Consider the following 144,179-nt stretch of genomic DNA (forward strand, 5'->3'; position numbering starts at 1 on the left):
TTGAGTGCGCACAACAAATAAGTAGAGAAAAAAAAAAAGTTCCCTTTTGTGGGAACATCGACGCTACGTCCAATGATGCAATGGGAACCTTACGGTAGGGTTAGATACCTTACTCAGGGAACAGGGGTTACACCCGTAACCCGAGATGTTTTTTATTATGATCCACTAACTAAAACACAGGAGATCAACTGGAGAGTAATGTAACGCAGCTACTTAACATAGACAAGACCAGACAAAGGAACACAATAAACTGAGGGTTTAAATACATGGGGGCTGATTGACTAAAACAGAACAGGTGTTGATTAATTAAGAACCACCAAAACACAGAGAAAACGAAACCAAAACAGCTCACAACACGAGACATAGCAATATCTAATAATTGAGAAAATAACCTAACAAATATAATTTGACAATGGTTTTACTTTATTTAAGGAAATGTATTTTCTTCTCCCAGAAGTGGAAGTGGAATTTATATTTGATAAATGTTACAAGCTCTCACTCCCTGACTGAGTTGCAGTGTAAACAAACATGGTTGCACCCACAGCCCATTATAATTTGCCCATTATAATTTACCCATGATATAATATGATACATTAGAAAAGATACCATTATAAAAGTATTAATCAGAGAAAAAAATAAAAATAAATAAATAAATCTGATGCATCAGTGCAGCACCATTGTGACTGTGAAATATCATGTGACAAGCTTGACTGGTCGCCATGAATATAGGAATGTAAAAAAAAAATCACAGAACTCACAGACATCTTGACATGCACACATCAGGGCGCAGAGATAGCATACATGCATTGACAAACCATATTGCAAAGAAATGCAGATGCAATAAAGTTGGCAATAAAAAAAAAGTGTTCTGTGAATGGATTTAAATTGTAAAATCAATCCATGTAACAATAGCAGAAGAATAACTGAAACATAACCGTGATCACTGATCTGCCTTTGACAGAAAAACGCTCTGGGACTCAGATCTAAGCAATCAAAGTATGATGGATATCAAAATAGCTTCTACATTCAGATGATAAAACCACTATAAACTGTTCTTATGATCATTTTAAATGATCAGGTTACTTAAACATTCAGTGTTCCCTCTTGACACTCTGCAATCAGAAGTGATCACCCTATTCCCTTCAAAGTCTTTACCATAAACAATACAAATAAATAAAAACTTAAATAAATCATGAGGTAAAAATAACAAATACATCAAAATTAAAGAGTGTGACATATCAGGAAAATTTCCATATCATTTTAACAATGCACACTGATGATCATCCAGCCGGGGGACAAAAGGTAAAAACAACAGCAGGGTTGGATCTGTCATATCTAGTCACTGTGAACATGAACTAAACTCTTGCGAATGTAGCTTTAGGGTCTCCCTCATAAACATAATACCGCAAACAAACATGTCACCAAATATATATATATATATATATACATATATACATACATATAAAACCCAACCCTAACATTCATTAATAAATGTAATACTGACGAATAAGTAAAGAAACCAAAGATAAACTAACTAGAGTTAAATATATATATATATATATATATATATATATATATATATATATATATATATATATATATATATATATTAGATTTCTTTGTCACTCTCAGAAGTGAACACCTTCATGCATCTTAACCACTGAAATACAGCACATATACCATACAGCTGTGTAATTTACCAAAAGTAACATATTTATAGAGCAAAACATCAACTGGTTGATCATCAACATCATCAAGGCATTAAGACGTGATCTGAAAAGCTGCTCTGGAATGTTGTGCACTGAAAAGCACTATATAAATAAACCTGAGCTTGCCTATTGGTTAGTGTACATAATACACAACCCCAACTGAACTGGAATTCATCTGAAATTCCATCCCAGCCTCTGAACAGCGAGATTATTCTGACACTCCCACCCAAAGGATTCAGGATACATTTCATTATCCTCTGTTTATACAGCCTCTCAAAATACAGGAATGTCAGATCAACTGTCCTTGCATTATGAAGACCAAGAAGAAATACTATTTCAACAGGCCTTACTTTTAGCACTTTTTTTCTGAATGCTTCTACTCAAAGTGCTTTAAAAATAATAAGGAGAATCTCTGAAATGTTCACTGAAAGGTTTTGGGGGGAACCAGATATGATTCTTAAATGGCATTCAATGCAAAGACCCCCTTTTGGAACTTTTATTTTTAAGAGTATAGACTTTTGGTTCCTCAAAGAACCTCAGTGAACAGTCCTTAAAGGGATAGTTCACCCAAAAATGAAAATTCTGTCATCATTTACTCCCACTCAAGTAGTTCCAAACCTTTGATAATTGCTTTGGTTCAGCTGAGTGTCATTTAAGAGTGTCATCTTCCTGCTTGTACTTTTCAAGACTTGCATTGAGTAATCATGCCAGACATCAGATGACTGCGATATCTTGACTATTTGCCTCTGTCAGGGTTCTGTAACTTCGGTCTGGTTTATTCTTGGTATTGTGACAGAGCCCCGACACTCCTGTATTGACTTGTCTTTTTGTTGTGAGTGTATGGCTTCGAGCTCTCTTGTCTTTGTGCCTTGTTTCATGTCCGGAGTGTGGTGTTCGGAAACCGGCACTCATGTCTAGTTTGGTATTAGTTCAGTGTTGGGATTCTGCAATTCATGCTCAGTGTGTTTGTCTTCTGTTGTAAGTGCACAGGATGAGCATTATTGTATGAGCTTGTGGTTCACTCGGGCCATACGCTCTTCTTTCCGGGTTATTGTGTTCTGCGTAGCACATGTTTCTTGTTTGCTTCATCCACGTGCTTTCATGTTATGTTTTGTCTTGTGCTGTGTAGCACACGTCTTGTTTCATTGGCTGTGTGCTTTCATCTTGTCATGTTTTTGTGAACACGTGGCTTATAAGTATTCTTGCATGTCTTGTTTTGTTTGAGCACATGGCTTGTGATTGTGTTCACTGGATATGTGCTCTTGTTTTTGTCATGTTTGGTGTGAACACATGGCTTGTTATGTTTGTTTCTTGTGCCATGTGCTCTCCTGTCTATTGTGTAACCCCACCCATCATGTTACGTGATTATTGGTTCATTTGCCCCACCTGTCTTCCCTCGTTACCTGCCTTGCTTGCTTTCCTATTTATTCTCCTTGTGTTTGCAGTCCTGTGCATGTGTGTTTCAAGTCAAGTCAAGTCAAGCCGGTCCTGTTTTCCCCTTCGGGTAGATTTTTGTGTAATTTGTTTTATTTTTATATTTAAATAATATTTAAAGCTTGAGTCCTTGCCTCATCCCTTACCTCAACCCTGACAGTACGATCTGGCCAATAAAGCACTCAGCAGAGATGGGCATATTTCTCTTCCCATCTCCCAGTTCCAGGGGCTCTGTAAAAGATCAGATGGTCTGGATCATCTAGCATTTATCCTGTGTCAGAGGGGGGCTGACATCAGAGCCTGTGATTTCCTCACTGTGTTGAATGACCTGGACTATGAAGATAATACGATTTTCAACAGCTGCCTCAACGAGCCCCTGAACACCTGGTAAGATGGGGAGGCTTGTGTACCAGATTTACCATCATGGGAGGCCCGATGTTCTGGAGCAAGAAGAGCTCCCTGTGGTACACCACCCCAACCACAACACCAGTCCTCCGATGACCCGTTCTTGGACATGGGGGATGAAGAACAGCCCTGCCTTACTCCTTTCTGCAGCCTTCTCTGAGAGAGTTAAAGATGCTGCAGCTCCCTCAGAGGCAGCTGAAGTTGCAGCAGTTCCTCCAGAGGTGGGTATGAGCACTGCAGCTTCCCCTGAGGTGTTCGTCCCCACATCGCCTTACCCTCGTAAGCGCAGGAGAAGAAGGCTCCTGTCACTTCCCCAATTCCAGTGGTTCTTGAGGACCCATCCCCAGAGCTCCCGAGAGTATTGGTCCCAGAGCTCCCGAGTGCGGTGGTCCCAGAGTTCCCATGTATGGTCCCAGAACTGGCCACTCCCCCTGTCACAGCCAAAAAGGCTTTCCCTGTTAGTCCTGCCATGGCCAAGAGGGCTATCTTTGCCTTCTATGTTCTGGCCATTCTGTGTGCCTGTAATACGCACATGGCTTCTTCTGACTTGAGAACAGTCTTTTACCCAGAGACTGCCGATGACCCGGAGGCCATCCCAGGGCCCACTGCTGGCCCCAAGGCCATTCCAGAGCAGCCCACTCTGCATAATATGGTCACGGAGACCATCACTGAGCAACCTGCTCTCCCTGATATGGCTACGACGGCCATTGAAGCCACTCTCTCCTTCTATGGCTTTGCCATTCTGTGTGTCTGGGCCACACACACATGCCTCCTGGCTTACTCAGCTCTAGCCCTGAAGTTCCCAGAGTCAGCCACAGCCTCAGAGGCCATCGCAGAGTCTGCTCCTGTCCCAGAGAATTGTCTTCCCTGTGTCCCCTACATCGGCCGTGCTTCCCTTGGAGCAGTCATCTTTGTGGGGTTCCCTTTCCTCACCCTGGTCCTTGTCTCACCCTAGTCTGACCAGCCTGCCCCGCTGGCTCTGCCCTTGCTGCCTGCCTTGTTGGCTCTGTCCTTGCTGCCTACCCTGTCGGCTCTGCCCAAGCTCCCTGCATTGACCTGGCCCCCAGCCAGGACTCCTGACATGCCAGAGCCTCTCTGGTCTGTCCCTCCTGCACCACCCTGGCCCTTAGCCAGGACTCCAGACCTGCCTGAGCCTCCCTGGCTCAACCCTCCCGTCCCTCCCTGGTTCTTCTAAAGACTTTCTGGGTTGTTCTGCAGGCACTGGCTTGGATCCCCTCCCTCCCTCTTGGTCACTGTGTTTTGATCTTCCCGTCTTGTGTTGCCTTGTTTCATGTTCTTGTCTTATTTTTGCTTTTACCCTAAGGTTATGGGGACACAAAGATGGCAATCTCCGAAATCCCTGACCTTGTGGGGACATTTTTTGGTCCCCATGAGGAAAACATCTTATAAATCATGCTAAGTGATGTTTTTGTGAAAATGTAAAAATGCCAAATGTTTTATGTGATAGGTAGGTTTAGGGGTATAGGGCTAGTGTAGGGGGATAAAATATAGAGTTTGTACATTATAAAAATCATTATATCTATGGAGAGTCCCCATAAAACATGGAAACCTAGTGTGTGTGTGTGTGTGTGTGTGTGTGTGTGTGTTTGATGTGTCTCAATGCCATGCCAAAAGAGGCCAGTGAAAGGTAACAGAGAATTCACTCTCTTTTTTCTCTCTAACTTGGCCAGGGCCATGTGAAGTTTCCCGGCTACCCATCTGAGGGCTTTTGTCCTTCCCCAAAAAGTGTCAGTGCCCCCTCTTCCTCCCATTGGGTTTAATCTGGCATGGAGAGTGATGCGGGAGGATGCCAGCCCCATTCAGCCCGCTGATGTCATGCATATGCCCACCGTGGGAGAGCAGCGGATGGACTCAGAGGGGGGCAGGACCCATTCTCCTCTCGCTCAATCCGCTCTCTATCGGGATGAATCACTCTTTCAGGAATGGCAGCCCACTGTGAGGCACAATTGATGGCGATTATCCCAATTTTATGCTACTGTCCAGAGTGAAGAGATTCTCTCTCTGACTCTCTTTCTTTCTGTGTCTCTCTCTGACAGCTATTACAACCCTTTGGCCCTTCTTGAATCAAACACTCACACTCACACACAAACACACATGCACACAGCTCTCAACAGCTTGTGACATAATAAATCATTAAAACTGGAGTAAGAGATAGATGAAAAGCACCTAAACACCTGAAATAAAGGCATCACTGCAATCAGTTCAGTAATCGAATGACACGGTTTGTACAATTCGTGAGTTGATTAGACTAGAATCTCCTCAGTCAATGCAGAACCGATCGATAATATTAGTGCTGATATAGTGACATGCTCGGTTTGCTCTCAGTCAAAAGACTCTCGATAGTTCTTGCTGCTCATACTCTTAAAAATAAAGGTTTTTACCCATTAATGTTTTTCAGCATACATGCATGTTTTTTGTTGTTGTTTTTTTTCAAGTGAGACAGAATGACACAAGCTAAATTTAAAGGAACGTTCACACCTGATTTTCCAGCACTGTAGACACTGTTCCAGAATCCATGTGATACTGTGAATTTAGCTGTGAAGGATACTGTAAATCTCTCTTACATATGTTATTTAATGAAGAAAGTTACTGGCACATTCAAGATATTTTGAGAATTGCTTATTCGCAATTAACAAAATGTCTTATAGCTTAAAACTTGAATAAACCGACCTATAACACCTTTTTATTAAATAATTAAGCTGCAAATATTACAAAGACACATTTAAAGGTGCAATATGTAAGAATTTTGCAGTAAAATATCCAAAATCCACTAAGTCAGTTTTATATATTTTGTTCACTTGATTACTTAGAATATCCCAAATATTTCCAACTATTTGTATTTTGTTAATCAAGGCTCCGGGACGTGTGAGGAGTCGCCTGTCAATTGCGTCATACCCGCGTTACCCTTGGTTTCTGGTTTTATTTTGTAGAAACCATGGAAACACCAAAGACCCTTTAATATTTACATTTTAATAGACAAGGGAACAAGTGTTTATAGACAGAAAACTAATTGTTTTATATAGTTCAACACGTTTAGTCTTATTGCTTAAATCTAATTTTCTTGACTTTTTTGCGAGTCTCATGCTTTACCATGCCTCAGAGAAAAACACTATTTTGTCAAGTAGCTAACATAGCATAATCAGATGCAGCTTTATTTTTAGTAACAGTAATACAGAATTTTCTCCATCATACAATATGTTTTAAAATTAATTGCATGCCATTTATCAACACAAGCCATCCAGCATTTAATATGATATTGTAAAATCGATCTATCTTACTGCAGTGTGTAACAGTGTCTCACAGCAGCCGCCGAGCGAACGCACAGAGTAACGTTATAACATCATTTTCAACACTCTCAAATGTATCTAATATGATAAACAGAGCTGCGTTACCTCATACTCATGACCGGAAAAGCGGAAGTGGCACCAGCGACTGTGTCATAATAAAAGTCCCACTGCTCGTGAGGTGTGTGTTGATCAATCGCTCCAGCTCCTCGTTCAGCTCCACAACACTCGCTCCTGCTCTGCTTCATACTACAGTAACGTTAATAATCACATCCATGAAATGATTTCTTCCCGAGTCCTATCCCAATTCTATTCCACCATCCATTGAGGTGAAGGCCACATGTCCCAAAATTCCGTGCTCAAACTTGGTGTCATCAAGCTACGCCTTTGTTTTGAATAGGCCTCTAGCGACCTCTAGTGGACAGAAAATATTACATACTGCACCTTCAACTTCTCATTTTCTTTTAAATAAAAATCTAACATTTAAACGTTTAATTAATTCAAAACATCACAAATGTTGCAACTAAATTCATTAATCAATCACAATTCAGGTTTTCTTTTTATAGTAAACTGTGGTTGAAAGATTTACCACAGAAAATACCACATGCATCATGATCATAGTGTCCTAACTGGGCAGTATGGGTTAAAGTCACGACTGCGGTGACACAAACACACAGTCCGGGGTCAAGACTCGGGGCAACAGTGAGTGTCTAGACAGAGGTCAGATCTGTGCTGGAGGACACACACAAGGACACACACGTGCATCCCATCAGCAAGGACATAAAAAAAGCATTTGAGTTTTAATAACTGAATCACACTAACTTATACAACACAGTTTAATACCAAATTAGCTGAATTCAGTCCAATGTCCTGCAGAGTTCAGCTCCAACCCTGATCAAACTCACCTGCCTGCATTTTTGTAGTAATCCTGAAGACCTTGATCGGCTGCTTCAGGTGTGTTTGATCAGGGTTGGAGCTGAACTCTGCATGACAGTGGATCTCTAGGGTCAGAGTAGAGGGATATTCTTGATTGTTGCCTCACGTGTTGCATGTACTAAATAATTCAGCTGAGCTACAGAAAAAAATGTAATGGAAAAGTTAGTAGCTTTGCTTCTTTTAGTTACTCTCCTTCACTACTATACACAAATAGTAGAATTTGATTATAATATAGAATTTTAAAGCTAAAACAATGACAAAAAACCCTGAAAATACTTCAAAATACACCTATAATTTTAGACTAAATTAATATTTATTGAAATTATTATTATTACTGCATGCATATTAATTGTTAAAAAAAAAAAAAAATAGTCAAATAGCACATATAGTGTCAACTACTGAAAAGTGCTTCACATCAGCTACCAAAGAGAAATAAATAACCATGTTATTGTCTGTTATTCAGCCCAGCAGGTTTGTAGGCGCTGTGAAGTCAAATATAAGCACATGATTGACCCATATGTGCACTCCATCAGTGTGGATGGACGCACTCTCATTGTGCGCGGAAACTCATTCTGGCTGTAATGAGCGAGTGATTAGGGATTCTGGGCTGTGCACAGGTTTCAGATGTGAGCTGTAATGATGTGATCACAGATCATTCTGGTTGAAGGGTTAGCAGGCCTTCATTCATCTATAGTGAGCACACAGAGGGGCCCCTCAGGGGCTGAGGGCCACTACAATCTCTCTCTTTTTCTCTTTCTCACTTATTTTCTTTCATTCTAAGCTTTATTTCATCTTGATTTCTCCTCACGGAACTACTGTGCACTGGTTTGTGTGCCAAGTGTTTTGCCAGATTCCACTGAGCTGTTCCACAGGAATATTTCAGAATATTTTTTTTTAACAAAATGTTTATAGAGATCATTTGTTCCATACTTTGGAGTGCAACTGAAAATTATTCCCTAATTTCTGTGTATTTATAAATGTAAATATTATTTTAAAGAGGACCTATTATGCCTCATTTTACAAGATGTAAAATACATCTCTGTTGTCCCCAGAGTGTGTATGTGAAGTTTTAGATCAAAATACCTCACAGATAGTTTTTTTTTTTTTTTTTTTTTTTTTTTAATTGCATGATATTAAACAGATATAGAACAAGTATAGTTTAGTTAAATTACAGTTATAACTTATATTGTCTTCTTGTTTTTATCCACTATATTACTACAAGCCTGTTGTACCGGACCCCGTTCGACTTTACCAATGAGTTTTATGATGTTTATTGTACTTCACACAAAAGATGAAGCGTCCGTTTTCACTCTAGAAAATCTCTGTAAGAGCTTAATAAAACACTGCAAGTGTGCATTAAAATATTATCCATAAACTCTCTCTCTCTCCCTTGCATTATCATCAACATACACAGCGAATTACACAGAAACACTCGTTACGACTAACAGTGAACAAAAATATAATAATATAATTTTATATAATAATAATATAATATAATAATAATATAATAATAATTTTTGGGTGGTGCTTAATAAACTGATAAACTTTATATCTGTAAATCGACTCCGATGAACTGTAATAAAGTGCTCTCACCTTCATTACTGTCGTATCCAGTATCAATGGCGGACTGTGTAAACTCGCTGTGAACTCACTCAGGGCGGTTCTATGTTCAAGCGGTGTCTGTCATTTGTGGGCGGGGCCTGTGGCTAATGTGACGTCACACTGCCAGGGATCTGGAAACGGCTTGTTCTGAGACACTGCTTATGATTTATGGGGATTAAAAAAAAGGAGTGGTTGGATTTTTATCAAAATTGGTTGTGTACATACACTGCCAACACACATTTATAGCCAAACACCATGCAAAAGTGAATTTTGCATAATAGGTCCCTTTTAATGGAAGTCTAGCATGCTCTATGAATAAATGTTTCAACTACAGTATAACAGTAACACACAGGTTAGCATGAGACTGCTTTGATAGCATTAATTACCCTGTCTGTGTATGATCTCATGTCATAATCGCCTGGTTACTTTTGCTTGGTACAGTATCTGTGTGAAAAAAACAGATGTGATGGCTATCAATGAAGCACTGTTTACATGAAGCAAAATCCACCCACAGGAATTACACCAAACTACAAGTGCACCCCACAAATTCACAGATCAATCAACATTTTTTAACTGAAGAATGCAACTTATTTTAAAGAGGATCTATTCTTTCTTTAGTGTGTAATGTTGCTGTTTGAGGATGAAAAAGCTCTGCAACGTTCCAGTTCTTCTCAGTGTCAGTGTTTCTGAAATCTCTGAAACGCCTCCATTGTAGTCTTGAGTTTTGTTCACAATACTCCTCATTTAAATAATTCATGTGCAGAATAAAGGGGCGGGGCCTGGTTGAGTTAGTAGTGTGTTGAAACTGCCGGTTATAGTAAGGGATGAGACATTTCCCAAATAACCAATCACAACACACTGCTCCTGCTGACCAATCAGAGCACATTGTGCTTTTCATAAGGAGGGGCTTCATAGAGACAGGAACTAAACAGAGTGTTACTGACAGACTGGGAAGAGAGGAGCTGCAACAATGGAGAATATGAGGAAAATAATCAACATGAAAACCTGTTCTAGTAGAGCCCAAAAACAACATCAAGACTTTGTAAAAGAGCATAATAGGTTAATCGAAGTACTAGTTAAAAAAATTGTGTGTAATGAGACTTGATATGGTATAAGTAAGCCGTTGAAATAAGCACAAATCCTGATGCTTAAAACCTCTAGATTTCTGGCCTAGACTCCAGTTGTAAGAATATCCACTGTAAAGATGTTTCCTGTAATCATCCTCTCATCTCATAAAACTGCATAAAGCAATGGTCACATTGACATGTGCCATTATTGTGATTATAATGTAATTAAGGCAATACTGTAGCTCATGTAATCTTTCTGATTATGTTAATGAAATAATGTTCATAATCACAGAAACCATAATCAGGGTATTATATGTGGAGGACTGCAATTGTACTCACATCAAACAGGTACGTGTGAACTTCACATTTCCTCCACTCTGATCAAAGTGTGTGCATACTAGAGCTACACATGGATGATGCTTCATGCTCAGGTTCATAAACATCAGTAAAGATAATGTACAATCAGCCACTCAGTGACGTAAAGACGGGGTAATCAGGTCTTGTATCACCCTGAATGAGTTTATTTTGAGATCATATCTGGCTAACTGCACCTTATACCACTTATAACGCAGCTACTCAAGAAATACATAAATATGTGGCCATGAAATGCTGATTTGAGCTTAAACTCATTTACAATATTAGCTATTTATTAGCTATTGAGGTCATTTTCACAACAATCAACAACTGTTTCACACAAACATAACTGCCACCATCTTGCAATCTCAGTATGGAGTGATATGATAATGATACATATATAGAAATTCAGTCTGGAAAGCTGCTTTGAAACAGTGCTGTGAAAAGAGCAATACAAAGAAAGCTGACTTGACGTGATTTGAGGCACGATTTCAGTGACCTGGATTATCGGTCTGATTTACAGTGTTACCATAGACAATGGTCAATACTGGCAAATATCTAACTGTTGAGTGTCTTGATTGACCAATCAGAATCAGTTATTCCAGAGAGCCATCTATTAATGCGCTATACTGATTGTTGGAAACACTCACAACTAACAATTTTTTAAAATTAAAAAACACAACTCCAGTGGTTTTTATCACTTAACCATATTAAATGAAAACAGCATGTAAACAGAAGTCAAGAAGATTGCTCATGTCATGTAAATATCATAATTCAATTAAACTATGAAATCAAAAAGACAATTCTTGTTTTGTTTTTTATGCACTGATTTATCGGTGTACGTCATTACTGTGTAAAATTCATGTTCCTCGTGATCTTGAATCAGAATAACTTCCCCTCATCTCTTCTCTTCTCTGATGATGAGGGCGGAGCAACCTGTCACTCACATGAGATCCACCAATAGCAAACCACAACCATCCAATCAATTCCCCATGGACAAAATCAAGCCAGTGAGTTAGAGCAGCTCAGCCATCGTTAAACACAGAGCATCTGTTATCTGCCTGTAGTGAAGAACAGCGTTTGATCATCTCAGCCGAACCTCAGAGGAGCTCATTAAATCTCCCGCCCAACCCCCAGCGTCTCACACGCCACACCTCCACACCGACTGAAAGAGAGAGTTCAGAGGTGGACTGGAGACATATCGACGAAGCTTCACTTCTGCTCCCACACACAGCACATCACAACCAGCAGCACGAACAATCAAACGTTTAGCACTGTGAAAGAAACAACAGGACGGGAGAAATAATAGGACAGGAGATAGATGGTCCCAATTTCTCACAGCCCAATTAAGAACACATTCCTTTCAAGGCAATCGGTTCATTTGCACGCCATCTTGGGAACACACTCGGGCAGATGTTTTCAGTACACTTCCTTTCTAACTGAACTGGGGATGCTGAAATCTCAAAAACAATATATTTCAGGTTTGTTCAGTCAATGCACGTGTGCAGTAGAGCGAAGGCTCAGAGCAAGTTTCCAGTGAGACCAGATGGAGGCTTTGGCGATTTGCTATTTTATTTATAATTTATTTGGAATTATTTATCCATTACTTGTGGAAAAGAGGAATTATACATGTAGACCTTTTACATTTGTTTGGGGAAAAAAATCCTATGCTTATTCTGGTTAGTATTTGTGCAGAAAATGTTTAGAAAAAAAAAAAAACTAAAATAAACCTAAAACTCAAACAATCTGTTGCAGGATTCTGATTAAATGGTGTGATTGGCTTTTTTTTTTTTTTTTTTTTTTTTTTTTGGCTGCAGGGATTTCTCAAATTTCTCAGCATTTTTCCCCAAACTCTTCACACACTTTTTTTTTTTTTTCCAACAACAGTTAATCTCTATCAAAATGCATTGAAACCACCAAAACTCTTCATATTATTTCCTTCGATTCAATTCACAATTCACAGTGTTTCAATTCAATTACAAAACACAGCAAATTCACAACAAATCAAGTCAATTCCCTACATAGTTTGATAATAATGACAATAATGATTCGATACTGTCTCAGTTCATGTTTTCATGTCTTTTATTTTGTAATTTGTCATAGCCATGTTTCCTGATTTTGTGCTTTATGTGTCTGGTTCTCATTGGTTTATGGTCTTGTCATGCGGTTTTCAGTTGTGTGTGTTGATTAAGGTGTGTCTTATGTCATTAGTCCTGGTATATTTAACCCTCATGTTTTCATATCATCTTATCTATCTTTGTTAAATGTAACACACTGTTGTTGAGGCTTTATGTTCAAGTTTGGTCAAGTTTATGCCAAGTCACTTGTTCAATTCTATTCACATTTACTTTAATAAACTCCACTTAAAGGGATAGTTCACCCAAAAATGAAAATTTGATGTTTATCTGCTTACCCCCAGGGCATCCAAGATGTGGGTGACTTTGTTTCTTCAGTAGAACACAAATGGTGATTTTAACTCCAACCGTTGCCGTCTGTCAGTCGTATAATGTGTGTCAATGGGAACTCAAAAAAACATGCACAGACAAATCCAAATTAAACCCTGCGGCTCGTGACGACACATTGATGTCATAAGACACGAAACGATCGGTTTGTGTGAGAAACCGAACAGTATTTATGTAATTTTTTACCTCTAAAACACCACAATGTCCAACTGCCCTCCACATCCAGTTAGTGAGGTCTGATCGCGTTCTGACAACAGCAGTGATGTCTGGCACTCATTGAAGCAAAGCGCAAGACATCACTTCCATCACCAGAGCGCGTTTTTTGACCTCACTAACTGGATGCTGAACGCAGTTGGACATTGTGGTGTTTTAGAGGTAAAAAATTACATAAATACTGTTGGGTTTCTCGCACAAACCGATCGTTTCGTGTCTTAGGACATCAATGTGTCTTCACGAGCCGCAGGGTTTAATTTGGATTTGTCTGTGCATGTTTTTTTTACTCTTATTGATTGAGTTCCCATTGATACCCATTACACCACTGACAGACGGTTGGAGTTAAAAATCATCATTCGTGTTCTACTGAAGAAACAAAGTCACCTACATCTTGGATGCGCTGGGGGTAAGCAGATAAACATCAAATTTTCATTTTTGGGTGAACTATCCCTTTAACTGGAAATTAAGCATATGATTCTTTCCTCTAATGTCTCTCAGGCAGAAAAAGACTGTTTACTGCACCAAGAGTAAATCTGTTTCACTATATTATTGTTCCTGAAAACATCATTAATAATTTAATCCAAATTTCACAACATTAAAGTTACTTTTATTTGACCTCAAGAACACATCACCAACAAAATAAATGATACAGGTAAAAATTCTTTTTAATAATAATTTTTGGAGACTTTTTAATTCAGATGTAGTTGATGATTGTGAGAGCGTGCCACTGTACGACAGCGATCCTGATCCTGAGGCTCACAAGCCTCAGCAAGCGATGTGGAAAACACATACAGACGGAGCGACAGCGGACAGCTTTACCACGGGAATGCATGGACATCAGCGTAAACCCCATGCCATTGATTCTCCACCGACCTCCACCTCATTTCATTTTAAGCATTTTAATTCATCAAGGTAATAAAAACAGGAAAAAAGTTACTGAACAAATACCTAAAACATAGACTAACAATAAACAAACACAAAGTGGGCCTCATTCATGAATCTTCCAGTAATTCTAACACAAAACAGACCTTCCCGATTCACAAACAAGCTCATATTTTGTAGTTAATTGTGTGAATGTAAATGAATTCCGATCATATGTGACCGCTCATTCACAGTTAGAAGAATCCCCGTCCATGCATCAAAACAGACTTTGCAACATTTTTTGTGCATCAATTACATTTATTCTGAATACACTGTATTCAGCGCAAACTGGGCTACAATAATATGTGTAATGTGTATATCCTGTTATGTTCAGTTTAGTCTAGTTTGTTTGCTCTTTGTTTCTGTTACCTGCCTGAGTTCTCATTAGTTTCCATGGTTACTCATTGATTAGTCATTCTGTTCACCTGTTTCCAAATTAGTTCCTTTTGTTTGTTCCATGTATTTAAGCCCTGTGTTTCCTAAGCTTAGTAGTCTGGTATTATCATTGTGAAGGTGATTGTTTTTCTTCTGCATTCCTAATTGGTGGATTATAATATATAGACTGTTTTGTTTTCTAATCATTCATCATGTGTTTGGCTTGTAACCGCAGAGTGTGACAGCATGTACATGTTTGAACACACACCCTTAAACCTTTCAACACCAGCAAACCTGTCCTGACCTCACCCGTATCCACCTCAACAGCAGCACAAGTGTTTCACAACACAACATCAACAGAACATTGTTCTTATTTTTTAATGTAAGGACAGTGTGACAGTAAAAGTGTTATCAAAATGCACAACACAAACCAACCAACTACCCACTATCATTTTAAAAATGCAAACACTTTCTGAATAAATTCTGTCAGATTATGTGCAAAATTGTTCACAGACAACTAACAAATGGATGTTACTGAGTTCAAACAGTAAAAATGGTTCTTCTTGTAGAGAATAATGTTGCTACAGCAGTTCAGTGCTCTGAATCAAATGTAATATTTCACTTGCTTATTTGGTGGGTATGAATATTTAACAGACAGATTTGGGCTGTAGCCGCTCACACTAACGTCTGATGCGTTAACTGGACACTCTTTTGTGAAGTCAGAAGTCTCAATCTGATTGGCTGAATTCAGCAGGGAGTCTCTGCCAGGAAACAGAGCTGTGTTCATCAGGACTGTGACAAGCAGCGCTTCACATGAGCGACTCAACGCTGGCTTCACAAACCTTTGACATGCAGAGTTTGGTTGGAGAGTTGGCAAGGCTAAAATACACTTAAAGTCAACATGAAATCAAAACTGACAATTTTATTTTATTTATTTATTTATTTATTTTTTTTACAGAATGCTGCAGTGTTTATAATAAATGATTTATCTGTGCACATATTTTTTAATTAATGTGCACTCGTAATTTTCATCAAAAGCATTAAAACCTCCCCTCCCCCTCCAAACGCCATCTTTTCTCTTCATGATGTACTAAATATCCTCCACAACTGACTGCAAACTGCCATTCAGATCCTCCATTTAGTTATCAACGCCCAACTTCCTACCATCCAATCAATTCCCTTCAGATGAAATCAAGTCCCGCCCTACATTTCTCTCATTCCAGAAGCCGTTTCACTCTTTCACTTATCTAATTTCTCAGATGTTCTTAATGTAGATAGTTGCACTGTTATTGTAGCATCGTTTATCCGCCCCTAAACATGATGTGGAACAAAACCAGCTGTGATTGGTCCCTTTACATGTCAGACGGCTTCTTCCTGAATAAGTGGCCAGTCTTTGTCTGTAGAGCCCAGACCTTTCCTTCATGTGTTCAGCAAATCAAGGCCCTGAAACAGCGAACTAAGGTTTGAAAGCCTCGTTTAGCTGAAACGACATGATTTGTCCAGTTTTACGCACACTCTGAAGCACTGATATGAAGCAAAATATAAATAAGTAGCTGATTATTTATGTTTACTGGTATGATGGTGAAATTTTATCCTAGCTTTTGCTAGTTTGCAAAACACCATGTTTACACTGCAGGCAGTGCGATGGCATTCGTGTCTGTCGGCTTCAGCTGAACGCGCTAATCGACGCCGAGCGCGAGGAAGGCAGGAAGTGAGAAAGAACTTTACAATCTAATTGGATGGTTTGTGCCATTCACTTGAAGTGCAGAGACGGTGTCAGGTCGATGTAGTCCATACGGACTAAAATAATGCCAAGACAGTTTGTTCAGTTTAAATTTAGCCGAATGCTAACTGTATTGTGTATCACATTGAGCTGTTTAGATTCTGCAGGCAACATTTTCTGGGAAAAGTCAATACTGTAGTAGTACAAAGGAAAAGAATATGCACATCTGCATGTATACAGTATATTTTTTGTAGCAAAGTAACATGTAAACAGAAAACATTACAGATATACTGAATGGATCATGTTGTATATGAAGGCTCACTCGATGAAAGATTGTTGAGAGATTGTGAACAAAATATCGAACCATTCAAATGTCAGTGACTGATGGATAGATAGATAGATAGATAGATAGATAGATAGATAGATAGATAGATAGATAGATAGATAGATAGATAGATAGATAGATAGATAGATAGATAGATAGATAGATAGATAGATAGAAAAATCTTAATTAACCAGTGCTTGTGTGCTGGGCCAAGTTTCCTCACAAAAGGCCTCTGTGTGGAGTCGTCCATTCAAACACAAGCAGCTCTCGCATCATGCCAAGTGCTGAGAAATAATGGAGCAGTTTAGAGGCTCTGTCCCTGTTCACAGGCTCCCTGAGCTGGGAAAATGTTAGCGCAGTGTTCAGGAGGGGCTTTTAATTGTTTTCCCATCTCTCTTTTTTTCGCTGGCTTTCAAAAGCCTCAGGGCTGACAAACAGGCAATGAACGGGATTGTTTTGTGTTCCGTTGGCCGCAGCCGGAGGTAAACACAACGCGCCCCTGTGTTCCCCAGCGGCTACGGGAAGGGGCAGAGAAACGGACAGAGACGGAGGCCTCCGGAAGCCGATGGAGATGGGCATAGGGTGCCATTGTGAGAGCTGGCATTGTGTGCGGCGCTGAGATTCTCATGCGTGTCCGTGAAGAGAAGGCGAGGGTGATAAAGCTTTCTCGGATCAAGTGAGTAACGGCTCTGCGCTCCCACACATTTACTTATTTACATACTCAAGAGTGAAATTAATGGCCCGCGATCTCCGACAGTGCACACAAAGATACTCACAAAGCCACCTCAAAGAGGCTTTGGTGGAAGCGGAGGGTTTGAGGAGAGAGGGCTCATGCATCTGGGGCTGGGATGGGGGAAAACGGCACTCCAGAGAGGAAATATGTGTGATATATGGATCCTAATGTTAATTTGCATAATGAACAAACTGCACACACTGATTCACGCTCTTCTGTTCTGTGAGTGTGTGTTGAAGAAGGTGTGGCCGACTTTACACAACACTGAGTTCATTCACAATTCCTCTGAGAGACTGATAAACACACAAGTCATCAATTCCATCAATCACACTGACCTGGAATTCACAATCACAGTTATCAAATGATGCAGGTGTGAGAAAAAAGAGCTGATTAAACGAGCTAAAAATTATTGGGCTATTCTGGGTTATTAGTCCTGGATTGAGCCTTTAGGGTCATTTTTTGGGTTATTTTTGTTTTATCCGGCTCCTGGGTCTGACATAACAACCCAGGGGTTGAGTTATTTATCGCTGGCTTTTTGCCACCTCTTCAGCTCCTCTTTTGCATGTCTTCGGCAAAATGCAGGTTTGTGTACGATTTATTTTATCTAAAAATAATTTTATTTAAAATGTTCTGTATACCCTTTAATTTTATGTAAAGCAACATACGGGGTCACATGCGGGTCACCTAAACGAATGCGAAACGAACGCCTGATGCCTTGCATAAAATTTTATGATGTTTTCAACACAGAATATAAATATATGAATATATAATGAATATATAAATGTCAAGATATGTTCTCAGAAGTGTACACTGATTATTTATGGACAGGTTATGGAGTCAGTCACAGCATTTTTCGGCTACGACTGAAACGCAGGCGGCGGTCTGAAATGATCAGTTCCCCTGCCGAACGTGAGCAATCTCCAGCACGAGATCCACATTACGGTGGAAACAGGACAACACACTCTAAAAACTAGTTCAGGGGACCTTTAGTCATTACTTAAGTATATATTGTTGTGAAATAAAAAATCAAGTTCTGAAATGCTGTTAGACTTTTTACTTGTAATTGTTATTTTATTGAGTTTGGATGACACACAAATTATGCCTATTGATTCCATATACTATCATGACTTGTCATAGTTTAACATTTTCAGTTAATCAAAAATGTATTTAATTTTAAGTTCTGTTAATGTAAAATACAATCTGATGACGTGTAAATGTGTTTCATTGTTTTGAGTTGTATGAACACTTCTTTTAATTTAGATGAACTTAAGTTAAGTGAAACTGGGCTGGGATTTATATTTCCCATCATGCTTTGCCCATGGCACTTGAAAGGGAGAGTAAATGCTAAAATTAAGTGTTATATAATGTTTTTTGCACAAGATTAATGGTAAGGGAGATTTAGCAGTAATTAGTGTTTTGTTATGCTAATTTAGAAGAGTTTCTGTTAATGTGGGTTTTTGGAGATTTACCATCATGGTGACAAGCGGTGCTTGGTAAGTTCATGTTACTTAGAAATGCGTTTTATTGTGTCCAAAAAGCGTCTTCACCTTACTTAAAACATTATGTTGGATCAACTTAAATAGTTGCATTCATGTTGACAATTATTAAGTTCATGTTACTTAGAAATGTGTTTTATTGTGTCCAAAAAGCGTCTTCACCTTACTTAAAACATTATGTTGGATCAACTTAAATAGCTGCATTCATGTTGACAAATTTTAAGTTCATGTTACTTAGAAATGTGTTTTATTGTGTCCAAAAAGCGAATTCACCTTAACTTAAATCATTATGTTGGATCAATCTTAAATAGTTGCATTCATGTTGACAATTTTTAAGTTCATGTTACTTAGAAATGTGTTTTATTGTGTCCAAAAAGCGTCGAATTCACCTTAACTTAAAACATTATGTTGGATCATCTTAAATAGTTGCATTCATGTTGACAATTTTTAAGTTCATGTTACTTAGAAATGTGTTTTATTGTGTCCAAAAAGCGTCTTCACCTTACTTAAAACATTATGTTGGATCAACTTAAATAGTTGCATTCATGTTGACAATTTTTAAGTTCATATTACTTAGAAATGCGTTTTATTGTGGCAAAAAAACGTCTTCACCTTACTTAAAACATTATGTTGGATCAACTCAAAATATTGCTTTGAATTAATGTAATTTTCCCAATTGGCTTAAGTTAAAAATTCTAGTGGAAAACGTTAACATATTTTTTTTTTTGTTGAATGTTTTATTTTTTAGAGTGCAGAGACTGATAGATTACACTTGAATTACTTCCAAATGTTTATTTTTTCTAAAACTTTGTTAAACGAGCTTAAATGTAGGCAATATGTATTAAAAACGATATAAAATATGCTATTCTATAAAAAATGATTGGAAATAAAGGAATATTATCATGCAAACCAGTGGTTGTGTGGAGAATTTTTTTTTTTTTTAAAGTTTACAGGATTTAAGTTTATCCATAAACATTCATTCATGTGTGAAGTAAAAATATGCTAGTATTGTAGTAAAAATGAATCAGCCCATTGCTGGGTTAAATAAACAACCCAATTTACTGGGTATGTTTTCTGTCCTATATTTACCTGAAAACAACCCAAATTGTGTTGTTTTTGACCCAGTGTTTTTTAGAGTGTATCCCACTTAATGAAGGACATTTTAAAATACTGTTTATGCCACATGCAAAGTTAAGCATTTTGCTATTTGCATAATTAGTCCATATTTGATCATCCTGCAACCCTACATGAACAAGCGGTTTGGGCAAAATAAAATAAAAACCACTAAATCACTAAAGAAGACACCTGTATGTTGCACACTCTTAAAAATAAATATAGGCATCAATGGTTCCATGAAGAACCTTCAACATCCATGGAATCTTTTCATTCCACAAAAGCTTCTTTACAGTGGAGAAAGGTTCTTTAGATTATTAAAATGTTCTTCAAACTAACTGATCGCTGAAAGGTTCTTTGGTGAACCAGAATTTGCTGCGAAAACCCCATTTTGGAGCCTTTATTTTTAAGAGTGCACCGAAAATCAAAGAGCTCAGATTTAGGGTAACATTCAGTTCAGAATTATACTAAAAAAGCTCGCATATAAACGAATGAAAGCATGCTGTGATTTAGTCAAAGATCGTGGGCTATCTTTAAGAATCCAGCTCTGAGGCGCTCAGTGTGAGCGATGGGAAATCCGGTGTGGCACATGGGAATGATTTTAGCACTTCAGAGCACGAGAGACCTGACAGCCAAAAGAGCAGGAGCAGCATCTCCACCAGTTCTCATGACCGCAGTTATTTGAAGTCCACACAGGCAGTGGAGAGACCCGAGATGGGGGGAGGAGAGAGGAAAGAAAGAGGTGATGAAGAGCGCCGAGAGAAAGGAGTTGGATGGCACTTTGGCAGCACAGGCTTGTTCCCAGGAGGATTACTCAAGCCTAAAAACACACACATTTATTTGTCGCTCAGCCTTTCTTCGCCTCATCTTTTCACTTCTAACACCCCTTAAGCTGTTTTAAATTTCTCTCTCACACCATTTATCCACTATTTTTCAGCATCCTGCTTTTCACTTTAATTAGTCTCATTTCTCTCTCCTCGGGAGCCCTCTGTGAGCCGACAAACGCTCGGTGACGGAAACGTCTTCAGAATGTGTGTGAGCAGCTTACGATCCAGAAACACAAACCCCAATTACTCAATCTCCACCTCCATTCATTTCTCCGCAATATATGCAATACGATAAACTGCTGGATATGACTCCCACATTCAGAACAGATGCACTTGAACAAATCTTTACAGCTGGAGTTTACGGCACGCTCTATTTCCCTGGGATGTACTTCACATTGATTTTGACTTGACACACCAACCCCCTCTGTTCATTTCAGCCCCATCACACCTGCCTTCAGGCTAACCTTTGACTCCCAGCGCCGATATGACACGAGTGGGGGAGGAAATCACAGAAAGCGCTCCTTCTGACACAGAAGGCTTCATAATCCATCGTGCTGCCAAATCAAAGTACGAAACAACCTCGTTTTGAGCTAAAATAAAGGCGCATTCAAAAATAGTCTGTTTGTGTAGCTGACAGGTTCGAATAAAAATAACATTGATCTCTGAAGGTACATTTGTGCACATTATTCAACTACACACACACACACACAATGAATGGAGGACTTGTACTGAACGTTGTGCCTTTTGAACTCCAACAGAATGAACATAATGGATTATTTGCATGAAGGCTCTCTAATACTTCCCTTAAAATGACACATTAGTCAAGTCGTCCTTGTCAGAAATAAATAAAGCAGGACTGCTCATTTAAAAACCAACCCTGAAGGACCCCAGATCCCAACGGATACACTGAAATTTCGATATTTTCTTCTTCTTAAGTTCATTTTTACAAGTTAGAAGACAGATATCTTGCACATTTGGTAACAGGTGAATGTACGTGAGCAATTAATGATGACTTAAACGCTCCTACAGTTCAATGAAACATTTTCAGTCGTTCTTTATATTAGGTGTCTTTAACTACTATGTGCTTATCTCAACAACAACAACAACAACAAAAAAATTGTGTTGATGTATTGCAAACACTCATGCTGTTGTGAAATGGATAAGAGCATATATGGATGCAGGTTATTTTTAAATACAAGTATACTGTAAAAACATGTATGTACAATAAGCGCAATATAAATGATTAGTTTAAATGTTAGTACATAATAATTAAAGACACTTAATATAAAGTGGGGACCAATTTTTCCTTAACATTCACATTTCAAACATTCATCAGATAGCTCACTTTAGTAAAGCTTCTATGAATGCCATATGGATCCGCTGTTGTGAACACACACACACACACACACACACACTGACACACACACAGCTCTCACCTGTCAACCTGGAAGATTCAGGAACGGGCGAATGTCGGCGTTTTCTTCACTCTTTGCTCTGTTTCTTTCATGCGCTTTGGTGAGGATGTGACGCGTTGGGAGCGCGCAGCGGGAAGGGACGCGCGTTCAGCGTTGTGTTGGGATAATCCGGTGCTCCGAGCACATCTACAGTCACACTGAAGGAAGACTACCTCAGTGAGAGCACAGGCTGTGTTTACACTCCTCCTGCCCCGCCTCGCCTCGCATCAGCCATCCCTCCTTCTTCACACTCTACCTTTGAGATTCACCAATACTCGCATTCATTAAATAAACCGACCGGCACTAATTGTTTTATAATTGACATGTAGCTATAACTGGCTTTTTTAATATATAAAACAGCAAAGAGTGTGCAGTCGAGTCTGAGATGGAAGAATGGAAAGAGAGCAGAAAGGAAAGAGAGGCAAGAAGCGCGGTCTCATTTGTTCGGTTCACAAATTCAACAAATCGGCATTTGTATCAAATTGTACTAATTCAAACGTTAGCGCCATTGGCGATAATTCGTTAGTTAATGAATTCAGTGAGAATTTAGGTTTAAAAAGAACATGACTTTTTATTCATTTATTATTAGTATTATTTAAAAAACAACAACGTAGATGCAGCGACGTAGACTATCAGTGGAGTTTGAAATGAAGATTGCAGCACTGTTACAATTATGCAAATTATGCAAATATAAACATAACAAGCTACTCTTTCTAAAAAAAAAAAAAAAAAAAAAAAAACACATTATACAAACTAAATTTAAATTATTAAACAACAATCAATTAAAACTTTTCAGCTGCACCTTAAAAAAAAACAACAACACGACTGCATGCTTATTCCTGAATATGAAATTAAGACCAGACTTTACAGTTTTCGACACACATTGGTAACTTGAGTTACATGCTTTAAGAGCTTTGGCATCCAACATAAAACTAAATCAACAGCATGATTATGTTTCGATCAATTTTATCTGTATATTGCATTTGTTTTGCATTAAATAATTGTGGTATGTTCATATATGCCACAAACAAAAACATATAAATCATCGATCCTCCGTTGATTTTTGGACAGCACTGATGTTTTGCGTTGTTTGAAGTCCTCTGTATTGCTGCAGGATAAACCTTTAATATAAGAAAAGAGGATAGCGATGAAAACTTTAAGCTCAGAGATTACATTAAGCACTCCCACTTCATAAAGCTCCCATATATGAAAAAAAAAGAAGTTTACATTGTTCTAGATATCATTTAGTATTGTGTGTCTTATTGCTCTTTTGTTGTGGTCTATATGTGTGTGTGTGAGTGAGAGAGAGAGGGGGGTGCAGGGGTCTTTCATAATATATTGCTCATTGACTGCAGTGTATGAGAAGAGGTCATTACTCGAACCTCTGAGTGCCGATGGCGATGTGACGAGTAACTGATGTGTTAAAGATGCAATAAAGCCCAATGAAGCTGGAATGGAGGAAGGGCAGGAACTATCTTTAAAATAAATAATAATATAAAATAAAGATTTCTGTAATTGATTGTCACACCTAATGTTAAAAGTATACAGTATTTGCACATTGAATCTCCAAATAAATGTGGAAACAACATAAAAACCATATTTAAAATATTTGGCGGTGCTTCTGTCAATACTGAAAGCTGAATAAATAATCTTTCCATTGAAGTATGGTTTGTTAGGATAGGACAATATTTGCCTGAGATACGACTATTTGAAAACCTGGAATCTGAAGGTGCAAAAAAATATTGAGAAAATCGCCTTTAAAGTTGTCCAAATGAAGTCCTTAGCAATGTATATCCACTCACAAAAATCATTTTTGAGATATTTATAGTAGGAAATTTACAAAATATCTTCATGGAACATGATCTTTACTTAATATCCTAATGATTTTTGGCATGAAAGAAAAATCTTTAATTTTGACCCATACAATGTATTGTTGGCTATTGCTACACATATACCTGTGTCACTTATGACTGGTTTTGTGCTCCAGGGTCACATATCGTTATTTTTCTAACATATCTTCTGTTTGCCGAGCTGAATCATTAAACACTATTTTGATATCACAAGGGAAAGATGTTACAGAAGAACTGTTTGCCACAACACACTCTAAGTAAAGACGCTTTTGTCTGTTCTGCCATACTGAAGTGGACATTTTGAGTTGCTTTTGTAAAGCTGTAAAGGCTAAGCACTTTAAATCTTATATTGTTGCATATATTAAGCACGCATTGGAGAAACATTGCGACTGGGGGAATACCCATAATCCCTTGCACTTAAATACTTTAAGCCTTCACGTATAGAGGTCACTACAGTGGATAGCTATTCAAAAAGCATTTTCTTGCATATGTATGGGTTTTGACGGCATATTGCACATCAACCACTACAGTGCATCATCCTGTACACTGCCACCAAGTGGCAAGCCTTTGTACATGGATTTTTTTTTCTCCAAACCAAGATGGCTGACAGCCAGTCAGAAATGTCATATCCATCCATTCCTTCTATCCTTTTAACATCAAGTTACATCTGAGGAGTCAAATAAGTAATCAAAAAAAGTAATCTGATTACATTATTCATGTTACTTGTAATGTGTTACCCCAACACTGCTCATTTCAGACGAGATTGACACCTGATCACTAGTTTTCATACAGTCTAAAAACATCAGTAGATCAATGTAGATTTCAGTCTGGGGTTTTCTCAGAGGAAGGATATGGAAGAAATGTGTCAATTTTTTTTTTTTTTTTTTTTTTTTTTCCCCACAGAGTTGTACCTCCACCAGATCTTTGATGGAATCACTTCCTCAAGTTCTTCTCTGTCTGCTGGTCAAACTGGAACAAACTCAATTACTTTTGCAATTAATAAAGCTATATTAAATTGTTGTATATTTTATAGTTTTCACATGATTTTATATAATTTTATTCATTGGTTTGTTAAATACACAGTATTGCTGTGATATTAAAGGGTTAGTTCACCCAAAAATGAAAATAATGTAGTTTATTACTCACCTTCATATTGTTCCACACCCGTAAGACCTTCGTTCATCTTCAGAACACAAATTAAGATATTTTAGTTGAAATCCGATGGCTCAGTGAGACCTGCATAGCCAGCGATGACATTTCCTCTCTCAAGATCCATTAATGTACTAAAAACATATTTAAATCAGTTCATGTGAGTACAGTGGTTCAATATTAATATTATAAAGCCACGAGAATATTATTGGTGCGCCAAAAACAAAACAAAATAACGACTTATTTAGCGTTGGCCGATTTCAAAACACCGAAGCTTCAGAGCACAAATGAATCAGTGCATCGAATCTGCTGTTCGGAGCGCCAAAGTCACGTGATTACAGCCGTTGGCAGTTTGACACGCGATCTGAATCATGATTCGATACACTGATTCATTTGTGCTCCGAAGCTTCCTGAAGCAGTGTTTTGAAATCGGCCATCACTAAATAAGTCGTTATTTTGTTTTTTTGGTGCTCCAAAAATATTCTTGTGGCTTTATAATATTAATATTGAACCACTGTACTCACATCAACTGATTTAAATATGTTTTTAGTACATTAATGGATCTTGAGAGACAAAATGTCATTGCTGGCTATGGAGGCCTCACTGAGCCATCGGATTTCATCAAAAATATCTTAATTTGTGTTCTGAAGATGAACGAAGGTTTTATGGGTGTGGAACGACATGAGGGTGAGTAATAAATGACAGAATTTTCATTTTTGGGTGAACTAACCCTTTAATGTATCATGTTTAATACAGTATCTCAAAAACATATTATCCACTCAAGTGGACATCTGGAGATCTCAAATCTGTTTTTTCATGCCCCAAGAACAAAAACAAAAAACAAACAAACAAACAAACAACAACAACAAAAAAAAAAAAATCCTGTTGTCATAGGTTGTCATAATTCATGCATGAAGGGTTAATTTTGTGTGTTTGGTCAGAATGTTTTTAAAGGGTGATGAGTGATGTTCCAGGTGAGGCAGACTGTGTACTCCTCTCTATCCTGAGCACCTGGTTAGGGTTTCCGCAGTTCTGATGTGTTTGTTCAATGTAACATTGTTGAGTAATGCACAAATTTATACAAATCCATCCATCTGTCTTATCCTCTACAGGGTCATCAGGATGCTGGAGCCTGTCCCAGTGTCTCGGGCCGCAGGTGAGGGACAACCTGGACAGATGGCTAGTACAGGACAAAAACCAATACTGGTTTTTAAAAATGGAAACATGAATATCAGAGAAAATAAAATCAAATTAAAACAAACATACACACACATATATATACATATATAATTTATATAATTTATATATAATTTGATAATTTGTTATCAAATTCATCTCAGTATTCATCTCAGTGCTTCTGCAGTCACCAATTTCAGTGTCTGAAATACTTGTGGTCCACCACAAGATGGCGTTAAGGTGACAAATTGCAATGTATTGAAGCTTTGATTTTTTAGTCTGGCATATCCCGAAATAAAGCCTCAAAGGTTCATATGGCTTCATCTTCACTTCCCTATCTTTAACCATATTCAGTATGTGATGCTGTCATCCATCATCATTTAACTATGCTCTCAAAACACTGCTGTTTCCAATCAGCAGTACAGAGTGCTTTCAAAACCTTTTGAAGCAGTATGGTTCACCTCATTGTTCTGGTATACCCATGAATCAGTGTTTAATATGATTTAACTGGAACACAACAAACACAAATTATTAGTTCATATTTAATCATTTGTAGATTATGTTTAACAGTTTTAACTGATATTCCATATATGAGTGCATCTACTATATGACTCAATTTGCACATTTTCCAAAAAGTGCAACCCATTCCAGGATGTAGCCTTCATCTCTTGCTAAGAGAGATAAGACAGCTGCCTTTAAATCCGAATTCTCGATGTTATTAACCCAGTAACCCAGATCGATGTATTGGAAGTAGGTGGAAGTATTCATCCCCCCGAACTTTTTTCGGGCATTTTATTCTTAACTAAAATGAGGCGATCTAGACATTATGGAGCGCTCACTCTTCGTGTAATGTATGTTTCATTCATACTGGAAGCCGGAGGGCGCTCTCTCGCAGAAAGCCCAGAACGGTTTCGTAGAAGTAATTCAGCTGTAGCAGCAGCTGAGCCGAATAAAATGCAGAAACCTGACTGAAGAAACCTGAAGACAATAAACACGCGAATGCGACGAAAGATATGGATTATTATGTGTGCTTTTCAAGCTATCTCAAGGTATTTAATTAACAATAAAGTATATGAATAATGCAGTGCTAATTGACAACCTTTTTAATGTTTTTGAAAAAAGTCTTATGCTTGACAAGGCTGCATTTATTTAATAAAAAAAAAAATACAGTAGAAACAGTAATATTGCGAAATATTATTACAAATTAAAATAACTGTTTTCTATGTGAATATACTTTAAAATGTAATTTCTATCCTGTGATCAAAGCTGAATTTTCAGCATCATTAATCCAGTCTTCAGTGTCACATGATCCTTCAGAAATCATTCTAATATGATGATTTGATGCTCAAGAAACATTTCTGATTATTATCTGTGTTTAAAACAGTTGCTTAAAATTATTGTGCATACCATCATACATGTATTTTTTCTGGATTCTTTGATAAAAAGTTCAATCAACATCATTTATTTGCATTTATTGTCACTGTCACTTTTGATCAATTGAATGCATCCTTGATTAATAAAAATATTAATTTCTCTCTTTTTAATCTGACCACAAATGTTTGAATTGTGTCATGGTTTCCACAAAAATAAGCAGCACAACTGTGTTCAACATTTATAATAATCAGAAATGTTTCTTGAGCAGCAAATCATTATATTAGAATGATTTCTGAAAGAACCTTGTGACACTGAAGACTGGAGTAATGATGCTGAAAATTCAGATTTGGCCACATATATTGTACATTTTACAATATATTCACATAGTAAACACTATTTTTAAATTGTACAATATTACTGTTTTTACTGCATTTCTTTTTGATTAAATAAATCCAGCCTTGGTGATCAGAAAAGACATATTTCAATTGTACAATTGTAATGTTTCCAAACTTTTGTACTGTATGCCTTGTTCTGTGATCTTTTTTTTTTATTTTTTTTTTTTTTATATTGTATGAAATTCATAAGGACTTAATGCACAAGTGTTTGTAGTACATAAATCAATCATAAAATTGTCTTAAAATATAGAAACAAATATTAGATATTGTTTATTGTTCAGCAGTGTATTTGATTTCTTGTTAAAAGCGAGAGATGAGATTTAAAAGAAAGAAAAAGATAATTTATTCAATGGTCACATAAAAACTGGAATTACACTCAACATTTCTGTCCCCCTCACTTTTGAAATGATGGCTACGCCCCTGGGTCTGTCACTTCCACCTTTCTGTCTTCCTATCAAGAAACTGCTTGGTTTGATGAACCTCATTGAGTCCTCTAAATCTGACTAAAATGTCTGAGCAAAAGCAAACAGGGGCTCCTTGTTCAAGAATGTTATACACTTTGTCTTGAGTATCTGGACCCCTTGCATTATCTCACAATTCTTCTTTGAAAAACGCCTCTGCAGTTCAAATGTGAGGCTGTCAAGCACCTGATAAAAGATTACCATCACTTTAGTGACTATATTTCTGCCCTACAGTGCTCATCATCAATGAGTCATGAAATCTTCAGCTTTTTTCAACTGTCTTTTACATACTATTTGTACACTTGTAATGCATACTGATGAAATATAAATCTGAGAAAGAACGCCTCTTGCCTCTACTGCTCTATCACCACTATTTTCAAGTGCTTCATCCCACAGTGATTTCAGAACTGATAAAAGCATGACCCATGGATTACGGTATGCCATGCTTCTGTATGGCCACCTTACATCCATAAGTCTCTGGAATTCCCTGAGCTGCTGCTGTGGATATAGCTCTTTCTGAACTGCAAGCCACCTGAAATGAGCGTATGAGCCATATACATAGTTATAAAGCTTCAGCAAGAGAGCAAAAAAGTTAACTGCCTCAGACACTGCATTGAGCAAATTCAAACAATATGCATTATTGTGCACATAAAATGCATTTTTAATCCACTCAGACACCAGAATGTTTATGTTTTTTATCAAAAAACTTTGATGCCTGCTGCACCTAGCTTTCAGCTGACTGAAAGTGTAAAACACTTTTGTGGATGGCCCTGTTGTAATAGTACCTCACAACTACAGAATTTAGTTTTTTGTTTTAAATCTTTAGTGTCTTCTACAGTGTAGGCCTATACAAGTTGATCGATGTTTATGAAAACTCATTGCCCTAAAAAAGTTAATTTTGTCTTGTTGAAAAATCAAGATATTTCAAGTTGACTGTACTTAACAACTCAATAACATTGCATTTAAATCGATGAAATTCAATGAACTAACAGTTTTTAATGCAATGCTATTGAACTTTGGCTTTCAACTAATTGCCCAAACTTAACATCACTCTCTGAATGAAAATAAAATTGTTGATAATGCACTTAGTTTACTCCAGATGCAGGGCATAAATCAAACCAAAAACAAGACACGTGGCCAGGGGTATGTTGTCCATTACAACATTTCCCTCCAAGACAATTCACACAGAGGATGGATGGTTGGAGGTGTATCACAACATCTGTTCTTCTTAAGGACAGAGTCATGTCCATCTTTTGATTGATAAAGACTGCATTAGAGTCCCACCAACTGCTGTCTGAATATTCCAAGACTGGAAGCATCCTGCCCATCTGGAAGGTCAGATAGGTAGGTGACCTCCACTTTCCTTGGTTTCTTAATGTTCTTGATAGGTGGATCACTGCTGGTAGAGTATCTTCCTCTTTTCCTAGCATTAGCCATGATGTCTGTGTGCCCAAGGCTCTTCATTTGTATTTCTTTAATTTTGTCTTTCAAACTGTTTGTCCACCCACAGCACCCAGATGGTCATCCTGGTTCTTAAAGACAGGGGTGAGCATCCACCAATGCCTTTGTAACAGCACATAGATCATCAGCAGTTGTGTATGCTTTGAATGAGTATCTCTGCCAGTTTCTGAAAAATGTCATGCTTCAAATTTTTTGTCACTTTTAGGTTCGTTCCATCCTTCAAGTAGATTTAATTTGCTTGACACAGCTTATATTCAACATCGACAGAGACTTTTTAGAACCTAAAAGTTATTAGGCCATGGTATTCTCTTTTCCTGGGGTGATTTGGAGATCTTTGCTGTTGTACTTGGAGTATCACTCAATATTTAACTTGATGTCTGCATTTCACTTGATGACAGTGGCACCAATTCAATCACAGGGATGCTTTTTACAGTTGGTTTCTGAGGGCGGATCCCTCAGAAACTCAGAATCTCAAAACTGTAAAAAGTAAAATTATACTTCAGTCCCAGAGTGTTTTTGTGACAACTAATCAAATCTTCAACTGAGCATGGTTTTAAAGTCTGTGTGATTTTTCTGATATAAGCTTCTGTAAGAATAACTCAAAACCATGGTTTCTTGAGAAGCCATCTGGAGGTAAAATACAAAAGAGAATTAATTTAGCAAAGAATAAAACACTTCAATAGCTATGTTTCCATCCACTTATTTTTATGTGCATTTTGGGATATCGCATAAAAAATGCTGGATGGAAATGCCAAGAGGTGCATAAATCCTAAAAATGCACATAAAGAACTTATGCACTCAAATGAGCAGGAACATTTTTTTAAGCGACACGAAAACATAAACTATGATGGAAACACTTTTACTGAATAAATTCCTTGATGCGCATCAAAAAAAGACATTTGACTTTGCAATGTAATGGCATAACTGGACCAACCAGAGGACCAATCTCATTGCACTTTGACTTTGATATAGTTCACATTGAAAACCACAAAAAGACTTGAGAGCTGCACAAGCCAAATTAGAAGTCTATGATAAAGAGATTGTTAAAGAAACCCTGGGCTCATCTTCAGATTGTGGCAAGATCAAAGAGGAGTACGACACCCCTCAAGTAAATCTTAAAAAAGAAGCAAGGTGTGTCTCAGAACTTGACTCAAGCTGATCTAAACATTATAACTTTCAATCAGTATCAGGAATGCCCATCTCAGCTTCAGTCATTCAAGACAGTCTAGCTATGAGTTGATTGCCAGTGCCTGAACCTTCAGTTTTTACAGGAGATCCTATTCGATTTATTGAGTGGAAATCCTCATTCATTGCACTTATTGAAACAAAATGCATCTCGTCTGCTGAAAAGCTGTTCTATCTGAAGAAGTACGTGAGTGGCCCTATCAGTAAGGCTTTGGAGGGTATCTTCTTTAGAACTGATGATGAAGTTATGGTCAACCATTTGCCATTCAAAAGGCTTTTAGAGAGAAATTGGCTAATTGGCCTAAAATTAATTCAAAGGATGCAACAGGTCTTCGAAGCTTCTCTGACTTCCTCAGTGCATGTGAAAATGCTATGCCTCATGTTAAGGGCCTTCAGATCGTGAATGATTATCAAGAGAATCAAAAACTAGTTCAGAAATTGCCTGACTGGGCAGCCAGTCAATGGAACCGACAAGTTACACAAGCCCTCAGTAAAAATCAAGAGTTTCCAGATGTTAAGGATTTCTGTGCATTTGTGTCAGCAGAGGCAGATATTGGTTGCAATCCAGTAACTTCTTTTCAAGCTCTCCATGCTTTAGGACCTGTCATTGACAAGTTCAATTTGAAAGAAACCAAAAAGAACAAGGTTCAAGTTTTTAACACTCAAACAAAATGTGAAAGCCAGAAATCAGTGAAGCAAGTGATCAGAGCTCCTTGTCTGTTATGTCAACAAAGTAATCATCAGCTCAATAACTGTTTTGAATTCTGTAGTAAACCAAACCGGCTTGATTCAGATCAAATTTCCCCCTAATTTGTCTTGCAAGGCCGAAAATGTAAAAATTGGCCAGGAACAAAACAGTTTCAGCCCGGAGGGACAGAACGGCCAGATTTGCAAAATAATGGCAGTGTTCCTTATAAATGGCCTGCAGCAGTGACCCTGAGTTACCCCTCCTATGAAGCGCTTTAAACAAAATCCCCCGGCTTCCTGAAAGCTGTCCTCCTGTGAGCAAATCCTCCTGAATCTCAATAGTTGTGCCAACACAATCCCTCTAAATGTATGCCGGGGGTGATAACTCTGATAATGCAATAGAACATGGTATCTGTTTCCTCAAGAAAAAAAAAAGAAAAAAAAAGAAAAACATTCATGGCAAGTTTAAATGCCCCATCCAGTGCTTAAACATGGCCTTGGCTGTAGCCGTCCAACTCCAACTCCGTTCTGAAAGATTGCCACTGCAGTAAAGGGATGCCCATCTCCTGGATTATTTCGTTCAGTAGTTTGACATTTTCCACCAGCTGCACTGGCATCCTTTTATCATAGTTAATTAGGGGAATGTGGATCACTGCATTTGGGAAGGTCTGGAAAGTTGCCCCTTGCAGATGCTCTAGGCTCTTACTCAGAATCACAGGGTGGTTCCCTTGCTCCCTGTTATTCAGACCGAACTCGAGAACCACATGTTGGGTCCCAATTACACCAGAGTCTTATGTTTTATTATGTGGTAGGCCGGAGCCAGATTTGCCCCTGGATAGCAAACACCTTCAACTTTGTCATTGTCTATAGGATGCAGACGGCCCAGATTGGAGTGTCCCAGGAACAGAATCGGCCTAACCGATGCCAGATCCCAGTTTTTATACTCGTCTCCATGGTGTTCATGTCTTTTGTGAAGACTTTGAGCTGCCATCTGTGCCTCTTCCTGGAGGCTAGTGATGGGTTCACTTGTTAACTGTGGGATTTTTTTTTTTGCTCAACCACAGACACTTGAGCAAGCCGGGAAGTACTGGGCTTTTAGGTACAGGACTTGAACTAGGAGCAGACTGGTCTCACCAGTCCTTTTAGGATCAACCCGGCTAGCTGTTTCAGGCTCCAAGGTGTTTTGTCTGCTTGGGGTTTTATGACGCACTACAAGAGCTACCGAGGGATCTGTAACAGTCACTGCCCCTCCCTGTGCACCTTCTCCTTACCTAATTTGGACCTTTCCTGCTTTTGCTGAAGATGAAGGTGGTCCAGAACAAAGATGCATTACCCGGGCCTCCAAAGACTGATCAGTCGCCTCTACTGGCAGTGGATTGACTACTCTACTAACTCCTCCTCCCTACTTGGGGGCTCTCCTGTCATCAGCCTTGTGACTGCGGCAGTAGCTAATTTGATGGGCCCATCTAATAGCCACCTGCCATGCCTCTTTCCCAGCGAACTCATGAGGCTTCCAGTAGCTCTGCTCTGGCCTCCTGCAAGGCCTTCCCATAATGATCTTTCAAGATGTCCACCGCCGTATGCAACCAATTTCGAGCGTTCTCATAAATCAACCATTCCGTGTTTAAACTGGGAAGTGCTGGCTGAACTCCTGTCACAATTTGATTGCTAAATGGACCAAGCGGACCGGCTACCGATTTTGATTGGCAGAGGCTTGAAGCGTGGTATGATGAAAGGCTTTCAAGAAGCAATACATGCTCCTCATCAATTTTTGGAAGTCCTGATCTGTAGATATCATGACAATGGAGCATAGGAAGACAATGAGAATCGTTATCAGATAACAGGATATAATAATGATAATAAAAAAAATAATAATGACAACAACAAAAATAATAATTTCTCAGAGATGAACTAGGAGATGCTAGACCTATCTGAGCCACACATCCCCCAAAGAGTCTGTCTGGGCTCGATTCACACTCCCATCCCACCCTGAGGCCGATGCATGTTAGACTATACCATCCTCCTGACAAGGAGATTCTCCAAAATGGGCATTGGGCTTAAAATTAATCCATAGGGTTTAGGAAGAGAATTAGTATAGGATTAGATCAAAGTTGATCTAAAAATCTAGGGTAAAGCACCCAAGGGCTAATAGGACTAGGCCTCCCTTCCACCAGGCTACTATGGGTAGGTTTAAGGTGGGAGTCGGTGTGGGCTTAGATCTCAATTGATCCAATAATGCCAAATTCAAAGGTTAAAGAACTCTAAGTTTCTATTCCATAGTGCTACTATGGGTTAGGTTAGGCATCTAGTTATAACACCTGTGGAGGCATCCAATTAGGATGTAATGCCCTGCAGTGTGGACATCTAATGTGGACATCCAAGCTGAGAACAGGGACATCCGGACGCAATGATAGGATGTTCTTCAACCGACCAATTCTCTGGAACGTCTCAGGGAAAATTCTGAAAATTGGCTCAATTTGAGGTCTAAACGAGACCTTTCGAACAAGACTGGCCCTGAAGTCCACAAAGGATTGCAGGACCAAAACCTAAGTTGAATCATGTGACCAGTGGCGTGGGTTCTCTGGAACTTTGAGTGGGTGTATTTTGAGAACAAAGCAGAGTTGGGGTTATGGGGGTCTCCTAGAGCCCCCTCTGCGCCCAGAGTCTGGAGCTCCAAGTCGGCTTGGTCCCCAAGATAGGGCTTCCTCTGCCCCATGGAATGTTGGAGCCTCTGGCCCGGGCTGTTGGAAGGGCCCCCTGAAGACCTTCATCAGACCTGATTTTTGTGGTTCTAGGCCGCGGTGTCTCGAAGTTATAGCCACTCAAAGTTTGGGGTCTGAAAAATTCTCCAAGTCCCAAAATCCAGGTTTTGGTCAGACTTCCACCCCCTCCGAGGCTCCGGGCCAAGCTGGGGAAGGCTGGCCATCCCCAGCCATGCTCAGATTAGCCTGCGACCCCTGTGGAAGGTCGGTAGCCAAGGTTCGTCCATTGGTGATTTCATTCATTAATTTTGGGCTTCTATCACCAATGCCACGGGGTAAAATTCTGAAAATTGGGTCGATCGAAGGTGTCGGGGGCTCTACGGAACGCAACCGTCTTTGCGGTCTGGGGAGGTCAGGTTCGGGAGTTACATAAAGAAAAATCACGAAGGAGTCAATGATAAAGTGAAAGTTAGGCTTAAAATAGGAGTGGCTATTACCAAAAATGTGGCAAGAAAAAATTTAAACATTAAATATATAAAATATAAATAACTTTTGAAAACATGAAATTCAGTTTGTTGAAAATTTAATTTTAGTATTGTTGTACACACATTACTACAGTAAAACAGACTTAATTGGACCACTTTAAAATGGTTTTGTTCTTTGGTAACTTTATATTTCTTTAAAAGTAATAAGTATAGAAACACAGTAACAATATTTGTGTTTTTCTTTTTCTGTTAACTAAAGATTTAAACAGATGTTCATGAGTAGCATAACATCACATCACAAGGGATATAAACAGCTTCTTACCTCAGCATACCTCCATCACATCAATACTATCTCAGTTTTTATTAACTTCAACTATGCATTACTTTTTTTATGTGCTGAACAGATGGCTGCACCTTCTAAATATTTCTTCCCGCTTTGAAAAGAAAAATAGGCAAAAAAAAGTCCCCATTTGATTATGTAGTCCAGGGGTGTCCAACAATGCTCCTGTAGAGCTACCATCCTGCAGATTTCAGCTCCAACCCCAATCAAATGCACCTGAACCAGCTAATCAAGGTGTTCAGGGCAGAGATTGTATATAATGGGGAGATAAGAGGGTCTGTATCTCTTACCATTGGAAAAAGCCTAACGGCTAACTTAATCACATGCGGCACCTCTCAGCCTATTGTGCCGCATGTGATAGTCTGCCTTCTCTTAAAAAACTACATTTTTATCAAGCTCAAATCTACATATAGTTCCAAACGAAAGTATTGTTTAGTGTAAAACAAGCTGAAGATTAGCAAACAGGCTGTCCATTAATTAAATGAATAGCTACTTCCCCACAAAAGCTGTTTAACTCCCTGAGGTCTGAAAACGCACCGGCGTGTTTTGCAGGTTTTTTTTCACATTGCAGCAAAACAGACTTAAAATACTCTGTCATTTTTTGTCATAGAGACATAAGTAATATATCAATTGAAACTATAGAATATCTTCTTTTATTTGTATACACTCAGAGTAAAAACAAAATGTTGTGCTTTTTGTAAAATAAAGAAAACTAACATGATGCGTGATTTCTCCTCTCCCTCTGAACGAAGTCCAATCTGACAGTTCTCAGAAAATGAACTGTAACTTAGTGAATACTAATCACAGAAAAATTAAACTTATGTCTAAAAAAATGTTAAGATGTCAGGTTTTAAATCATGTAAGTCAAATCGAAAACAAACCTTCTGTGTTTATGTAATCTGTATGAAAAGAGAGCCATGTCAGAAGTCCGTGATTCAGCTCATTATCTGCTAATGCGGCCACGCCCACGGAGCCAGCGCTATTCAGACGCAAATTCAGAGGCAATACATGCATTCATCGTCTCAATCGTGTATTTATTGTCTTGAAAAGTGTTTATCTGGATGTAAAAGTCATGGTTAGCGAGCTCTAGAAGACATGCAGTTAGTTCCTGTTTTCTTTTCTTCTATAGATGAATTTTAGATGAGTTTTTGTTTCTTTAGCGCCCTCCGGCTGCAGTATGAATTGGAAACTCCATTCATGGAATAGCCTCTTCTTCTTTTAGATGAATTTGTGGACTAAAAATGCACAGAGAGCGCCCTCCGACTTCAAGTATGAATTGAAAACACCAGCGCTCATAGTAATGACAATGAATATTAAATAAATATAACTCCTCTGTATAGAAAATTGACATAAGCATATGAGAATCCAATATTTCTCCAAATGTGCATGCTTTTAAACTAAAAGCCTATATTCAGACTCTTTGCATCACAGAAATACATTATATTTTAAAGTATAATATAAAACCATTACTTTATATTGTAATAATATTTTTCTGTATGTTTCATATATCATGATGAGCTTGAGACATCACAGAAGGTTTTTTTCACAGCCTACCTGACTGAAATGCCTCATTAATATGCAAGTCATTTCAGCTCATTACTATGCAATTCTTTTGTCTTCTCAGGTGAGAATGGCCCATTATTCAGTGGTGATTCACGCCTCCACGCATACTGTGTTTCTTGGCAAAAAGTGTCTTACAAAAACTAAATCAATTTGTTTTATATGAAAGAGTAGGCAGCATAATTTTTACATAATTTTGAAGCAAAAACTCTAGTTTACAACCTCCAATACCCAGAAGTCTTGTAAACACAGATTTAATATATATTTTTGGCCTTATTTCAGTGGCTTAATTTTTTTTGTTTTTTCAATAACCACGCATAAATGTTATTCCTTCAAAAATACAAACATGTACATACATGTTCCTCACATATTATGGTAGCCTAGTTTGTGCTGAATACAGTGTAATGACACTTTTGTCATTTATATGTTTATGAACAACTGAAAAAAGCACAAATGTCAGGGCATGTCAAAACTTCTTTAAGCCCCAAATCAGCCTCAGACTCCAGAGGGTTAATCAGCATAGTGAAGCCTCTCATCCATTGACTTCCATTCAAAAAACAGCCTCCGGTCTCCTTCCCTGCGTACCGCCGTGGGCGGGGCGTTAGCTTTAGCTGTTATGCTTTTTTGGCTAAACCTTGCAGGCTTGCCTTCCAGTGGCTTTGTCCAGGGTTGCTTGACAATTACAGACAGGTGTGTTGGAGCAGGGTTGGAACTGATGTCTGCAGGACGGTAGCTCTCCAGGAGCAGGGTTAGACACCCCTGATGTAGTCCATGTTGGAATTTAGAGACTTGAGTCTCATGCTCAAACCCTCAATCATGGACCTCACTAAAGTATTATATGAAAGTCTTGAAGTAATGAAATGTTATTTGGCAATTTTCTTTTTGAACCATTAGACAATAAATCATCTGTAAACATCAGCAGTAATCACAGGTAAGGAGGTACATCAGTTCATTTACCTGAGATGAATGGCTGCTAAAACTTGTTTACACATTTTGAATTTCCAGTTCATTTAGATTTGGACGAGAAGCCAATCATAGCACAATAGAGGCATTGCTTCCTCTCTCAAGTGATTTTTCACTTGTATCTTGCAATTTATCTGTCATATTTAACTCACACTTTAAGCCCAGGTGGAGAAAAAAAAGTAAATTTCTATAATGTACTTAAAGTGCTCTATTTTCGTTCACTAATTTTGTACTTAATATACTAAAAATTCTTATTAAGATCATCTTAAGAACATCTAAGTGTACTCAACTGTGCTATTTTGAGACACCATGAAATATGAACTAAAATGTGCTTTTAATATTCTATCTCTGTATTTAAAAAAATATATTTAGTTACTACAGAGATAGAATATTAAAAGCACATTTTATTTCATATTTCATGGTGTCTCAAAATAGCACAGTTGAGTACACTTAGATGTTCTTAAGATGATCTTTAGAAGCACTAAAAAATAATTTTTAGTATATTAAGTACAAAATTAGTGAACGAAAATAGAGCACTTTAAGTACATTTTAGAAATTTACTTTTTTTCACCTGGGAGGTCTTCTGAGAAGACAATGATCTCTAAAATTATATTCACTGGTGTAGCTGATGGACTGTTATTTTAGAAAAAAAAGTGTTGTACACACTATATGTTGTAATATTTTATTAGTTTTCATTGTGTTCTTTTAATTATTTTCCCTTCAATTTTTCACTCGCCTCTTCAGAGAAAATGTCACTGCAGTCCATATTACTATGAATTATGGTTGTCCCAATGACAATATATGTTAAAATATATATATTATATGTAAATATGTACACCTTTTAATAACGCTTACAATGGTAAATACAAAATTACAATTTATGTACATTTTAAAGATTTATAGGCAACCAACTATAACTAGATGTGACTCATTTTACATCACCTGAGAAACCGAGGGACAGCACACACTGTGTGTGGGAAGTGCTGATAGATGTTCATGTTGTGCTGGACTTAATGTTTAAAGTCCATGTCCTGTACATGTCCTGTGCACTGCATCGTCCAGTGTATACATTACCCCATATTGCAGTATTATAAGGGATAGAAGGGAATGTATGACATAATATAAATGAGACAGAGATAAGATACAATATTACATGTCAGACTATGTCATATTTCCCTCAATAAAGCTGACAAAGTTAGCGACGTGAGTGTACACAGTGTAAAGCTCTGGGTTGCAGTTTGAAGAATCATATCCGAAACTGACCAACCCTAAAAGTTTCCATTCTTGTGAACCCTGTCCATATGGAGGTGTGGAACTGGAGTCTGAGGAGACCGGTGGGAGGATGAGAATTCCTCCAGTGTCGGCAGGGCAAATGTTTGACTGATCAGCGTCTGCACCCTGTCGCCCACACAGCATGTTTTCAGACACACTAATGGGAAGACCATAATTGGCATATTGCTGCTCACAGTGAACAATATCCCCCAGCATCACACGGCCCACGTGTGCTTTCTCAACATTTCCAGTCGTCTGGTCAGGTAAGAGGGACCAGCCTGTCACCATCCCTTGTCTGGAGTCTTCTACTGTATCCTGAGCATTTGGAAGGCAGATCGATTGCACATGTTCTCCAATACGAGCCTTGTCCAAGAGCTTCAGTATGGCCACATCTGAGTCCAGCACCAGGGGATCATAGTTTGGATGGAGAGTGATGGAGGAAACCTGGCCAATTGGAGATAAGACATAGAGTGAATGACTGAATATACAAAAATATTTGACATCTGAAGGCCAGGGTATTTGGATGTTTCATATTCAGTTCAAATTGTGACTATAATTTTACATACTTTATTTTTAGTATAAATGTAGTAATCATGAACAATGAGTAGGTGTGTCCAAACATCTGTCTGTTAGTGTTTGTACAAACTGACCCGTAGTCGCTGCAGTCCTTTGGTCACTCTCAGATCACTGCGATACTGTTTGCCCAGCACTACTCTGATTTTGGCCGTGTCGAGTGGATATAATTTCCCCAGCTCTGTGACACAGTGGGCAGCTACAACTACGCTGCGCTGGTTCACCAGGGCTCCGCTGCAAACAAGCTGCCAACCATCCATGTCGCTCTCTTCTTCCATCACTTCGATGTTTGTTCCCTTTGTCCTCGTCTCACTTAACTTCCCTAGTTTGCTTGCAACAGGCAAACGGTAGATGGCAGCCAGCCAGGGCCAGTTAGTCTCTGCTGGGTTCTGAGGGTCAAAGTTTGTCAGCTTCCCACACACTGGCATAGAGAGAGAGAAGAGAAACTAAGAGAAGAAACAAAAGCAAGGAATCCTTGAAAGATTACAGAATATAACAATAAGAGCACTGTGGATTGTGTGGATAACATGGAGAGTTTAATTTTGTTATGACTTCGCTACTTCATGGATGTTCTTGTGTTGACACTCTGTGTGTGTTTGGCCCAGGTATTCCCTGTGTTGTGAACCAAATGTCCGCACAAGGATAGTAGGATAGATCGATGTTTTGGGGATATAATTCTGGTCCCCATGAGGAAAACAGCTTAAATGTGTGACTTTGTTGGCATTTACAAGAAGACATCTCAATGAAAATGCTTTTTGAACTTACTCAAGTACAAGTTATGTGGACTACCTTTATAGTGCTTTTAAGTTGCTGTAAGTTTTGGAAGGACGTGAGGCTGATTAAATGATGAAAGATTTTTTTTGACCGCTCCACCTCTTGCAGTGCTGTTTGTTTTGGGTCATGTGCGCCCTCACCTGGTGAACAAGAGACATGACGTCCACTCCACTTTCCCATCTTTAGACAGGTTCTGCGTGAACTTCCAGAGTGCTGGTAGTACGGTGACATGCACTCGTACTCGATGTGTGTGTAGAGATGGTAAAAGCCCTGTGGGAGCGGGGGGAGGCTGAAAGGGCTCTGGGTGGGCCGCACTTCCGTTAAGAAATTGGTCGCACCAGAGGAAGAATAAAACTTATGCACAGGTGTTTTCCTGAAAAAAGGGAGAGAACGACACTTAACAAGGGCAAATTCTGTTTACAATTCACAGATTACAAAATCTTTGTTACTTGATAATTCTGCTTTGGAAGGAATGGGAGAATTATATTCACAAACCAGTAGAACTAAACTTGCGTATGTGTTGATGTAACAGACTCTGCCGTCAGGAGTGAAATAGTACCTGGATGGGATGTGGGGAGGAAGAACTCTCTGTTTGACCAGCACAGATACTTTGGGCTCTCGACAGGCTGTAAATAAGAATGCAAACAAAACACAGCTTAGATTTAGTACAGTATAATATTTATGAAAATTTTATGAGTTTCTAATATTCTAAAAAAATAATAGCATAATAGCACAATAATAGTTTCTCAAGCATGTGTGTTGTTAATGCTGTCACATTTGCCAGCAGCTATCACCTTTTCACCTTGTTTCCCATTGAAGCCAAGCATGGTTGAGCCTGCACTATCTGGATTGGAAACTGCCTGAGGAAACTAAAGCCTTGTTTCCACTGAAATTACCTAGGACAAACTGTTCTGGGAACTTTTTTTCCCCCAGACCTGTTGCTGTCTGCATTTCATCTGCATTTCCATCATGGTCTAAAGTACCTTGAAGAAGAGTCTGGTGACATAGGACTGCACGCGACTTTCCAGTTCCCGCTGGATTTCGTCCTCTACTTATAAGGTTAATAAAGCCTGAACCTGTCTGAACATTGGTCGTATTTTAAACTGCATTGTTGATTCAAATAGCAAACAACTCTAACTGCATGCACTGCAACAGACTTTTTAAAATAATTGTTGGAATAAAATGCTATGTGGAGTCTGCGGTCACCCGCGGTCACCCGCGGTTACGAGTCATCCAAAAATATTTTTAATGATATTCGGGTCGCGGTCGGTCGGGTCGTTTGAAATAAAGATGCCAATTAAACCTTTGTAATTTTCAGTTTTACTTACTAAAGGTTTCAGTTTTACTTTCATGGGTATTTGTGAACATTTATTTATGGATATTGTAGCCTCAGTCTTTGGCTTAGCCTACATGTTTTTGTTCGTCTAAAATGCGTTAATAAATACTTTATTAACATATTCTATCCCTGCATTTTGTGCTTGTGAGAGCTTCAATTGGGCATTCACGTGGTGAAATAGCCTAAGCCTACTAATACAAGTGAGAAATCCTTATTTACCTTTTGAATGTTGAGCGTTATTAACTTTTGAATAAATGCTGACGTGGGACAAAATGCCTGATTTCCCAACACGTTGAACTGAGCAATGCCGTTGTACCATTTTAATAGACTACTTTTAAACGCATATAGCTCATTAATGTCAGTTTTATGTATTTTCTGGGAGGGGGCGGGATTTTTGTTGGGAAAGTCGGGGGAGAGACGCACACTTCGATTAGACTGGATAAACACATGCAGCATCTTAATTGTTAAGAAAATGAAACGAAATAAATTAATAAATCAAGCCTTTATTACACAACACTAGGCTATACAACATTCAGAAAAAGAACAGTTTGCGCTCCTAAGGGCTTTCACACTTTTTCAAAAGTGGGCCTTCTCTCAGTTGACCTGCTGATTAATTCTTCAAGCAGGGTTAAAACATAAACATCGCATTCATCAATAATATGCATCTAGACAGCTGAAATGGAAAATGATGGGCCGCCTCAAGAACTGCCTGCTCTCGCCGCTGCACCTCTGAGCGCACCACGTCAGGTCCTGAAACATTTCTCTCCTCCACAGGCTGGATTAATGGATATTATTGGCCAGGGAGGCTGATGGGGGGCGTATGGGAGGGGGGTGGCCCCCGCACCCCTAGTTCTTACGTCTATGGCCCAATGACGCTACAATGAGCATTTACTACTTTTAAAAAGGATGCTGGTCAGGAAGCGGGTCGGGTACAATATTTTCCTTTTTTTTTTGCGGTCCGAGTTGCGGGCGGGTTAGTTGAAAACGTTGGTCGGGTGCGGGTTGTTTATACATTGACCCGCGCATCACTGATGCCAAGGTCATGGGTTCGATCCCAGGGATTGCACATACTCAGACACAAATGTCTATTATAATGCAATGTAAGTCGCTTTGGATAAAAGCGTCTGCCAAATGCATAAATGTAAATGTACTACCTCGTGAACAGGGACTTTATGAGGGGGAAATTTTACCTGGAACTTTACTTAGACCCTAGACCCAAGTACCACCACAAAGTCCCTAGTTCCTGGGGAAAGTTCCTGCGGTGGAAACATGGCTGAAAGGTGCTAGTGAGGCCAACATGAGCTGCTCACCCTGGTGTCCTAATTCCTCAGTATAGTAACACTGTACACTAAAAAGCACCATCATTCAGAGGAGAGTTTTACTGAGGTCCTGACTGGTCTGTGGTCATAGACAATCTCAGGATTTCTTTTGAAAAGTGTAGTAACCTTGGAATCCAGGCCACATTTGCCCACAGGCCTCTGTCTTTCATGATCCCCATTTCTACACCACTTTAGCACAGAGTATTTTAATGTGAAACTCTGTATTTTAGGACGTTATCACACATTGCAAAAAACCCATGTGAAAGTCCAACTTAACCAGACACTAAAGTGATTGGTACAGAGCAGAACCATGTGTGTTTAAATTAGGATGTACCCTCATTTTTATCTTTAAAAGAGAGAAATTCTGAGACTCTGACCTCTAATGCAGACAGGCTGGATGCCAGACCAGGTGCCGTTACTCTGACACGTTCTCCGTGAGCTGCCGCTCAGAGCATACGACTGGTTACAGAAGAACTCCACTGTTTCAGGAATGAGGCCAGGTACAGTCTCATAGTAACCTTGATACAATGGTGTCAGTCGAGGACACTGACTTCCTTCACCCTCTGAGACAGAGAAGAGACATTGTAAGAAACAGTCTAATGAATGTGTATCATTGTGTTCATAGTGTTACAAAGAGCTACTTGTGGATATTCACCTCCGTTCTTTAGGTTTGTTTCTTGTTGCAAATCTTGTTCTGTTGTCTTTTCATTCATTGTATCCACTTTGACCTTTTCTGTAGGTGTAACCCTCGTTGTCACTCTTTCGGTTGTTGTGATCACTGTTGGTATGATTGCTGTGCTGTTTTTGCCAGCAGCTGTTGGGAGCTCTTCAGTTTCTTTTTTGAGGCAGTGTCCCCAAATTGTCTTCTATGTCATTACTATTTAAAAATTCAGTGTTATTCCCTCTGGGTATGATATCTATTTCATAAAGAATGTTTTCTTTCTCATCTTCAGTCAGGTTTAATATGGTGTATTGGGGTCCATGGGTTATTTTTTGTCCTTTGTCCATTTCACCATCTTTGGTTTTGTCCTTTACTGTCTGATTGCTGTCTATCAACACGATATCTAAGAATTCCATGCCCAAATCTTTTGTTGGACTTCCAACTTTTTCTTTAATATCTAGATGTCCATCTTTGTCAAAGAGTTTAAGATCTTTATCCCCTCCATTTTCTTCCTTTTCAATTGTGTTAATGCTGCTATCAGCATCTTTATTTTCAACTTTAGTCTTTTCTTTTACAAAATTGCTCTCAATATCTTTGCCTATGTCTTTTCCCAAATCTAAATCAAGTCCTACATTCTCCTTTCCAGCAGTAGGCTTTTTTGCTCTATCTTTGTCTGGTTTTGACTCATTTTCTTTTTCTTCTGAAGTTTTGTTTTTGGTATGGCCCACTTCGTCTTGTCCAGTAGGTTTGTGTTTCCCTTTGTTTTGTTCATTATCTGCTCCAGAAATTATGTCCAGCTCTGTAAGTACAAGAAATTCAAAGGTTTAATTAAAGCACTGCACTACCAAAAAAGTGCACATGGAAATAAATAATTAAATAAACAACCAGACCAAACATACAGTACATGCCAATGATAAATAGCAATATTGATTTCATGTAAAATACATTAGCTAAGTTTCCATCCAAAGTTGCACATTTAACTTACGTATGCGCAAAATTGAAATATCACATAGAACATTTGTGAATAAAGCACCATTTCTATCTAGCAAGATGAAGAGAACAAAATCATCACTTCCTGATAAACTGGTGACAAATATCACTAAGAAAAATGTAATTTGCAGCAGTAGGAGAAGGCTTTTTCATATATAATAAATGACTTGCATCTCAGAGTGTGGAGACGAAACACAAAAAACACGGTCATATTATCTATCATCCTGTTTGGGAATACAGTCGTGTAAGACATTTCTGAGAGGTAATTATAACGAAACGACAACAGACTTTGTCTAAAGCATTTCAGAATGACCAAAACAGCAATTCAGATGCTCTGCAACGAGATCAGTCCACTGGTTTGTTCAGTTATACTGTCCCATTGCACAGTCACATGAATTTTTTGATGCGCATCAAGGAATTTATACTGTAAATGTGTTTTTAATCACAGTTTATGGGCATGTTTTCTCATTGAGAAAAAAAAAAAAAAAAAAAAAATAATATATATATATATATATATATATATATATATATATATATATATATATATATATATATAGTACAGTCCAAAAGTTTGGAACTACTAAGATTTTTAATGTTTTTAAAAGAAGTTTCGTCTGCTCACCAAGGCTACATTTATTTAATTAAAAATACAGTAAAAAACAGTAATATTGTGAAATATTATTACAATTTAAAATAACTGTGTACTATTTAAATATATTTGACAAAGTAATTTATTCCTGTGATGCAAAGCTGAATTTTCAGCATCATTACTCCAGTCTTCAGTGTCACATGATCCTTCAGAAATCATTCTAATATGCTGATCTGCTGCTCAATAAACATTTATGATTATTTTCAATGTTGAAAACAGTTGTGTACTTTTTTTTTCAGGATTCCTTGATGAATAGAAAGTTCAAAAGAACAGCATTTATCTGAAATACAAAGCTTTTGTAACATTATACACTACCGTTCAAAAGTTTGGGGTCAGTAAGAATTTTTATTTTTATTTTTTTTTTTAAAGAAATTAAAGAAATGAATACTTTTATTCAGCAAAGATGCATTAAATCAATCAAAAGTAGCAGTAAAGACATTTATAATGTTACAAAAGATTAGATTTCAGATAAACACTGTTCTTTTGAACTTTCTATTCATCAAATAATCCTGAAAAAAATATTGTACACAAATATTTTGTACAATTGTACACATTAAATGTTTCTTGAGCAGCAGATCAGCATATTAGAATGATTTCTGAAGGATCATGTGACACTGAAGACTGGAGTAATGATGCTGAAAATTCAGCTTTGCATCACAGGAATAAATTACTTTGTGAAATATATTCAAATAGAAAACAGTTATTTTAAATTGTAATAATATTTCACAATATTACTGTTTTTACTGTATTTTTAATTAAATAAATGTAGCCTTGGTGAGCAGACGAAACTTCTTTTAAAAACATTAAAAATCTTAGTGGTTCCAAACTTTTGGACTGTACTGTGTATATATCCACCTCAGTTGAGAGCATAAGTTTTAGTGTGCATTTTTAGAATTTATGCATTTCCATCTAGTATTTTTTAATCCAATATCCAAAAATGTGCATACAAAAGGTAAATGGAAACATAGCTATTGAAGATCTTGCATGCATGAGAGCATATAGTGGTAATAAGCAGAGACAAATGGCCATCTTGCCCATCCATGGATTTTCCAAAAAATGCCTAAACAAAGTTTTCAGAGCTACTAAAGAAACAACAACATCTTAATTGAAAATATTAATTAACATGCAATAAATATTTTTCTAGCTAAATCATTGCATTTTATGAGTCCAGATACCTTTGACACAGGTTGGTGCCGTCCCACTCCAAGTGTTGTTGCCCAGGCAGGTTCTCTGATGGACTCCATTCAGTTTGTATAGCTTATAGCAAAAATACTGTATAGCAATAAGTACATCATTTGGTCCATAAACAAGGAAGTGATCACCATGATCTGGCTTTGGAGGAATGCCGCAGTCAAGGTCAGGCACTGGTGAAAAGATACAGTCATGCTTCAACTGTTAGCAAATTCATTTTTAACATATAGATTAGAGGCTGCATATGATGACTTTTTAAGAGAAACTTTGATTAAAACATTTTTTAATTGAACTCTCATTGTAAAAATTATTGCCTTGCTGCCAGATCTATACCTTAAAATGAGTTTTCAGTTGCTCACCACACTGTGGAGTTGGTGTACTCCATGACCCATCCAACAGACAGGTGGACATCTGGAAGCCCTTTAATGTGTATCCAGGTTCACACTGGAACAGAGCATGTCCTCCAACCCTTACATCCAGGTGCACTGTAGTCCCGTGGGCTGGAATCAAAGGCCTTCCGCATTCAAGCACTGAGAGATCATGCACATAAAAATCTTACATGTTTTGGTATAAAATGTGCAACCTTATAAAATACATGGCATGGATTTTTCCTGTAAGGATAGAACAAATTAGCATAGAAAGTTAATACATTTAAACAACAACAACAACAACAAATCAGCTGAGATCTGACTCTATACCTAAACCCTGGTACTGTATATGGATAGACATCCTTAAATGTTAAACTTTTTTCCTTGAAAAGACAGTTCTCACCATGTTCACATCTCTTTCCAGTATATCCAGCCAGGCAGGCGCAGTGGAAGGAGTGAGAGGAGTGTAAGATGCAGGTGCCGTCATGCATACATGGAGAGGAAGTGCATTCTACACAAAAAGATACAGTTACATGTCAGTCATTCAGTTCCATCAATAATACATGATGCATTATATAGACACACCTAAACATACACAACTGTGTATAAATAAATTTGTACAAGATAACAAAATAAGTTTTCTTGAGAGGCAACTTTGCCCCCACCCCCCCAATAGTTAATGAGAAACTATTGAGAGAAAAGAGTTTCATAACCTCCAATACATTCATGCAGCTTATCTACAAATGCACACAGAAATCTTGAAATATGCGCAACAGTTCCTCACATTAACACATCAGTCCGCAAATAAAATGCATGCAACAAATCCATACATTTAATGCATAAATACTGTAAATACTCAACCATTTCTAAAAACAGTATACTTACAGCATAGAACCTATTAAACTAGTAGCTTACTGAGAGTATACTTCAAAGTGTACTTTCATACATTAACACTTTCCCCGCTATTGACATGATTTCCCGCCATTTATTTACAACGCTTCCTGCCAAAAAAATGTCAAACCCATGAAGAGGTATAGGACTGTGAATCTGTGAATCACAGTTCCAAAACTTCATCCTCAGCCTTTCCGCTGAGGCCATCACATCACATCACATCACAAGAAAAGAATCTCAAATGCAGTCATATTCTTCCATTTTATTGTCTGTGAAATATTGACTGAAATGTTAATTGTGTGAGGTCAGTGGTAAGGGTGTCCAGCATGAAGTCCACTCCCATTAGGTTTGCGTCCAAAAATTAGGATAGATTTGGAAACTCCTGAATGCATTTATTTTGTCACCATCCTCCAATATTGGGAAATTAGACTCATGAATACAGATTTAGTCCATTGAGAATACTAAAAATGCCTTCAAGTTAGGCTGATTTTTGTCAGTTTCCACTTCTGGTAGGAAAAGAACAGTGCCAGTTCAGGTTTACATGCCTTTAAATACTCAGTTTTAACACTTGCTCCAGAAAATGTTCCTGCATGAGAATGGAAAAGTTGCCGATCATCTGTGCACTGCTTTGCTATGAAACATGAATTCAGTGGTCTTGGCTTAATGAAGTTCACATCTGCTACTACTGCTTCCAACACATCGTGCAGGTCAGTTGCCATTCAAGTGCTTGACAATAAAGCATACAATGAGTGGCTATGGTCTTTGGATTTAAGACTTGTTCGGGTGACAACTCTACTCTTGTGCCCAGTCATCGCTGAAGTACGCTCAACGCAAACAGCCACACAATTTTCCCAGCTCAGATGTTGTTCCACCATGAAAGTGTTCAACATTTAGAACATTTCCTCACCTGTAGCTCTTATTGGTGTGTGGCTAACAATATATAAATGTTTTTGTTTCATGATAATAATAATAATATTTGTCAGCATTTCCATGAGGTCACCACCTTGCTGGATGGATACATGGTCCTCCAGCAGATCTTCCACATGAACCCATGATCTCATAAACCCCTTCCAGTATCGATCTTCTCCATTCTCTTACATATAGATGTTGATCCTGAAGAGATCTCCTCTCCTTTAAGGGGCTGTGAAGAACCTCAAGGGGCTGTGGAATCTGATCACTCCCCTGTTCTTTGAGGGGTAATTCCACACTAGCTCACAGCTCTTTCTTAAGCATTCCTTCTCTCCATATCATCTATGCCTGATATAGCAGCTCCAGACCTTCATAAGTGTAGACGCTGTGGGTATTGAGCTTGATCTTGCTGACTGGGAACCAGGCCCTTGAGGTTCTTCTTTTTGGGTGGAAGCTGGAGCGGCTGGTGACTGCATTTCCCGTTGATGATCTTCCATCTGAATGGGAGTAGGAGAAGGGGGTCTAGTGGCTGGTACTTGCATTTTCCTCAGCTGGTGCAAAGTCTCTCCTCTTTCCTGGGTAAGAGTATCTTGTTTTCCCTTCATCCTAGTCCGCGGTCATAGTGCTGTCAGTGGATCGGGTTGGGAGGACATTGCTGGTGATTTGAAGCCGCTTTTTAGTGGATCGATGGGGAAGATGTATTCTCAGCCTGTCCAAGTGATCTTTCTTTTTCATGCCCTGTTTCTACTCTTTGTCTGCCATGTCATAACACAGTAGATGATCTTCTGCATTCTATGCTTTTCTCTTACTTTTCAGCAACTTAATTCTCTCCTTGTTCAGCTTCAGCGGGTGCCTATGATATCTATGCATCCTTAGGATTCGAATCAAGGGAAAGCGCTTGACACAGTCCTAACAACCCTGTTTAGAAGCGAGCAGGACAGGATTGTGGATGTTAAAGGCATGAATATCATTCCTCACTTGGTCCACTAGCACCTCTAACCACCGTTGAGAAGACAAAAAAAAAACTTATCAGACTTGGACTAAATTAAACTTGGGTCCTTACTGCTTCTACTGTGTCCTGCTTCCTCATACAAATTCTTCTAAATCTCAATATTTGAGCCTTCACTATACCTTTGAACACGTTTATCACGATTGCTTTCCTTGTGTAGAAGCGCATGCATAACTGTGAGTTTGAAGAAAACTTTAACTACCAGTTTCATAGTTTTATATATATTTATATATATATATTCACATAAGCTGGTGTGAATTTTTTTATCCACCTTTAGTTTCTAGGTAGTATCATCCATTGAGCTCATTTTAAGTGAGACTTAGCTCTAATAGTCTCAAAATTGTTCCTATCTTTGTCTGGATACCTTTCAAAACATTACTCCACCGCCACCAAGCCTCTCTCAGTTTCTATATTGGTGTAGAGGCTTTTGATGGCCATTTAAAAAAGTTTTGCCTCTCTCCCTACCTCCATATCCAGGACCTTCTATAAAAAGTGGTACATGTCTTTTAAATAGCTCTTGTGGAAAGTGGGTTCAAATAAAAATCAATCCATTCAGTCATTCCATAGCTCTCACTTCCACAGTCCAAGGCAATGAGGGAACATCTGGAAAAGGCCTTGTCTTTGTGTATTTTTGGTAGTATGTTAACTCTCCTAGCTCTTGGCGTAGTCCACCCTCTCACATACTGTGCTTGCCTCTCAGTTAAAAACCCCTGTTGGAACAATCTATACAATCCTCTCTAATAATTTCAATAGACACTGTCAATATTGGTTTATCCAGCGGTCTTTAAAATTCCTCACCCTATAGCTGTCGATTAGCTTCCCTAATGTATTGCTCCCTATCCATTAGGGTTAGGGTTCTTTCTGTTAATTTATTAACACCTGTGTTATATTTGTTGTCTCTGTGGCATAGTGACAGGTTGGACTGTGACTGAGGTGTTTTAGCCTTCTTGAAATGCATTCAGTGCACAGCTGCAATCACGACTGCACATTGTTAGTTGAAATGCAACTACACATGTTTGTACTGGGAAAAAAAAGAACTATGAGATGACTCCATCCATGCATGTGCATATATATTAGAATGCAGCAGCATGACTGGTTTTCAACAAGCCCAAGAGAGCATGTCACACACTGGCTACCAGTTGTGGCTCACATCAAGTTCATGATATTGGTGCTTGCCTACAGCCATAGGCTCTGCATCCTCCTACCGCCGCTCGCCCTTACGAGTCTACATGCCTTCCAGGAACCTGCGATCGGTACTTGACCAGCATCTCCTGGTACCATCACAGAAAGGTACAAAATTATTTTCACAAATGTTCTCGATCACTGTTGGAATGATCTTCCCAACCTTATCTGAACAGAATCCCTGGCAATATTCAAGCAATAGCTGAAAACTCATCTCTTCCATGAGCAATTAACTGCATCCTGCTGAAAAACTTCTATAAGTCTCGCTATTCCTTGATCACTTCTCGTCTTTGTTGCCTCCTTCAGATGAATCGCTTGTCGTATTCCTCATTTGTAAGTCACTTTTTAATAAAAGCATCTGTTCTTAAAGAGCAAAGGCTACTGATAATATTGTCTTTACTCTGTCTTACCTGAGCTTTCCTGGAAGGTGGCAAAAAACCCATCAAAGTTCTTGTAACCATCTGAAATGAAAAGAATGTGCAGGGAACTGCCAGTGCTTTTGATTGGAGGAGGTCGTTCATTTCCACAATAACGACCAATCACACGTGAGTTCAAGCTGTCTCCATCCCTCACTTCAACATAGTCATACTGACAGCTGTGTTCAAACTCCAAGCTGAGCATCATGAACCTGAGATGCAGAGAATGACAAGTACAGGTCATTAGGATATGATTCAGGTGCCTGGATATGCAGTGATTGTGTGACGATGTACTGGCATAATAAAGTACTGCAGACTGGAGAAGTCTGCTGCATGCTTCACAACCAAGCTCTCAGAATGACCTGCAAGTTCAGTAACAGATTTTGTGGGAAGGTTTGCATTGTTGTCTGTTTTGCAAAAAAGATCATGGATAAAGTTGTACTTAATAAAGTTGTCTTAATTACAATCTTTCTTGTCAGATAATTCTGTCACTGAAGTTTTTCAGTCAGGTTCCATCAGCAGAGGCCAATCAGCTTGTGCCATGCGGTGATGATGTGACTGTTTGCAGACTGCATGTAAAGGACCATCAGCCTGTGCCCTTCATGAATTAACTAGATATTTTTCTTATTTTATTTGTGTTTTTTTAAAACATAAGATCAAAGAAGAAAATTAGAAACCATAGGACAAATACAATAGAACAAAATACAACAGAACAAAGATACAAATTAAATAAACTTAAAAAGTCTTTCAGTAAGAAATACTTCATAAACTGAATAATCAAATGTGAAAATGGTTACACTTTTAGTGTCCTTCATACATATGTTAAGTAAAAGTAAGTTATCCATAATTCGCATGCAAATAACCCTAAACCAAACCCTAGTAACCCTAAATTTATAGTAAGTACATGTAGTTAATTGATATTACTTAATTACACTGTAACAAATGGACACCTTAAAATAAAGTGTAATCATAAAATAAAACACATCATAGTCTTCTTGTATGAATTAAATATAAATTAGATTTTGTAATAAAAAAATGGAAAATAAAGGCAGGATCATGCAGTTCTTTTTAATCAAAATTACACTTCTACAGGTCATCTGTAAACAAAAACACTTTTTAAGATGAGATCTGACAAATAATAACTGAAAATGAGTGCTATAAATACAGAGAGAAACACAAGGTAATTAACAAGACACAGATGAGACACATGAATATAAATCAAAAACCATTGCAACTGAAGAGCATTAACAATGAAAGCACAGGAATGCTTACAGGCTATTTGTTGTTATTCAAGCATTGAGTCCACTTTATTGGATCTGGGAAGCTCTTTAATCGGGTTTGGGTTTTATTGGATCATTATCACTGGTTTTTAATAGGGGAGAAAAAGATTAATTAAATGTGACCCTGGACCACAAAACCAGTCATAGGTCGATGGGTATGTTTGTAGCAATAGCCAACAATACTTTGTATGGGTCAGAATTAACGATTGCAGTAAATATATCAAAAATGTATTTTTGTGAGTGGATATGCATTGCTAAGGACATCATTTGGACTTTAAATGCGATTTTCTCAATATTTTGATTTTTTTTGCACACTCAGATCCTGTCATGATCATTACTAGGAGTGCCCTTGTCTGCCACTAGAGGGCACTCCAACCTGGACTGTGTCTCACCCCACTTGTGAACTTCATTACCCATAACTCACTTCCCGGACTCATTATCTCATGTCATTGCACCCATCTGTTTTGTGTTCCCTCATCAGTGTCTGTCTATTTATACCCTGTTTGATTCTGTTTTAGTCATGGAGTTTTCAGTTCAGGTCAACAGTTTCTTTGTTTGTTTTCTTGTTTCCTGTTTGACTGCTTTGTGGATTTTGACCCCTGCCTGTTTCTGGATTACGACTTTGGATTACCCATTAAAACCTTGCACTTGGATCTTGCCTGTTTGTCCCTGTGATTTACCGTGACAGATCCCAGATTTTCAAATAGTTGTATCGTGGCCAAATATTGCCCTATCCTAATAAACAATACATCAATGGACAGCTTCTTTGGCTTTCAGATGATGTATAAATCTCAATTTCAAAAAATTGACCCATATGGTTTTGTGGTCCAGGGTCACAAATATTTCTTATGGTGTCACTGTTTTTGTTGTAAGTTGTGCATAAGCACAGCGTCAAGTGCCATATTGTATTGCATTTATTTTCTCCCTGATCTTACTTTTTCATCTGTTGAAGCTCAAATACAATCTCAGTACTTTTCATCTCAATTTTATATGTCTTTTAAACTGCTATTTGATGATCTGAATTTGTCGTTTTCCGACCTGGATGTCAACCAACTTATCAAGCTGTTAAATGCGCATGGTTGGACATTTTAATGTGACTGCTCCTTTTAAAGTTTTTAAACCAAAACCCAGAACAGATCTGTGATCTGATACTGATACTTGATAGGCAAAGCATGTAGAAAAGCAGTGCGGAAAATGGAAAAAAAGGACAAACTTCAAACGAGTTGTTGAAGGATTGTGTACCTTCTAACCAGAATGCTACAAAGTCTGCAAAAGCTGTATATTTTTTCTAATTTAATTTTAAACAACTATCATAGACCAAAGGTCTTGTTTTCATTAATAAATGCTGTTTTAAATCCACCTGTAATAATATCCCTAATCCTTTCAATGCACTTTGTGAAATCTTCTTGAGTTTCTTTGTTGATAAAATCGCTAATCTAAGACCCCAGGTGATATCCTCATATAATGATCCTTCTGTTTCTACTCAGCCGCTAAACCTCATGGGAGGTTTATGGTCCCATTTCTCTACAATGCCTTACTGAAATCATTGCAACCTTTAAACCCTCTTTCTGCCCTCATGATGTGGTGCACCCCGATATTTTCAATTGTTAATAGTCTATTGGCCCAGGTCTGTTATCCTTCCTGAACAAAAGTCTGTTCCTACCTGCCTGAAAGTGGCCACTGTTACTCCTTTACTCAAGAAGTCTTCTTTAGACACACCAGTTTTAAATAATTATCAAACCATTTCTGTTGTTCCTTTTATTTCTAAGGTACTGGGAAAAGTTATGCCAACTACAGTCATTTTTAAACGAGAATCAAATCCTTTGAATTGTTTATTTTTTATTTCACTGAATCTGCTCTGCTGAGAGTTCTAAATGATATTTTAGTTTCTACTGATGCTGGTGATTCTGTGATTTTAGTTATTTTAGACTTGACTGCAGCCTTTAAGACCGTTGGTCATACATTGCTCTTATATGAATCCTATGTGGGGGTAAAAGGTTCAGTTCTTATTTGGTTTAAATCTTATTTATCTGACAGATGTTTTCTGTCAGGATTGGCAATTTCACCTCCTCTGCTGCTGCCCTTGAATCTGGACTTCCCCAGGAATCTATTCTGGAACCATCGTTCTTCTCTCTCTACATGCTTCCCTTAAGCTCGAATCTGGGAAGGCATAGTGTATCTTTCCATTTTTGCAGCAGACGATACTCAGATCTATCTGCCGAAAAAAAGAAACAACCCTTCTGCTATACAAACTTTATTAGCATGTCTGGATGTAGTAAATTAAACATTTTTGTTTGAAAAATCTCTTGAGATAGCTATTCACACTTTTATAACCTCTCATTTGGATTATTGCGGTATCTCCAGGTCCCACGTTGTTTGTCTTCAAAACGCTGCAGCCAAATTTCTTAAGAAAGGTTGCATATATGATCATGGTAATTTAAAATATGTGGCGTGGTGCTTCACTTCTTGTCCACTGTGCAACTCACTAAAGCAGGGGTGGGCAAACTTACACCTGGAGGTCCACAGTCCTGCAGAGTTTAGCTCCAACCCTGATAGACTTACCTGTCTGTAGCTTTCTAATAATCCTGAAGACATTGATTAGCTGGTTCAGGTGTGTTTGTTTAGAGTTGGAGTTAAACTCTGCAGGACAGTGGCCCTTACAGGACCAAGTTTTCCAATCCCTGCCCTGTTTTCAGTGTTTTCAATCATGCTCCTGAAGGACCCCAATCACTGAACATTTTATGTGTCTCCCTAATCAAACACACCTGATTCAACTCGCTAGAAGAAACTCCAGGACATGAAATGGGTGTGTCTGACAGAGGAGACTTTCAAAATGAACCAGGGTTGAGAAACACCATTCTATGGCATCATGCTTTTTGTGAATGTGCACAATGCTAAATCTTCACATCTACTGACACAAACCAGTCCCCCAGTTTTACTTGTGACACTGTGTTTTTGCGTCAACATTCTGAAAGCATTCCAAAACTGCTTCTAAGGAATCTGTGACATGGCTCTTTATGGGAGTTGTTTTAGCGCCATAAGCCAATAGACTGGTGTGAATTGATAGGGCCTCAGATCATGTGACTATTGACATGTTCTCCATTGTGTCATTACACAGTGCAGAGTTCCTATGAAAGGGAATAACAGAGAGCACATGCAAATAAACTGTGCTATTAGTGGCTTAATTCATACTAGGTGTATCCCCCCTCAAATAGAATTGTCCCATTAGTTTTCTGACCATTTTATTAACTCCCATAAAAATGTTATTTCCCAAAAATAATAAAAAAGATTTTTAAATGAATGACTTCTTGGTAAAATATATACAGGGAATATATATTAAATAGTTCTTGTTTTTCAATAATCCAAATGCAGGTTTTCGAGACAAATGCTGTCTTGTTGTTTTTTTTTTTTTGTTGTTGTTGTTGTTTTTCTCTCCTTTACTAGAAAGTAGAGGTAATGTTTTCCTGGCTCTCAAACACTGGAACACTGACATGACTTTTTTCCTTGCAGCAGGCGAGTAATTAACTCCTGCCAGGCTTCTTGAATGTGTCTGATTCATCAGATTGTTGCACTCACTACAACTGCATTGCAATTGTATTGGAGATCACCACTAAGGATATCTAGACAACACCAGCCGAGGACTGTTGGGACAATCCAGGCACAGAATGGTTATGTCTGGGGAGGCAGAATTTGTTGCAGCTCCAGAACACATGTGTACCATTTGCTTCACAGGACACATGTGCTTCCTACTATATACTACTTATTGATGTGCGTTCTAACATATACATTTATATAAAACATTAAAACAATAAACTTGTCAAAAAATAAACATCACTTTCAACTTTTTTTCCCCTCAGCAAATTAGCATGTGTAAATATTTGTATGAACATAAAAAGTCATGGAAATGGAATGTTCACCATGGACTGCCATCCCTCAGGCTCTGCCGTGCTCCCTCATCCCTCTGGCTTCACCTTGGTCCATCGTCGCTCTGGCGATTCTGAAGTCCACCTCGGACTTCAGAATCAAACAGCTTTGTTTCGATCCTCCACCCCTCAGGCTCTGTTGGGTTCCTCCTTACATCGAGTTCCAACATGGTCCTCACTCCCACCATCTACTCCATGATCTGCCAAGCCCACGCCTCCACCTCGGCACCAACATGGCCCTCCAGGCTTTTGGCATCACCCTGGATCTTCAGCTGTTCGGCTCTGCCTTGGTGTCCACCTCCACCATGTCCACCTCAATCAGTCATCTCCCTGGTTCAGCCTGGCTTCTCTACCAAGACTAAACCATGCCTCCTCCCTCCATCGGCTCTGGGTCATCCTCCTGCTCTTCCCACTTCTGCTCTGGTCCCTCTTGTCTTCACCCTGACTTCTCCCACCTTCATCTCCTCCCTAAGTGTTGTCTCCTCTGTGTCCTCCTCAGTCTACTCCTCTGGGGGAGTTATGTCACAGTCATCTTCTGTTTAGTTTTCAGTTTTAGTCTTTGTCTGATTTGCCTATGTTCTAGTATGTTCATTAGTTGCCATAGTCCATAATTAGTGTCACAGATTAGTGTTCCTCACCTCGTTAATCACCTAGCCTTGTGTATTTAAACCCTCTGCTCCTTCTGTTCATTGTCTCGTGTTAATGTAAATTTGTGTATTGCCTGTGCCTTCTCTTCATGTGAATTAAAAGTCTATGTTATTCATTCAATCTGTATCACAAATCTTCCATTTAATTCTCTACAAAAGCAACCCGTTACAGCTGTCTCATCTCAATTTTTCTTCAGGAAGACGATTTGCATCTGTTTATTTTCTATTTTCTTATTCTCCAGATTCATCTTATTCAGCGACCCACATTAAATGGATTATTACTCTTCAGGGTGAGTGAAATGCCCTTCTGTAAGTTTGTGTCTCCTTGTCCTCGCTTTATTATGAGTGAAGACGCATGATAATTGTGTTAAGTGCTTGGGTGTTCAACATGCATATGCCACTCATACTAGTGTATAATACTGTCTGCACTAAGAGAATTTCAGGCTGAAAGTACTTTGTTCTTGGCTCACCTTCAGTTCTCCCCGGTCACTCTAACACTGCAGCTGTCGAGGCACCACATGGGTTAGGATTTTGATGATCAATGTTGGAACATGAAGCTATGGTAAGTGAGCTTACCGATTTATCTTGCTCTCTTCCAGTCTTTTCTGGCTGCCTCTGACTTCACCACTGTAACTAATATGGTGAGAGCAGTGGTATGCAGAGATGCTGGTGTTTGAGGACACATTAACAGCTCACCTCTTGGCATCTCCAGCCCCTTCCTGAAAGGCATGGCCTACTCTTCCATCTAAACCTTGTAAGACTATGTCAGCCCTGATCGACAAGTCCTATATGTGACTTGGATGATGACTGATCAACCGTGAAAATATTGCTTTGCTTGTGTTCTGCGTAACTCTGCCTTCAGAGTATGAGAGTCAGGCTACAACTTGGGGGTTTGTGGCACTGTAATTATGACAGGTGGTGTTCCTGTTGCTCACATGGGGCCCCTGTGTTAGACCAGACCATGGGTCGGATATCCCCTGCTGTTGTGTCATTTCAGTACTCCGTTCCAGATGGTCAGCCTCCAGTAGAGCCACAGAAATGAATCTCGAGGGCCAGAGTTGCCTAGCCCGGTTTAGAGAACTGGAGATTTACAGGCTTTTTTCTGAGAGCTTCTCCTGTTTGGATTTTGCTCCCAGTGTAGTCGAGGTTGCTCAAGGTTGTTGTTGAGAAACCGTACTGCAGTTTTTTCTCCTCCAACCTTTGTGTCACAGGAGAGTGAGAGATTTCACAATTGTTGCCAGTTGTTCAGTTGTTCATTGATGTTCATAGCTAAAGTTTTGCCTTTCCAAGCAAATGCTCACTGGCACTCCCACATGGAAAAAACCTATATAAACATATATGTTTCAATATAGGTTTTGATATAGGTTTTACATATATGTGACATATATAAAATTGGCTGTTTTCCTATATTATATGTACATATATGTACACATATATATATATATACACATATATGTACATATATGTACACATAATATAGGAAAACGGCCAATTTTATATATGTCACATATATGTAAAACCTATATCAAAACCTATATTGAAACATATATGTTTATATAGGTTTTTTCCATGTGGGACCAATTTCACGTGTTCGTGTAGCGGTGTGTTTTCTGCGTTGTGTCGTAATCAAAGACAGACTGCGAAAAATCTTGCCATCAGGTCCTCACTTTATTCTGTATAACACAAATGGCAATATATGAGGACTTGTGCAGCATACAAACAGCATGCGGCAGCAACGCACAACGCTGAGAAAGAGAGATATTAAAAGTAACTTAAGTAAAGAAAAATAATCAACGAAACATCTGAATGTACATCACAGAGGGGTTTTGGATTACAATCATACAAATATATCATGTGAATTCAGCTGTTACATGAAACATGGCCTTTTGAATCACCGCAAAAACTTTGTCGACCTACCGCTGTGATGTCTCATGCAGACTGGGAAGCAGCAAAGTGCGTCAACACCCCAAGTCAGCATGGCGGCAGGAAACCCCAAATATGGTCATGGCAAGTGGAATCACAAAATAATTGTCTAAATACATAACTGCTACATTCGCACATACATAAGTTCTTGCATAATTTTTTTCGTTAATTCTTAGTTTTTGCCTTGATAATAGAAAATATGAGCTAGGCATCATGTATGACAGTCAAAAATGAGATATGAGCTACAAAATGACCAGATCCTGCCATTAGCTATATAGAAACATATCTTGTATTTAGGGCATATATATGATATGAAGAAGCAATACAGGAGACCTATATTTCCTGTATAGCACATATATGCACCTCAATTTTGCCTATATGTGGATTTCACAATTGCAGTATATATACACATATTGCAGCATAATTGCATATTCAGTATATTGCGCATATTGCAGCATTGCATATATGCATATATGCAGCATATATATTCATAGCAAAAGTGCATTTGCAGCATATATGTACATTACACTGCAAAGGTTTCAAATGCGCATATATCCACATATAGGTTCTTTCCATGTGGGCTCACACGTCTTTGACATCATATTTCGGGTGATACATGCTTAAAGAGATGTGCAGACCTTCACAGAGTGGATCAGGACAAGACTTTCACATTGAAAAGAAATGGTAGGGTTGGGTTTAGAGATAGGGGTGGGATTAATGGCTCAAAATATCTATAAAAGGGTGTGTTGTGTTTAAAACTATTCTCAGTATTTGTACATTCTTTAGACTTTTGCAGCTGTAAATACATAAAAATATTTGTTTTAGATGCTTTCAGTAGTCCATATTGTACATTTCTGCATCTGTCTAAACTTACAAATATATATGCTTTTGTATTTTCTTTGTTCATTTGCATTCTACACAGATGCTGGTTTGGTTCAGTAAGAGCTACAGGCACCCAGTACAGCCACAATCCAAGATGGGATAATCATTAGGATTGTAAACGGTTATTCACACTGAAAACATAAGGTTTCCTGACAGTGAAGTTTTGTCTGAGCATGTCAGTAGCTGCTGTGGTCTGTCTGTCAAAGGGAATTAATTTATGACATCATGTTTCAAACTTAAGGAAACCTTTTAAGAGAAACATCATAAAAACAGAATTTAGTGCAAAACAAGCTGTTGTTACCATCTATGGTGTGTTTTATAACAAAGCCAGCTCTTGTCACTACTGTGTGTTTATGAGTGTTTCTCTATAATTAACTCTAGAAAGATATGTGACCAAGTAAACAGTTGTCTCATGGTTTTGGTGTGTGTGTGTGTGTGTGTGTGTGTGTGTGTGTGTGTGTGTGTGTGTGTGTGTGTGCGTGTGTGTGTGTGTGTAATATCAGTTCTTACCTTAGATCAATGGTATAAGGCCGGTCCACTTTTAGTGTCCATTCGCAGCGGGCATTGTTTGGGTAACTCTCCAGCACCAGGTGACCCTGCCTCTTATGAATCACCCCTCCACATGCTGAAAAAGTAGATAAAATTGATGTCAGATGTACACATTAAAAATACCAAAATACCAAACTGTATTGTGTAATGTTTTTGTGACTGTCCAGGTACAAAAACATTACACGTTTAAAATAATATCTGAGATTTGTCATTGCAGCATCTGTTTTGAATCTTTGTCTGAATGCTCTGTTTTCGTTTTGATTTCTTTAAAACCTGCCTTCTGAAAAGCCTAGGCTGCTCTGATTGGTAAGCTGGCTGATTATTGATAGAGAAAAACTGCATCATAATACAAACATTTCACAAACAAGCAAGCAAAGACTGAGCATTTTACAGTCATCCCAGGTGAAAAAAGTACACTTCTATAATGTACTTAAAGTGCTCTATTTTCGTGCACTAATTTTGCACTTAATATACTAAAAATTCCTCTTTAGTACTACTTAATATAATCTTAAGAACATCTAAGTGTACTCAACTGTGCTATTTTGAGACACCATGAAATATGAACTAAAATGTGCTTTTAATATACTATCTCTGTACTTAAAAAATTTATTTAGATATCACTTATAGTACATTTGAGCCCATAGTGTACTACAAGTGGTAACTAAATATATTTTTTTAAATAGTTGAGTACACTTAGATGTTCTTAAGATTATATTAAGAGGTACTAAAGATGCATTTTTAGTATATTAAGTGCAAAATTAGAGCACAAAAATAGAGCACTTTTACTTTTTTTTCACCTGGGATGTTATACTACTCTGAATGCATGAACACTGCCGATTGTAAGGAACTTACTTAAACAATCCCCACCGGACCATCCTGGGCGACACTCTGCACAATACTGCCCTTTTACAAAGAAATCGTCCCTTGGGCCCCATGTGCCATTGTTACAGCGCTTGCAGTTCTCAAATATGCTGCAGCCTGAAGTGGAAAAAGCAAAAGCTCTAGAATTAGAAAGAGGCATTGAAGACTCGTCATAATAAATAATGAGATTATTTTGTATGAATGATACATGCACTGCTGCTTCACATTTTGTCCATTTCAGAACAGAGCAAAATCTGACACTTTGAGACACACTTCAGGAGCACCTCTATGATACCTACTGATACAGTCTGGGTACGTTCTTAGACATTTTTGACTGTAATCTTCAGTTCAGGCATTTTTTTTTAATTATAAACATCTGGCTGTTCGCATGTACAGACTGACTTATATACATTTTTTTAAGACCAGACCATTTAATTTTCCTGTTGCTGTAAAACCCTTTATAGACATCACACAGTCAAGAATGTGACAAACAATTGCTCAGGAAAGAGGAAAAAAAAACGAAAAAAAAAAAAAAACGTTAACCATTAAATCCAAATGGAAGGAATACACTGTCTCTTTTCTGTGTTTACAAGGTTTCAGAGGTAAAATGTTAGGTTAGCAAAACCAAACAAATCATAAAACAGGGCAGACTGAAGGACTGTTTGCAATATATATGTGTCCCTGGACCAACACAGGTATATTTGTAGCAATAGCCAACAATACAATGTATGGGTCAAAATTAAAGGTACTTCACCCCTGGAAAGATGAATGTGTATTTAAAATTGGTCATTTATGTAGTAGAAATGTGAAATTATTTTTGAATTTGGAGCTTTCTAGACTGACAAAAGGCAGAAAATGTATTTTTGACTAATGTGGATGAAAGACAACTCCCAGAATGCACTTGTTTTGCTGCCCTCGCGAGGCCACGCCCAAACCACGCCTATCGGTTACAGGCGGCATTACCAGGAAAATTCAAACAACTAGGCTTGCTTTGTTACATATTAATTCTATAAATCGTGAGTTAGTTCATACATTTACAGCGAAATGGTGCTAAATTGCTTTGTACCTGGATAACACAGTAGCCTATATGTAGTGTTGTAGGTAGCAGTAAAACTGCAAACTTAGCAAAGTAACGTTAGATAGACAATTACATATAAGTTGCATATAAGTTGACTGTTATCAAAGTAAAGCCACTGTTCTGTAAAATTGAGTTAGTCTATTTATCCTATTTATGCTAACGTTACCACAAAAGCCTGTTGCATGTATTGAGATGACTGCAGAGACCGATAAATTTGCGAGATGAACCACTGATGTAGTGCAGACTATAACAAAATAATGTTAAATTACTGTAAGCTTAAAAATATAATTGACACCCAATTTTGATAAAATCTTTGATCTATGTCCGTGAGTAACCTCAAACGCGCATATGTATGGGCGTGGTGAAAAAATGCGGAACTACCTGCTATTACTGGCTGTAGTTTTAAGCCTCTGGCCAAAAAAGCCTCCGATGACGCAAAATGATGATTTTTGCGTCATCGGAGGCTTTTTTACAGAATAAAAATGCATAAATCTCTCATCTCGGGCTGATATGAAGGGGGAAAGCACGGTAATTCGAAAATACTAGTGGTATTCTACTAATACAAAGCTTAATGCTAAATCCTGAAGTATCCCTTTAAAGATTTTTCTTTTATGCCAAAAATCATTAGGATAAATAAAGTAAAGATCATGTTCCATGAAGATATTTTGTAAATGTCCTACCATTCATGCATTGCTAAGGACTTCATTTGGGCAACTTTAAAGGCGATTTTCTCAATATTTTGATTTTTTTACGCCCTCAGATTCCAGATTTTCAAATAGTTGTATCTCGACCAAATATTGTCCTATCCTAACAAATCATACTTCAATGGAAAGATAATTTATTCAGCTTTTCGATAATGTATATATCTTATTTAATAATAATAATTTAAAAAAAAAACCTTTATGACTGGTTTTGTGGTCCAGAGTCACATATGACATTTCTGCCAGGTGTTTAATTGCTTTTTTGAGCTGCAGAATTATTAAAAATATAGGATCAACTCAAGCTTCTATGAGTGAAAAACCATGAACAAACCAAGACATGCATCACAAGAAGAGAAAACTGTGAAATATCTGCAAGCGTGTTTGTGTGTTATCTGCTCACCGGGATGTATGATGCAGGGATCGCATTCATTTACAGCATTACGACAGCATGGCACTGCGTAACCTACCGGATACCCCTGAAGAGGACATTTACAGTGGATGACATCATATTCACAGCATCCCCTGCACATCACACTCCACTCGGGCCCTGGGCAGAAGTTGTACAGGAACCTGTAATCTAACAAACAACACACAATATCATAGGCATTTCAAATGACAGCGACACATTATAATCAAAATTTATATACCCTTTGCAATAAATTTGTAAAAGGAACAAGATCAGTAAACAGCATTAGTTAATCTTTGGTAACATTAACTCGCACATTAAATGCACTTTTGGCAGAAGAGTCTATGAGGGAGGGAGGAGCCTGGGTGGAGAAAAAGAGCAGAGACATTAGGACGAAGGCCCATGGCAGAACAGAAGGTAAGAGGAGCCAGGAAGAGCCAGGAAAGGTGGAGACCCAGGAGGAGACAAAGACCCAGGGTGACACAGAGTCTTGGCGCTGGGTGGAACCAATGGCGATGAAGGAGACTTGGGACTGGGCAAAACCAGCAGCAACAAAGGAGTTTGAATGAGACCAACAGAAGAGGTAAGGCTTGGGAACAGGAGGTGTCCAGGAAATCCAACCTCTGAAGGTGGAGGATTGATAGGAAACCTCTCCATGCCATCTGGCTCCACAGAAAGTCCTATAGGGATGGACATGGGTGCCAGCTCTCACACCTGGTCAGACATGGCTCTGGCTCCATGTCTGTCAACGTGTTAAATACTAAACGTTTGTGCAGAAACGAGCAGAGAAACACAAGAATTGTGACGCTCCATTTGTAATCGACTCTATATCCTTTATTTTTCTTTGCAGATTCCCATACAATAATCATTCTTCTATTAAATGTGTTTCACTGGAAAGACTTGTAACAATAACTTGAGTCTTAGGGTGTACTCACACTAGGCGCTCTGAACCATGCCCAAGCACGTTTGACACCCAAAGCTCAATTCGTTTGACTAACATAATTGCTCCAAACCATGCCCGGGCATGGTTCATTTAGCCGACCCTGGCCCGCGTGGAAGAGGTGGGCTAGAGTGTGGTTCGGTTGGGCTTGAGCGTGGTTCACATGCAGTGTGAGCGCAAACTGTGCCAGAGCACGGAACAGCTATACTTTTGTGTGCGCTACTGTCATCATTGCGACGGCAAACATCTTTTTTACTACTCTGATAGTACACTTATCAATTGATGCAATTAATTTGAGTGTATTTGGGTTTATGACGGGTCTGCTTCTCACTTTATTGATGAACAGCAATTGTAGTTTGTGAGTAAAGCTGCAAATTCCTCCATTAACGTCAGCTGCTATAATAATCCTCTGATACATGCAAGAGAAAATCGTTGCATGGCAAAAATGATAATATATATTAGGCCGTATCTTAACGAAAGCGCATTTCTTCCTGTTTTTTTTTTTTTTTCCATTTAAAAAGTTGCATCGTATATGATGTAAGCGCGTTCCGGCTCGGAACTATAAGTGCAGTGTGAGTGCAGGGCAGCGGGGGAGTGGGGAGGGGGGACAGTCGCACTCGGGCTCGGTTCAAGGCAACCGTGCCTAGTGTGAGAACACCCTTATCTGTCAGGCGGTGAGTTATGCACATTCACACTCACACTGGGGAACAGGTGAGATGAGAATCACAGAGGAGATTACCAGAAGAAGGCATGGAGAAAAGGAGATGACTTGGAGTTGATATTGAAGATAAATCATTGGAGAATGTTCTCACAAAGAAAATATTCAGTTAAGTGAGTTCGTGCAGGGTTTTTATAGCGTGGTGATTGCAGTGCTGACGAGGGACATGTGCATGAGATCAGTTGCCAGGGAGGATCATTGGAAATATAGTCTGTGACAGTAATCAGCTGTTGTTGATTTTTTTCATGAATATAAAATCACACTTACTAATGACTTCTACAGACACATGTTATTGTTTAAAAATTTCTTTATCTATGGAGAAAACAAATGGGATTTTTCCTTCCTCGCTGAACTTTTTTTTTAATGTGGAACAAATTAAAGGTGCTCTAAGCGATGTCACGTGTTTTTAGGCCAAAACATTTTTGTCACATACCGCAAACATCTCCTCACTATCCGCTAGCTGCCTGTCCCCTGAACACACTGTAAAAAAACACGGTCTCTGTAGTCGCCACAAGCTCCGAAAATGGCAATAAAAACAAACTGGTGCAGCCTGGACCACGAAACATAATAAACATGCTCCAGCCAATAACCGACAAGAATGATTTTAAATGCGCATTCATGACTGTTTCAGGAAGCACGGAGGGGAGGGGGAGGAGGAGGGAGGGTCTAGCTAGCCTCTGTTTTGTTTGACAACACTTTGAACGTCAACAGGAAGTTACTCCACCCAGGATCGCTTAGAGCACCTTTAAAGGTGCCCTAGAATGAAAAATTGAATTTACCTTGGCATAGTTAAATAACAAGAGTTCAGTACATGGAAAAGACATACATTGAGTTTCAAACTCCATTGCTTCCTCCTTCTTATATAAATCTCATTTGTTTAAAAGACCTCCGAAGAACCTAGGCTGAATCTCAACATAACACCGTCTGTTACGCAATTAATATGTACGCCCCCAATATTTGCATATGCCAGCCTCATGTTAAAGGCATTACACAAGGGCAGCCAGTATTAACGTCTGGATCTGTGCACAGCTGAATCATCAACACTAGGCAAGCAAGCAAGGACAATAGCGAAAAATGGCAGATGGAGCAATAATAACTGACATGATCCATGATAACATGATATTTTTAGTGATATTTGTAAACTGTCTTTCTAAATATTTCGTTAGCATGTTGCTAATGTACGGTTAAATGTGGTTAAAGTTACCATCGTTTCTTACTGTATTCACGGAGACAAGAGCCGTCGCTATTTTCATTTTATAAACACTTGCAGTCTGTATAATTCATAAACACAACTTCATTCTTTCATAAATCTCTCCAACAGTGTGTAATGTTAGCTTTAGCCCACGGAGCACCTATCAAACTCATTCAGTATCAAATGTAAACATCCAAATAAATACTATATACATGATCTGATGTATGCATGTAGTATGCATGACGAACATCTTGTAAAGATCCATTTGAGGGTTATATTAGCTGTGTGAACTTTGTTTATGCACTGTATATAGAGTCGAGAGCTCGGGGGGGAGGGAGCGCGCGATTTAAAGGGGCCGTGCACTAAATCGGTGCATAGTTAATGATGCCCCAAAATAGGCAGTTAAAAAAAATGAATTAAAAAATCTATGGGGTATTTTGAGCTGAAACTTCACAGACACATTCAGGGGACCCTTAGACTTATATTACATCTTGTGAAAGAAAGTTCTAGGGCACCTTTAAGGACTTCATATCTACAATTTTGGCATTAATCTGTGCAAAACTGGTGGCTTGGCAGTTTTCCCATTATGTATTAAAGATTTGGTTCAGAAAATGTTGACATGAGAGTTTCGTATGGTTTCAATTGTTGTTTATTTATAACTGTACTAGTAATACAAATAAATTATTTGCAATTTTACAATAAAGTCCAGCACTTTCCCCTTATTTTTCAGCATTTCTACTCTATTTTAAATAATGTTAGTGAAGAGCCAACAAACATTATTAACACATCAGGTAATGTAGAAATATGTCAAACTTTACAATAAGGTTACAAATGTACATAAAAAGTCATTTTTTAAAAAGATGAATCATGTTAGTAAGAAGCAATACACCAGTCAATGTTCAGATTGTTCCCACTTTACAACAAGGTTCATAAAAATGTATAATAATGCTATATTATTGGTATAAATGTTTAAAGTGCATACAAGCATTTGCACATAAATTAAAGTGTAGTATTTGCAGTTTCCAACTGACATAACCTAAAGGGGAAAACAAATGCCCAGCAGTTTAAGACTGAGGATAAGCCCCTTTTTTTTTGGGCAGGACATCCTATTGACTTCCATTGTTTTTATATCAGGTTAATGATATTTTCTATCACCTAACTTGGTCCATAAACACAACAGAACAACACAACTTGGTCGAGAAGCCTGTGCATAAAGGCCCCGGTATACTTCAAACGACATCGAAGAACTGATGTGACGTCATTTCCAACAAAATTAGGCCAAAACGAAGTTCATATTGTGTTCTTTTTGGAAGTTCGAAATGGCTTGCCAAAGCGAACTTTCAGGAAATGTTTGCTTCAGCTGCAAAACACCGTTGTACTACCATTGGTCAGTGACAATAATGTAACAGGAGGTGTGCGCTGAGGCTTCGCCTTCACTCACGTGGACCGCGTCTTTGACTCATTTTGTGTGTTTGAGTTCGTAAGAGCTCCGCGGGTGAAAACATGAACACACTGGATAGCCGCTTTATAGTACAAAATAAAGTTGTGCTTGTAAAAAAATAAGCCAATAACACTGTTGAAAAAGAACTTTGTTTAAAGGTACCGGGGCCTTAACACTAAATTGTAGGGGTATAATGGTACAGGTATTTGTCCCGAACCGTCATGATACTGAATACAATCAGTCACAGGCCATCCACACTCCAATCCAGAAGTTGGCGAGCGCAGTAATGCAACATTGTTTGCTAACCGACACAACAGGAAAAAGAGCAGAAAAAGAAGAGACAATTTATGCACCAACCCAAAACATGGGGTGCTTCTCAATATTCAAATTGATGCTTCCTTGTTTCTTCGGTCCTCTGTCCTCCAGCCCGTGACCCGGAAACCAATCAAACTCATCCATTTTGAAGAGCATCTCAGTTCTAAAATTGCACTGCAAGGAGGCGAGGAACAGGGAGCGAGGAAGTTTCCTGAGGAGCCATGAGCAAGGATACACAGGTGTATCCCTCATTTGCATCTTAAGGGGGTGGAGCTATGATGAGAGGAAAGAAAGCAAGGAAAGGAAACGAGGATACACATATAAGAAATGAGAAGCACTCATAGGCGTTTCTCAATACCAAGTAAACAAAGTTTGAACTTGTGTCCTTGGTAGTTCGGACTAGCCATGTTCGACTCAGAAGTACAAACTCCAGAGAAAAGTGGCCGTTTGTCTGGTGTGGAAGTGGCAGAGGTTAGTTGTCACAACGAGTGAGAAAGGTTGACATGAAGCAGCTAAATCTCCCTCAGGGGGAATCACATTTAAAACAGGAGATTCTGCTGCCAATAAATAAATAAATAAAAACACGACAGAGCTCGTAATAAAACCAGAATCAACATTGGCTTGGCTTTTTAGTGATGTAGAGAACTGAGGGATTTTAAACGTTGTAAAAGCAACGTGAAGATGGAGGAGCAGACCAGCAGAAATTAAAAATATATAAATGTATAGTTAAATAAATAAATAAATAAATAAATAAATGTAATAGGAAAAGAGTGAAATACATTATTTGAATAAACAAATATAATTCATTTTACAACCCTGGATTGCACTGTTCTTTGTAGAAGCCATTGTTTGGTTTGGAAACGTAATTTCTCCGATGGCATTTGGATTATACACACTGCGGATTTCACTGATCGGATTTTGGTGAATTTTCACAGCTTTTTGGACGTTTTGGGGATATTATTGGACTTTGGATATTGCTGAACTGCGTGTTATTGTTGCTGCGTCATGGACCCGCCATGTTTGCGCCGCCGCACAGCATCGCAAGAGGGCGATCTCATCTGCTTTCGTGATGAACACTGTGCGCGCTTTGAACAAGAACATTGATTGCTATGGAAACAGAGGAATTTACCGAGGCCTCTAAAAGAGTGCCGAAGATGACTGTGAAAGCACAAGAGGAACGGCTTAACCAGTTGATGGGAACTAGAAAAGCCAAGCTGGGACATTTAACAAGGCAAATGAGAGAAATTGAAGCTTTGCTTGAGGACTCTGGTAATGTTGACAGTGTGTATGAATGCATAAATGGTGAGTTTGCACAGTCGTTTCTTGCATTCCAAGACATTAATAATGCAACCAGAGAACTTATGTCAGATGATGAGGCATATTTAGATCAGTTACACTGGTTTGAACCCAAGTCTCAAGCAGTTAAGCACTTTGTAGACAAGGTTAAAGACTGGATTGAAAGAGTAAAACTCCAATCCAAAGAGGCAGAGCAATGTGATGCAGAGGTTGAATGTACTGACAGTGCCTCAATGGTTATTTCTTCTTCACAACTGCCGCTCTGCACGAAAAAATCTGGTAGTCAGGTCTTCTCAGGTGTTTCATCTACAACATCTTCTAGGTTGAGAATTGAAGCTGAAAGGGCAGAGTTGTTAGCAAAAGCTAATACTTTGAAGCAGAAACAACAGCTTGAGAGAGAGGAAGCTGAGCTCAAAGCAAAGAAGGAAAATTTAGAGCTCCAAACTGCTATTGCGGCGGCTGAAGCCAAACTTCAGGTTTTGTCCATGTATGAACCAGCTCGTAGTGTTTCTGATGTATCTGGTAGTGCAGCAAAGGCTGCCACAACTGCAGAAACCCATAAAGCTACATCTGATAAAGTAGTACGGCCAAAAACATTTTTTCGTGAGTCAGCACCTGACGCTGATGCAGTTCCAACAGTCAGTAATGCGCAACAGGGCTTTGCTACATTACAGCCACCAAATACAGGTGTAAGCGTTCCTGCACATGTTGATACAGGAAGTTTGTTCAACATCATGCAGCGTCAAAATGATATTGCTGAGATTTTCATAAAACAGCAGTCTTTATCTACTCTCCCGCCTATGGATATTCCAATCTTTAGTGGCGACCCGCTTGAATTCACATTCTTCATTCGAGCCTTTGAACATGGAGTAGAGAACAAGACGACAAATAACAAAGACAGGTTGTACTTCTTAGAGCAGTTCACCACAGGGCAACCAAAGGTACTGGTACGCAGTTGTCAACACATGCCTTCTGAAAGGGGCTACAAAGAGGCCAAAAGACTACTCTACCAACATTTTGGCAATGAGTACACAATCGCCACCGCCTATACGGAAAAAGCACTGAACTGGCCAGCTTTAAAGCCTGAGGATAACAAAGCATTAACAGAATTTGCTCTCTTTCTTACTGGTTGTCGCAACACAGTTGACAGTGTGGAATATGTTGAAGAGATGGACAGTCCAAGCAACATGCGTGCAATTGTATCAAAGCTTCCTTTCAAACTAAGAGAAAAGTGGAGGGTAGTTGCCTGTGAGCTTCAAGAAAGGACTGGCTTAAGAGCAAGATTCTCTGACTTGGTTAGTTTTGTAGACAAACAGGCAAAGATTGTTTCCCATCCACTGTTTGGTAATATTCAGGATAACAAAATGGCAAAGGACAATCACAAATTCAAAACAAACAAATCAAGTAACTTACAAATGAAAGAAAGGAAAGCAACATTTGCAACAAGTGTGACACCTGTTCTGGAACTCAAAAAACAAAGAATAAAGGAAAAGGATGGAACAAAAGCAAGCCATGCAACCCTCTGCTTATGCTGTAATAAAGACCATGGATTGGATGTTTGCAATGTTCTGAAGCATAAGCCACACAAAGAAAAACTTGACTTTCTGAAATGTAAGGGCTTGTGCTATGGTTGCTTATTACCAGGTCACATGAGTAAAGGTTGTATGCAAAGACTTACCTGTCAGAAATGCTCACTAAAGCATCCAACCATCCTTCATCTCCCAGAAAAGAAGGCAGCACTTTCAGGATCTCAAGATGGAAACAGCTCTGCAACTGTTTCCGAGCCATGTACCTTAACCAGCGAAACTTGTGGCTGTACTGGGGCTGGTCATTTAGTGTGCTCATTGGCCATTGTACCAGTTAGAGTTAAGTCCAAAAAAGGCAATCACGAGGTTACGACCTACGCCTTCTTGGACCCGGGAAGTTCTGCAACATTTTGCACAGAACAGCTAATGAAGGAACTAAGGCTAACTGGTAGGAAAACAAACATCCTGCTGCGTACTATGGGACAGGAAAGGTCTGTTAGTACACATGTTTTCACCGAACTGGAAATAAGCGGACTGAATGAGAACAATTTTGTGGACCTCCCTCAGGTGTTCTCACAAAAGGAGATTCCAGTTAAAAGAGAAAACATTCCACAACAGAAGGATGTTAAGAAATGGAAATACCTTGAAGAGGTGTGTCTTCCTCAGATTGATGCAGGTATTGGCTTACTAATAGGAACAAATGTACCCAAGATTCTTGAGCCATGGAAAGTGATCAACAGCAGAGGAAATGGGCCTTATGCTGTCAAAACCATCCTGGGCTGGATTGTAAATGGACTGTTGGATAGAGAGAACATTCAAACTAACACAGGATGGCCACAGGTGATGGTAAACAGGATTTCAGTGGTAAGCCTGGAAAGCCTAATTCAACAGCAAATGAGTTATGATTTTCCTGAGTGTAAGCAAGCTGAAAAATTGGAAATGTCTATAGAGGATAGGCAGTTTATGGAGTCAGTATCACAGTCCATAGAGCTTGTTGATGGACATTACTACATTGATCTTCCATTGAAGAAAAAGGATGTAGCATTTCCCAACAACTATGCTGTTGCTTCTCTGCGAGCTCAATTTCTGAAAAAGAAATTTAAAAGAAATCCAGCTTTCCACAAGGACTATTGTAGTTTCATGGAGGACATGTTACTCAAAGGTCATGCTGAAAAAATCCCTGCAAGTGAAATTGAAGGAAACCCTGGCAGAATCTGGTACATCCCACACCACGGGGTGTATCACCCACAAAAACACAAACTTCGAGTGGTGTTTGACTGCACAGCTACCTACCAAGGAAAATCGCTCAACTCTCAACTGTTACAAGGACCCAACCTGAATAATTCTCTAATTGGTGTGCTGATGAGATTCAGACATAAGCCAATAGCCCTTGCAGCAGATGTAGAAGGGATGTTTCATCAGGTCAGAGTTCCTGCTAAAGACAAAGACCTGCTGAGATTCCTTTGGTGGTCTAAAGGGGACACTGATCAGGAATTGGAGGAATACAGAATGACTGTTCACTTATTTGGTGCCACATCCTCCCCAAGTTGTGCAATCTATGCTCTGCAAAGCTGTGCAAAAGACAACAGTGCACACCACAGATCAGAAGTAATTCAGACAGTCCTTAGGAATTTCTATGTGGATGACTGTTTGACGTCTGTGGCTACTGAACAGCAGGGTATTGCTCTAATGCATGGATTAAGGGAGGTGTGTGCATCAGGAGGATTTAATTTGACCAAGTGGATGTCCAACAGTCGCACTGTACTTGCATCCATAAGTGAAGAGAGCAAAGCAAAGACAGTGAAGGACTTGGATCTGGAAAAGGACAAGTTACCATTGGAAAGAGCTCTAGGGGTTCAGTGGTGTGTAGAGACGGATACTTTGAAGTTCAAGGTAACCCTACAAGAAAAGCCTCTTACGAGGAGAGGTATCTTGTCCATGGTCAGCTCCATTTATGATCCCCTTGGAATACTTTCTCCAGTTATTCTTCCTGCAAAACAAATACTGCAAGAGCTTTGTAGAACAAAACATGAATGGGATGACAGTATTCCAGAAACTCTCAGACATCAGTGGAACCTGTGGTTGGCTAGTCTTCAGAACCTAAATGACTTTCAGTTTGAGAGATGCATAGAGCCACTTAACTTTGGTGAAGTCACTTCAGCACAGCTGCATCATTTTGCAGATGCCAGTGAGCTGGGTTATGGCACTGTGTCATACCTGCTCATGGAGAATCACAAAGGTAACCAGCATTGTGCCTTTGTTATGGGTAAAGCAAGGGTTGCTCCAGTAAAATCGGTTACTGTGCCACGTCTTGAGCTCACTGCAGCTACAATGGCTGCTAGAATGGATAATATGCTGAAATCTGAATTGGACTTGATTCTTCAGGAGTCTGTGTTTTGGACAGACAGTACTTCAGTCCTGAAGTATCTCAACAATGAAAGCACACGATTCCGTACATTTGTGGCCAACAGGGTAACTGTGATCAGAGAGCTCTCTAAGGTGTCACAGTGGAGGTATGTGAGTTCTTCTTACAACCCAGCCGACATTGCCTCAAGAGGACTTACTGTTGATGCTTTCCTTAAAGCAAATTCATGGCTTACAGGTCCATCCTTTCTGACAAAGCCAGAATCAGAGTGGCCAAAAATGCCAAGTAACACTCTTAAGATATCTGGCAATGATCTGGAAGTTAAGGAAATCTCAGTCAATGCAGTGTGTGCAGATAATTATGACCATACATCTCAGTTCTTTTCACACTACTCAGATTGGTACCGTTTGAGAAGAGCCATTGCATGGTTCCTCAAATTTAAAAGCATTCTGAAGGCACTGACAGAAAAAAGGAAAGAGCTGTGCCACACTCTAAGACACAATGTAACCACAAATTCTGAACTTGAAAAGAAAATGGAAAATTTCAAAGCTTCACTGTCAGGTGTTACATTGACTGTAAGTGACGTTGAAAACGCTGAGAAAGAGATCATTCGCTACAGCCAGACAATCATGTTTCCTGAGGAAATTAAAGCCCTCCAGCAAGGTAAAACTGTGAAACGCAGTAGCACTCTCTACAGGTTGTCACCAGTTTTACAAGACAAAATCCTAAGAGTAGGTGGCAGACTAAGCAGATCAGCTATGCCTGAGGAGTCCAAGCATCCTGCAATTTTAGCAAAGGACTACCATGTTTCACATCTGATCTTAAGATCAATACACGTAGGTGTAGGTCACAGCGGCCGTAATCACATGTTGTCAAAGTTGCGAGAAAAATACTGGATTCCAAAAGCGCAAACTGCCATCAGAAAAATCCTGTCTCAATGCACCGTTTGTAAACGTCAGCGCAGCATTACAGGCAAACAATTTATGGCTGACCTTCCCTGTGATAGAACTTATGCCAGATGAACCCCCATTCACAAATGTAGGCATTGATTATTTTGGCCCATTTGAAATAAAAAGAGGAAGGTCATTGATTAAAAGATATGGGGTAATCTTTACTTGCCTGACGTTAAGAGCTGTTCACATTGAGATTGCTAGCTCTTTGGATACTGACTCGTGCATTCATGCACTGAGGAGATTTATTTCTAGAAGGGGTCAGGTTCAAATAATCAGGTCTGACAATGGAACGAATTTCATTGGGGCAGAAAGGGAGTTGCGAAAGGCTATACAAAGTTTGAATAATGACAAGATTCAAACCACATTGCTTGCAAAAGGTGTACAGTGGATTTTCAACCCCCCTACTGCATCCCACCATGGAGGAGTTTGGGAACGGCAAATACGAACTGTCCGAAAAATTCTCAACTCCATTGTAAAACAGCAGTCTCTTGATGAAGAAAGTCTTCAGACGCTCTTATGTGAGGTGGAGGCAATAATCAATAGTCGCCCCATCACTAAGGTGTCCAATGACCCAAACGACTTGGAGGCCCTCACTCCAAATCATTTGCTGCTACTGAAAGTAAAACCGTCCATGTCCCCTGGGGTTTTTGATAAAGCAGACCTATATTCGAGACGTAGGTGGCGCCAGGTTCAGTATATGGCTGACCTATTTTGGAAGCGCTGGATCAAAGAATACTTGCCAGACTTACAAGAAAGACAAAAGTGGCAAAGCCTAATGAAAAATCTGAAGCCTGGGGACATTGTATTGGTTGCTGATGATTCTGCACCGCGAAACTCTTGGGTAATGGGACGTGTGCTACAAACATTCACAGACAACAAAGGTCTTGTGCGACAAGCCCAAGTAAAAACCAACACAAACACTCTTTTGCGGCCTGTTACTAAACTTTGTTTACTTTTAGAGGCAGACTTATAGGCTAGTCCCTTTCACATAATCCTAACTAAAGGATCTGTAGTTTTTTTTTTTTTTTTTTTTTTTTGCCTAAATTCAGTTCAACATCTTGTTGAAGATTTTTCTGAGGTTTAGTCAAGACTATATGTTACCATTTAAGAAATTTGTTTGGCTCTTTGGTATAAATAGGTTAAGTAATTGTTTTGTTGAACACAAAGACAATTAGGGGCTGGAATGTAAGAGCCAATTTGATATGTCAATAACTTGTATATTTTGTTTGTTTAAAGTGTTGATAAGTAATAACAAATGTAATTGTGATTTTCTTTGAGAGGCAATTCTGATATTTCCTGTATCATTATTATTATTTCTTATGTTTTCTGTATGTATAATTTATGTTCTGTTTCTTTAACTGCCACGCCCACTTGGTGTTACGCGAGACTGAACGGGTTCAGGCAGGAAAGTAAAGGAGAAACAGTTTTCTTACCGTTGCTGTCTTTTATGGATAAAACTTGTGTTTAAACGTTTAAGGAAACACAAGATAAAAGGTTTAACAAGTGTTATATTCTAGGATACAAGAAGAACCAACAAGATTTGTGTATATTTTTGTAATTTTGATTAAACTCGAACTTGTTCACGGACTTTGGACGGACTGTGATGAGTAAGAAAGAACCCATTTTTCCTGCCACTGTGTTCCAAGTTAAGTTAATCTAGGACTTTGCATTTACAATGTCCAATTGGTGCATTAACCTAGAATCTGACGACAGTGTTGATGGCTCCAGGCTTGATGATGATGCTGTGAGGATCATATAAACATCTGGATTCAGCTTCATGATTTTCTTTCTGGAAAAGTGTGGTCACTACAAAATAATTTGACATAATAATGAGAATCAACAAAAATAGATCTCCAGTTGATCTGCCTCATCCCATAGCAAACTCTGATCTCCATCACTCGCTTCTCGCTTCTGATCTCCATCAGATCCGACGCTTCTACACTCTCAACCAGTGATGCACTGGAGCTACGCAAGAACTGCCTCCCTCATTTCCATGTTGTACATGGAAAAGTAAAATTATAAAATAAATAAATAAATAAATAAATCTGGAAATAAATACATGAAGGAATAAATAACAGTTAAAAATAAATGTATATATAAATATAGAAAATAATAAATATAAGGTAATACAAAAATAAATTTAGGGTTCAATTGTATTAAATTTATTTAAATTCTATTACCCAACAGGTGAGTCAGGGATTTTATTGAACAGATAAAATCCTCCACCTTCCCCAGCTCCACCTGCCAAAATCTGCTACTGAATTTACATAATGTATGTTGATTTATGCAGCAGCAGCATATCTTAAATGCTCACAGCAGCATGTCTGTGTATCTGATAGTAGTAGTAACAAGCAGCAGCAGTGTAGCAGATCTAGTTTGCAAAGACCTAATACATTAAAATGACCATATTCATTCAACATGAATATGGTAAATTGATAGTTGTCATGAATGAACTTTTTTTTTTTTTTTGTCCCAGTTGGTACAGAATGTCTGACATACAAAGCTGCCAATTCTGTGTCAGTGAGAAATATAGGTACCAACAATTCAGAAGAACACATGAGTTCATCATCAAAAGGTGTTTGTAAGGTAAATTCAATGGTAATACTTTACATCAGGATTAAATCTCCTTGTTGTTTACCATATTTTAGATAAATTTATAGTCACAGTATTTATTTTATCAGCGATAGTCAACCCTGCCCCTGGAGGCCTGCCATCCTGCAGAGTTCAGCTCCAACCCTAATAAAACAATAACAACCAGGCAATCGAGGCGTTCGGGATTAAGTAATGTTGGAGCAGGGTTGGAGCCAAAGTTTCACAGAAAGGTTTGGACCGGGAGAAACTTCCAGGCTCGCCACTCCTGCTTTATATGATGTCAGATAGTGTGTGCAGTCGTGAGCTTTGTCTGTTGTAGACACTGTGGTATTTTTCCATGGTAACAGCTGTTTGTTGTGTTATGGTCGATTTATTCTTCACTTGAGAACCAGTAAATTAGTGTTGCTTTGAGACAACTTTACCAGATTTGCTTGTGTATTTCCAAAGGGATTTCTTAGGAATTATTTGTAATTCTTTTGGAGATCTGAACATAATGAAATGAACAGTTAATAATTAGTCTTTGGTAGTTTCTTGAGGCAATTTGGTGTTGACAATGCTTCCAATCATTTTTTTTTTACCAAAAAACAAGTTACTGTATGTGTTGCTCCAGCTGGATGAAATCATTGCTCAGCTGACTATAGTCTGTCACAACCCTCAACCCCGCCAAATACTTTTGTGAACAACAACATTTTTGTGGTTTTACATGAAAAACTACAACACACACACACACACACACACACACACACATACTAGAAAAAAAAAAAGAAAAAAAAAAAACTGAGTAAATTCAAAATACACTTTTATACACAGCTGACATGGAAGAGAGAAAATATTCCTGTGCTCTGATCTAATCGGCTGATGACCTCATCTTTGTGTGTGTTTGCTCACTTCAGAAAAACAGTAGTGTGGGAGGCGTCTGTAACTTTCAGTGTGTTAGCAGAACACTCACTGTTTCAGTGCTTAGGATGTTATGTATAAATGTCAAAGCACTGATATACTGAATGATTGTGCCGACAGTCTAGCTTAAGTAGGTTATCAACATTTCAAAATAATAGGTTCAGTCTCCTCGCAGCAAAACCATTTTCTTCATTACTCAATATTTTGTCTCCTTTTTCAAACCCATTTTTAGATCTTTGAGTCTCTACTAATGATCTGATGATCTGAATCAGGTGTGTTTGATTGCATACTAAATATGCAGTGCTGGGGCTCAGGGCTGAGAAACCCTGTCCTAAACAACTATGCCCTGATCTGCAGAATTCAGCAAATTGGAGATAGTGTGTGCAAATAAACTCTGCTTTTAGCAAGCTGAATTAATTCATGGGGAATTCTCCCTGATTGAGTTTAACAGCGTCTTTTGCTTTCAATATATCTCGACGTGTAAGAGTTTACATTTACATGGCAGTTGGATATTCCACAGGCCTGAACGATTTAGCAGCCGTGGAACAAAAAACCCTCCTCTGGGTCCGGCAGTGCTCTCACTCCGAATAACCAGCACCGAGGTCTATATACTTTCACCCACACATAGAGGAAACCACAGTGCAATATGAATGTCTTTGTTGCCTAACTAGCCTCTGCTGGGGAATGTTTTGTGCAAATGTAGCACTCTATAAATTGTCCAATGAGGTTAGGCATAACCTTTAATTGAACTACTTGTTTTCAAATTGTGAGTTAAGGATGTGAATGTGAAGAGTTCCATGGAATTGTTTTTTTTTTTTCTTTTTTTTTCTGGTCTTTGCCAAAGAGTGATGAGCATAGATATACAGTCAATGATCTGTCTCTTTCTCTGAGCCAGAAACAGTGTCTGGGGGGCTGTTAGAATAATGCAGGAAAATCCCTAGAATGGGAATCATGAAGTTCATGGCCTCAGTTCACTCTATTATTTACACAGCGTTTTTTGGATTCCTGCAGCCACATACAGGGCAACACCATTTCACTTCTAAAAAAAAGTTTCATTAATATGAGAAGACAAATCACTTTTAAAACATGTGCCACTCTGACAATGAGTTTTTCACCTTTCACATCCCATGACCTCAGATGGGAGTGTTTTAGAGCATCACAAAAGAGAAGATAATTCATAATGCAAAACAAATAACTGTGATATTTAACAGAATTTTGAATTTTTAGTAATGCTTTTCAGTCACAAAGGCAGACTGGAACAGTTTCTATACCTCAAAACTTTTGTTAAAAAAACAAGAGACAGAGACAAAGACACAAACAGAAAGGAGCCGTTCAGATTGACTCTCAGACAACAAAAGAGTGTGACTCTCTATGACTCTTTAAAAGCAATTCAATCAGACTTACCATATGGCCAGGCCGTCCCCTGGCCCAACAGGAGGAAGATGATGAGTAGGGTGAAGCCGGGCAGAGAGAGGATATTGTGACGGTTCCGCTGGCTGCGGCTCTGCAGCGGTTCAGACAAACACATGCTGCAGGCTGAAGCTCTGTTTACTCTCTGAGCTCAGCTGCTTTGACATCACCTCTCCTCTTTACTGCCCTCCCTCCTGACTCACATTTTCCCCTCTCTCTCTCTCTCTCTCGCCCTGCATACTCCCCTCAGTTTCTCTCTGTCCCAAACCTCTTGCATTCTTCACACTTTCGGCACCTTTTCCCTCTCTCTTTAAATCTGCTACACTCAAAAGTGAAAGTTCCTATCTCTTGTCTCTGTTTTTGTTCTTTTTTTCTTTCTCTTTTTCTCTCCCCTCCCTCGGTTTCAGGTTTCAGAGTCCAGCTTCGCAAGAGTCTCCACTAATCATCAGCTCTTCTGTTAGAACACACTCACTCTTTCAGAATAAAAGTGCGCGTGAGCGCACACACGCACACACGTCACTATTAAGTATGATTTATAAGTTGTTTTCTTCATGGTGACCAAAAAAATTTAGATATTTTAGATATTGCCATCTTTGTGGGGACATTTTGTCTCCATAATGCAGGGTTTACCTGAACCACACACACACACACATTTCTATTGTATTCTATGGTACAAAAAAAAATTTAATTATGAATGTTTAGATGCGTTTAAAAACAGAATACATTTACTTGCTTTGGGAAAATAAACAATTCTTGTTTTAAACATGAATCTAACAAGGTGTAGTGAGTTGTAATTTTGTACAATATTGATTCTTTAGTAAATATATCTTGTTTTTAAGATGTTCAGATATTTTAGCTAAAAAAATAAAATAAAAACAACAGATTATGGAAACATATTTTGCATTCTATTCTATTCTATTCTATTCTATTCTATTCTATTCTATTCTAGACATAAACAGTAACAGACTCACAAAGCCTGATTTTTGACCATAAGCATAAACACTTCAAAATGGTGGTTAATGCACTCTGGACATTATTAATATGTTCCCAAAATCTAACAGCTCTATTTACATCATAGCTGCATTACCAACTCTAGATGTATATTATTTTTTAGTAATTCCACTCTCCTTGTAAATTAGATTAATTTAGTGTGGCCTTCATTGCACTTTCGAATATGAAACAACAAACTAAACTGTTAACGATACTGAATGCAACTTGGAGAATGTGCAAAAATATAATCCAGTGCACTACACAAGATATAGTGCATCTAAATTAAAGAGCTGCTTTGAAGTTTAAGTAAAATCAAAGTAGATTTACAAATCATTTGACTGTTCTCTATACAGAAATATCTGATATGACTGTACCATGTGTCACAAACAATGTGGTAGTGAGCAAACACACGACGCAGGGTTAATCAAAGATACTTTAATAAACAGAGAATAGAATCAGGAATATACATGGAGGATAAATACACTAACCACATTTACCAACAATGAGAACTGGCAAAGGACTAAACAGAACAGGGTGAATGTATACACGAATAAAAGAATGAACCAAACGAGAAACAGATGACTGTAATCAGCAAATAAACTAAGGCACAATGAAGACTAAACATAAAGGATATACATTAAACCAAGACACAATGAAACAAGACAGAACCCTAACAGTACTCCCCCTTCCCACAAGGCATGTCCTTGCACCGAAACAGTATGAGGAAGGGAGGGAGAAGTTTTCAGAGAAGGATGAGGGGCAGGTGTGGGACAGGAAACAGGAGTCAGTCAGTCAGTGGGAAAACCATGGCAGTGCTGATGGAGTCCAAAGCCAAGGCGGAGCCTTGATGGGTCTCTTGACCGGAGCCTGGGGCCGACATACGGAAACTGAGCTAGCAACAGTGGAGATCCCGCAAAGACGTGAAGGCAACAGCATGATGAAGCTGCAGGCCAGAAATCAGAGAGGACAATACCAGGTTGGCTGAGGTGATGATTAGGGCCTGGCAGAGAGGTGAGACCGGATATAAAGGAGGAACCTGGTGGAGCTGAAGGGGTGAAGGGCTGAGGTGCAGCTGAAGGCCCAGATGTCCGCTGCAGAACCAGTGACCAAGGTGGAGCTGGAGGGACGAGGAAGCCTGGTGGAGCCCAAGCGATGTCTATCCATGGTGGAGCTGAAGGAGCACAGAGCGAAGGTCAAGCGGACGAGCTGACAGGCCGAGGTGAAATCAAGGCCTGGAGGTCTGAGATGAAGTCAGGGGATCTGTATTGTAGAGCTTGACTGGTGGAGAGGAGACCCAAGGCATTGCCGGAGAGTTAGTGGGAGACTGTGGCGGGGGCAGAACCGAAGAGCTGTACGACACCAGTGGAGCAGGTGAGCCTGGGAACTGGATGGAACGAGTGGTGATGGTGACAATGAGGTGGGAAAGTGACAGGATGGGAGAGAGGATCATCCAACAGGTCACCAGAAATGCTTTTAGTGGTGGGAGCAAGGTTGGAAGTCGGCTCCATCAAGAAGTTGATGAGCCAGTGCAGCTTGGCTGGTTTTGGAGAGGACTCCAGAATGGACCTGGTGATGGGCTCTGTCCTTAGGACAGAGGTGGCTTCCAACTCTTGCTCCTGGACAAACGCATTGGCAGGTTCAGGCACCATGGAGGGAGGCAGCTCTTGCACATGTTCCATGGCGGAAGTTGACTCTGGCTCAATATCTGTGGTGGGCTCAGGCGTCAAGGTCAGGTCTGTGGCAGAAAATCTCTCATGCTGTTTAGGACACTCCAGGCTGAGACGACGATTCCTGTCTGGAGTCTGCAGAGAGATTACTGTTTTCGAAAGAAACGTGCTGGGGAGTTGCAGATGGTGTTGTTGTCCTCAACAGCTCCCACAGTGAGGGAGGATTGCACAGCCACGAGGTGTAGTCAGTGAACTCTGAGAAAGGACAGCAATTGTCCCCAACAGCAGCATCTTGCCAAGGATGTTCTCCATCCCTCTCCAGAAGAGATGTTTGATGATTGTTTCAGCGTTCCGGCATGCCTAGTTGTAGAGCTCTAGGAAGCCCTCCACATATTCCTACAGTGTCCAGACGTTTTGGAGGAAACAGTTCTGCTACTGTATATTTTGGTTTCGGTCAGTTCTTCTGTCACAAACACTGCGGTAGTGAGCAAACGCATGACGCAGGATAATTCAACAATGATACGAAACAGGTGAACGTAATCAGTAACTAAGGAAACTAACTAGGGCACAATGAAGACTGAAAGGTGAAAGGGTATACATGAAACCAAGACACATGAACAAAAAAACAATGAAACAAGACAGAACCCTTACATACAGTTTGTTGATGACAAACTCATGACAGATTAATTATTAACAGAAATTGATAATTTGTCCTGATAATCAGTTTTAATTAAATTGAAATAAAGTGGTAGCATTACTTTTCTAATTATGATGATGTATTGTTTTTCATTTAATAATAATAATACATTTGAAGGAACATCCTGATTAAAATTATGAGAAAAGACATGAATACAAAAGATGAATACAAGGACGATGAATACAAAAATAAAGGTATTTAATCAAACAAACTCAGATAGTCCACAGGGAACGTAACAGTGTTTGATATACAAACAATAACCGACCGTGAACTGAGGAAACACAGGAACTTGAGTATACAATAACGAACTCAAATACGAACAGCTGTGATGATTAAATGAATATCCATGGCAACAAACAAGTGGCAGGAAACATGAAAAAACAACAGGAAATAAATGACAAGTAAACTAAAAGTCCATGAAAATGAAAACTAAACTAACAGTTTGTGATAATACTTGTATATTTCATGGATCCCAGACATACGCTTCACAGGGCATAATATTCACATTAACTGTTTAGTGGTATGCCTTTTTGGTTACACTTTATTTTAAGGTGTCCTTGTTACTGTGTAATTATATATTTAAGTACTGAGTAATATTAATTAACAGCATGTACTTACTATAGAGTTAGGGATAGAATTAGGGTTTGGTTGTGGGTTAGTAACATGTAATTATGCATAGTTTACTTTTATTACTACAGTAAGTACATGTAACGTCTAACAAAGACACTGTAAAATAAAGTTCCTGCCTTTTCAGTGTACTTATTAAATGTAAAAAAAAAAAAAAAAAATAAAAGGTAAAAGTATGTCATGCCAATTGCAACTGCAGAAATATGAAAAATGAAGGAACTTATAACTTATACTGATAATAAAATGTATAAAATAAAATATGCCATAAATTATAGAAGAGAAACATTTATTTATTTATTTATTTATTTATTTATATATTTGTCCTCAAGTCCTTTGCCTTTAAGAAATGTTGGACTGCTACCCTTCTGAAGTGTTATGGCATGCTGTAAAGGAAAGTGTTTTGGAAATGTCTGTTAGATAATGGAAACCACAGACATGCTACAATGAGGAAAAGCCCAGAGAACAGAGATTTTCTGCCTGCTGTACACAAAATACACACATTCATAACAGACACTCAGACACAGTGCACAGCCAGAGGCAAATGGAATAAACAGATGTTTCACCCACTGAAGTTTGTTTTGTTTCTCCATAGAGACTGAGAGGTCATGCTTGATGTCTATTTTGAATTTCCCTTTTGGTCTGAGAATTGGAAATCCTTACACAAATTATATGCAGGCTGCATGACCTCATCTGTGATGTAGCCAATAAGTCCTATAACGATTTTGGAGGTGTGTGTCTATATATGTGTACAAACTATTAATTTTATGCAAAGCAACATACACTGCACCTAAACGAGTGTCGCATCTGTCTTTTCACATGATGGAAATGCCTGATGCCTTGCATAAAATAAATGATTTTATGTGTAAAGATACTAAATCTAAATACTTTGGATGTTAAATATGTCTCAGAGCTGTTTGTTTATGGGCAGGTTATGCAGAGCGGTGGACTGAAGTTAGCAGATTTTTTTTAATTAAACCTACAAATATTTAAAAGTATTTAATGCGCACAAATAATTTGTTATTATAGCTATATTATAATAAATCCAAAAGCAAAACGTGAAAGAACTAATAATCTATTGATTGCTCCTCTGCTGCCGCCTTCTGGTTATTGTGTTAATTTCATTGTGTCATTTTCAAGTCTTCCACCAGGGGACAGAAATCGTCCACTAAGCTAAAGCATGGCATATTTTCCATATCTCCATGAATGAAAATGGGAAATGTATATCTTCTTTAAAGTGAATTTAACTCTGCAACTATAAAGGTAAAACGTATAAAGTGTTTAAAATATGTGTTTAAAAATAATCATAAACAATGATTTTATTGTCTGTGGTCCAAACATCCCAAGTGTGCACCATAGATGAACAGCCCATATTGCGCAGTCCTTCGTGATGGAAGATAAAACACTTAAGCATTTTAGCATGAAAAGGCATCTTAATTCACTAGCATTTTTCAGATATCTGAAAAGAAGTTGGCATAGTGATGATGTGAGTAATAACAAATCTCTGATCTGTTTTATTCATTTGAAATACAGTGAGCCAATTAATTTGTTTACCTTAAAAGTTTAGTTCACCCAAAAATGAAAATTCTGTCATTATTTACTCTCCCTCATGTCGTTCCACACCCGTAAGACCTTTGTTCATCTTCAGAACACAAATTAAGATATTTTTGATGAAATCCTATGGCTCAGTGAGGCCTCTATTGCCAGCAATGACACTGAACCTCTCAAGATCCAGAAAGCTACTAAAGACAAGTATATGTTTTTCTCACTCAAATATGCAAATTAAATGAATTATTTAGGCAACATAATTACCTGATTTTTTTTTCTTTTTCAGTTGTTTAATTTTGATAATTTTGATGTTAATTTTTGATAACTGAAATGAAAATTTTGTTCCCCGCACCCACCTTTCAGTCCAGAGTTGCACCCCTGCTATCACTATTGCTCCACTAATTGTGCGTTTGTGCTCCAGACAGAACTGCTCTCTTATTTACATTTTTAAATCACATTTCCTGCTTACAGTGTGTGTTCAGTTTCAATATTTCCGGAGTATCTCATGAGAGTGATGATTTGCGCCACTAGAGGGCGCGTGATTGTTGTTCATATGCGTGCGTGGGGTTAAAAAAGTAAAAGTGGAGGAAAGAGACGCCTATATGGAAGTTTGCTGAATGTTTATTCTGAGTAGGCTCAATCTCAGAGTATAATCAGAATATAATGTAACAACAAATATCCATTTATGTCTACTATAAATATAAATTTGATAGAAATAATGATAATAATAAAGAAGCAAATCTATGTCAAGAGAATGTAATTTGTTTTCCCTGCTTTTTTGTCCATTGGAAATCAGTACGATCACTCTCTTGTCATTATTCTCTTTATAACCTCCCACTTCTGGTTGTAAACGAAAGCCGACAGCCGGTGTTGTGGGATATTCAGTTTTAGTGGCAGGTAACAACCTGTTGGTTATCTGTAGCAGTTAACTTCCTGTTGCCAGCTGGCGATTTTTCTCTGAACCCGTCTCTATTTCGAGGTTTAAAAGTCTTTACACTGAAGATTTAAACAGCTGCATATTGTGGTAAGTTCAGAAGTTATTCTTCATGTAACCATGCAGTCATATAAAATGAATTCATGTTTTTGTTTCTCTTTAAATGGCATAGATCTTTTTATTTCAAAATGGCAGAAACGCTGATTATAAAGTCAAAGTAAATCTCTTAATATTTTCATTTTTTTCTTTAAATATTCTAATATTTGTTACAATTATTTAGTTTTTATATATAATTAAATATTATAGACTGACAGTCATGCATACATTTGATCCTGTATGCTTTTTTTTTTTTTTTTTTTTTTAACACAAGCTATTGTCTTCCACCTGCAGTTAAAATCCAAAAGAAAAAAAAAAAAAGGAAATAATGACAGAGGAATTATCACAAGTTACAAATAGCCACGCCCGATCATATATTAAAATAAGGCAGATTATGATGTTTCTAGATGTGCTAGAATTATTTTACATTTTTTCTTCTTCTTAAATCTAACTACTATTTGGTCAAACATCTTAAGACAATACTGTGGTTAAGTTTATGTAACTGGGCCCAGATCAACTCAAGAAGTTTGAAATGAACACTTAACTGATAAGTATTAGAGAGGTCATAGATAAGGAATAGATGTTTGTGAGGACATCAGAGGATTACTGTGGGAGGACGGGTGTTGTTGTGTTACTGAAAAATCCAAGTTAAACCTGTTAAAAAAAAAAAAAAAAAAAAAACTGGTTTAACCCTCTGGAGTCTGAGGCTGATTTGGGGCCTGGAGAAGTTTTGACATGCCCTGACATTTGTGCTTTTTTCAGTTGTTCATAAACATATAAATGACAAAAGTGTCATTACACTGTATTCAGCACAAACTAGGCTACAATAATATGTGAGGAACATGTATGTACATGTTTGTGTTTTTGAAGGAATAATGTTTATGCGTGGTTACTGAAAAAACAAAAAACTTAAGTCACTGAAATAAGGCCAAAAAAAGTATAGTAAATCTGTGTTCACAAGACTTCTGGGTATTGGATGTTGTAAACTAGAGTTTTTGCTTCAAAATTATGTAAAAAGTATGCTGCCTACTCCTTCATATAAAACAATATATTGATTTAGTTTTTGTAAGACACTTTTTGCCAAGAAACACAGTATGCATGGAGGCGTGAATCACCACTGAATAATGGGCCATTCTCACCTGAGAAGACAAAAGAATTGGATAGTAATGAGCTGAAATGACTTGCATATTAATGAGGCATTTCAGTCAGGTAGGCTGTGAAAAAACCTTCTGTGATGTCTCAAGCTCATCATGCTATATGAAACATACAGAAAAATATTATTACAATATAAAGTAATGGTTTTATATTATACTTTAAAATATAATGTATTTCTGTGATGCAAAGAGTCTGAATATAGGCTTTTAGTTTAAAAGCATGCACATTTGGAGAAATATTGGATTCTCATATGCGTATGTCAATTTTCTATACAGAGTAGTTATATTTATTTAATATTCATTGTCATTACTATGAGCGCTGGTGTTTTCAATTCATCCTTGAAGTCGGAGGGCGCTGTCTGTGCATTTTTAGTCCACAAATTCATCTAAAAGAAGAGGCTATTCCATGAATGGAGTTTCCAATTCATACTGCAGCCGGAGGGCGCTAAAGAAACAAAAACTCATCTAAAATTCATCTATAGAAGAAAAGAAAACAGGAACTAACTGCATGTCTTCTAGAGCTCCATAACCATGACTTTTACATCCAGATAAACACTTTTCAAGACAATAAATACACGACTGAGACGATGAATGCATGTATTGCCTCTGAATTTGCGTCTGAATAGCGCTGGCTCTGTGGGCGTGGCCACATTAGCAGATAATGAGCTGAATCACGGACTTCTGACATGGCTCTCTTTTCATACAGATTACATAAATACAGAAGGTTTGTTTTCGATTTGACTTGCATGATTTAAAACCTGACATCTTAACGTTTTTTTAGACATAAGTTTAATTTTTCTGTGATTAGTATTCACTAAGTTACAGTTCATTTTCTGAGAACTATCAGATTGGACTTCGTTCAGAGGGAGAGGAGAAATCACGCATCATGTTAGTTTTCTTTATTTTACAAAAAGCACAACATTGTGTTTTTACTCTGAGTGTATACAAATAAAAGAAGATATTCTATAGTTTCAATTGATATATTACTTATGTCTCTATGACAAAAAATGACGGAGTATTTTAAGTCTGTTTTGCTGCAATGTGAAAAAAAACTGCAAAACGCGCCGGCGCGTTTTCAGACCTCAGAGTGTTAACCTGTCAGCGATCACTGGGCCGCTCTCCATTACTCCTGCTGGTTGTTTGAGGCCAGTAATCTCCCTCATGCCTCTCCAGACTTCCTTCACTTTGTTTCTCTGCAGCTTATCCTCCAGTTTTTGCCTACAGGAGTCTTTGCCCTCCTTCAGCTTCTGTTTGAGTTCTTTTTGTATGCGCTTCACCTCCTCTTTATCCCCTCTTCTGAAGACTATCTTCTTTTCACTCGTGATCCAAGGTTAATTATTAGGGAAGCAACGTTCCTCGGTGGTGGGGATGGTTTTGTCAACACAGAAATTGATATAACCAGTTACACAGTAAACGAGAACTACCCTAAAACATTTACACTGATCAGGCATAACATCATGACCACCTTATTGTATTGGTCCCCTTTTGCTGCCAAAACAGCCCAGACCCATCGAGGCATACACTCCTCGGATGAAAAACTCCTCTAGACCCCTGAAGGTGTGCTGTGGTATCTGCATCAAGATGTTAGCTGCAGATCCTTCAAGTCCTGTAAGTTGTGAGGTGGAGCCTCCATGGATCGGACTTGTTTGTTCAGCACATCCCACAGATGCTTGATTGGATTGAGATCTGGGGAATTTGGAGGCCAAGTTAACACCTCAGGCTCGTTGTTGTGCTCCTCAAACCATTCCTGAACCATTTTTGCTATGTGGCAGGAGCATTATCCTACTGAAAGAGGCCACAGCCACCAGGGAATACCATTTCCATGAAAGGGTGTACATGGTCTACAACAATGCTTAGGTAGGTGGTACATGTCACACTGCCTCCGCCGGCTTGCCTTCTTCCCATAGTGCATCCAGGTGCCATGTGTTCCCCAGGTAAGAGATGCACACGCACCCGGCCATCCACGTGATGTAAAAGAAAACATGATTCATCAGACCAGGCCACCTTCTTCCATTGCTCCGTGGTCCAGTTCTGATGCTCATGTGTCCACTGTTGGCTCTTTCGGCAGTGGACACCCTGACTGGTCTGCAGCAATAAACTGTGATGCACTGTGTATTCTGACACATTTCTATCAGAACCAGTATTAACTTCTTAAGCAATTTGAGCTACAGTAGCTCGTCTGTTGGATCGGACCACACGGGCCAGCCTTCGCTCCCCACATGCATCAATGAGCCTCGGCCGCACATGACCCTGTCGCCGGTTCACCACTGTTCCTTCCTTTGAGCACTTTTGATAGATACTGACCACCGCAGACCGGGAACACCCCACAAGAGCTGCAGTTTTGGAGATGCTCTGACCCAGTCGTCTAGCATCACAATTTGGCCCTTGTCAAACTCACTCAAATCCTTACGCTTGCCCATTTTTCCTGCTTCTAACACATCAACTTTGAGGACAAAATGTTCACTTGCTGCCTAAAATATCCCACCCATATATAGTATAGGACTGGCTGAGATTGATTCTCATTTCAGAGAGGTAATAGCGAGCATACCCAGGGCAGGTGAAAGCTAGCCTACACAAAATGTGAGGCTAATGAAAAAATGAATACACAACATGCTTATCTTATTCAAAGTATAAGGGTAATGTTAAAGGTGCCCTCGAATGAAAAATTGAATTTATCTTGGCATAGTCAAATAAAAAGAGTTCAGTACATGGAAATGACATACAGTGAGTCTCAAACTCCATTGTTTCCTCCTTCTTATATAAATCTCATTTGTTTAAAAGACCTCCGAAGAACAGGCGAATCTCAACATAACACCGACTGTTACGTAACAGTCGGGGTGTACGCCCCCAATATTTGCATATGCCAGCCCATGTTCCCAACATTATGAAAGGCATTAGACAAGGGCAGCCAGTAACGTCTGGATGTGCACAGGTGAATCAACAGACTAGGTAAGCAAGCAAGAACAATAGCGAAAAATGGCAGATGGAGCAATAATAACTGACATGATCCATGATATCATGATATTTTTAGTGATATTTGTAAATTGTCTTTCTAAATGTTTCGTTAGCATTTGGTGCTAATGTACTGTTAAATGTGGTTAAAGTTACCATCGTTTCTTACTGTATTCACGGAGACAAGAGGGTCATCGCTATTTTCATTTTTAAACACTTACAGTCTGTATAATGTATAAACACAACTTCTTTCTTTATAAATCTCTCCAAAAGTGTAGCATTAGCCATTAGCCACGGAGCATAGCCTCAAATTCATTCAGAATCTAATGTAAACAATATAACAGTATACAATACTCACATAATCCGACGCCGAACACTTTGTAAAGATCCATTTGAGGGTTATATTAGCTGTGTAAACTTTGTTTATGCACTGTTCAAGGCAAGAGTGAGCTCCGTGGGCGTGGAGCATGAGAAATAAAGGGCCAGTAGCCCTGAATCGGCTCATTTATAATGATGCCCCAAAATAGGCAGTTAAAAAAATGAATAAAAAAAAATCTATTGGGTATTTTGAGCTGAAAATTCACAGACACATTCAGGGGACACCTTAGACTTATATTACATCTTTTTAAAAAAAAGTTCTAGGGCACCTTTAAATAGCCATTAATACATTATAATAGGCTACAGAAAGAACTGTCTCAGGTAAGATAACAAAACCAACTTTGAAATAACACCTTGAAAATCAAAGCCAGAGATGAGGAGTGTTTTTAATTTTATAGAAATTAACTTTCCTATTAAGGGGCAATATTTGCCCCCTTAAATCCTTTTTTTTCTTTCTTTCTTTTTTTTCCCTTTATTAGGGCATCTGAAATGATAAAACACTATAGACTGTTACCAATCAAATGAAATCAGTGTCAACCAAAGCCATCTTTGCACTGCAGAGATGGCACTGAAGCTGCATCTGAAGTGGCATTTAAATGTATCTATACACTGTTTAATGCTGCTCAGAGGGCATAAATGCATTTACAAAGCAATTACAATTGAATAATGTAATGAGATTAATGTTTTTAATATAACTTTTTGAATATAGAAATATGAAATAAATGACAAAATGAGATGATATTTAGAATATTAAACTCAAGTAGATGGTGGCAATACATTGCCTTAATGAGTGAGTCCTTGATCATTCATTCAATCAATTCCCTCAAAATGCTGATTCAAAAGACTAATATGCATGTGCATATTACTGTCCATTTTAAATAGTGTGTGAGATTAGAATAAGTGTGTCCCAAAGCAGTTGAAAAGTGTATGCCAGAACTCTCCGGATGGCCTACTATTTCCAGTAGTAAATAAATCCATGCACACTATAACTGCTAATATTGCCCACAACCCATTGCACTTAGGAGGAGGATTCAGTTCAGACCTACAAACATGAATAAAAAGTGTTAAAAAAACTACAAACATGGTGACGTGCACGAGCGACGAGGGGTTTCAGTGACTAATAATCAATATTTAACCTGATAAAATATATCTATATCTATATCTATCTATCTATCTATCTATCTATCTATCTATCTATCTATCTATCTATATATATATATATATATATATATATATATATATATATATATATATCTATCTATCTATCTATCTATCTATCTATCTATATATATATATATATATATATATATATATATATATATATATATATATATATATATATATATATATATATATATATATATATATATATATATGTATTGAACCCAGAACCCAGCAGGTGTGTCTGTGAAGAGTAATAGATCCAAGAATCGACCCCTTTTGATCAGTAATTCCATGTCCTCTGGCCCTTGGTTAGTATGAACATGTAGTGGCTAATTTACTGTTGTGCATGAATAATGATTTCAGAAACTCAATGAGATAATATCACTCTCTTTTTGACAGAAAATTTCCAACATGCACTGCATCCCACACACTGGAAATCTGAAATCAGTGGATGATGTCCTTCAAAGAGCCAAAGGTCAACACAAAACCAGCATGAAGATCAAGTATGAGAACTTAGTTGAGGGAACCAATATCCAAGAGAATGAAACCCTCCTGAACAGGATCTACACACAGCTCTATATCATAGAGGGAGAGAGCAAAGGAGTGAATGAAGAACATGAGGTTTTACAGATGGAGAAAACAGCCAGAACACAACACTCACAAGACACTCCATTCTACTACAATGATATCTTTAAAGCCTCACCTGAACCAGGATGTGACCAATTCAAGACTGTTCTTACTAAAGGCATCGCTGGAATTGGAAAAACCATCTCTGTGCAGAAGTTCATTCTGGACTGGGCCGAGGGAAAAGCCAATCAGGATGTAGATTTCATATTTGAGTTTCCATTTCGAGAGCTGAACTTGATCCGAGATCATCAGTACAGCCTTCACAGACTTCTGCTGGACTTTCATCCTGAGCTTCAAGATCCGGACTCAAAGATCTATGAGGAGTGTAAAATTGTGTTCATCTTTGATGGGCTGGATGAAAGCAGAATCACACTGATGTTTTCAGATGCTCAGAAAGTTTCTAATGTGACTGAGACTTCATCAGTGGGTGTTTTGATGTCAAAGCTTATGAAATGAGAGCTGCTTCCCTCTGCTCTCATATGGATCACCTCCAGACCAGCAGTAGCCAATCAGATCCCTTCCGAATACATCAACCGTCTGACAGGAATTCAGGGATTCAATGAGCCTCAGAAGGAGGAATATTTCAGGAAGAGAATCAGTGACGAGCATCAAGCCAGCAGAATCATCTCACACATAAGAAGAGCAAGAAGCCTCCACATCATGTGCCACATACCTGTATTCTGCTGGATCTCATCTACTGTGCTTCAGAAGCTCCTGAAAGAAGATCTGAGTGCAGAAATCCCTCAAACTATGACTGAAATGTACATCCACTTCCTGCTGATTCAGATCAACAGGAGGAATCAGAAGTATGAAGAGAGAGATCCAGAGAAACTGCTGCAGTCCAACAGAGAAGTGATTGTGAAACTTGCTGAAGTGGCTTTCAAACAGCTGATGAAGGGCAATGTAATGTTCTATGAGGAGGACCTGAGAGAGAGCAGCATAGACGTCACTGACGCCTCATTGTATTCTGGGATTTGCACTGAGATCTTTATGGAGGAATCTGTGATTCATCAAAGGAAAGTCTACAGCTTTATTCATCTGAGCTTTCAGGAGTTTCTTGTCACTTTCTATGTTTTTTATTACAATTTTCACACTATTATGGAGACAGTGACCTTTTTTGCACTGCATAATTTGCTCAAAGGAGCAGTAGAGGCAGCCATTGAAAGTGAAAATGGACAGCTGGATCTGTTCTTGCGGTTCCTGCTGGGCATCTCACTGGAGTCCAGTCAGAGACTCTTACCGGATCTACTGACACACACAGTGAAAAGCTCAGAGAGCATCCAAGAAACCATTCAGTACATTAAAGAGAAGATCAAAGATGGACATGGACTCTCCACTGAGAGGTCCATCAATCTGTTCCTCTGTCTGTTGGAAGTGAAAGATCAGACTCTATCCAGAGAGATTCAGGACTTTGTTAAATCAAACAAACACTCAGAGAAGAAACTCTCTCCTGCTCACTGCTCAACAATTGCCTACATGCTTCAGATGTCAGAGGAGGTACTGGATGAGCTGGACTTTAAAAAAATACAACACATCAGATGAGGGTAGAAGAAGACTGATACCAGCTCTGATCAACTGCAGAAAAGTGCTGTGAGTTTATGCACATTTAAGAGACAAAAGTTTATATATTAGGGCTGTCAATACATTACATTTTTTTGTCACGATTAATCACACTTTTTGTTAGAAAAAAAAAATCACAAAAAAACTTTCCATAATTCCTAGTGTATAGTACGTGTACAATGCAACAGCAAAGAGCTTGTTTACATTTTAGACAAGTCAAGTTGCGATACCAAACAGGACCACATTTGTGCATCAATACAATGGACACTTGCATGTTTACTGTAAGACTCCTGTATGTCATCGAAATTGTCTTTACCTTGATTAGAATCCTCACCCATCAAAACTTCACTAGCGAGATGCCAGTTTTGCTTTATCCAGCTGAGAAACATAGTTTTCGTATCATCTGGCCATGTAGCTGTGGAACGTTTGACGTTCTGTTCAGTCTGTATTTTATACGGCATGATGTGTGAGGGCTCGAGCTCTTTAGAAGCAATTTAGTTTTAACCAAAAGTTTTAAAGCGAAACTCACTCTGGAATAAATAACTTACTGAGAACACAACGTGAGTATTCTCTCTGCCATCTATTATGTAATCAGTCTGGCTTTCTTTACACTGTTTGAATGAATTTGCCTACTGGATCTTTGGACTGAAAACTTTCAAGAAGTGTAGCGGCTTTAAATGATCTGATCACAGACAGAGAAGCGAAATTGGGTTTGATTAGAAATTTCCGTCTACCAGGGTTACAAGGTGCTTGTGCAATTAATCAGTGAATGAATCAGTTAGGACCTGGTGTAACAAATGTGACAAACCAGATAGGAATATATTTATTTTAATCATTGTTAAATAAATAATACATTTTAAATATGAAAGACTATTCATGAATCCAATTTGTATACATACTAAGCTCTTTCTTTCATATTTTACAGCAGCAGTTTAAAAAAAAAAAAAAAAAAAAAAAAAAAAAAAAACATAACTGACTTGTTAGCCTGTTGAAGATGCCGTGAAACTCTGTTGTGTTCTGCTCTGCTCTTTTTCAGTCTTGCTGAATGTAATCTGACTCATCAGTCCTGTTAAATTGTGTCATCAGCTCTACAATCCTCAAACTGTGCCCTGAGAGAGCTAGACCTGAGTAACAATGACCTGCAGGATTCAGGAGTAAAGCTGCTCTCAGACAGCCTGAAGAGTCCAAACTGTCAGCTGGAGATCCTGAGGTGAGCAATATTTGATTTTTGATATCATGGATCTTTGTAATTCAAGATTTGAAAGTTTAGTGCTAATAGTGATTTTAGGGATCCAAGCACAGGAATGGTAAAACTAGATAAAAAAACGTCTCGGGTTACAGATGTAACCCTGGTTCCCTGAGTAAGGGAACGAGACGCTACGTCAATGACGTGATGGGAACCCTCTGTATTTTGTGTTCGTGAAGCACCTCTGTATTTAACCAATGAGATAACGTGACGTCAGAGGTGGGTGACGTCACGGACCAGGAAGCTATAAAGCATATCCGGAAACAGAGAACGCTAGCTTCTGGAATAGTCTGAAGCAAACGCTCACAGGTATGCTGGGGGGACGGCGACGTGACGTAGCGTCTCGTTCCCTTACTCAGGGAACCAGGGTTACATCTGTAACCCGAGACGTTCCCTTTCGTGGGAACTATCGACGCTACGTCAATGACGTGATGGGAACGCTATCCCAACTACGCCGTATCTCCAGGTACCTGTCTATTGTCTTGTAGAGCTACAGCACCTGGAGCAGAGACTACATCTAGGTTATAAAACCTTATAAACGTATGCTGGGAAGACCATCCAGCTGCATTGCAAATATTATCCAATGATACACCAGAGACTAATGCTTTGGAAGCGGCCATCCCCCTAGTGGAGTGAGCATGGACAAAGAGTGGACACGCATGTCCAGCTGCTTTATATGCCAGTGAGATAGCCTCGACTACCCACTTGCTCATTCTCTGCTTGGACGCAGGGGCCCCTTTTTTAGAGGATCCGTAACAAACAAATAACTGATCAGTTTTACGCCACAGGGCAGCTCTGTGGACATAAGCATCCAATGCCCTAACTGGACATAGCAGATTCTGTTTTTCCTGATCCATATTTTCGAATGGAGGAGGACAGTAGGCCTGGAGTACGATAGGACCTGATATATTAGTAGGGACCTTAGGCACGTAGCCAGGTCGAGTATGCAGAAACGCTTTAACCATGCCAGGGGCAAATTCCAGACATGAAGGAGCCACTGAAAGTGCTTGTAAATCTCCTATTCTTTTTAGAGATGAAATTGCAAGAAGAAATATGGTCTTTAGTGTTAGGAACTTGTCCGACACTTCTTCTATGGGTTCAAAGGGTGCCTCAGCTAACCCTTGCAACACTATAGTAAGATCCCATGCTGGAGTCCTAGAACGTACTACTGGCCTCATCCTCAATGCACCACGGAGGAAGCGAATTACCAAGGGGTCTCGGCCCACCGAGACACCCCCAATAGGAGCATGATATGCTGAGATAGCTGCAATATACACCTTTAGTGTAGAATGCGTTAAACCTTCGGAAAACTTTCCTTGGAGAAATTGAAGTACAGAATTCAAAGGAGCATGGACAGGGTCCACATTATGTTGACTACGCCAAGTAGTAAATAACTTCCACTTATACATATACAGCTTCCTCGTGGAGGGAGCTCTGGACTGAAGGATGGTCTCCACAACCTCGGTTGGAAGACCAGCCTCTATGAGCCTTGCCCCCTCAGGGGCCAGGCCCACAGTTTACACATTTCTGGGCAAGGATGGAAAATCGTGCCGCCCGCTTGAGACAGAAGATCCTGTCGGAGAGGTAGCTCCATGGGGGAGCCGTGAAGAAGAGATATTAGATCTGCGAACCATACTCTGGTCGGCCAGTACGGGGCCACTAATATTAGATCGGCTTTCTCCTGGCGAACCTTTGCCAGAACTCCCGGGAGCATCGAGATCGGAGGAAATGCATACAAACGCAGCCTCGGCCACGTTTGCAGCATGGCATCCAGCCCTAGAGGTGCTGGGTGAACTAGAGAGTACCAGAGAGGACACTGGGTTGACTCCTGAGTAGCAAATAGATCGACTTGAGCTCGACCGAAGTTTTTCCAAATAAGCTCCATCACCTCGGTGTGGAGCTTCCATTCCCCCGGTCTCGGACCCTGTCTCGACAGGGTGTCCGCCCCCACATTCAGATACTCTGGAATATATGTTGCTTTTACTGATAGAAGCTTTCCCTGGGCCCACAGGAGGATCCGACGGGCCAGTTTGCATAAGTGGCGAGACCGCAGACCCCCCTGATGGTTTATGTAAGAGACCACTGACGTGTTGTCCGTGCGGACCAACACATGATGGCCCCTCAGGTCTGGGAGGAAGTGTCTTAATGCATGAAACACCGCCATCATCTCCAGCCGATTTATGTGCCAGGAGAGCTGATGGTCCTCCCATAGACCTTGAGCTGAGCGACCACTCATGATCGCCCCCCAGCCCGTGAGGGATGCATCTGTCGTAAGCATTACGCGACGACAAGAAGTTCCCAGCACGGGTTCCTGGGACAGGAACCAAGGCTTTTTCCACATGAACAGAGCACGAAGGCATCGCCGCGTGACTTTGATCATGCGAAAAGGATTTCCCCTCGGAGAAAACCCCTTGGTCCTGAGCCACCACTGTAAGGGCCTCATGTGCAGCAGGCCAAAAGTTATCACGTTGGATGCAGCTGCCATCAGACCCAACAACCTCTGAAATTGTTTCACAGTGAGTGACTGGCCTAACTTCACCCCATTTACTGCCCCGAGAATGGAATCCACACGGGCATGAGATAGACGTGCCCTCATTTTGGTAGAATCCCAAATTACCCCCAAATAATTGGCAACTTGACTCGGAATCAGCACACTCTTTTTGGCGTTGAGCCTCAGCCCAAGCTTTTTCATGTGTGACAGAACAACATCTCGATGTTGGACTGCCAGATGTTCTGTTTGAGCTATTATCAACCAGTCGTCTATATAGTTCAGCACGCGGATGCCCTGGAGTCTCAGCGGAGCCAGAGCTGCATCCACGCACTTTGTGAACGTGCGGGGTGATAGAGATAGGCCGAACGGAAGTACCCTGTATTGATATGCTTCGCCCCGAAAGCAAATCTGAGGAACTTCCTGTGTGAAGGATGAATGGATACATGAAAATAAGCATCTTTCAGATCTATCGCCACAAACCAGTCCTCGGATCTGAGGGACAATCTGTCTGAGTGTAAGCATCTTGAACTTCAGCTTTTTTACAGATCGATTTAGCACACGTAAATCTATGATCGGACGCAACCCTCCATCCTTCTTTGGAACAATGAAATAACGGCTGTAAAATCCTGACATTTTGCTGGGAGGAGGAACCCTCTCTATAGCTCCTTTTCGCAAAAGCGTCATAACCTCTTGTTCCATAACCAGAGACTGCTCTGGGGTCACCACTGTGGGAAGAACCCCGTTGAACCCGGGCGGATGATAATTGAATTGAATTTTGTAACCCTGTTCTATAATGAGCAGCACCCAATTTGAAATGTTCGGGAGACGTTTCCATTCTTCCAAATATTCTACTAAGGGTACCAGCCTCTCGAGACTGGTCTCTGGTGTTTTTTGAGCACTTGGCTCGTCTATCTGAAGCGGCGCACTCCTCGGAGGATCGGTGGGAACCTCTGCGCCCTGAAGCACACTGGGTGGCAGGGTTGGCAGAATGGCCCCCTGAGGGCACCGAAGAGGAGTGGCTGATAGATCTCTCGTCAACCGAAACCCTCCGGAGGGGACTGCCCTCGTCGGCCCTGAGCACCTGGCGTCAGGACTTCTTTTTCGAGACCTTCCGGGACACAATGACGGTCCTCAGATCCGCCCTGCCCCCGGGAGGTCTCACCTGTGTTGACCGCCCCGGTCCCCAAGCTTTCTGCGGGGGAGCCCGGGTGGCCACACTGGTCTTCTGTTGCTCTCTATGAGCTGAGGAGCTGGCTATCGGCCGAGGTTGCCCCCGCCCAGCAGCCTCGGGGGGAGTTCGGCGGGGAAGAAACCTCTGGAAGGCCGCAGATTGTTTTCTTGTCTCCTGGAACCTCTCGACGACAGATGATACTGCGTCGCCGAAGAGGCCCTCAGGAGACAGCGGCGCATCCATGAGGATGTTTTTATCTTTCTCTTTGATATCAGATAGATTGAGCCATAAATGCCTCTCCGTGGCCACCAAAGCTGCCATGGAACGTCCGATTGACTTGGCCGTTTCCTTGGTGGCCCGGAGAGCTAAATCAGTTGCTTTCCTTAGCTCTTGAATCGACTCAAACGTAGCTTCCCCGCTATCATCAATCTCCCCCAGCACGTTAGCCTGGTAAGCTTGCAATATAGCCATAGTATGGAGGCAAGCTGCAGCCTGACCTGCTGCCGAATAAGCCTTACCCACCAAGCCCGATGTTGTTCTGAGAGGCTTAGTGGGTAATGTCGGGGTCTTGAGGGACGATGCAGACTCAGGCGAGAGATAGCCCTGCAAGCGTCTCTTCAACCTGAGGCATCGCCCCATAGCCGCTGTGTTTCAGCCCCAGTATATTGCTATAAACTGATGTTTGGGGGCTGAAAACACGATATTGTACTGGTTTCTCCCACGACCTCGACACCTCGGTGTGGAGGTCGGAGAAAAACGGCAGACCCCGACGCTGTGGTTGTGACCGTGCGGGGAGAAAGCGCTCATCAAGTTTACTCTTTTGCTTACTGTCGCTTCTCTCCGCGGGCCAGTCTATTTTTAACTTAGCGACTGCCCTGGTCACAACCTCCAGCAGCTCCTCATGTGCAGGGGAAGAGGATGGCGGTTCCTCACCCCTAGCTTCGACACTCTCTGCATCAACCTCCTCGGAGGAAGATACATTGAGTGCCGGTGTCTCTCTTCGGGGGGAAGAAACCGCAGCGCGTGCTTCCGCCACCAAAGGAGAGACACTGGGTCTGGCAGGTAAGGGAAGAGATAAGGCAGAGCCCGTCTCAACCCTCTCCACCAGATCCATTTGTGAACCCCACGAATGGAGCCTCCGCTGAGCCTCGGCTGCAGCGGGACCCGATCCGCGGGGAACACTCGCTGCCGCGGCACTCTCCTCGAAGAGCACGCGGCGCGACCTCAGCACTCTGAGAGTGAGCCTGTCACAGTGTACACAGACAGCCCCCTCGAGAGCTGCCTGTGCATGCTCAACTCCCATACAAATAACGCACATCTCATGTGTGTCCCCACCAGATATAAAACGAGTGCAGGGATGCACACACTTGACAAACTGCTGCTTGGCCGCTACTTCACTTTCCGCCATTTTCTCGTAATAATGTGTCTTAATAGTGCTTAGAAACTCTTGTCCTCGGACGAAGAGATCACTGTGTGTATATATAAACAGACAGACAACACCAAATAAGACATACAAGATAACAGATAGCGCTTGCTGAAGACAACAGAAGCTAGCGTTCTCTGTTTCCGGATATGCTTTATAGCTTCCTGGTCCGTGACGTCACCCGCCTCTGACGTCACGTTATCTCATTGGTTAGATACAGAGGTGCTTCACGAACACAAAATACAGAGGGTTCCCATCACGTCATTGACGTAGCGTCGATAGTTCCCACGAAAGGGAACTAGCTTGTCAAGACAGACTTTGATGTTGGATTGAGAAAGCCAGACCAGAAAGTTTGAAGTAGTTTTATCACATACTATCCATCCTAAATAGTATTCATAATTAGAATTAGTGTGTTCCCAATCGTAGTATGTTGGAAAGAGCATTCCAATGGTACCCTGATGGTGTACTAAAGTGTAGATCCGTGCACACTCTAACGGCTAATACTGCTCACAACCCATTGTGCATTGGATGAGAATTCGATTAGATCTACAAACTCTAATACAAAGTTCTGTCATGAAACTCTAGATGGCGCAGGCTAATAGGTCCTTAACTCTACCTGTTTGCAATCACATTATTCTTTATAGGGCTCAGCTGACTGGTTCTTGCTGCATCATTAGCCAGTGAGTTAGCGTTCTCAACCTTCAAATACTTGGTTTGCATTTGCCTTAGCAGTGCAGTGCACTTTTAGAAACCCTCCAGCTTACCCAGCTCCACATGTATAGATCTGCTATGGGTAATTTATGTATGCTTGTGCCAATCAGGGCGGGGCTGAGAGCCGCTGGAACGGAGCAAGGCGGTGTTGCGAGTGCTAAAGAACACTGGCCTTGAGTCTTACGGAGGAGTTCGGAAGGATAAAAGGAGGAGTGGTGATAATGCAGGACGAGAGAGGTCTAGGCCTGGTCCCCTCCGTTCCCATGGCTCTCGGCCCCACCCAGAGCATGTCTTATATCTCACAGCAGTGTAAATAGATCAATAGATCAATGTCCGATTGATAGACAGATAGAAAGATTACATAGGTTAGAAAGAATATTTAATACAATGGAAGCTTACATGAGTCTAAAGGGTTTTTTGAGTGTTTAAAGGGTTAGTTTACCCAAAAATGAAAATTCTGTCATTAATTACTTACCCTCATGTCGTAAAACCTTTGTTCATCTTCGGAACACAAATTAAGATATTTTTGGTGAAATCCGATGGCTCAGAAAGGCCTCCATTGGCAGCAATGACATTTCTTCTCTCAAGACTCATAAAAGGTACTAAAGACGTTAAAAAGTTAATCTCACTACAGTGGTTCTACAATAATTTTATGAAGTGACGAGAATAGTTTTTGTGCGCAAAAAAAAAAAATCAAAATAACGACTTTATTCAACAAGTTCTTGTCTTCCATCTGGGCCTCTGACGTGAACTCAAGAAGCACCAAGACGCATGCACGAGAATATGATGTGGAGCCGGTGTTCTGACACATGACCCGAAAGCGAGGAAAGACGCGCCGTATCTAAGCTGTTGAATTCTACATTGATCGTTCTTTACATCAAATAGTCTTCGTAAATATGTCAGCAGATTTCGACGAAGAGGAGGACTTGCATTTTTTTGCCCAACCGTACTTATTCAAACCTGAATATACAGAAAGCGAACTACAAGAGATGGAAGCGGCTGCAACACAACCACAGCCACAGGCTTCTGGAAAACAGAGTAATGGATATGTGGTGGTGTAAATGTGGTCAATGCCAAGCCATGCCTACTGAACAGGAGAGTGTGTGCTGCGTTGATTGGGATATTGTCATGCCACAGCTCGAGAGGACAATTCTGATAATTCAGCAGATGAGACAACACATTGCTGCCTTACATCCTAGCTTTCCGCCACTGCTAAGCCGGAGTGTTTTGGAAGTGTTTTTTTTTTCATTTACCCAAAGTTAATTGGAAGCGACGTCCAAGGCCAGAAGGACCAGGTGGAACACTATCTGTTGAGTAAGTAATGTTTGGCAATTTTTAATTTTTTTTATTTTAATGAGGTATTGCACATGCTGCCTAGCTACTTACCATGCATTTGTTTTCTGTTTACAGCCAGTGCAGACTCGCGGCGTACCGGGTTGTACTGAAGTGGATACTTAAAGGTGAAAAACTGGGAAGACACAACAGACAAATTTTACCGTCTTGTGTTGTTTGAGCCATACGGGCAAGATACCCATCGTCGTCAGGAACATATGTGGGTTTCAAGGAAGCTGAAGAAGCATTCGGACTAATTTAAACAAAAGAACAGCAGAGCAATACACTTTTTCTACATCTTTTATTTATTATTATTATTAATGTGCTTGTATTAGTAATGTTATAATAAAAATAAACAAATAAACCTAAAAAGGCTTTTGTATATCTGTTACAGTATACCAAACAGGTTATGTCGACGCTGCTAGGACAATTTTGGTCAGGTTATGGCTTTACCATAACTATAATAGATAAAATTGTTTTTACTCAAATTTTTACATAAGCATGCATGTGCAGCTGGCATTTCACTAAAAGAAAAATATAACAATATAAGAAAAATCACAATAACTATTACTGTATGATTGACAGTCATTTATTTTTGAAACCTTGACATGTTTCGCAACAGCTGCTTCCTTGTCCGGTTTGGGTTTTGTTGCAATATTGCACGGTAATTCAGGAAAAGAAACTTGAGAGGCTGGGTCCTTGAAAACTACAGTGGGGTCACTGTGCTGCTCCAGTACTTTTTGAACTAGTTCATCTCTGAATTTTTGTTTAGTGGGTTCGTAGATTTTCTTTGCCACTCTTTGGTTTGCATAGACAACGTTGTATCGAGGAACACCTATAAAAGCATAATAGATAGTCAGAGGGCAATAATTATATGTGTGTGTGTGCATTGTGCATTCTGTGGTGGAATCATCACTTTTATGTAGCTGGCTACTTACCAGAGGTGGTTGTGGCCTGTTGACGGTGTACATTTTCTGTACATTTTCTATCTAGGACAGCAAGTTGAGTACGAGCTGTCATCGAGGAGTAGTCAGGAGTGAGGTTATCATGGGCACACTGATGTTGCTGTCCATCTTCTTCCCAAATGTGCACTCCACAAATGTGATGGAGAAGTGATTTCCACTTCTCTGTCAACACCTGTGTAAAACAAATTACAATGTAAATTTTGAAAAGGTGTTGTCTATATCAGATGTACGTTAGAAGATATTTCATAACATACATCGGGGTCGCCACTGCAGGATGCACATGCATACCATAAATGGTTGCATATACTTTTAATCCAAGGTTGGAGGTCTTGATTCTCTCTTTTTCTGGAAACTGAAAGTAATTTTTTGAAGAACCCTTAAAAAATTAAATATATGTATTACACATTATTAGGTTTTGGGGCATAATAATCAGCATAATGCATACAAGCGGAAGTCATAATACATTTATATCAACCTGTTGTTTACACACAGCAACAATTTTGTACTGCTATAAAGATTAAATAAATAAATATATATATACACACATATACACATATATACACACACACGTAAAAAAGTATAACAAGTTTTAGTAGTGAAGGGTATGTAGCAAGATGTATATACCCTTCACTACATGCCAGATATCGAACTCATGATGAATTTTTGGATAATCAATCCTCATCAACTTTCGTATAGATGGGGATCGGTCCGTAGTCACGACTTCAATGTCAATTCCCTTTTCCAAAAGAGTTTAGTCCTCTCCTAAAGCCTAGGGGCTCCATTGCAACAGAACTTGATGCTTCTGTAACCTTTTTTTAGAAAAGTTAAAAAATATATATACTTACATCTTCAATTGTGGTTCCTGCTTTTGACTGAATAGCTTATGGTCATATTAAAAAATAACAACAACAATAAAAATACAAGCATTGTAAGTCAAAAAAATATTCCAAAAATGTTAAACCACCATGTCCATAAAATGTTGAAAAAAATCCACATGCACACTGACCTGGACCAACTCGAATTGGACTACCTGACTGGTGGAATCATCCATTAAAGGTCCTATGACATGCTACTTTTTGGATGCTTTTATATAGGCCTAAGTGGTCCCTAGTACTGTATCTGAAGTCTCTTTCCCGAAATTCAGCTTTGGTGCAGAATTTCAGGCACTACAAGCCAGTCCCACAATGAGCTTTCCTCAGGACGTGCCGTTTCTGGGTCTGTAGCTTTAAATGCTAATGATGAGGAGAGAGGCGGGGCAAGGTGGAGGGTGGGTGTGGCCTTAACCAGCTTGTGGCTACGGTACCATGTGCTAATGTTGACAGTGGATGTATCGCAATGGCTTGTAGACACGCAGTCCTTCAAGCTTTCAGTTTGACCCAGAATCTGATCCAGATGAAGAAGTTGCAACTCAGCGGCTACAGCAGGACATCTCCGAATGGTTAGTTTAAAACATTGTGTCTGGATATGGTACTTTAGTTGGTTTATGTATGCTGTTACAGTTATTATCATGTAGCTAATGATAGCCAACATTGTTGGCTCTTCATGTTGCTCTGATTTGCTATCGTATATATATATATATATATATATATATATATATATATATATATATATATATATAATTATCAGCTATAGACACTAACCAGCGCCACTAAATTAGTCCTCTGCCATTATTACAAATACCTTTTCGGATAGGTGCCGTTGTGGAAAATGTGCTACCATGCCAACATTTATTATTTACATATTTTATATTTCATAAATCCTAAAAGTTTTTACAATCTTTTTACAATTACATTAAGCTCTGCAATCTAGAAATGTGGATATCGCATGTGCCATAACAGCAGAACGGTTATCCAAACAACAAAGAAATGTACAACACTCGCGTTACAGTGTGTGTATTCACACACACACTTGATGCTATCTACCTTTACATTAGCAACAGTAACTGGGCAGTATTGGCCACGTTGAGGAAACAGTGGTTGGTGAAATGTGTGGCGCAGACATACAAAACTTTGGGAAGTTGTATCAATGCATTACCAGAGAAAATAAAATTAACCCACTGTTTCTTCATAGGCTCGGATGAAGGAACTAAAAAAATACTAAGGTGTTCCTTTGTACATCCAGACACTGAGCAACTGCTATGATTCGCTCGTTTGCAAGCCATGATGTGTCTCTCGAGGAAAAAAAAAAATATTGTGCTCAAATCTCACTGTAGTAGCTCATTTTCTCATGGGTGGGCAAAGCAGAGAAAGGGGAGGTAACCTTTCCCCTTATGACGACATATAGGGAAGATTCCAGATTGGGTCATCTGAGTTTTCATTTTCTCAAACGCGAAGCAAAACACCCAGTGCTCGGTTTACACCCATCGCCTTTTCTAGCCACTGGGGGGGACCATATGCAGGCTAGGGGAACTCATATTAATGTTAAAAAACCTCATAAAGTGAAAATTTCATGCCATGGGACCTTTAAACTGTATGTACAGTATTTTGCTGAAAATCCGGGGCTGCAAAAATGATCGGATGAAAATGAAATAATCTTACCACAGCTCAAAATGTCTCCAGTGTGTTTCAATAATATATGCATTTCACATTTACACATACCTGTCAGATCTCCCATCCCCTGACAAATGCACTCCTTTTTGCAGAATGTTCTGCATCCGCAAGCCTTCCAGCATTTGCTCCTGTTTTTCCTTGTACACAATCACTATTACAGGGATTAAATAAAAGGACTGTATAGCATAGAAGGAAGTTTTCTTTGGGATTTGGAGGTTGAGCAAGGCAGCCTAATCATCAATATCTATGTATGTTGCCCCAGTGAACAGAATACACGCAGCTGCAAGAAGGCATTCCTCTGATTTCATCACACGAGTTCCATTTTCCTTGATGACCATTTGAACATTGCCAGTTAACTTGTATAAGGCTACCACAAGTAGTTTTTTTTTTTTTTTGTCTTGATGACTGATGCTTCACAATGATTACATCTGCTGCTCCATCAAACAGGACTCATTGACCATCCATTTACTTTCTTTGTATTTACCATCTTCCTCTGTAGTTGGGGTTGATGTAGAGGTAGAACTTAGGGGAACAAAACTTTGGTCCTTTTGGGAGGACAATGGTAAGAGGTGGACCTGCTGACTGTGGTTTCTGGTGGGCTGTAATGGACCTGCTGAATGAGGGTCCTGTGTAGGGACTACTGACTGGGGGTCCTGACTCTTATGTTACTATGGTAACTCGGATGTACTTTACAGAATCATGCAAAGCATTATAACAATAATATATTTATTTAAAAAATGTGAAGTCATATAACTACATTGCTGTATCGTCACTTTATCCCTCAACAATCTCCCCATGATGATTCCACTCATACCTCTTTGTTTTGTAAAAACAGGCTGGGCACAGCTGGTTTGAAGTTGGACATGGTTTGAAGTTGGCTGGTTTAAAATGTTCACTGCACAACTTCAACAGCTTGACGTATCGAAGTGGTAAATCAACATCCTGATGAACAGCTAGCAGCCATAGCTTCAGTTGCACAGAATCATTCGATGGGAAATAGTGAAATGTGAGCCCTACATTTTGAAGCTTTGAAAAGGCACTTTTACGTGCACGTATTAATTTCTCACGATTCGGGCATCCAGGAAATGTACACTTTAGCACCATTTTGAGCACTACTCTACACTACACCACTACACATTTGGTGATAATGGGAGTTAAAGCAACTGGGTGATAGTAATTAAAGCAGTTCACTTTACTTTTTATTTGGTACCAGAATAATCGTAGCCTACTTAAGGCAGGTGGGGACTGCATATTTAAAGTTAGGGTAGGTAATTTTCGGAGAGGCTAGTAATAGCGAGCTAGCATTGAAAGTATAAGTTTCCACCCTCCCTTCAGAGCGCTCTACATAGCCACTCCTGTGACTGGATTCTTGAAGATCAATGGTGACTTGACTCAACTCATGAAGATCAGCCGTGATTTGACTTGACTCACGAAGATCAACTGTGACTTGACTTGGCTCATGAAGATCAACTGTGATGTGACTGGATTCTTGAAGATCAATGGTGACTTGACTCAACTCATGAAGATCAGCCGTGATTTGACTTGACTCACGAAGATCAACTGTGAATTGACTTGGCTCATGAAGATCAACTGTAACTTGACTTGGCTCATGAAGATCAACTGTGACGTGACTGGATTCTTGAAGATCAATGGTGACTTGACTCATGAAGATCAGCCATGATTTGACTTGGCTCATAAAGATCAACTGTGACTTGAGTTGTGGACGCCATTTTGTGAGCGTGTTCTAGCGTGCCTGGTATCATACGAGTGAGTGCAGTGTCTGTGGCTGATTCTGGGCAAGACAAAAGTTAACAGACAGCCTCTGCGACTGGGTCGAAACAGGACAAGAGTATGAACAAAAAAAAAAAAAAAAAAGAAAGAAAAAGAAGTCCTGGCACTGTTCTAAAAAGGATAGAGAATATTTGTTGAAAAATGCAAGACAAGCAAGAAAAATATTAAGGGACGCAGTTCCCAATACTTAGAAGTTTCAGGAACTGTAGAACTTTCAGGAGAAATGCAGATGGAGGGAGTTAGAAAAAGAAAAACAAACAAGGCTACAGGTGAGCCCAAAGAGGACATGGGATAGAAAAAGTAAGAGAAACTTACCTTTAGATGGTTACCCACAGACACGGACAGCATTAGAGAAAATGTAAACACAGTAGCATGTGAAGAGGAACAGTTAGAAATAGAAGAAGAGGAGATTGAATCAGAAGCACAGATAATAAAAGTATAAGCACAGATAATAGTAGAAGAAATAAATAAAAAATAAATAATAAGACTTCACATGCTTAAAAAAATGACATCTAAAATTTGTTATTTTATCTCATTATCCCTGGGAGACAGTATGAAAAATTGAAGAGAGTGGAATGTGCTTGCATATGTTGTGGCCTCTCACTCTGCCATTAGATAAATGGTAAGATGTGTGTCTCATTCTGTCATTAAAGAATGTTTGTAGGATGAGCGGGGATCTCTAATATAAATACTGGTTGGGGTCTTCTGTTCCACTTTTTAAAACCTACTGGATTCACACACACACACACACACACACACACACACACACACACACACACACACAAACAAATAATTTAAAAACAATAGTGGGCCAGAGTTTGAAATTGAATAAGATGTATTGACCCCACCTTGGTGGAGAGATATAGGAAAACTGTATAAAATGTGCGAGAGCTGGTCTAGCAGGTGTTCTGCAGGCCAACTCAGCTTAAAGGGTGTACTCACACTAGGCTCTCTGAACCATGCCTGAGTGTGTTTGACCCCCAAAGCCTGGTTCGTTTGACAGGTGTGGTTGCTCCGTTCCGTGCCCAGGCAGGAGAAGGAGCGACAGAGAGCCCAGGGTCTGTCTCTGCCGCAGTGCTGAGGGACACTTAATATCTTCATGTCCAGTAAAAACCAATGCCTGTCAGTAGACTCGAGGTTATTGATCATGCGTTTCACATGTTTTGTTGGTTACTGGTGGCCACTGTTAGTCTTTCCTCTGGTTTACATCCACAGAGCAATGGTCAAACAGAGCAGGCAATCCAAGACTTAAAGTGCACATTGTGGTGTCTTGCTTCAAAGAACCCGTCCTCACGGACTCATCAACTCTCATGGGTTGAGTATGAACATAACTCGTTACCATTATTATTTTCATCACTGGAAACCGATGTTGCGGCCCCCTCTGCTCACGCCTTTGTCTAAAGGTGTCAGCATACCTGGTGAAGGGCCAGACACCAAGGTTAAGGCTGATCACCTCCGGTCAAAATCTCCCCTTTACCTCGTCAGTCAGAAAGTGTGGGTTGCTTCCAGTGACATTCCTCTCCACTGCATTTGTAAGAAATTAGCTCCCAAATTCATTGGCTCATTTCCCATCACCAAGATTATTAGTTCAGTAGTTGTTAATCTAAAACTTCCTCCAGCATACAGGAGAATTCATTCCATTTTTCATGTCTTCAAACGAAAGCCTGTTTTTCATTCTCCCCTTAATCCGCCTGCTCCGGTTCTTCTACCGTTGCATCTTATAGATTGGGAACTAGTATATTCAGTTCATCATATTCTGGAGTTGAGGCGGACACGGTTTCCAGTATTTGGTGGATTGTAAATCACTCTCTGATTGTTGATAACAATCAAGAGTTGATTTTAGGGGATTGGTACTGTCACGGTTCAGGTCTGTATTTTCAGTGCTGTTGTTTTCCTATCGTGTCTGACTTGTTCAGCATCCATAGCAACTTATCAGATGACGAGTCTAATCAAGTCTGTTGCTCATTTGTTCTCCCCTATATATACCTCAGTGTGTTCATTAATTCCTTGCCAGTTCATCGATGTAGTCTCACTGTGTTGATCTCTCATCTAGAGTTTATTGTTGTTGCCCTTTTCTCTTTGTGCTTCGATTTTGTACCACGTTGGACTCCCTGTTGTTCACAAACCAGCCTGGATTATACAGATAGGACTGTCCAACTAATACTTCCTTTTCAAGTTCATTGTCTAACTCTAATAAGCTTCATCATCTGTGATATGGATTTATTTATAATAATCCACGACTGTTATGATGTTTTCACTGTGGACTAAATAAACTCTGTGTTTGGGTTCAGTGTATTTATGGTGTGACAGGTTTTCTGTATTCAAAATCTATTTAGCTGTGTGTTTAGTTACTTGGTCTTGAATTTAATGCTACTGCGGTACGGATGCTGTTGTTTTTTTAAGATGATCTGTCTTTAGATCTCTGTAACAATTAGACTGCTATTAAGTTAATTAGACTGTGTCTTAAGAATTCTATATTTGGCTCCTGTTTTCCATTTTTGAATGCCTCATTTTGAGAAATACTTATCTGTATAACTGCTGACTAATGTTTCATTGGTCTCTTTCTAGTTTGGATCATGGAGAACATTTCAGAATTCAACAGGGACTGAGAAAATGTAAGACTTTTCTGTCATGAGCACCAGTTGGAGTGCCCTAGTTAGCCACTAGAGGGCACTCCAACCCGGACTGTTCCTCACCCCACTTGTGAACTTCATTTCCCATAACACACTTCCCGGACTCATTATCCTGATTGCGCTCAGCTGTTTTGTGTTTGTATGATTAGTGTCTGTCTATTTATACCCTGTTTGTTTCTGCTTTTGTTATTGAGGTTTCATTTATTGTCACTGGATTTTGGTTCTGTTTTCTTTGTTTATTGTGGACTGTTCTGTGGACTCTGACCCTTGCCTACCTGGATTATGTTCTTGGATTGCCCCAATTAAAGCTGCACATGGATCTTACCTTCTTGTCTTTGTCAGTACATGACAGAAACCTCAATCATGCAAAGATCCAGCAGTGGAAGGATCCGGCTATCTGCTGGGGCTGGGGAGGGGCAGTCCTGTCTGACCAAACTTTGGCAGAGGAGAATGGAGGTGAGGGCCTTCACCCAGAAGTTCTGGTCAAGGGCAGAGAGGTTAAGACTTCCTGATGCGGTGCTCAAGGACATATTCAACGGTTGTTGAATATGTCCTCTGCCGCATAACCTCAGTCAGAAGAATAACCTCTGCCGCAGTGGGAGATGGAGTTGGTGAGGGGGTTAAACCTTTGGAATTTCTCCAATTACCTGTATCTGCGTGGGAATGGGCAGATACGGATACCTCCAGCACCTGCTCCAGTCCATCAGTTCGCTCCTGCACCCGCTCCAGTCCATCAATCCGCTCAAGTCTGTGAATCCTCTCCAGCCCGTGAGCCCGCACCAGCCTGTGTGTCCACTCCAGAGCCCGCTCCAGGCCGTGAGTCCACTTCAGCCCGTGAGTCTGCTCCAAAGCCAGCTCCAGCCTGTGAGTCCGCTCCAGCCCGTGAGGCCGCTGTACTGCCTACAGAGGAGGTAGGCACAGAGCCACCACCTCACCCACACAAGAGGAGGAAGAGGAGGAAGAAGGCTTCTTCCATCCCTCAAGGCCAGGAGTCCTTCCCAGAGCCCGTGGTAGGGCTGGAGACCACCCCAGAGGCCGTTCTTGCGCTTCCCAAGCGCCTTGCCCTGCCGCCGCCGCCCAGGCTTTCTGCCCTTCTGCCGTCGCCGCCCAGGCTTTCTGCCCTTCTGCCGCCGCCCAGGCCATCTGAACCGTTGAAACCCGCCTGGTCTGTTCCTCCAGCACCGCCCTGGCATTCAGCCAGGTCTCCAGATCTGCTGGAACCCACCTGGGCAGTTCCTCCAGCACCGCCCTGGCATTCAGCCTGGACCCCGACTTTCTTGGAGCCCCCGTGGTCTGTTCCTCTGGCTCCCCCATGGCCTTCGGTCGGGGACTCTGGACCTGGCCCACCATCCCTCCCCTTGGTCCTCCTCCAGTCCACCTCCCTCCTGAGTATTTGGTTTTATGTTGTGTCAGATGGAGCGTCTGGTAGCCGCTCCATAGAGAGGGGGTACTGTCATGAGCACCAGTTGGAGTGCCCTAGTTAGCCACTAGAGGGCACTTCAACCCGGACTGTTCCTCACCCCACTTGTGAACTTAATTTCCCATAACACACTTCCCGGTCTCATTATCCTGATTGCACTCAGCTGTTTTGTGTTTGTATGATTAGTGTCTGTCTATATACTCTGTTTGTTTCTGCTTTTGTTATTGAGGTTTCATTTATTGTCACTGAATTTTGGTTCTGTTTTCTTAGTTTATTGTGGACTGTTCTGTGGACTTTGACCCTTGCCTGCCTGGATTATGTTCTTGGATTGCCCCAATTAAAGCTGCACATGGATCTTACCTTCTTGTCTTTGTGTGTACGTGGCATTTTCTTTCTTTTACTTACACACACATTAACAGAAGATAATTTTGTAAAATCCAAATAAGCTTTACAGATTTATTGGAAAGGGTTTGAACAATGTTTTTCATGCGTTTATCACTAATGGTTTACAAGTGGGAAAACATCAAATGTCAATTAAACTTCTTTAGTTTATGTCTCAGTTGTTAAATCTTTTTATGTTCATATTTACACAATATAAATCTGCTAGGAAAAAAAGGGTAACACTTTACTTGAAGGGGTGTGCATAAGACTGACATGACACCTTCATAATTATGACATGACACATGTCATGAATATGAAGGTGGTTTAATGCATGTTTATGACAACTGTCATTAAATGTCATTCGCTCAATTATGTCAGTTTTAATGCAAATATAACATTGTTTAAGATGTCTTTGTTATGACAACTTGACATAAACCAATACATCATATTCTGTCAGTGTCCTTGTCATGACAACTTGACATTATTTAGCTTTATGGGTTAACATTACATTAAACTGTCATGTGGTTGGTTTTGGCATTGGCTGTCATGAGGCCATTATAATAGTGTCATGAATATTTTTCTTGACCTCAACTACAGTGGTACAAATTGAATTTGTCATTAAAATGTCATTAAGTGTTAATACTCTGAATAGTTTTCATTAAAAAAAAACAAAAAAAACATTAAAGTTTCCTCCAACAGAAGGTCAGATAATAGACAATATCAAATTTCTTAAAAAAAGATGACACTGTTATAAAATAATGGTAACACTTTATTTTAGGGTCTTTTAACTAGTTGCTTATTACTATTAGCATGCATATTACTAAAATATTTGCTATTTATTAGTAATTATTAAGCACATATTCTGCATGACCTTATTCTACATTCTTAATCCTACCCAATACCTAAAGTTAACAATTAACTATATTTATATGCAATAAATTAAGAGTTTGTTGATGGAAAAGTCATAGTTAAAAGTTTATTTATGTGTTCCCTATACTGAAGTGTTACCAAAATAATGTAATGTAATGTTAACCCATAAAGCAAAGTAGTTTCTTAAGTTTGATAATTAATCTGCTATGTCATGTTTATGACATATTGGTTATGATGTCTTGGTAATGTCAAGTTTTCATGACAAAGACACTGACAGGTTATGATGTATTGGTTTATGTCAAGTTGTCATAACAAAGACATCTCAAACAATGTCATCTTTGCATTAAAACTGACATAATTGAGCGAATGACATTTAATGACAGTTGTCATAAACATGCATAAAACCTCCTTCATATTCATGACATGTGTCATGTCATGATTATAAAGGGGTCATGTCAGTCTTATGCACACCCCTTCAAGTAAAGTGTTACCAAAAAAGCAGTTAAAATTGGCAGGATGTTTTTTTTTTTTTTTGCTGAGTACACACACGCACACCTCTAAAACTATCAACTTCACATATACTTCTAATCTTCTTCTTGTGTTTCTTGTGTTCAGATGCCTGTGATCTCACACTGGATCCAAACACAGCACATGTTAAACTCTCTCTGTCTGAGGAGAAGAGAAAGGTGACACACGTCAAAGACCCGGAGTCATATCCCGATCATCCAGAGAGATTTGAAAACTATGAGCAGGTTCTGTGTGGAGAGAGTCTGACTGAACGCTGTTACTGGGAGGCTGAATGGAGTGGGAAGGGGGCTGGTATAGCTGTGACGTATAAAGGAATTAGCAGGAAAGGATTGGAACGACTGTTGGTTTGGATACAGTGACAAATCCTGGAGTCTGTACTGCATTGCAAATGGATTTACTGTCTGGCACAATAATATGAGCAATAATATTTCTGCCTCTTCACTGGCATCTAACAGAGTAGGAGTGTATCTGGACTGGTCGTCTGGCACTCTGTCCTTCTACAGCATCTCTGACACACACACACACTCACATACACACATTCAACACCTCATTCACTGAACCTCTCTATGCTGGATTTAGGGTTTATGATGCCTCAGTGTCTCTGTGTCAGATTTAACAATCTGCGGTTGATCTGTGTGCTTTCATTTGACCAGTGGCAGATCCTGGCACAGAGTGGACCATCACACCATAACACACTTGCTTATAATGCACAGAGACATTTTTAACACCATTGTAGGGGATTTTACAGTTAAAGACCCAAGGACCAGATATGATGAATGAAGACCCGGAGTCAGAGTTTAAATCAATTGAAAAAAAAAAAAAAAAAAAAATTACTGAAGAGAATATTTTAGAGTTTCATCAGCAGAAGTCAGATTCACACTCCGTAAGGAGCTTGTAGGCTGCCCTCTGTACATTCACATTTCCACAGTCTAGTAAAGACTGTAACACAGGTAACACACTCAGGACGAAGCTCTGCATCTGTTTCAGGACTGACGAGGGTGTAAGGCCTTTTATCAAGTTCGTCTTGTCTTGTGTGAAGGAGAAATGGAGGCCCTGTAAGCCAATATGATGAAGTCAGTTGCTCAGAGGGAAGTCCTCTGCTAGCAGCATCAGCTGGATTAAGATGAGTGGGCACAAAGTTCCACTGATGCGGTTGTGTAGAGTGACTAATGCGCTGTACTCGGTTGTGAACGTAAACATAGAAATGCCTTGTTTCATTGAAGATGTATCCAAGCACTACCTTGGAGTCAGTGTAAAATCTCAAATCATCCAGTGTTGTATCCAGCTGTTCTTGAAGCATCTCTGCTAATTCCACTGCCAGTACAGCCGCACATAACTCAAGTCGAGGGACAGTGACTTCTGGCTTTGGGGCAAATTTTGCTCTGCCGAAGAGGAAACCAACTTCACTAAAATCATCTGCGGCAGTAACTTTCAGGTAAGTTACTGTACCTACAGCTTTAGTGGAAGCATCGCAAAAAATGATGACCTCTTTCTTGTGTGCAGTAGATAATTAAGTAGAGGTATACATTCTTGGGATTTTCAGTCTTTGCAAATGTTTGAGGGAATCTTTCCATTTTTGCCATCGCTCCTGTTTCTCTTCAGGCAGAACAACATCCCAATCATCTGCATTTCCAGAGATATCTCTAAGGATGGAGCGACCCTCGATGCTTACAGGTACTATAAATCCTAGAGGATCGTACAAGCTGTTGATGGTAGAGAGCACTCCTTGCTTAGTGTAAGGTTTGTCGTTGATGGAAACTTGAAACACAAATGTATCTGTTGACAAGTCCCAGCACAATCCTAAGCTTCGTTGAATGGCTGGTGAGTTTACACCAAGATCAAGGCCCTGCAGAGTAGTTGCTAAATCCTCATTCGGAAAGGCTCTCATGACGACGTGGCTGTTGGATGAGATTTTGTGAAGGTGGAGGTTGGATCGTGCTAGCATCTGTTGAGCTCTGCTCAATACATCAACGGCCTCTGCTTCAGAACTGAACGATTTCATCCCGTCGTCCACATAGAAATGGCGCTCAATGAAGAGCCTTGCATCACTTCCATACTCCTGTTCTCCCTTTACAGCTGTTCTCTTGAGCCCGTATACAGATACTGATGGAGAGGGACAATTGCCAAAAACGTGGACCCTCATGCGGTACTCCACAATATCTCCATCAAGGTTGTGATCCTGAAACCACAAGAATCGCAGGTAATCTCGATGTTCTTCTTTGACCAGAAAGCTGTGAAACATTTGCTCAACATCTGCCATCACAGCATAGGAGTCTGAGCGCTTGAATCAAACTCTATCCTGAGCTTCCCTGGCTTTTGTGGGTGATAAATACCAAAACTTGGGAGGTACCAACATTCCTTGTTGTCTTGAAGAGGGGGGCAATCTCAGCATGTCCTTTTTTGAACATTGTCTCCATGAATTCCACATAATGGTCCTTCATGTCTGTCTTCCTTTTCAGAGTACGACGAAGTGACTAACAGCCTGGTCTCTATTGTTGGGCAAACGCTCTCTGGGACAGCGAAACGGGAGTGGAGCCACCCAACTATTTGCATCGTCTTTGGTGTATTCATTGTCCATAATGTCCAGGAAAGCCTCATCTGTTTTAGATAGTGTAAGCATATTATCTTCATTGGTTTGATTGAAGATATGCTTTCCAATATCATGAGATCATTTTGTGCTCTTTATAAAGAGCCTGGGATCTACACTAGTGAACCTTTCTTTAGAACAGATGCTGTTTTTGCAAGGCATGACCCAGATAGCAAAAATCATCTGGCCCAGATCTGGCCCAGACACTTCTTAAGTTCTAGCCCTGGGGCCGTATTAACAAAACATTTTATCTTACCACTAAGAGTTCTCCTAAATAGCAGTAAAAGTTCTTAGCTAAGAGTTTTCTCTTAAAACCTATTCACAAAGCTGCTGAGACCAACTTGAAGTCTTAAGCTAAGAGTAAGGGCGGGGTTGACCTCGTTGCTATGGAGTATACACACAGTGATTGGCTGCTGGGGGAGGAGTCAGTGATTTAATCACAGAAATATTGTAGAATGAGGTGTCATGTTTCCATCTTAAAATAAAGGTTTAAAAATACAAATGTTGCCCTATTCAAAATAAAATGTTGCCATATTGTTCCCATAAAGGTTTTAAAATATAGGCTAACTGTCACTAATTAAACTAGCATATATAGTTAATATATATAGTTAATATATATATATGAAGAGTTTGGTTCCAAAACGCCATTTTCAAAAAATTGAGTTTCCACCAAAATCAGTATTGTATCTGGTCGGTATTGAAAAGTCATTTATTAATTTTGCGCAAAATCCGATATCCGTCGTGTTATTCTGTCATGTTTTCTCCCTTTCTTTCCAAAACGCGACAAAACGCCAGTCTCCCTTCTCTGCAGAACGCGATATATCCACTCAACCGATCACAGCCCTCCATTCCACCCACTGTAAACATTGAAGGCTTTTTTAAAAGCCGTTTTTAATACCAATGTACTCTGCAAATGTGTTTATTTAACCGTGCGGTGGCGCCAGATACTCTTTAATCGGTAATGACAAATAATTTAACAAGATTCATTTTGGGAGCGACGGCTGAATGTATTTTTAGTAAAATGCCTGTATATAAGATAAATATTGGCAAAGTTGAGACTCTGTCATGTATATGAATCAACTTACTTTGTTGTGTATTTTCAATTTGAAAAATAACTTTTATATTGATGGATTAATTGCATTTTGAAAAAAAAGTGTCATGGATTTATTGCATTTTGGGGAAAAAAATAATACGTTTTATAATAAACTTTTTAAAATCAAAATGTAGATTTGAATTTTTTATGTTTTTATAACCAAAAGATGCTATGTGAAACTCTTCATATATATATATATATATATATATATATATATATATATATATGTATGTGTGTGTTTTTTTTTTTTTTTTTACTCTATTCTATCATTTGTAAGTGTGAACTAATGAAAACCACTGGCACAGGTAATCAGACAATCTTTATTTATTTGTTAAAGATTTTTTTTTTTTGGCATCTCATCGTAGATTCAAATCTATAAATCAAAATGTATTGCATTTAGGAAGAAAAGGTTGAGCACCTAAGGCTCTGTCGCTATTGCCTCAATGGTGTTCAGTGTCTTTGGTGGATTAGGACTGTTTGTGATTTGGTCTTACCCACGTAGAAGGCAACATTCTCAGGACCTTACGCAATGTTCCCTAAAAGTTCTCAAAAGGTGATGAAATTTCTGAACCTTTACAGAACATTGGGGACGTTCCTAAAACGTCCTCTTGTGGTAGTGAAAGTGCTGCAGTTCAAGGTTCCTTATATGACTTTAGGGGAACTTTCCATTTTGGTTATTTTATGGTCATGCAAGAACGTTACAAAGAGGACATTTGGGAAGTTATCAAAACCTATAGTAATAGTACCCTCAACATTCCCAGAATGTCCTGAATGTTCCCTGAAGGTCCACCAAATAACGTTCCCCAAACCTTAAAAGAACTCCACATCGTGACCGTCTCTGAACGTTCTGGGAACGTTACTAGGTGACAGGTTGTCCTGCTAAAAATTTTACGTTCCCAGAACATTCTCAGAACGTCCACTGGTATTAAGAACGTTGTCTAGTAACGTTCCCAGAACGTTTAGAGATGGTCACGATGTGGAGTTCTTTTAAGGTGTGGGAATGTTATTTGGTGGACCTTCAGGGAACATTCAGGACGTTCTGGGAATGTTTAGGGGACTATCACTATAGGACGTTCTGATAACTTCCCAAACGTCCTCTTTGTAACATTCTTGCGCGACCATAAAATAACCAAAATAGAACGTTCCCCTAAACTCATATCGGGAACGTTATTAGATGACCAACAGAAGACTATGTAGCAACGTTCAGTTTAATGTCCTAAATATCCTCATTGTAACGTTCTTATGTGACCATAAAATAAACCAAATTGGAATGTCCCCCTAAAGTCATATAATGAACCTTGAACTGCAGCACTTTCATTACCAAAAGAGGACGTTTTATGTCCCAAATGTTCTGTAAAATTTCAGAATTTTCGTCACTTTTAGACAAAGTTGCACAAGAACTTCGCCTTCTGTGTGTGTGTTTTATAGAAAATAATAAAGTTTGAAGTCACCGTTATAGAGGAGAGCGTTTGCTTTAGATGGGCTCTTGACTTTTGCAATTTAATTATTAGATTTTCTTTGGCTGCTTTAACTTTTCAAAACACGTTTGTTATAGCAAAAGATGCAGGAGAAAGTCTGATCAGATGAATTTGGTTGTTTAGTGCTGATGATTCACTGGTCTTCTCCAGAGTCTAAACTATGAGTGTGTTAAATGTCAGTTTTGCATCAACTTTTTTTCTCTCCTTTTTTTATTATTATTATTATTTTTTAAACATTTTATATAGAGTTTTGAGCAGTGTCTTTTAGACTCACACAGACATCATGAATCAGCATATGATCCTCAACAATGGTGACACTAAAAAAATCTTTTTTTTTGTGACTTTAGTAGCTTGTTTTGTGATGTTCAGAGTTAATCTGTTTATCTGAAAATTTTGTCACCATTGCTGAGGATAATACGCAGAATCTTGATGTCTGTGTGAATCTACATGATGCTGTCTGAATAATTTCTGCATAAGGATAAAAACTTTCAAAGAAGGACAGAATCTTATGCATTATCATATGTCTACATAAAAGAAAACACAATATTTGAAGATCAGTGAATAAGGTCACTGTATGATGATCAAATCAACAACAATGACTAAGCATCCAAACCCAATTAATCATATTTATTTTCTCACAATTTTTTATAGTAACAAATGCTTTAGAAAAACACAGTTACAACAATTGTCAAGGGTCAGGAGCCCAACTAAAGCAAGCGCTTACCTCCGTAACGGTGATATCTATAAATTTTGATAAAACATCAACACCTCATTAAGAAGATTTGTATGAAAGAAACAAAGTCAGAGTGGTTTGTAATAAGTGAAGATGCAGATATCTAGAGAGATCAGGGGCCGTATTCACAAAACATCTTAAGGCTAAAAGTAGATCCTAAATTGCCGATTTAGGAGAAACTCTTAAAAATAATGGGCGTGTCAGTCCTAATTTTAGGACTCCTAAATTTTTGCTCTGAGTATTTCACAAAGCATTTTAGCGCTAAAACTAGCTCCTAAATCTGTGAAACGTTAGGAGTAGTCAAGAGGACTCCTAAGTCACTAAGACCAAATCACAGTCCCAATCCACCCAAAGACACTGAACACCATTGAGACAATAGTGATAGAGCCTTAGGTGCTGAACCTTTTCTTCATAAATGCAATAAAATGCAATGCAATAAAAAAAATTGATTTATAGATTTGAATCTATGATGAGACGCCAAAAATTAATCTTTAACAAATAAATAAATATTGTCTGATTACCTGTGGCAGTGGTTTTCATGGGTTCACACTTACAAATAATTTCATAGAGTAAAAAAAAAATATATATATATGTATGTATATTATATATAAATATATATATATCGTCTGTGTATTTATTCCTCTTCTCGTGCTGATTGGAAAGACCGTTTGAATGTGTTTCTCCCAAACTTTGTTTATAAAACATAATTTGTCGGTTGAATTCTGCATTCTCTTGAGATGAAAACATCCAAGAGGTGGACAATTAACTGTATAGTTTAATTAGTGACACTTAGCCTACATTTTAAAACCTTTATGGCAACATGTCAACATTTTATTTTGACTGTGAGAACATTTTTATTAAAAAAACATTTATTTGAATAAGGCAACATTTGTATTTTAAAACCTTTATTTTAATATGGAAACATGATACCTCATTCTACAATATTTCTGTGATTAAATCACTGACTCCTCCCCCATCAGCCAATCACTGTGTGTATTCTCCATAGCAACGAGGTCAACCCCGCCCTTACTCTTAGCTTAAGACTTCAGTCTATTCCTTAGTAAAAGTTTGTCTCAGCAGCTTTGTGAATAGGTTTTGGTGGATCCGAAATGGTCAATATTCATATTCATGCACTTTTGTTCATATTTATTTTTAAGCATTTATGGCTTATGACTTTTGCTTTCATATATTTATGTACTCATACTTTATAGATTAATTCTTATCATATTTTCAAGTATTCACTGGTGATTGTACCCTTATGGTTATTTTATATTTAAGAGTATGATTTCTATGTTCAATTGTTCTTCAAGTGTTCTAGTGTGACAGGTCACGCTGACACGTTTGTGGTTAGACATTGGACGCCTGCAGAATTAACCATTTGAATTCTGATCAAAATATGTCTGTTATTTTTCCTGATGACATTTAAAAGGGTAAGATTTGCAAAATTCCCTATAGGGGATAAAACAACTATTTTTTGACACTGGACCAGTGGATGACGTAGTGGGTGAAATTAACCTTTTCTTTTAGAACAAAAACATCAATTTAGAACAAAAACATCAGTTTGTGTGGGTTGGGAATTTCCCTGTATGCTTATGGTATAATATGGACTGAGTTGTTGATAATTCAGCTTTTTCCCTCCTTTGCTCTCCTTGACTTCTACTTCTTGTCTCTTATCTGCAAATGTCTTAATTATTGCTCTTTTTGATCTTCATCTATTAGATACAATACTCTGGATTTTACAATACTCTAAATTTTATTATTGACTATTGACTAATACTTTATGATGTTTATTTTACCTTTTGGTTTTATTAAGTATTTTCATTATCGATTAAAGTTTGCGTGTGAGGCTAAATTTAATTGTAATGAATAAATAATTTTTCATCAACTTTATTTTTATGGATCTCATTTTCACAAGTTTTTGCATCAGGTTTTAACAGAAAACTCTTAGCTAAGAACTTTTACTGCTATTTAGGAGAACTCTTAGTGGTAAGATAAAATGTTTTGTGAATACAGCCCCTGTTATTGTTTAATGTTGTTTGTGTTTTATGTGTCACCATTGTGCTGAAGGGTAGCTCCTGTGCTTCAGTCAGTGATGATCCAGAAACACTGATGTTCTGCTGCATGTTGCTTTATTTAAAGACAGTAACTGTGTAGTTGCTGGTGCAGTGATACAGCAGTTACATTAGCTCATGTGTGTGTTTTTGTCAGCTAATGACTTAATGCAAGAGATTTGCAATTTAACCCTCTGGATCTGAGGCTGATTTGGGGCCTGGAGAAGTTTTGACATGCTCTGACATTTGTGCTTTTTTCATAAATGACAAAAGTGTCATTACACTGTATTCAGCACAAACTAGGCTACAAAAATATGTGAGGAACATGTATGTACATGTTTGTGTTTTTGAAGGAATAATGTTTATGCGTGGTTACTGAAAAAACAAAAAACTTAAGTCACTGAAATAAGGCCAAAATAAGTATATTAAATCTGTGTTCACAAGACTTTTGGTATTGGAGGTTGTAAACTAGAGTTTTTGCTTCAAAATTATGTAAAAATTATGCTGCCTACTCCTTCATATAAAACGATATATTGATTTAGTTTTTGTAAGACACTTTTTGCCAAGAAACACAGTATGCATGGAGGCGTGAATCACCACTGAAAAATGGGCCATTCTCACCTGAGAAGACAAAAGAATTGGATAGTAATGAGCTGAAATGACTTGCATATTAATGAGGCATTTCAGTCAGGTAGGCTGTGAAAAAAACCTTCTGTGATGTCTCAAGCTCATCATGATATATGAAACATACAGAAAAATATTATTACAATATAAAGTAATGGTTTTATATTATACTTTAAAATATAATGCATTTCTGTGATGCAAAGAGTCTGAATATAGGCTTTTAGTTTAAAAGCATGCACATTTGGAGAAATATTGGATTCTCATATGCTTATGTCAATTTTCTATACAGAGAAGTTATATTTATTTAATATTCATTGTCATTACTATGAGCGCTGGTGTTTTCAATTCATCCTTGACGTCGGAGGGCGCTCTCTGTGCATTTTTAGTCCACAAATTCATCTAAAAGAAGAAGAGGCTATTCCATGAATGGAGTTTCCAATTGATACTGCAGCCGGAGGGCGCTAAAGAAACAAAAACTCATCTAAAATTCATCTATAGAAGAAAAGAAAACAGGAACTAACTGCATGTCTTCTAGATCTCCCTAACCAATGACTTTTACATCCAGATAAACACTTTTCAAGACAATAAATACACGATTGAGACGATGAATGCATGTATTGCCTCTGAATTTGCGTCTGAATAGCGCTCGCTCCGTGGGCGTGGCCGCATTAGCAGATAATGAGCTGAATCACGGACTTCTGACATGGCTCTCTTTTCATACAGATTACATAAACACAGAAGGTTTGTTTTCGATTTGACTTAAATGATTTAAAACCTGACATCTTAACGTTTTTTTAGACATAAGTTTAACTTTTCTGTGATTAGTATTCACTAAGTTACAGTTCATTTTCTGAGAACTATCAGAATGGACTTCGTTCAGAGGGAGAGGAGAAATCACGCATCATGTTAGTTTTCTTTATTTTACAAAAAGCACAACATTGTGTTTTTACTCTGAGTGTATACAAATAAAAGAAGATATTCTATAGTTTCAATTGATATATTACTTATGTCTCTATGACAAAAAATGACGGAGTATTTTAAGTCTGTTTTGCTGCAATGTGAAAAAAAAACCTGTAAAACGCGGCGCGTTTTCAGACCTCAGAGTGTTAAAGAAAAGGTTTCATAATATTAATCCAGGAAATACCTGTAAATAGCTTTAAGTGAAAATAGTTTTTGTTTGAACAGCCACTTTTATTAGTCAATTTTTTGACAAGGGCAGTGGGGATGTTCTGAGAACATTTCCAAATAAAGTATGGTTCCCTAAACGTTCAGAGAATGTCTTGAATGTTCCCTGAAGGTCCACCAAATAACGTCCCCCAAACCTTAAAAGAACTCCACATCATGACCGTCTGTGAACATAATGGGAACGTTACTCAACACCAGTGGGGACGTTCTGACAATGTTCGGGGAACGTAAATTTCTAGCGGGGTAGTGACTTAGGAGTCCTCTTGACTACTCCTAACGTTTCACAGATTTAGGAGCTAGTTTTAGCACTAAAATGCTTTGTGAAATACTCTTAGAGCAAAAATTTAGGAGTCCTAAAATTAGGACTGACACGCCCATTATTTTTAAGAGTTTCTCCTAAATCGGCAAGTTAGGAGCTACTTTTAGCCTTAAGATGTTTTGTGAATACGGCCCCAGATCTGTAAAACGGACTCAGGCCGGTGTCTTTTGGCACAATGGGCCAATACCGGCACGGATCCGTTTTTCCTCATCTGGACCAGCACTGGGCCAGCTCCGGACCAGATGTGGATTCCTTTATGCCGATTTGGGCCAAATTTGGCCAAAAAAACATATACAGGCAAAACAAAATGAATACGTGTGGCTCCAGAGTAGTGTTTAGGAGTGTTCCTGACGGAAAGAAAGGACAAAAAATGCAAATAGTGATTCCAGCTGTTTTCAGAAAGACTTTTTTATCATATTGTAACGAGGTCAGATGTGGGAAGAAGGAGGCGGGAACCGGCGAACGTTCAACAAAAGTTTAATCTCCAAAATAAACAAACAAAACGAAAGTAATGCCGGCAGACCCTCGCGGACGTCTGCCGGCCACACAAACATAATAAAACATAACATAAAGTCCAGGCCTGGTCCTCTCTCGTCCTTCGCTGATGTCGCTCCTCCTTTTATGCCTCCGGAGCTCCTCCGTGAGAGACTCGAGGCCGGCACGCCTCGCAGGTGACGCTCATTATCACTCGCGTCACCGGCCTCGCTCCGTTCCCTCACGGCTCTCGCCCGCCCTGCTCGTCACATACCCCCAACGCCCCTCGCAGGCCGGGGGGTACTCCCGCGACTGCGCTTACTCCCCCCCGGGGCCTGTCTCGGCGGCCGCAGCACCTGGGGGTAAGGACAGACGAGACGAGAGAAAGGAGACGGAAGCAAGGGGAGCGACAGGACGAGAGAGGGGAGAGAGGAAAAAGAAAGAGAAAAAAAAAATTCTTGGTCCGGTTCCCAGACACACTGCCGCCCGGTCCTCAGCCAGCCGGAGGCTCTTCCTCGCGGTGCCATGCGGTGGCACTGGACACTCGGTGGACGGCCCGATCCTCGACCGCCTCCTGGCGGCCGGCGATGGCTCCTCCGACTGAGGGCAGCCGGCAGCGAGTCCCCCGTCCCCTGCTCCTCCCCTTCATGGCGGACGGCAGCAGGCTCCGGCCCACGGCAGACGGCGGCGACTCCTCCACTCCCTCCAGGTCCAGGACGGCAGCCACCCCACCTCGTCCCAGAGCACGGCATCCGGGTCTCCGTCCCACCTTTCACAAGGCTCCAGCACCACCGCCTCGGGCAGCCTCTTGCGGTCTACACACACTCCCGCGCTGCCCGAACTCCGCAGCACCGCGATCCCCCTCAGCAGCGAGGGCTCTTCGACAGCATGTCCCTCCTTCCTCCCGGGTTTCGGCACCAATGTAACGAGGTCAGATGTGGGAAGGAGGAGGCGGGAACCGGCGAACGTTCAACAAAAGTTTAATCTCCAAAATAAACAAACAAAACGAAAGTAATGCCGGCAGACCCTCGCGGACGTCTGCCGGCCACACAAACATAATAAAACATAACATAAAGTCCAGGCCTGGTCCTCTCTCGTCCTTCGCTGATGTCGCTCCTCCTTTTATGCCTCCGGAGCTCCTCCGTGAGAGACTCGAGGCCGGCACGCCTCGCAGGTGACGCTCATTATCACTCGCGTCACCGGCCTCGCTCCGTTCCCTCACGGCTCTCGCCCGCCCTGCTCGTCACACATATGCTCATGACAATCCACTGAGTGGCCATTTAGGAAGCTTCAAGACCCTAATGAGACTGCTTGATTTTGTGTATTGGCCCAGCATAAGAACTGATGTCTGGCAGTATTGCAAGGTATGTACTGTATGTCAACAATACAAACCACCCACAACTAAAACTGCAGGGATGCTGCAGAGTGTTCCGGTAGTAGAGCCTGGATACATGATGGGAATTGACATAATGGGTCCGTTTCCCAGAAGCACAAAGCAACATGAGTACCTAGTAGTTGTGGACTATTTTTCTAAATGGGTGGAGTTATTTCCGCTTAGAGCAGCAAAAGCTCCTAACATTGCTCGAATTCTTATTGAAGAGATTTTCACTCGCTGGGGAACACCCACTTACCTGGTCTCTGACCGTGGAAGGCAGTTCACGTCAAATCTCCTCACAACTGTCTGCAAACAATGGAAAGTCATTCAAAGGTTAACAACAGCTTACCATCCTCAAAGTAATTTGACAGAACGAGTAAATAGGAATCTTAAAACAATGTTAGCTTCCTATGTAAAAGAAAACCACCGAAGGTGGGATCAGTGGATTCCGGAATTTCGATTTGCACTGAATTCAGCTTGGCAACAAACCACTGGATTCTCACCAGTGGAAATCGCTCTTGGAAGGAGGTTGAAAGGGCCACTGGAACGAGCAATTCAACATCCACCAGATCCAGATCACCAAAGTTACAGAACTCTGGAACGGCACGCTCAGCTAATTGATCTTGTTAAAGCTAATGTTGAGAAAGCACAACAGCATCAAAGAAGATATTACAACCAGAGAAGAAGGAACCAATAATTCCGTGAAGGAGATGTGGTATGGGTGCGATCTCATCCGTTATCTAAGGCAGATGATGCTTTCATGGCCAAATTATCTCCTAGGTGGAAGGGACCTGCAAAAATAGTAAAGAAGTTAGGATCTGTGAACTATCGGGTTTCTTTTCTTTCTGAACCTACAGTCTTTGATACATATCATGTGCAGAACTTGAAAATTTGTCACGGATGTGACAAATTTTTAAACATGGGAGGGGGTATGTAACAGAGTGAAACATCTGTAACAGTTGTATACACATCCTTGTAAGAATGGAATGATGTAGTTATACTACGAGGCATTAGAGGGCGCTAGAGAGGCTCACAAGGAGGATATAAGGTAAAAGTTGGGAGAAGAAGGGAGAGTTTTTGGGGTGGTTGAGAACTCATGTTTTTTTTTTTTTTGGTGGTTAACCAAACCATAGACTGGTTGAGAAACCATTTGGTTTTAAGCTCAACAAGAAATGGACAATGTGAGAGAACAAAGATATATTTCAACGCACTCAATGTTTTTTCATCGCAACATATTTCAACGCACTCAATGTTTTTTCATCGCAACATATTTCAGCGCACTCCATGTTTTCATCAGGTTGTATAACTTTGTTTTTTTTTTCTCTTTTCAATGGACAGAACTTCATCGAAGATTAGAACTTTGAGATGATTGTTTGTTTTGTTTTTGTTTGTTTTTTTGTGTGAGAAATCAGGACTTCATTTGAACTAGGAGTCACTTTGAATGAATTGAGCCAGCACTGTGGGAATAAAACAACTATAAACAAGAAACACTATAAATGTTTGCTGAGGTTCATTAAAAATATTTATTCGATCAAAGTGGTAGACCCTCGTTAGTAGCTAATCCATAAAAAAAAAAAAAAAAAAAAGAGGAGAGTTACAACTAAATCACCCTCATTGAAGTTTTGAGCTCTTCTCTTGAGGTTGTAGTATTTTCTTTGTTTAGTTTGTGCCTTCTCTACATTCTCTCTTACTGACTCATATAGAAATTGTTGGCGTTCTAAAGTACTATAGGCTGGTTGGTCAGGATCTGGTGGATTCTGTAAGGCTCTCTGCAGAGGACCTTTCAGCTGTCGTCCTAGTGCTATCTCAGCAGGTGAGTACCCTGTACTTTCATGCCATGCGGTATTTAGTGCAAATCTGAACTCACATATCCACTGATCCCAGGTACGGTGGTTTTGTTCGACGTACGTGGCAATCATAGTTTTTAAATTTCGATTGACCTGTTCAGTGAGGTTTGACTGAGGATGGTAGGCGGTGGTGAGTCTTTGTGTTACTTGCCATTGCTTACATACTTGGTCCAGGAGGTTTGAGGTAAATTGCGTACCTCTGTCAGACACGATGAAGGCTGGTGTTCCCCATCTTGTAAAAATCTCCTCTATGAGAATCCGTACAATGGTTGTAGCCTTAGCAGCTCTCATGGGGAAAACCTCTACCCATTTAGTGAAATAGTCCACTATAACCAAAAGATACTCATTCTGGCGGGTGCTCCGTGGAAATGGTCCCATGATGTCCATGCCAAGCATATATCCAGGCTCGACTATGGGCATGCTTTGTAGACCGCCTGCAGGTTTTAAGTTAGTGGGCTTATGCTGTTGATATTTCTCACACTTTTTACAGTGCTGCCATACATCAGTACGCATCGATGGCCAATAAGCAAATTCTAAAAGTCGCATCAGAGTTTTGAATTTACCCAAGTGATCACTCAGGGGGCTGTCATGTGCATAAGTTAACATTACTTCCTTCAGTTTTGCAGGGACTACAATTTGAAACCTTTGGCCTTCTTTGGAGACTGGAACACTCCTAAATAAAACCTCATTTTTAAAAACATAGTGCGTTCTCTTAAGATCTGTGGTTTTCTGGGTCTTGACTTTAACCATGATCTCTTGGCACTCTGGGTCATTTTTCTGTTCATCAGCAACTTCTGACAAGTCCAACGGCAGATCAAAAGTGACAGGATTAAAACCACGTTTAGCTGGTGTGTGCAACAACACAGCCGGTGATTCAGCCGCATCTCTCCTGGATAACACATCCGGCACAACATTGCATTGTCCTTTTCGATACCTTACAGTAAAGTGATATCCTTGTAGTCTGATCGTCCATCTTTCCAGTCTGGATGAGGGTTTTGGATGTTGGAAAAGCCAGACTAAAGATGCATGATCTGTGATTACCTCAAAAGCTCTGCCTTCTAGGTAATGGTGCCACTTCTCAACAGCCCATACTACAGCTAAACATTCTTTCTCTGATGTCAAAAAGGATTTCTCAGCACCTCTGAGCAAACGGGATGCATATGCAATAACTCTTTCTTGTCCATCCACTTCCTGGGTCAATACAGCTCCTAAGCCCACATCACTTGCATCTGTCTGTACTTTAAAAGAAGAATCAAAGTTAGGGGTACTTAAAACAGGTGCTCTAGTGAGTTCATCTTTGATGAGGTCAAATGAACGTTGGCACTCGTCTGTCCACTTCCACTTCATTTCTTTCCTCTTCAGTGAGTGTAAAGGTGCCGTTTTAGTGGAGAAGTCCGGAATTAAACGATGGTACCATGCTGCAAGACCTAGAAATCTTTGTACTTCTTTTAAGGACTTGGGAGTTGGGTACGTTCTGATTGCATCCACCTTGTCTGAATTCACCTTGACTCCGTCCGCTGTGATGGTATGTCCCAAGTAGTCAAGTGAAGAACAGATGAACTTACACTTCTTGAGGTTCAGAGTGAGACCGGCCTTGTGCAGACTATGAAACACTTGTTTGAGATGGTGCAGGTGTGTTTGGATGTCCGGAGAGTATACAATAATGTCATCGATATAGACTATGCAACATTTGTTCTTCTGCTCTCAGAGAACTTGTTCCATCAGACGTTAGAAAGATGCTGCGGCGTTTTTAAGGCCAAAGGGAAGACAAAAGAATTCATATAGCCCTGAAGCAGTAATGAAAGCAGTCTTTTCCATACTTACAGGATCCACTTGCCAGTATCCGCTCTTTAAGTCCAACGTGGTGAACACCTTGGCTCCTTGGAGAGAATCAAGAATATCCGTGATCTGAGGCATCAGATATGCGTCGAGGTGAGTTTTTGCGTTAAGACCACGGTAATCAATGCATAACCAGGATCCTCCATCTTTTTTATCTACAACCACCACAGGTGAAGCCCACGGAGACGTAGAAGGTTTAATGATTTTTAGTTGAAGCAACTCCTTAATCTGCTCTTCAATAAAATCATTTTTAGTTTTAGAAACTCTGTATGGTCTCTTTCTTAAAGGAAGTTCATCAATAGTTTTAATCTCGTGCTTAACAAGGTTCGTACGACCTAGTTTGTAGGTACATACTGAAGGCCAATCACACATGAGAGCTTTCAATTGACTGAAATGTGAGTTTTCCACCGCTTGGTCGATCAGCTTCGACTTTTCCTCCTCGTGAATCATCTCGTCTTCTCCTTGTGCAGCATAAAACTGGACAGCAGCATGTTCATGCATTTTATTAAAACACATAGGGTGACTGGAGGTAGCATCAGGCAAGTATATACGTGAGGCATTAAAATCGATAGTTAGTTTGGCTTCTTTGAGGAAATCCAATCCTAAGATGACAGGAACAGCCAAGTTCATATCGTCCATCACATAAAATGTGACCTCATGTTTCACTCCATATATTTCACATCCCCAGAGTACTTTACCCTGAGTTTTCTGACTCTGGCCATTAGCGAGCATGAACGTTTGAGCACTTCTGGTCAATTGCTCATCCTTCTTCCTCAATCTCTGCCATACTTTTTGCTGCATCAAAGAAAAGGTGCTTCCTGTATCAATTACAGCATTGAAGTACGAGTGATTTAAAATTATAGGAGCTTGCAGTACATTGTTACATTGAGAGCTAAAAGTGGGATCCATAAGCATGAGCCGATTTGGCTGACCTTTTCCACCTGAAGATTTCTTCTTCTGCTCCTCATCTTTTCCTTGATTCCATCTTCTCTTGCTCTCTGCCCAGTCCTTCTCTATTTGCGTGCTGAGACGAACCAGATCATCAATTGTCTTTGCCGTTCCCCTCAACAGTGAAGCCAATCGAGGATTGCAGTTTCTCAACGTTGCTTACACTAGCTCATTTTCAGACATTTCAGGATTAATCTTTAGTGACATTGCTCTGTAGTTAAAAGCAAAGTCTCTTATGTTTTCGTTAACTGTTTGTCGGTAACTTGCCAACTTCTGAGCAGCAACTTCTTTGTGGTCTTCATTCAGAAACGAAAACTGGAACTTCTCTTTGAAAGAGGGCCAATCTGTAATATTATGCTTCTCAGCTCTCCACCAACTTTTAGCAGTACCCTTAAGACTCACAGATAACGCTGCTAACAACTCTTCGTAATGCACAGGTCTTAATTCATTGTACTCTTTAAAACGATCAATGAAATCAATGGGGTCTTCTGAATCCAAATTACTAAAAGTAGGCAGTTCAAGTTTAACAGTAGGGAGAGAAGATGATGAAGATAGATATGTTACTTGCTTTGTGGTGTCTTGTGGAACTGAAGCAATCTTGGATGGTGTTTGAGACATCTTATGAGAAGCAGCAGTGCTGGAATGCACGGGAGTGGACATGGTGGGTTTAATCCGCCGCTTTAAACAATCCACAATGCTCTGACTTAGTTCATCAATTTTGGAATAACATTGCTGTTTAACACGATCCAGCTCTCTCTGTAAACAGTAGTTAATTCTATCTTCACAGGCTTTTAGCTTTGTGCTCATTGTATCAGTGGTGACAAACTCACTGACTCTGTGCTCAAGATCGACAAGATGCTCTTCAATACTACACATGCGTTGGGCATTTTCATCATTGCCGAATTGCAGTTCATCTTCATGAAACTCAAGAGGTGGAGGGGGTAATGATAAGTCGTCGTCAGGTTTAACAAAATGCTCACCACTTTCTCTTTCTTCCTCCTCTGAATCTAAATACAGCTCACTAAAAGTATCTATGAGATTCGTTACAGGGTCTCTACGCTGCACGAAAGCTTCATCTGAATAATCAGCGGTGGGTGCGCTCTCTTCCATTGCATGCAGATGATGGCTAAATATATTTCTTTATGAAGGGTTTTCAGTACTGTTGAAATTTATATATATTTTTTTTAATACAAGGGACTCCGTAAAAGTTCAAAATGGTCCCTGTTCGGGCGCCATTCTGTAATACCTCACCTTTTTAAAAGATATTACTCTGAGGGGGTTCAACAGAAATTCAATCGGTACTGAAATTTAAAACCACTTCACCAAACAAATATACATTTTTTTTTTTTTTTTTTTTTTTTATTCCCACCAGTGCATATAATTGCCACAAAAATAAACCATAAGAAAAAAACTCTGTCTTTGTCTCTGCAGTCAATGAATGAAACTTATCGTCAATGATCAAATGTAGATGAGCTGGAATGATGAGCGATGAGATGAGTGTAAATCCACGTTGTATTTTGAGAGCGACGCAATGATAAATCCAATGAATGAGGAGTGAAGACAGAAGACAGTCAGCGGCTATTGGCGACTCTCTGAGAAACGCTGAGTTGATTAGGCCATGCGCCGTAGCCTCGCTACCGCGTGGTCTTTTCCTTTTCAACTGCTCATGCTACCTTGGAGACGTGCACGAGTATTATCGTAACAGCAATGCAACGAAATATGAGGTAGAAGAAACAAAAAGTCCTTTCTACAAAAGAAAGCAGAATAGTTCACATCAGTCAAATGTGTTTACACATATAACAAGTCATAGTTGGTAAATACTCACATTGAGCGTAAACTCTCAATGAGTTCTCAAAACAGGACATTAATACGAGTAGAATTAGGTAGCGTCAGTTCAACCACCCATGCGGTTTCCCTCTACCAAACAACCTGACTCGCTCGGAGGTAACTAGGGCTTATATATGGTAGCTATAGTGCGCTAGCGCCCTCAAGCGGCTCCTAGTGACATTACCTTTGACTCCGATATAACTCTTAATTCAAAAAAAAAGAAAAAAAATACAATAAAGAAAAACTTGGTAACGTTTAGACTGTTACATGGGTTATACAAGTAGTTAACGTTGGTTTTCTCTGTAGATGAGCTGGAGTTGGAACCTTGATTCTGAATTAGAATTATGTTTTGAAAGAATCATCTGAATGATTCATTTGTCTGGTTCGTCCACGGTTCCTACAACAGAAAAAAAAAAAAAAAAAAAAAAAAAGTTTGTTGCGGTAATCTTTAATCAAAATCTGAAAAGTTACTTCCGGTCTGGAATGGCGTTCCTTCTCTGACGGCTTGGGATGAAAACGCTTAAACCACTCCCCTCCAACCATTAGTCTGCTATGAGGGAGAGACAGAGAGGAGGAGCCTAAAGTAAAACTCTGCCCTCTATTCAATATTCCATTTCACTTGGAAATAGGTCACAACACTGGAGAAAAGTAATTCGCAACTTCCGGTTCACAGGGACTTTAATATCACTAAAATTCAATACCTATCATGTAGAGCGCCACTGAGTCCAATAGCGTCTGGCTGCAGACTTGCACTCTCAGACTTGCACATCTCCTTGGTTTATTACAGTTGTATCTCCCTTTTTCTCTGTGTTATTTCACAGAATCTATTGATGGAAAATTTGAAGATAGCCAGTGAGTGGTGTTTGGATCAGTCAAGTGTGCTGTTTGGTTCTGCTCAGCTGCCCAAAGTACTCTGTATGAAGGACCAAGATGTTGCTGAAGCCATGGACAGATTAGAGATGGCTGAGTTTTCAGAGGACAGAATCAATGCTCTGGAACCCTTTAAGCTTTGTCTTTACTGAAATGAATATGTTCCTTAACATGCATTCTGTAAGTATTCTGTAAAACTGAATCAGAAGAAAATACATAATGTGCCGATGTATCTCTGCATATTTTTTGCTTTTAAATATGGAAGTGTTACAAATGTTTCTTTGTTGTGTAGTAATGTTGATTGTAGTGTAGTTATGCTGATGATACTGTGTTATATACTCACAGAAAAAATGCAACTGAGGTTGCAATGAAATTAACTAAGGAAATGCAGAAGGTTGTTGAATGGCTAAATAATTCCTGTTTGTCCTTAAACGTTGAAAAGACTTTAACCATGTTCTTTACAAACAGGAGCAAACTCAGGGATTGTCCTGAAATCTTAGTAAATGGGCAAAAAATAAAAAATGTGGATGAATTCAAATATTTAGGGGTTACCCTTGATAATACTCTTAGTTTTAAAAAACGTTAAAAAGCTGAGTAACACACTGAAATTTAATTGGTAATGCTTTAGATTACAGCCCGGAAAGTACTGCGTAATTACAACAAATTTACAGCGAAACTTTCAATAATTATAGTGTAACTATACAGTAAGTATGTGTAAGTATAGGGGAACAATATGTAAAGTATTGGGAATAAAGGGGTAACAACCAGGAAAATAACAAATTATTTATACTGTAAATATTTTATAACTAAGGGGTACGTATGACATATAACTAAGGGGTAAATATGACATTACGGGCCGTAAATTAAAGTGGAGCTTGTTACCCTCTTATTTCATGTAGTTACAGGGTAAGTAATTAATTATAAATAAATAAATAAATAAATAAATAAAAAACGCAAACAGTCATATCACTTGGAAAACTTTATTTGAAAAACAACTTATTTCAAAACAGATTTAAAGTTGCAACACTTCTTATTTGTTTCTCTTGCTTGGCTTCCTCCTCCTCTTGTTCCTCTTTTTCTTTCTTTCCACTGATGAATCTTAAGAGGCAATCCCATTTGCTATTCTGTATAAAGAAAATACATTACACCCGGAAATGTGCTCATCTTTTACCCTCATGCCATCTGAGATGTATACGACTTTCCTTCTTAAGATGAACACAAAAAGGATTTTAGGAAAAAAAAAAAATCATATGGAAACGCTTTATAATGCAAGCTCACGTGTTCCTAAAAGTCGAAGCCTCAAACAGCACATACAGCAATAACGTACTCGGTTACTAACGTAACCTCGGTTCCCTGAGATACGGAACGAGTACTGCGTATGGGGAAAGGTCTCCTTTTTCCCCGTTACTGAAGCCTTTTTCAATAACGCAGTGTAACTGCATCGTCATTGGTTCACTCATAGACAAGTTGTTGAACCAATGACGGTGCGGCATAGCTGCGCGACCTATGGCTACAGAGCGCGCGAATATTCCCGCCGAAATGGGCGGGGTTTAGGGCTATATAAGCGGGCGTTTCGCCGTAGGATTTCAGGTCATTCGACTGAAGCGACGACACTGAAGCCGCAGCCTCGTGGCACGGCATGTAACTTAAGAAGGAATCTCATGCAGGCGCTGGTGACAGTTGGTCAGAAGTGAAAAGATGAATAGCCTAAACCATGTCCGGCTTCAGCCGGAGATCAGCGAGGAGCGATGTGAAGTCGTCGCTGAAGGAGAGAGAACTGAAATCCTATGGCGAAACGCCCGCTTATATAGCCCTAAACCCCGCCCATTTCGGTGGGAATATTCGCGCACTCTGTCGCCATAGGTCGTGCAGCTATGCCGCGCCGTCATTGGTTCAACAACTTGTCTATGAGTGAACCAATGACGATGCAGTTACACTGCGTTATTGAAAAAGGCTTTAGTAACGGGGAAAAAGGAGACCTTTCCCCATACGCAGTACGAGTGAAGTATCGAAAGGGAACTACAGTAATCCATACGACCCTAATGGATGAATCGATGTCTTCTGAAGTGAAACGACACGTATTTGTAAGAAAAATACCAAATATTTGAATATTTTTAAAACTTTCGACCAACTGTCTCCTGCGCGTTGAGAGTTCATGCTTGACGTAACTTGAAGCGTGACGTAAGCGTGCCGAGAAACTCACGCAGATGTTGGATGCCGTCAGTTTTTTTTTTTTTTTTTTTTTTAGTAATGCTCACAACAAAATACACAGAATAACAGATAATGAGAATGAGAAACAAACAAGACAGAATAACAGAGACGGCAGTTCTCGTGCGAGTTTCACATGAATCTCCCGCGAGAACGTCATGAAAGCTTCACGTTGCTCATTAATAATGCTTCGTCGAACGCAAAGTCGACTCTCATGCAGGCGCTGGTGACAGTTGGTCAGAAGTGAAAAGATGAATAGCCTAAACCATGAGAAAATTTCGGGGTGTACTATATTTTCTTATAATACAGAACAGCAATGAGATTCCTTCTTAAGATTCATCAGTTGAGAAATAAGAGCAGGAGGAAGCCAAGCGAGAAACAACAACAACCAAAAAACAGACAAAACTTGTTACTTTCTGTCAGGAAAGTAACTCTTTAGAGTTTGAAATGAAAAAAAATGAAAAATGAAAAATAAAAAAAAAAAAGAATAATAAGTGTTGTAGACCTGTTTTTAATAAAGTTGTTTTTCAAATAAAGGTTTCGGAGTCAGTGATATCAGATTGTTTGCATTTTATTAATTACTTACCCTGTAACTACATGAAACAAGAGGGTAACAAGCTCCACTTTAATTTACGGCCCGTGATGTCATACTTACCCCTTAGTTATATGTCATACGTACCTCTTAGATATAAAATATTTAAAGTATAAATAATTTGTTATTTTCCTGGTTGTTACCCCTTTATTCCCAATACTTTACCCTTGTGAAAAAAAAGTGCACTTAATTGTATTGAAAGTATACTTTTTGTGTACTTCAAATCTTAAAAGTATACTTTTTAAAAAGTGCACTTGCAGATAATATAATATAATTAAAATTAAAGGCCACTTAATTGTACTTAAAAAGAATATACTTTAATGACAATATTTATTAACATGCTTAAGTGCACTTTTTAAAAATGCACTTTGTAATAATGTCTAATCAATTTGTACTTAAAGAAAGTACACTTTAATGACAATATTTATTAACATGCTTAAGTGCACTTTTTAAAAATGAACTTTGTAATAATGTCTAATTAATTTGTACTTAAAGAAAGTACACTTTAATGACAATATTTATTACCACGCTTAAGTGCACTTTTTAAAAATGCACTTTGTATTGTCTAAATAAATTTTACTTACAGAAAGTACACTTTAATGACAATATTTCTAAATATGCTAAAGTGCACTTTTTAAAAAATGCACTTTTTAATAATCTCTAATTAAGTTTTACTTAAAGAAAGTACACTTTAATGACAATATTTATTAACATGCTTAAGTGCACTTTTTAAAAATGCACTTTGTATTAATGTCTAATTAAGTTGTACTTAAAGAAAGTACACTTTAATGACAATATTTACTAACACGCTTAAGTGCACATTTTAAAAATGCATTTTAGAACAATGTCTAATTAAGTTTTACTTAAAGAAAGTACAATTTCATGACAATATTTCTAAACACACTTAAGTGCACTTTTTAAAAAATGCACTTAATTTTTACTTAAGTATGACTTTATAGTGTTTTAAATAAGAACACTTATTTTGATGTATGGACTAATATGCTAAAGCACATGAAAAAATAATTTATTTTAATTTCAATTTAAGTGTGTTGTTCAAAATGACATTTGTAAATGTATTTTAAATGTGCTTAGTCTTTAATATATACTGTGTGCATTAATACACCAGAAATGTATTTTTCTTTTGAATTTCAATACACTTGCTTATACAGTATAATCCAGTACAATTTATTGTTGAAATTTTTATCACCAGCTCCTGCTCTAAACTCAATTAGTGTCAGTTTTCTACATAATATTTGACATAAAATGTAATTTGTGGAGTGCTGAATTTATGATACTTAATGCAATGTGTCTAATAATTTTAATATCATTATGTTGTTCTAAGTCAATTAAACATATTTAATTGCATTAGTTGCAAGCAAAGATTTAACAAAATTTAAAAATTAATTTGAATTCATATTCAGTTAAAATACATTAATAATTTTAATCAAACTAAACTGTAAAAATGATTGACTTTTAGTTAGGTGAATGAGTCAAGTTCTCTAAACGTACAGTCGAACTACAACAATGAACTAGAAAAAATACAATTTGAACAGAAATTAAATCATGCACGTATTATAGCCTATAAACTTTTTGTTTAATGCGCATGCGCCAAAATACTACGTCATGACAGCGCACTACTTCACCAGAGTTTGAAAAATGCAGATTTAAATTGGGAAAAGGCTAATACTACCATTTATAAATACTGTATTAATAATAAAATAAAAGAAGTTTCATTTAAAATTTTACATCAAATTTATCCTGTTAAAGATACGCTAAGGAGATTTAAAATAAACATAGAAGAGTCCTGTGTCTTTTGCCAATCAAATAGGGAGACTATTTTTCATTTATTTTATCACTGTGTGTACACAAAAAAATTTTGGTCTGATTTGGAAGAATTTATAATCACAAAATTGAATGTAAACATCAGAATCAATATTTTTGATGTCATGTTATACTTTGATTTATGTGGTTTGTCCAAAAATGTAATTTTTGTTATTCAACAGTTTATTATCTTCGGAAAATACCATATTCACAAATGTAAATGGTCTAATTCACAACCTTGCTTTAATGTATTTCATCTGGACTTTAAATCATATTACAAAACAATAGAAAACATGCAAAATATGAAGGCTAAAAGAACATTTCATCTCCTGAAGGAACTGATTAATTTTTAATTTTCCCCTTCTATATATTATATTAATATGTTATTATCCTCTGGTCTGTACATGCCATTTTTTGTTGTGCAGGTTGCACAGTATTTGTAGTGTTCTCTGTACCTATTGTCCTGTGCATTGTTCATAATAAAGTTCGTTAAAAAAAAAAAAAAAAAAAAAAAAAGTTTGAAAAATGCACTTTCAGCCATCTTTCTGTGATCGCGATGCGCGAGGCAACTCTGCTGATCAAAGAAGAAGAAAACAAAGGAGTGCACGTTTGGGTGACTACAGATGAGACGTTATGTACTACAAATGAAGAAGCAAGTAGCCTAAGTATCTTGATATATGCTCTCTTCATTTTTATTTTTTCACCGTAACATAACAGTTCTTATTGCCATTAAGAGTGTAACTTGTTTAGTTTAATCGCAATATGGAGGTGAATTATTCATGTTTACTATAATTTATTTATGATTGCATTATAATAATTTCTTATATATGAATGTGATCGTGTGTGTGGGCGTGTTCAAAGAATTTGGTTGCTGAAAATATTTTAATTGAACTTGACTTTTTAAATCATTTTAAATGACTTAAGGTTAAATTTGCAGAACTAAATTCAAAGATCTGATCTTGTAACATTCAAAGACATTTACATTTAATCCACCTAATCGCTATTATAACCACCAGTAATGTTCAATATATTACCCCCTCTAGAAATACTGCTTATAATCTATTTTTCTTTTTGCATTTGAAAAGTGAGGTGTTCAATTACTGTTTGTGTTTGTAATATGTAATATTTATTGTGCTTATCTAGTTATATATTCATTTTGTAGGATCAGTACAGATCTGTCAATGGAGATACAGTGCAAGCTGTGTGGAATCAAAGACCCGTATTGATGAGGTGATGTTACAAGTTTTGCCATTAATTCTGCCATTAATTCAGCCAGCACACCCTGATCACACATTACAAGCTAAACACTGCCATCAACTATCCTTATACCTTTTAAATGCTTTGAATCTTTTCTATTTGCAAGTAATAAATTCTCACCTGTGCACTTACAAATCCCCATCTCATCATTATATATTTATAATGATATTATATCATTATTTTCAAAGCAAAACACATTCTGTGTGAACGCCCGCTCAATGTGCTTGGGTCTTGGGTTATTTATCTATATTTGTGTAATTGATAAAGTTATGTTTAATTCCCTGTAAAGTAGGAATAAAAATGTTTATAAAAATGTTCTCTATGTTTAAAGGCCAGTGTCAGTGAAGATGGTGTGGTCACTGGAATCCTGGTGTTTGTGGGAAATGTGAAGGAGCTTCTCCTAGGATTCTACAACAGTGTTGTCCTGATGACAAATGGTAATTCATCTTGGGTGATGCAGTTGCGGTCAAAAGTTTACTTACACCTTGCAGAATGAACTGCTTCATCAGGGAAGTACTAAATAAAAAGACAACATGCAAATATTTATGATCACTTTTATTGTTAAAATTATTTTGCGAATACTGCAAGGTGTTAGGGTGATTTGCCTACAGTGGTTCAGGCTGCAGGATGGCCGAATGACTAAAGAAACGTTATCAGACAAGAAACTTATAGTTTTCTACCATCTTGCTATTACCACCCACTGCCACTTATACCAACAACGGAAATAAGTGCAGTTATAATAGCAAAATATGTGGGAGAGCATTATGATCATCGCACATCAAAGTTAATAACGAATCAAAACTAGTTAGCACATAATTTATAATTGAAATAGTTTAATAATATTTGGTTTAGGACTGCACGATATTGGCAAAAAAAAAATTCTGCAATATATTGCGATATGAAAAAAATTCACCAGATGACTTAAATAGCTCTATTTGGAAAGAAGTAATCATTCTAGGAGGATTGGGTTGATCTGAGTGAATGCACATAGAAAATAATGAACAAATTATAAGCATAGATAAATATAGAACAAAGATACAAATGAAATAAATAGTGCTTTATATTTTTCAGCTAAGTCTAACAGTATTCAGTAGGGCTGGGTATTGACAATGTTCACGATTCGATTAGATTTCTATTCACAAGCTTGCAATTCGATTTCGATTCAATATCGTTTATTTTGGATGTATATCAGATACAGTTAATGACAAATTTTCTTGAGGAAAAAAAATCTCTAAAATAATGCTATAAACTAGACGAGGGAGTCACTTGGTACTATATTACTATAATATTGTACTTAAATTACAATAAATAGTTTTTTTTTTTATAATAAAGTTATAATACTAACTTTAGAATTATATAATAATATTTCTACTCCAATTCGTTTTTTGAAATATAAACATTTAAATCATGGCTGTTATAAATGATTTATTCAAACATGCATTAAATACATAAATTAATTATAAATAAAATAAATATTTTAAATAAAATTATAATGAATATGTAACGTGGTGCATATAATTAGCAGAATGCTCCTCTCTATAGCTGACTAATGAGTTTATGCTGAATATGATTTTTCTGAAGTAAATGTGACGTTACATGACATTGTTTACAAGCTGTTTTATTGACGTCTTTCCACGGCTGAAACACTGATCTGAGCGATTAAATGTGACATGTTATGGATCAGTTGTACTGTATCTTGTAATATACCTTCAGATGTTCATTCATATTTATTTCACACTGTAACTGGTATTAAAGTGGAGGAGATGATCGTTACACAGTACACATCTTGGCTTCAATCACTATCAGCAACTCTTTGCCTTTAGGGAATACCAAATGGGTCTAGGAGGGTGGTGGAAAAGGACATCAAATGTCTTTGTTCATTTTTGATTATTTTCAAACCTACAAAGGTGTATATAAACTTTGGAGTGCAACTATATATCTATATCTATTGCTTTCATTCAATTGAGCCAATTATAATAATGGACTGACTCTGTTTACAAACAATTGTTTTCCTTCTGTTTATCTTTTTCCTCCAGGTATTTATTTTTTTTACTTTCTTGCCTCTTTGGAACATGTCCATTTACGCATACTGTGTAGAGATGGTGCGCAGCTTTATGGACATTTGAGGTTTCCTGCCGATGGAGAGCTTCTGGGACATTGACATAAACAGCACTTTTTCCTACAACTTCAAAAAAGTTGGTGATAGACAATTTTGGTTTCTTGTTTTTGTGCCTTTGGAATTCGTCAAGTTTTTTGTTTTGTTTTGTTTTGTTTTTCTTTTCAAAATTACATTCACTGTAATGCTGGAGAAAGATTTTAGAAGAAACCTTTTGGTCCTGTTTAATGTTCGTGCTGGTAAAGGTTTCAGAGCTTATAAGTAACTAGGTTCGATAACACTTTACAATAAGGTCTCATTTGTTAACATCAATTAATATATTAGACAACATGATCTAACTATGTGCATTAACTTTTTTACAGTATTTATTCATCTTTTGTTAACATTAGGTAATAAAAAATATAGTTTTTTCAAGTTAGTTAATAAAATGTATAGTCATTGTTCATGTTAGTTTACAGTGCATTATCTATTAACATATGTAACTTTTGATTTTAATCATGCATAAGTAAATGTTAAAATGAATATTAACCAGGATTAATAAATGCTTTAAAGTATTTTTCATTCATAGTTCATGTTAACTAAAATAGTTAACTAATAAAAAGTTATTATAAAGTGTTACCCAAAGTTTTGAATCTTTTCTTTTCTTTACATTTTGTTTGTATACATTTTTGTTTGTATCTTATTTATCATCTTATAGATCATACCGAATGATTTTTTCTGAAAATGTAAAAATGCAGAAAGTGATGGGTAGGTTAAGCTTTAGGTACTTTGTATGTGAGGGAGAAAATGATTTAGTGCATATAAGCCTCTCTGTCCTCCAGACTCTTTCTATATGAGAGTTAAAGTGTTGTAATTGTTTGTGTTTGTATAGTGTTTCTTGTTTTTTTTCTTGTGCATCAACAAAAAGGTTTTTGTGTTTTTTTTTTATAGATTGTTTTGTCAATAAATGTAGAGGGTTTCAATTTGCATTTGTGTTGATTGAAATATTTTGAAATATACTAAATTGTAACTTCATTATTATATGTAACTACAAATAATGTAATAACAAATGTATTAAATTAAATAAAGTATGTAAATAATGTAATTACAAATGTATTAAATGATATAACAGTGTACATGTAAATTACATTGAAGTATATTTTAGTTCACATTAATTGCTTGTCAGTACATTCGGAAGTACACTTTTACCATATTTCAAAGTACATAAATTGTATTAAAGTCGCACTTAAATAGTTTTAAAAAATCACTCAGAAATTCTACTAATTGCATTTAATATGAACTTAATCTGTGATATATTTAAAATTAATTACAAATAGAATGCACTTAAGCGCTGAAAACATTACATTTAATTCACACTTAAGTGTATTCATAACTGATATTAAAATATATTTTAGTTCACATTAATTGCTTGTCAGTATATAGAACAGTGCACTTCAACTATATTTTAAACATACTAGACGTAATTATGAAGGTTATCATAAAGTTGTATTAAAGTACCACTTAAGTTGTTAAAAAAAAATCACTCAAAAGTTGGTCCCACTTTATATTAAGTGGCCTTAACTACTATGTACTTACATTTAAATTAATCATTTGATACAATGCACTTATTGTGTACATACATGTTTTTACATTGTACTTATATTTTAAAAACACCTGCACGTAATTACATCTGTAATTAATTTCTGTAATTACATTTATAATTACACAGTTGACACATCCCTTACACTACCCCTACCCTTAAACCTACCCATACCACCAAAGCTTTCCCTAACCTTACCTGTATCCCACCTCAATAGCAGCAAAAGTGTTTTGCAATTCAATATGAACCCAATAAGTACATTGTACTTATTTTTGATGTAAGTACATAGTAGTTAAGGCCACTTAATATAAAGTGGGACCCAAAAGTTCAACTTATTGCATTTAATATGAACTTAATCTGTGATACATTTGAAATTAATTACAAATAGAATGCACTTAAGCGATGAAAACATTACATTTAATTCACACTTAATTGTGTTCTTTTTAAGTATATTATTTGTGCAATAAGTACACTTTATAAAAGTATACTAAAGTGCACTTTTTTTTCACAAGGGTACATATTGTTCCCCTATACTTACACATACTTACTGTATAGTTACACAATAATTATTGAAAGTTACTGTGTAAATTCGTTGTAATTACGCAGTACTAAAGTCTAAAGTGTTACCATTTAATCTTATAAACTACAGATACATAAGAAACTCACTTACTGTTGAAGCATCACATACATGTTTAAATGCAATGATTCTCCCACATTTTTTCTATTGCATGACAAGTTGGTCTCAGGCATGTAAAACAGCCCTAAAACCACTTGAATCATTACATAAAAGTGCCCTTAGGATTCACGACAAATAAACACGGCAGTATCATCACTGTCAGATACTCACCAAATATAGTATTTTAAATTTTGAAAATATAATAATGCACACAAATGTATGCCTATTGTTTAAAATCATTCATAATGCTACTGCTCCTCCTTTGAAAAAAATGGTTACACTCTGCTCAGAAAAAACAACAAGAGCTACCCGATCAGTTACCAGGGGAGAATGCTGTATTCCTAAATGCAGGACTTCTTTTGGTAAATCATCTTTTTCTTTTATTGCCATAAATCAATGGAACACACTTCCAACAGAGCTGATTACATGTACGGATCTTAAAACATTCTCATGTCGCACAAAACATTGGAAGCTGACACAGCAAACTTGTAGACATTTGTGAGTGTATGTGTGAGTGTGTGTGTGATGGGGGGCATATTTATTTATAAAAGGTGGTGGGAGGGGTGTAAATTGTTTTAATGATGTGGAAATGTGTGTATTCATAACTTTGTAACTGATATTTTGTACAATTGTGAATTTAGTAACTGTTCATTTAATTATATGTTTTATCTACCTGCCTGGGGACTACGGGTGTAAAATAGCAAGTTGCTAAAATGCATCTCTCCTTGTTATATACAGGGTTAATGTTTTATTGTGCATTGTCCCTGTTCAAATAAAAGAAATAATAATAATAATAATAATAATAATAATAATAATAATAATAATAATTATTTGTAAAGACTTTACTTGGAGCCATTGTGTGAGCTGTCTCTTTAATACCACATGGTTTATACATTTGCTGCTGATTGGGCTGACATTTTTGACACACCCACCAAACAAGAGAAAACGTATCTTAAACCCCGTTGCACACCATTTCCAGGAAACATGTCGTTCAACCCGGAAACCATAGCAAAATATTGCGCACCGATTTGAGCTTGAACATGCCCCAGGTGTCAATTGGAAGTGATGTCACTTGCAGAGGAAGCGCGGGTGACTGAGCGT

General features: G+C 38.9%; 1 protein-coding gene, 1 long non-coding RNA gene and 1 pseudogene across 2 annotated transcripts; 2 read left to right on the top strand and 1 right to left on the bottom strand.

Annotated features, from left to right (window-relative positions):
* The first annotated feature begins 27,559 nt into the window (after positions 1-27,559).
* On the top strand, positions 27,560-31,019 carry LOC125246727. Its single transcript, XR_007179953.1, has 3 exons — positions 27,560-27,678; positions 29,959-30,203; positions 30,370-31,019. It is a non-coding gene; the product is annotated as an uncharacterized LOC125246727 (long non-coding RNA).
* A 7,891-nt stretch (positions 31,020-38,910) lies between these two features.
* pamr1b (peptidase domain containing associated with muscle regeneration 1b) lies at positions 38,911-80,126 on the bottom strand. The gene is given in 15 exon segments (XM_048158254.1): positions 38,911-39,958; positions 40,165-40,508; positions 41,002-41,234; positions 41,421-41,487; positions 43,894-44,079; positions 44,172-44,356; positions 44,358-44,976; positions 46,992-47,180; positions 47,367-47,537; positions 47,779-47,886; positions 51,777-51,994; positions 60,948-61,062; positions 61,839-61,964; positions 64,027-64,203; positions 79,672-80,126. Coding segments are annotated over 15 exon segments (3,417 nt in total). The 5' UTR covers positions 79,796-80,126; the 3' UTR covers positions 38,911-39,403.
* A 32,623-nt stretch (positions 80,127-112,749) lies between these two features.
* On the top strand, positions 112,750-114,195 carry LOC125247962 (annotated as a pseudogene).
* The last annotated feature ends 29,984 nt before the right edge of the window (positions 114,196-144,179 follow it).

This window comes from Megalobrama amblycephala, linkage group LG15, assembly GCF_018812025.1.
Source record: "Megalobrama amblycephala isolate DHTTF-2021 linkage group LG15, ASM1881202v1, whole genome shotgun sequence".
NCBI classification, from domain to species: Eukaryota; Metazoa; Chordata; class Actinopteri; order Cypriniformes; family Xenocyprididae; genus Megalobrama; species Megalobrama amblycephala.